The 144,179-nt window shown below is 39.7% G+C and overlaps 1 protein-coding gene across 1 annotated transcript; it reads left to right on the top strand.

Annotated features, from left to right (window-relative positions):
- Positions 1–32,227: 32,227 nt before the first annotated feature.
- On the top strand, positions 32,228–100,394 carry LOC149811952 (ATP-dependent 6-phosphofructokinase 5, chloroplastic-like; the record flags this gene model as incomplete). Its single annotated transcript, XM_089992954.1, has 13 exons — positions 32,228–32,520; positions 32,868–32,952; positions 33,680–33,753; positions 73,913–74,024; positions 94,804–94,899; positions 94,972–95,073; positions 95,185–95,259; positions 96,173–96,313; positions 96,812–96,928; positions 97,005–97,109; positions 98,342–98,422; positions 99,529–99,657; positions 100,278–100,394. Coding segments are annotated over exons 1-13 (1,527 nt in total), but the record flags the coding sequence as incomplete, so codon positions are not given.
- Positions 100,395–144,179: the final 43,785 nt, after the last annotated feature.

The raw sequence follows: 144,179 nt of genomic DNA, 5'->3' as shown, positions 1-144,179 counted from the left end.
GGCATTTTCCTTTAGAGCTAGAGGTTGCATTGAATCTTTTTTCCGTAGAAGGATGATGTTCAACTTATGGTTGTGCTTTAGACCTTTGGTAGATCTTGTTTGCTTATAGACCTTGTCGTATTCGCTATCGTGAGATGGGAGGTCGAGTTGTTTATTGAAACAATGGTTGGTCTCATCCTTGCTTTATTTCTCTTTTTTCAGGCATCCACAGGTAGGTATGCTGTGGTGGCAATGGATGCATGGATTGAGTATCTCTGGAACTGGATCATGAACGCTTCTAGTCTTGGGATCGTTGTGTATTGTGAGATTCCCATGTATTTTGGATTTTGATGTTTTTGTAATTGAACTATGTATGAATGGACTCTCTTTTGAATGAAATGAAAATGATTAGTTGGTTTTTTCTCTCGAGTTCAGTTTAAGGTATGGGCATGGTTTCTTTTCATCCAGTTTTCCAAACTGAGTTTTCTTCCATAGTTTTTTCTATCTATCTTTTAAATCTTTAAAAAAAGGGTTAAAGATTTGGGTTCGTCTGACAACTTTTAAGTATGAATTAAATTTTAAGGCTTTGTATTATAATCCATATTTTTGTAATAATACTAGCATTATATTAGTGCTAGTAATAGTCTTTAATAGTGCTAGGCAGACTTTTACTAGCGCTAATTTAGCGCCAGTAAAGGTCTGATTTCTTATAGTGCATTCCTTGACGTTAGTGAGTTTCACGAAGTCATCCTACCAGATGAGTGGAACCCTTGTGAGAATATACCTCTTAGCAAGAGCATAATAGCTAAAATGAATATCAAAGCCATGGTAGCTTGAGTATTAAAAGTTAAAACAATTAGATTGACAAGAAAAATACATAGAATAAAGATATTTTTGAAAGTTGCTAGTGGTTGGCCATCTTTTCAAACTAGTAAGATCCTAGAATCAAGTGTTTGCTATAATTTTTGTATGAAAACCAAGGGTAGGCACCTTTTTAATTTAGGTCACTTTTGAACAATGTGACCAAGTCACATTTGATTTGGGTTTTAAACACATGGATTTAGAGTTTTACTCTCTCCTATGAATCTAGACCAAATGGGGTCAATTTATAATCATAAGAAGCTAAAAAAATCCAAGAATCACAAGGCATTGCAAACATGCCCTTCAGGTCTTATGTGTGATTTCATCACTCCCTTCAACGACATAAAGGCTTTAGGAAGATAAAGGGTTTGCTCCTTTTGATAGAACAATACTTTGTCCACATAAGGTAAATGATTACATGAATAAACTATTTTAACTGGTTGAGTTGGCTTCACATGATCATAAATTGACAGAATCAATCTAATTGTATCAATTTTTTCATAAGAACAGGTACATCAAATGTCATTAGTAGGATTGAAATTATAAAATTTATTGTGAGAACCATAGTGAGGAATTAGTGAATTACATAGTATCATTCTCTTCCCATAAAATAAACAAAAAAGACCATATTGTATGGTAAAAATAACTTATTTACTAAATTATCTATAAATGAATTTAGTATCATGGTTCAAGTGCCTCTCAAACTTTCACGAAGTTCGCATAATAATATTTGTGAACATCCTTTTAAACCAAAATTTAAAAACTTCGCAAATACCTAACTAAGTGGGAAAATATATGCTCCTAATATGTGAAGTTACTCCAAATATGCGAAGTTCTTCTCAAATATGTGAAGTTCTTCCCAAATATGTGAATTTTCTCTCAAATATGCAATTTTTCTTTCAAATATGTGAATTTTTTTGAAGAGATCTTCAAATACATATTGATTTGCACAATTTTTTGGCATGCAAACCTGTGTAACTTCGCATGCTTTGCTGGATCATATATAAAGTTATTTTTATTCATTTTGTTTCTTTTTTTCGTTTGTTTATAGAAAGAACTGTTACTCTTTTCCCTCTATAACCCTAAGCATTTTTCCTCTCTCCTTGTGGTGAGTCCGTGATTTTTTTGCTGTATTTTGATGAGGTTGCATTACCATTCTTCTCATCAACTTCTCTGGTTAGTTCTAAAGTTGAGTTTCATATGAATAATATATATTGTATTTTATTCTGAACAATTTTCTTTTTGGTAGATATGAACATTAATAGCCCCATGTGTATTTGTGTTTGGTAATTGATGTAAATGTTTTTTTATTTTTCCTGTGTTTTATTTAATATTTGCTTATATATTTATGTTGTAGTTGATTTATGTTTGTTTGCTTATCATTTAGTTAATATTCAATATTTTGTGTTGGTGTAATGGGGATAGGGTTTACTATGCACAACTATTGAATATGGTTAAGGGGTTATTGTGGGTAATTGGTTTTTAGAGTAGTTGTTGTACCTAGTTATGTTAATTGAATGTATAAAGTGTATATGGATTGTATTTTCTCAAATGTTATTTTCATTAGATGAATGATATGTTGTGTGGTTGGTGTAGACAATTAATAATGAACTTTAAAATTGTTAGAGTACACTATCGTAACACTAATCATCCTACTTGGAGATCTATAATCATCTCAACAAATAGTAGCAATAAGAAATTTATAACTTTAATGTCTTATAAAACCGGATATGTGAAAGAGTCAATGATCCTTCAATACAATTTTTCTTTGAAGCTAGATAGCCAATATATATGGATGGATGTGTTGGACGCTGATAATATTATTTCATGATGATGTTTACTTAGTTGCTTGTAAAGTTAAAGAAGTGGAGAATATGCATCTATCTGAGACACTATCTATCGAGCTTAGTCTTTTGGCGATTATCTAACTATCCCAAATAGTGAATAATATTGACATCGCAAACATTTAGTTCAGGCACATAGAGCGCATGCATTGCCCGAACCAAACACATACATGACAACCCAACCCTAACATTTAGCTTTGGCAACTTTGTAGTAGAAAAAATGTCTTCAAAGTGAATTTCAGGTGTAATTCACAAATGCATACATGACAACCCAAAGATATTTCTAAGAGAAATAATGAATGAAATCAATTGCAAGGAAGGTATGGAGGTTATTTACAAACAAGCATGGCGTGGTTGAGAACAAACTAAGGAGATACTATATGGTTTATTTAAAGAGTCCTTCAGGATGATTTTCGCCTATTTGGATCATTTGATAAATGCTAAATGATGATTGCTAGGGTATATTGAGATCGATCAGAAAGATCGATTTTAGTACCTGTTCTTACCCTTATGTCCAAGCATCGATAGGTTTTTGAAAGGATGTCCTCCAGCTCTTATGGTAGATGACATGTTTCTAAAAGGAGGATATATGGGTATATTATTGTCAGCCCATAATATTGATCATTGTGGTGAGAAGTTTTCATGAGTATTTGTTGTAGTTGATAAGGAGTCTAAGAATTTATAGGTATGATTTTTGAAGTATCTAAAGGAAGAACTCATATGCTTCAATGAATCTAATATGGTAATACGATTTACAATTATCTCAGATAGGCATGAAGGTCTAAAGTATGATGTCCTCTACACATGGCGTACATGTCATGTTAGATATTGCATGAAGAATTTGATGAAAAACTTTTTTAAGAAATTTGGTTCACCACTCAATGCACTTTGGCGGAGTGTAGCTCGAGCAATCATGAGACGACAATGCAAATATTTTCTTCAAAAATTTGAGAGCAAGGTGAAGCCGCATGCAATTATGTTGTTACTGACGTGAAACCAAAACATTAGGCTAAAATTCACCTTCAACAAAAGGATATAGTTGCTTAACGTCTAATATAACAAAGAGCTTCAATTTATGGATTCTTGTATACGTGACAAGCCCATAATTCTTCTTATTGAAAGACTTCATCTCATACTGATGAAACTTTTGAGAAAAAAAAGAATACTAGGTAGCATATGACAAGCATTATGGTGCTCAAGGTAAAAGAAAATCTAGAATAAATGAAGAAAAAGGTATAACAACTATGTGTGCAAGTAGTGCATTGCTACCGTGGCCAATCTCACCATATTGATCTTGATAAGCAAAAATGCTCTTGTAAAGAGTGACAGGTTAATTAGATTATATGCGGACATGCGATCATATGCATTTTGTATGAGGGCAAGCTACCAGAGGATTACTGTGACACATTTTTCATAATTGAATTATATGGAGTTGCATATAATGCATATCAATTTCTTTTTATGATAGATAATGTCCCACACATCACTTCATTGTCTCTTATACTTGTCTATTCACCAAAAGTGATTAGTAAAACAAGGAGACCTAAGGTGGAGAGACAAAGAACATAACACAAGGATGTTGTGCTATACAAGTGCAATGTATGTGGTGAGGTTGGCTACAATAGGTGAAAGCATGAATAATAGTATGCTAGAGTATATATGCTTTACAAAATATAGGATTTGTTAAGAGTTGTTTAATGAATTGCTTCAACGACTCTTATACCTTCTACGTATATATTATATATGTCTTGACTTGGTATATGATTATTATAAATATGATTATGATAGATTTGTCCTACTGTACATGCAATATTTGGATAGAAACTGAGAATTGAACTTCATACATATACATTTAGGAAGTTATAATTTGATCATATGGTATGAGTGGGATAAAAAAGTAATAAACGACTAACAATTGCATTTGATCAGTTAATAGTTATAGTTGCTTGCAAGGAAGGATAGTGATGTGAATCTCGATCTATGGATTCACATAATGCTGACTAACAATGTATGAACATATTCATTTTTTTGAATGAATGAAATGAATACAATGCTTAAGCAGATTCAATTTTGAATATAATGTATGAGCAAATTCATTTTTTTTAATAAATAGAATAAATGCAACATATGAGCAGATTTCGTTTTGAATGAATGAATGCAATGTATAAGTTCATTTTTTTTGAATAAATGGAATGAATGCAATGTATGAGCATATTCTATTTTGAATGAATGAATACAATGTATGAGCAAGTTCATTTTTTTGAATAAATAAAATAAATATAATGTATGTACATGTTCATTTTTTTGAATAAATGCAACATATGAGCATATTCATTTTTTTGAATGAATGAAATGAAAGCAATGCATGAGCATATTCAGATTTGAATTAATGAATTTAATATATGAGCAAATTCATTTTTTTGAATGATTGGAATGAATGCAATGTGTGAGCAAGTTTATTTTTTTCATTGAATGGAATGAATGTAATGTATGAGCATGCTTATTTTTTTGAATGAATGCAATGTATGAGTAGATTCAGTTTTGAATGAATGAAATAAATGCAATGTATGAGCATATTTAATTATGAGGAGTTTAGTTTGAATAGTCAATGTAAATTTGTATAAATTGTCAAACATGAGTTTAAATGTTAGATGTTCTTTAAATATTCTATGATAAATATTTGCGAGGATGAGGAAGTCTGTATAAAATATAAGTGAAAAATGGCAAATATTTGTGAGGATGAAAAAGTCTACACAAAATATAGGTGAATAATGACCAATATTTGCGAGGATGAGGAAGTTTGTTATGTATATGTGAACTTAGTCTAGTATTTGCATAAAATATACATGAACTTCATCCACTATTTGTGAAGTTACGTGATTCAGTTTAACTTCACATATATTTTTACAAAATTCATATATATAGAATGAAGTTCACATAAATATATATGTGGACTTCTTATAACTAAAACATGTCAAAACTTTGCAAGTAGTGCACAAGTGATTCACAAATTTACTGAAGACTTAAATGTGAACCTTTCCATATTTTAGTGAAAGTCCATACCATCATTAATTATGATGCTTCAATTTTTGCAACGATGCTTTAATAGTAAAAAAATGATGGTTCACATTTTAGGGTTTATTTTCGTCTTTAAAAAGTGATAATGGAGAAGTGTTTGAAACAACAAGGGAAGGATGTCATGTCTGAGGTGGACAAGATTTTGGAGAAGATAAGAGGTGGAGATGTTGAGGTAGTGAATGATGTTGATGGTCCTAAAAAAAAAAAAAATTAGACCTCTATTATGGAGAGTGTGCAAATGAGGTGGTTTTACCTCAATCATTTGCTCGAGAGAAGAGAAGGTTTGCAGACAGAAACAGTAAGCTGACTGGCATTAAAAAGCCAAAGATTGAACCTCTGATGTAGAGCTATGTTTGATTAAAAATGATTTGTTGGAGAAACATGTGCATGCTTCAGGTTGGATTGTAGGATTCACAGGCTCAAAAGTCGGATTGCAGAGGAGGCGGTTTTGCCTCAATCATTTGCTCAAGAGAAGAGAGGGTCTGTGGATAAAAATAGTAACCCGATTAACATTAAGAAGCCAAAGTATAAACCCCCTGATGTTGAGTATTTCTCTATTTCGTCAATTAATGACCCTGTGCGACGTAGTTCGTCGAACCCTATAATGTTGAGCTGTGTACTGTGAATGTTTCTAACATGTTTATTTTTGAATGAATGAAATGAATATATGTATGAGCATATTTATTTTTGAATGACTGAAATGAATATATATATGTATGAATAGGTTCATTTTTGAATTAATGGAATGAATATAATGAATATATGTATGACCACATTTAATTTGAATGAAGTTGTATCACACCCTTTGACTAAAAGGTAGATTCACACATTTTTTTTGGACCTCACGAAGTTCGCATAAAATATAGGTGAAAATAACTAATATTTATAAGGATGAGAAAGTCTGCATAAAATATAGGTGACAATGACTAATATTTATAAGGATGAGAAAGTCCGCATAAAATATATGCAAGGATGAGGAAGTTCACATATATTTTATGCAAACTTTCTTATCCTCGTAAATATGTTTACCTATATTTTATGGAAACTTTGTGAGGTTTTTCTGATAAAATATATGCGGCCTTATTCAACCTCGAATGAAATATGTGGACTTGTTTGTATTCATTCTATTCTTTCTTAAAATGAAGGCACTCATGCATTAAATTCATTTCATTCTTTTACAAAATAAAGCCGCTCATTCATTGCATTCATTCTATTTTTTTACAAAAAAAATGCTGATACATTGCAATCATTTCATTCTTTCGCAAAATAAAGTTGCTAATACATTGCATTCATGTAATTCTTTTACAAAATGAATTAATGATAATACATTGCATTCATTTTACTCTTCCATAAAATGAAGTCGCTCATACATTGCATTCATTCCACTCTTTGACAAGAATGTTGCTTCTCACTCTCTTTGATGGAGAGAAACAAAGTATGTGCAGATGTACCTCCATCTCTTGAGCCCCAAGAATGTTGCATATCACCGCATCTTTGATAGAAAGAAAATACAGTATATCATCGTTGATTCTACACTTTGTGTTGTTCTTCTGATTTTTTCTATCGTACTCATACTATGTGATCGAACATTGACTGTGAGATACGTTAACTCTATGTTGATGAAAAGAAAATATAATATACCATCGATTCTACATCATTATCGTCCAACACATCTATTTGGCTATTATAGTTCGTTAAAGCCACAAACCCTCATCGATTGCACATTATCATCATTCATGTTATCTATGATGAGAATGAGTTTTTAGATGATCAACTGTAGCACTCACGAGCAACTTGCAGGCTTTTGTTTCCTATTCCATCCATACCATAAGATGCACTTATCGAAAAAACTCATCGATGATTTTTTGTCAATGAAGTGTTGTCGATCTTCTCATCGTCGATGCTTGGCTCTGAAAAAATGACCATAATTTTCAATTGATTGGAGACCACACAAAAAACCTAATTTCTATGAAATCCTAGCTTTGCTTTTATACTATGTTCATATAAAAATCCACATATTTTATAAAAGATCACATATCTAATTGTGAGAAGAGACACAAATATGTCACATCCCAAAATTTCTTATGATTGCAACACAAAATAAGTGTTTTTTCGCGTGAAAATCACATTTCATAGGTATCAGCTATATACGATTTTATTAAGTTATTAATGAAGTTACAATCATAAGGAGGTTCACAAAACTTGTTTTTATACACTTTATGAATACTGCAAACAAATATGTGCGAACATACATTTAAGTGAGAGTTAAATAAAGGAGAAAGAAGGTTCATACGATTTTTCGCGACTTTGGTATAAAATATGCAATTTTATGATTAAACAAAGAGGACTGCATAAATAACAGAATTTTTAGCTTACTTCTTGAGGTCCGCAAAAAAAATGTGTGAACTTTATTTTAAGTGAGAGTTTGTGATACCCGAAGAGCGAAGCAATAGATCGGCCGAACTTCATGAGTTTCGCACATTCAAAGGGTAAAAAGGTCCTAACAAAATTGGCTATTTAGGATTTTGGTCATCCTGCATATTTTAGTAAATTGTGAGGTTTTAAGGAAACACGTCATTTATACCTTACAGTTGGGTAATTTTCCGTAAAACAAACCACATACAAAAAGATCGGTCAACAACTCTCTTCATTATTCAAGAGCCTCTCAAACTTTCACGGCATCACTCATCTGGATAAGATATAAAAAAAAAATAATAGCTTCAGTTTTTCTATCCCATACTACGTTTTCCAGCTCTGTTATATCAAAACACCAAAAATGAAAAATCACTATCACCTTCAAGGAAAGAAAATTATCTACAGACAATTATCTTATTAAATGGCTCATGAAAAAGATAGAGCAAAACAAGGAAAGCAAAAAAATCTATGTAAAAAGTAATTAAATCATGGCTTACCAATGGATCTACTAAGGTACCAACATGAAATATAAAAAGGTATAAAAACTGTCTTGGAGATTATGCTAATGTCAACGGTTAATGCTACCATCTCTAAATAAATATTAATTTAGAGCCTCTTTAACTTATAATGTGCATATATATATATCTGAACTCTAGAGAAGGACTTAAGTTTTAAAGTTTAAAATAGCTTAAGATTTTGCAGACAAATTACAATTTGAATATTACCAAGAATTCAAACCGGATTCAACTCTACTTTATTGGGTCTTATTTGTTTAAATCCAGATTCGGATTCAGTTCTATTGCTAATAATTTTGATTCAAATTTGGGGATATGGAATCGTATGCACCACACTTAACAAGGACCTAGCAATCGCTTCGGCTGACTTAACAAGACATGCTATGTAATGAAGGTGTCTATTTCGGATCTATTGCCAAGAATCTTGATTCAATTTTTGGAAAATCTAATCCATTTGCACCACCAACAACAAGGGCTAACTTGCCAAGATATGCTATATAATGAAGGTGCCTTTCAAGCCTCTTAACAAAGTTAAATCCTTATTGTCAGCAAGAATTATGCACCATAAATGGTTGGATCCACATTTTACGGGCCAGATCCACTGAAATTGACACCTAGTTCTGACTTGGTCAGAGCTAGGGGTGGCAATTTCTGACACGACCCGCCAACCAGCTTCTTAGCCGGGTTCGGGTTTGGCTTAAACAGGTTTGTGTCATAAACGGGTCGACCCACCTAACCCGTTTATTAAATGGGTCGGGTTCGTGTTAGGGGTATGCCAACCCGTTTAATAAATGTGTTAGGTGGGTGGGTCAACCCGTTTACCCGAACTCGACGTGCCAACCCACCCACTAACCCGTTTAATAAATGGGTCGGGTTCATGTTTGCCACAGCTGCCCCAATTCCAATCCTTGGTCCAGATTTTTTAAGACATCCCCATATCTAAACCAGATCTGTTATAGATCTGAAGCGTTCTACATAGAGGGCTTGTTAGTAGTGGAGTAGCTAGGATTCATGTGAGGGGGGGGGGGGGTCAAAGAGGAGTGTACCAAAAAAAAATGTGGTGTGATAGATGGGGGTTCGGGGCAGCTGCCCCAATTTTTTTTTTGAGATAAAATAAAAAATGACTATAATTATTAATAAAAAACTATTTCATATAGACAAATCAAACTATTTGCTGCAGTCAGGGCTGGGCTAGGACTAGGCTGGGCTAAAAAAATGGATAAAAATCTATTTCATATGGAATCAGGGCTGGGCTAGGATTGGGCTTTAAAAAAAAAAATTAACTGTTTGGGGAGGCAGAACTGGGCTACAGCCCAGTCCTGCCCCCCCCCCAGCTCCGCCGTTGCTTGTTAGTGAAAGCGTTGGTCTTTCGTGTATTAGTAGTTAGCTGGACCTGGTGGCTGGCTGGTGCTTACAATTGGATCCGGACCCATGCGTGGGTCTTTAAATACTAACCAGACCCGGATGGTAAACAGGCCCGAGCTGCCCTATCTATCAATCACACTCTCGCTCCATGCACGCCGCCAACCACTATCTATAAATGACAAAACTGCCCACCTACGTAAACGACTAATGTGAAAATCAAGAGCCGATATACTTGCAGAAAAAGAAGCCGAAATTGTCTCAAGTTTACATGGCGATATAAACACGAGAAAACGCATTTTTAATGTTCCGAAGATGTAGAAGCAGTATACTTTTGACAATATTAACAAACGGAGGCAGTTTTAAAAGGAGTATTTTTCATCATGTCAAAGGACGAGATATTTTTGAAAATATCGGGAATTTTCTTTATTCTATCCTTTTGAAGACATCGTATATCGTTATTATTTAAAATATTGCCGATAGGAAGCGTCACAAAACTCTGGGGATATTTTCGTCAAATCATCTCCACTGTGGAGATCTCCAACTGCAAGCGGAACGTACTACCTCCATGGGAACGAAAGAGAAACACGAAAAAGAAAGCGGAATAAAAAAGGAAAAAAAAAATGCTGGAGCAATCGTCGGATCACGAAAAAGCCGCGTAAATAGAGAAAGAACATGACAGTCTGAGAGCGAAGAAAGAGAGATTTCTTTCCCCCCTTTCCTTTTTAGTTTTTGTATAAAACTCTCTCTTTCGCAGACAAGTCCGTCGTTCCGACGACGGCCGACGTTGAAATCCAGGCGAGACGCAGGCGAAACCCTAACTTTTTGGCGTGCGGAGCAAGGAACGAAGCGGGGGAGGTGGAGCCGAAGGGGCTCTCTTTTCCTCGCTCTTATCTCGTCTCGGAATCGCTGTCCGTCTGATTCCAAGGTATTTCCGGGAAATTTCGTTTCTTTTTTCGCCTTTTTCTGCTTATTTGTACGTTGATCTTTCGTCGGAAACTGGTGCTCCTTTCTCTTCTCTTGAGTTAAAGGTTGATAATCTAGTTTTTCTTCTTTGTTTGGCTAGTTTTTCGGTGATTTGGAGTCTTTGAGAGTTCTTCTTGTTCTGATGTGATCTCTGAAATGTAAATTGTGTCGACTCGTAGTGTGGTTCACATTGTTTTTTTAATACTGTTAGGGTGTGTTTGGATGCCTTGGTGGAGAATTCTCACGTAAGAGTGACTTCCCAATCCAAAGAAATGTCAAAAAAGAGAATTCTTGATCTCTATATTTCTGATGTTTGGATAACTTGGACACATTCAGTGTTACACCTGACTATTCCATTCAAAACCATCTCCAAGTGAATGAGTTTGCAGTATTTCCATGCTAGATCGTTTGGGCAGGATTCTCTACCCTCTATTGACATCTTATGACACGATTTTGAAGTTTAGGGCTTGATTTTTGTGTTTAAAGACATAAAATAGGTGATTTGGAATGAAAATGTGTAGATCTGAGTTCAATCACGCACCTGAGATTAGATTTTAAGTTCTATGGGCACATAAACATAAAAAAGAAGGTGCTTACCCTCCTCCAACTTGAATCTCGCACAAAACAAGGTTTTTGTTTACCTCAATGCACGTTTTTGACTGAATGATGGGTGAAGAGATGCTCTTAAGCAGGAAAAACGCAAAAGCCCTTTTTCTTAGGCAAGATTCCGTCCTCTAAAGTCTAAACCTTCTAGGGTGCATGGCTTCTAAAGAACTGAAGGAACCAACCTAGGAGGGTCTTTAAAACCCAAAACACCAGATATGACCTCTTTATTTTTCCACTAAAGTTGTATCATGCAATACACCCTGTAGTGTATCATACGATACACCCGCATTACAAGTTTATATCATATCATATTAGTCTATAGATATGATACGGTAAGATACAACACTGAAAGAAACCACTCTCTCTATCGTTCTTGTCTCTTTACAAAAAATAGAGGACTAGAGACTATTAGTCCATTCTATTTAATTCGTGGACAAAAATAGGCCTCCATAAGAAAAACCACATTTTTTGCTCTATTGCATAAGAGCATTTAAAAAAATCGGGCCACACAAAGGAGGATGAACCTAACCCTAATCTGCCCCTTCTATACTCATGGAGGCAACACTTCACATGGTAACAGAACCATCTTACCATTGTTCAAGTAATACCTACACCTATCAAGGTTTGACAAAGCTTTATTTTATCTTTTGGTAAGGCCTTTCATCATATCCAATGGATTGCAATTGTGTACTTAATTTTCTTCAGCTGAACCAACTTTAATTCCAATGCTTTGTGTACTTAATGATATCACAAGTCAATATTTTTGCACTTTGAGTGATAAGCTAGACTTTTGGCTCGATATATAGCATTTTTACTATCATAAATGATTAGAAATTCCTTTTGATTTATACCCAAATCTTTGTGGGTGTTTTTCATCCATAGCATCTCATTAAGTGCTTCAACTGTGGCAACGTATTTGGCTCCATTAATCGAGAGGATAACACACTTTTGCAATTTATGTTGCCGTGAAACTGTTCTTGCAAAAGTGAAAGCAGTAGAATTTTTGGAATCCACATCTTCCCCTAAATATGTATCAATAAATCTTACAATTTTTGCTTTACCATTTTATACTTCTAAAATTTCTAAAAGATACACTTTAATGAACCCCAATGTTCTTTACCAGGATTAGAAAAAAATCTATTTGCAACTTTTAACTACATGTGCTATATCAAGCATAGTACAAACCATAGCACATTATTCTCCACACTACTTAAGTATAAGGGATTCCTGCATTTTTTTTTAATTTGAAAAACATTGTTTCAACTCAATTTGAAATGCCTCATAAAAAGTGTTGCAATTGACTTAGCATTTTTTTTATTTGAAATCTGTCAAATAATTTCTTAATGTACTCTTGCAATATCCATAACTTGTTTGTATCTTAGGAAATTCACATTCTCATGAGTTGTTTAGCTAGTCTTAAGTCCTTCACATCAAAAGGCTTGTTCAAATCATCCTTTAACTTTTTAATCATATGCATCTATTTTTCAAAATTAACATGTGACCAACATAAAGACAAAGAATAATAAAATTACCTTCAAAATACTTTTTGGTGTATAAAAAAATGGCCAGCCGATGCTCTATCGTTGCCATGCTCCACTTTCACTAAGTCAAACTTTTTGTACCATTATCTTCGTGCTTGCATTAGCCCATACTAAATTTTCTTTAATTTGCAAACCATGTGTCCTTACCTTCTACCTTGAAAACCTTCAGTAATTTCATGTAGATCCCTTCCTTTAATCACTACAAAAGAAGCCATCTTTATATCTAGTTGTTCCAACTCAAGTTTAAGCTTGCAACGAGACTTAACACCACATGGATTGATAACATCTTTGTAATGGATGAATAAATCTTGTTGAAATCAGTGTTTCCCTTTGTTTGAAATCCTTTACCAGTAACTTTGTCTTGTAGTGTTTTGCATATTTCCATCATACTTCAATTTATATACCTGATTTGAATTTAAGAGAGTTCTATCTTTGGTTTTTCCACCAACTCATAAGCATAATTCCTGTGTAGAGTTTTTTTTACATCCGTTTGTTGTTGAATCTACTTGAGCTTCCTTGTAGCTTTCTGGTTCATCACAATCGGTAAGCATAACATTCTCTGAAATAGGATATCTTGTTGTTGGCTTTGGTATTCTTAAGCTATTTCTTGGTTCTACCACAATCTGTTCATCATGAGTGACATTTGATTTACTTTAAAAGCACATTCTCATTCTCCTTCAACATGATCAGGATTAGTGGATTTTACCAATTTCAGCATGATGGTTTTCATTTTATTGGATACCCAAAAACATCAATACCTTGAGTCTTTATGTAAATCATTATTTCCACTTTCTCAATCATGTGAAAAGGCTTCATTATTCTCAGTATAACTTTTATAAGAAGTATCTTCTACTCTTTCAACCCATTTGTTGCCCACCTTTTGTCGAATGTATTCTTTAAAGTCTTTAATTGGTTTGATCATCACAAAGGATTAAAAGTGGGACTAGGCGCTGGATTGGGAATTGGACAAGGGGCTAGACGAAATTGGGCTGAGGCTTGGCCCTCCAAAATCCAGGGCCATACATGGGCTGCCTCACCCATTAAGTAAATAAAAAAGGAAAAATACATATCAATTAGTATTACATATCCATGAGTCAACAACTCCTCCCCTCCTCATGTGTTACACCCATAGTCACAGATATCAGTGATATTTTCAAAATATCACAGTATTCTCGCTATATTTTCAGCAAACAATATTATATGTAAAATATCATGATATTTTGAAAATATTATCAATTATTGTTACTGTTTTTATTTATTTTCTACATCTTAACTATGTTTTTCTTCTTTACTTTGCATTATTTACTTATTACTTTTATTATATATGTATTTTATTATCAAAACACGATATTTTCTTATTTTTTTTATTTTTATATATTTTTTACTTTTTTTAAACCTCAAAATTTTTTCTGAGATTTATCACCAAACCTATAATATTGCGAGAAATATCCTTGCCTAGATATAGCCGATACTGATATTTGTGACTGGTTACACAACACCCTAAAGGGTCCAGGAGAAGTCATTTTTTTTCTCCTTTTGGTTAAGGCTTTCTACCCTTTTTACTCATATGTCCAAGTCTTTTGTGACATGGTTAGAAATAAGGCTGCAAGCGAATTGAATATGAGCTGGATCTTGTTAGACTCAAATCTAAATCTAAAATATACAATTTAGGTTCCAACCCGAATCTGGATCCAAATTAGATATGATATGGCAAGGTTGAACCCAGATCTGAAATATACGGTGATAATATTCAATTTAGTAAAACAATTAAAATTTTTACATGAAAGAAATGGAAATCGAATGGGATTTGATCCTAACTAAATTAGATCTGACCAAAATACTAATTTGAATTCGGAAGAAATCTGATTTTGCAATTATGAATACAATCTGTCATGCCCCAAAACCAGCCCATATTTGATCTAGTCTTAGAGTGTGACTATTGTTAAATTGTATCTCTATTTTGTATATATATATATACATATATATATATATATACATATATATATAGATATATACATATATATAAAGAGAGATACATATACATATATGTATATGTATCTATCGTTATATATATAAAAATATATATTATTTTCACATCTTGTAACCCCCAAGGGTATTCGATCTTTTCTACTTTTTATGCATCTTCACATTAGTGAATATGTTTGTAAAGTTTCCTTTTCTTTTCTTTTCCTTTTTCCTTTTTTCTTCTTTTCTTTTTTGTTGACTTAGTCAACCTTTGGAGGGGGTCCAACACTAGACGTTGGACCCCTCCAACGGTTAGATTTCTAACCGTTGGACGGGGCTCCAACGTCTAGTGGGCGCCCCTCCAAGGGTTCCTCTTTATTATAAATGGGGGTGAACCCCCCTCTTAATTGTATTCAATGCTTGGAGCATTGTTCTCCATTGTTCAATAAAATTCTTTATATTTTGGCATTTGTGTTCTCTATTTGTACCTTGTGTACATTTTGTTCTAAGTGTTCTTGTGCCTTTGTGCACATATCCCTTTGTAGAGGTGGTGCTTATTTTGCACATTATTTCTTTAGAGATATTTTCACATGGTATCAGAGCAAGGTTAAAGATTGAAGATCGTGTGATTCTTCGTATTTGCAAGTGTCTCGAAAAGCGTGCCTTTGGTTTCTTGGTGATTGGCGTGGGGACTTCTCTTCCCTCATTGTTTTAGAAGGATTTTACGTCAAGTAAGATTTAAAAGTCCTTTTATGGTACATATTATTTCTCCCTCTTTCCTCTATAATGAGTGAAAAAGAGTCCCATTTTTCACTTGGTTTTAAATTAAATGGCTCCAACTACCATGTTTGGGCCGGTAATATGGAGGCTCACATTAAAGGGAAAAGTCTTTGGGGATACGTCAAAGGAACCATTCCCGAACCCTAACCTAAGATCACCATTATTGAGAGGGGTGAAATAAATGTTCTTGATGGTGAAGAGAGAGAAAAAGCCTTTGAAGAATACAACAAAAGGTATGAAAAATGGGAGATGAAAAACTACAAAATTCTTTCATGTTTTTTTTCTTCTGTTGAAATGAAAATAAATGCCAATATATTGAAGTTCAAGAAAGCCTTTCAAGTATGGGAGTATCTTGAAAGAATGTATACTTCAAGAGATTTGTCCCATAAATATTATCTCCAAAAGAAGGCATTAACTCTTCAACAAGGGAAAATGTTCGTTAAAGAAAATTTTATCGAGCTATCCACTATTTGAGATGAACTTGCTCTTCAAGAACCTAAATGGAGTAGAGAGACAATTGAATTGAGGGTCAAACAATTAGAAGATGATCACTTCTTCAACTTTTTAAATGGACTTAGACCCGAGTTCGAACAAACTAGGTCCTCTCTTTTGTCTTCTTTCTCTTCTCCTCCATTGGAAGATGTGCTTACCAAACTAAGTGGATAAGAAACTAAATTGGGGATGAATAAAACCGATCTAAGTGTGTTGGCCGTTCCTTCTAAGGATGAGGATGAGGATGAGGGTGCTTATGCCGTCTCAAGATCGGAGAATAATGTCAAAACATATAAACTTCTTCACTTCAACAAAAATCAAGGAGGAAGAGAAAATGGTGGGCATTATGGAAGAAGAAATTATACTAAGATCATATGCCACTTTTGCAAAGAACCGAAACACATTAAACCGGTATGTCCTAAATGGAAAAAGATTGTGGCTATGTCTACAACTTTCCAACCAACCAGGGAGGAAGGACCATTAACTTCCAACAATGCTATATTGTCTCTAAATCAAATCATGGAAGCTCTTCAACCTCTCCTCAAGGGATCCATTTCCGGAGCCACCATGACCATCTTCTCTCCTCCTGGTAAGACTCTTTGGCTCTTAGACTCGGGTGCATCCTTTCATATGACTCCAAATATTTTTGCACTTTCTAAATACTCAAAAAAATAGTCACCCTCTTTTGTCTCTACCGCGGATGGGGTTTTTCTTGAAATAAAAAGAATTGGAGATTTTGAAAGACAAAATTTTTTTATTCGTAAAGTTAGATTTATCCCAAAACTAAATTTAAATTTGCTTTCCGTCTCTCAACTATCAGATCATGGGTGTGATATCAAATTCTCATCAAATAAATGTTGGATACAGGATCACCGGTCCGGGAAGTTGATTGGGGAAGACTCTAAGAAGGGCGATCTATGCTTTATGGAATTTCTTCAAATTTCAAAACAATCTTTTTGTAATATTGCCCAAAATAAAGATATAAATGTTTGGCATAAACGCCTTGGGCATCCAAATATTGTCAAGCTTTCTTATTTACATTTTCCTAAAACTTTATGTAAAGACAACTTCAATTGTAATGATTGTATTCTTGGTAAAATGAGAAGCTTACCTTTTGGACAAAGAACTATGTTTTTATCCAAGCCTTTTGAAATTGTGCATTCGGATGTATGGGGACCGACACCCGTAGTGTCTAAGGGAGGGTTTTCATATTATGTTATTTATAATGATGATTTTTCAAGATATAGTTGGATATACTTTCTCAAACATAAACATGAGATTTTCTCTACCTTTAAGGTTTTTCATATGATGATACAAAATCAATTCAATAGTAAATTACAAATTCTTAGAACCGATTTCGAGGGAGAATATCTTTCAAATGATTTCAAAAGCTATATTAAAAATAATGTGATTGTTCATCAAAGGTCTTGCCCAAAAACACCTCAACAAAATGGATTAGCCGAACGAAAACATAGACATATAATAGAATCTACAAGGACCTTACTCATTTCTCAAAAAATTCCAAAAAGATTTTGGCCCGAAGCGGCTCTTGCATCGGTTTACTTCATAAATCGACTTCCATCAAAAAATTTGAATCAAATATTCTCCTTTGAAACCTTGTATAAAAAGGAACCCGATTACAATAGACTAAGATTTTTTGGTTGTAAATGTTTTGTCCTTACCGACAAAAATGATAAACTATCTTCCAAAGCTATTCCTTGTGCGTTTTTTGGATATTCGGAAACACAAAAAGGTTTTAGGTGTTATGATATTAAAAATGACAAACTATATGTTTCAAGAAACGTAACATTTTTAGAAAATATGAGTGGTTTTGAAGCACACAAAACTCATGAAGATAATGCCGATTACTCTTTTTTATTTGAATTATTATCTAGAAATAAGGACTTTTTAGCGATGATGAATTGAATGAGGATGAGGACATAAATGAAAGTATTCCACAACCCATCCAACATGAAGAAGAAATGATAGTTAAACCAATTACCTATACACAGAGATAAAAGTACCTTTAGAAGTGCAATAGAAAAGTATAGTGACCCTAGTGAACCTTCCAACCACTCTCGAAGAACCGAAAGATCTAGGAAAAATCCTTCTAGATTTATATCCTGAGTCTTTTTATCCAAAACATAGGGCATGTCTTAGTGCCATTCACTCGTATCAAGAACCTAGGAATTTTGAAGAAGCTAAGAAAAGTATAGAGTGGAGGGACGCCATGGATAATGAACTTAGATGCCTCAACAAAGCTAAAACTTAGATCTTTCAATATCTTCCAAAAGGAAAGAAATCAATAGGATGTAGATGGGTTTTTAAAGTAAAAAATAAGAGTGATGACACTTTTGAAAGATATAAAGCTCGTCTTGTCGCAAAAGGATATAGTCAAGAATACGACATTGATTACGAATAAACCTTTGCCCCCGTTGCTCGGATGATCACTGTAAGATGTTTGATCACCATTGCATCTATTAAAAAATGGAACATTTACCAAATGGATGTTAAAAATGCTTTTTTAAATGAGGATCTTAATGAAGAAGTTTATATGGATGCTCCTCCTGGCATGGACGTACCAAAGGAAAAAGTCCTTCGTTTGCAAAAAACGCTCTATGGTTTAAAACAAGCCCCTAAGGCTTGTTATGCTCGATTTAATGAAGTAATGGTTCAAGATGGTTTTACTTCATGCTACTGTAATGAAAAGAGGTGGAAGCACCAATAGAGCGAAAGACACTCTTTAAGAGTGACCACAAGAGCCAAGAACACAAGCACTAAAAGTGCACACACAAAACTCTCAAGAGTAGAAAATGACTTAAAGTCATAAGTTGGATATTATTGAAGAAAGGAAAAGAAAGGTGAAAACCCAATACCTTTACAAGGGGGAGCCTCCTCTATATATAGAGGAGGAGAGCATAAAGGAGGACCATAAAGGGGGCTCCCTTCTAGTCGTTGGGAGCCCCAACGATCATAAATATGACTGTTGGGGCCCCAACGACTAGATAGGTGGGGCCCCTTATGGTCCTAAAAAGTAGAAACTGAAAAAGTAAAAAGGAAAAAGAAAAAGGGGAAAAAGAAAGAAAAAAGGAAAAAGTAAAAAAAGAAAAGGTACAAGTGGAATTACCAAAACACCCCTATCAGGTTTTTGGTTTATACAAAACAGAAAAAATATATTATGTATATATACATATATACGTATATATACTTATATATATACGAATGTATATATATAAGTATATGTATATATATATATTTATATATACATAATTTAACATGCCCCTTCAAATTTTACGGGAAGAAGACCAAAAGTTTGCCAAGAAGAAACATGAATCGTGGAGTTAGGAGCGCCTTGGTGAAGAAGTCAGCCAGTTGATACTCTGAAGTGACATATGGTAATGTGATGGTCCCTTTGAGATATTCGTCTCGAACATAATGGCAATCCATTTCGATATGCTTGGCCCGCTCATGAAAGGTGTGATTGCTGACAATGTATATCACACTTTTGTTATCACAACAGAGCTTGGTGGGAGTGGAAATGGGAACGCCCATGTCACCAAGGAGACTTCTGAGCCACACAATTTTTATAGTTGTCATCACCATAGCCCGATATTCAGCTTCAGTGGATGATAATGAGACCTTCTGCTGCTTCTTGCATCTCCACGAGATGAGAGATTCACCTAAAAAAATGCAAAGACCCGTAATTGAGATACGATCATTGGGATTTCCTCCCCAGTCAGCATCAGTAAAAGCAGTCAATTCAAGAGATGAGGAAGAGGATAAGAAGAGTCCCTTGGAGATGGTATTTTTGATGTATCGCACAATTCTCATTACGGCCGCCATATGAACCGAAGTAGGTTCATGCTGAAACTGGCTCGCTGCATGAACCACATGAGCTATGTCTGGACATGTGATGGATAGATAGGTGAGGGATCCGATTAATTGACGGTAGGGGGTTAGATCTTCAAGAAGAACACCATCTTCAAGTCTTAGTTTTGAATTGATAACTTCGGGAGTCTCAACTTTCTTTTCATCAGATATTCCTGATTTGGTACAAATTTTTGCAGCTAATTTCATTTGAGATAAGATGTATCCTCGCGCGGAATAAGCCACTTCAATTCCTAAAAAATATCTCAAATAACCAAGACCAGACATATCGAAAGTTTCTTTTAACATAGACTTAACATCATTTACTCCCTTTTTGTCATTTCCAGTGATGATCATATCATCAACATACAGCAGAAGCATAATAATGGAGTCACCTGTCCTTTTAACAAAAAGAGCAGTGTCAGTATAGCAAGAAGAAAAACCTAAATTGATTAATACATTACTAAACCTGTCATACCAAGCTTTAGGAGCTTGCTTAAGTCCATATAAGGCCTTCTTTAATTCCAAAATTTTTCCATTTAAATTCATACCTGGAGGCGGTTCCATATAAACTTCTTCATTTAAATTACCATTCAAAAAGGCATTTTTGACATCAAGTTGAAAGATTGACCATTTTTAACCGAGGCTATAGCAATAAGAGCTCGAACACTAGTCATTCGAGCAACTGGGGCAAAAGTTTCATCATAATCTACCCCATATTCTTGGGCATATCCTTTGGCTACCAACTTAGCCTTATATCTTTCTAATGAACCATCACTCTTAGTTTTTACCTTAAAAACCCATCTACATCCAATGGGTTTCTTGCCATTGGGAGGATCAATGATTTCCCAAGTTTGTGCCCTTTTAAGAGCATTAAGTTCAAGTTCCATAGCTTCATTCCAATGAGCATATTGTTTAGCATCATTGTAATGAGATGGTTCATGAAAGGAGTGAAGAGCAAGTAGGCATGCTCGAAAGTTAGGAGAAAAAGAGTCATAAGAAACAAATCTATTTGGTATCTTGGAAATGCGATTTGATCTTCTTTGAGAGGTCTCTTCAATCGACTCACTTTGAGAGAATTTTTCAAGGGCACAAGGAAGATTTCTTTCATTCCTTCTAGAGTAGACTTGTATTTGTCTTGAAACATTTTCTTCTAAGTTTTGATCATTATTTGGATGTTCAAAAAGATCTTCATTAAGAGGTTCACTAGGATCAACATGATCATCTATAATGTTTTCTTAAGGTAACAAGTCAAATAAAAATGAATAATCAATATTTTCATTTGGTTGGTGCGAAAAACCATTTTCTTCTTCTAGGAATGTGACATCTTTTGAGATATAAAGTTTGTTCTTAAGTATGTCAAAACATCGATATCCTTTTTGTTTTTCGCCATATCCCAAGAAAATACATTCAATAGCTCTAGGAGAAAGTTTATCATTTTTGCGAGTTAGAACAAAGCATTTATATCCAAAAATTCTTAATCTTTATAATCGGGAGACATATTGTAAAGTTTTTCAAATGGAGAAAGGTTTTTCAAAGATGATGAAGGGGTTCTATTGATGAGATATATTGAGGTTAGAACCGCTTCGGCCCAAAAGGATTTTGGGATATTTTTTGAAATCAATAACGTTCTTGTAGTTTCTATTATATGCCCATGCTTTCTTTCCGCAAGACCATTTTGTTGCGGAGTGTTGGGACAAGAACGTTGATGACAAATTCCATTTTCTTTTAAATAGCTTTGAAAATCATTGGACATATATTCTCCTCCCGAATCGGACCTAAGAATAGATAGATTTTCTAAAAATTGATTTTTAACCATTGCATGAAATTTTTTAAAGAAGGAGAAGACTTCGGATTTGCGACTTAGGAAGTATATCCACGTAAATCGAGTGAAGTCATCAATAAAGACCACATAATACGAAAAACCTCCTTTAGACAAAATAGGGGAAGGTCCCCACACATCGGAATGAACAAGTTCAAATGGCCGAGTGGTAAAGTAACTTCTTTGAGGAAATAAAGTAGCTTTAGATTTCCCAAAAATGCAATCTTTACAAGTCATGTGATTGTCTTTACAAGTATTGTTCAAAAACAGAAAAAGAGACATTTTTACAAAATTTGGATGACCAAGTCTCTCATGCCAAATTCCAATTCTTTTGTCTTTTACAAGATTGCAAGATGACTTAGATGAAAGCATCAAAAAGTCCATAAAATAGAGATCACCCCTTCTATGGCTTTGCCCAATCAGCTTCCCTGACTGGAGATCCTGCACGGTGCAATCTTTAGGTGAGAAAGAGACTTGGCATCCATGATCGGTGATTTGGGAAACGGAAAAAAAAAATTAAATTAATTTTTAGAACGATTCTTACTTTAGGAACGAATTTTTTTTGAGAATTTTTAAAGTCAAGTGTTCCAATACTTTCAATTTTCAATGATCTTCCATCGACCATTGAAACATAGGAGGATATGGGTTCGGAAAAAAACATTTGAAAGAGAGTTTTTATGAGATGTCATATGAAAAGAAGCACCGGAGTCTAGTATCCATATACCTGGAGGTGATGAAGAGTAGGCGATGTCGGCTCCGGATGTTGAAGGAGAAGTCTTGAGAAGATGTTGGAGAACTTCAGAGATATGATTAAGAGTTTCTTTGATATCTCCCTCTTTGGCACTTTCTTCCTTCTTTGGAGAATTTTCTCCAACCGCGACTACTTTTCCTTTAAGTTTTGGACAAACCGGTCTAATGTGTCCCGGTTCATTACAATAATGGCATATTATTCCCTTTCTAGGCCCATTACTATTTTTGTTAAAGTGGGGAGGTCTATATACTTTAACATTCGATCCGGGTCTAGTGACGGCCAAAACTTCATCACTCTTAATGCTTAAGCCAAGTCGAGTTTCTTCTTGGCATATCTCGGCAAGGGCATCTTCAATAGGTAGGGCTTTGCTTCTATGGAGAAGAGATGCCCTAACTTGTTCAAATTCCGGGCGAAGTCCATGAAGAAATTGAAAAAAGTGCTTCTTTTCAATTTGTTCCCTTCTTAACTCAATATCTTGCGGAGCTACCCATTTGGGCTCAAGAAGAGCAAGTTCATCCCAAAGAGGGGTTAGAGAGCTAAAATAGTCCCGGACACTCATATCCATTTGTTTGGTGGAACAAATTTTTTCTTGACAAAAAAATTGTCGAGCAAGATCCTTTTGGGTATACATACCCTTAAGGAAAAACCAAGCCTCATTGGCCCTTCTAAATTTGGCAATATTAGCACAATTTTTAAGGTCAACATTGTTCATAAACCATGCCAAAATTTTGGCATGGTTACTTTCCCAATCCTCAACTTTGGATTGATGATCATTGATAGCTTTGATGCGCTCATCGCCATCTAAAGCTTTTTCAACCTCATTTTCGATTTTAGTGAGAACAAGAGAGGGTTCGGGAGTTGTTCCTATAACAAAACCCCAAAGTTTCTTACCTCTTAGATGATTTTCCATAGCGGAGGCCCACATGAGATAGTTGGACCCATTTAGCTTAAAAGAAAGCTCCACTTTAGAGTCACGTTCCATCGACACCAAATATCCTTCCTTTCTTCAAAAAACTTTGAGAGGCACGCGTTCCAAGATAACAAAAGAGAAGCTCAATCACCAACCTTGCTTTGATACCATGTAATGAAAAGAGGCGGAAGCACCAATAGAGCGAAAGACACTCTTTAAGAGTGACCACAAGAGCCAAGAACACAAGCACTAAAAGTGCACACACAAAACTCTCAAAAGTAACAAATGACTTAAAGTCATAAGTTGGATATTATTGAAGAAAGGAAAAGAAGGGTGAAAACCCAATACCTTTACAAGGGGGAGCCTCCTCTATATATAGAGGAGGAGAGCATAAAGGAGGACCATAAAAGGGGCTCCCTTCTAGTCGTTGGGAGCCCTGGGAGCCCCAACGGTCATAAATATGACTGTTGGGGCCCCAATGACTAGATAGGTGGGGCCCCTTATGGTCCTAAAAAGTAGAAACTGAAAAAGTAAAAAGGAAAAAGAAAAAGGGGAAAAAGAAAGAAAAAAGAAAAAAGTAAAAAAAGAAAAGGTACAAGTGGAATTACCAAAACACCCCTATCGGGTTTTTGGTTTATACAAAACAGAAAAAATATATTATGTATATATACATATATATGTATATATACTTATATATATACGAATGTATATATATAAGTATATGTATATATATATTTATATATACATAATTTAACAGCTACACTAACATTGCTCTGTTTGTCAAAAAGTCTAAAGCAAGAATTGTGATTTTACTGTTGTATGTTGATGATATATTGATAACAGGTAGTGACATAAAGGGCATAAAAAGTATTAAAACCATTTTAAAAGAAAGGTTTGAAATGTCAGACTTGGGGTATTTGACATACTTTCTTGGTATAGAGGTAACCTACTCTCATAGAGGCTATTTCTTGTCTCAAACTAAACTTGCATGTGAGATTCTTGACAGATCAGGTATTTCTGACGATAAAATCTGTGAGACCCCTGAAATTGTGGGATAAAAAATGAAGATCAATGATGGGATTCTTTTGGAGGATCCTACTCCCTACCGACAACTTATGGGGTCTCTAATGTATCTTAGCATCACAAAGCCCGACATCTCACATGCTGTGCACACTGCAAGCCAATTCTAGCATGCTCCTACATTCGTCCATATGGGCGCCGTTCTTCGAATTGTCAGATACATAAGGGGAACTTTAAACAAGGGAGTTTTTCTTTCCTTATCTTTTGAGTTAAATTTAATTGTATATACGGACTCTGATTGGGAGGTGACCCAAATAATCATCACTCCACTGCAGGTTTTTGTATTTTTTTAGGTGAATCCCTGATCTCATAGAGATGCAAGAAACAACAGAAGGTGTCTCTATCATCCACATAAGCAGAATATCGAGCCATGACCTCCACAACCATGGAAATTGTGTGGATTCATCAACTTCTACAAGACATGGGGATTCAGGTTCAAGGACCCACAAAGTTATGTTGTGATAATAAAAGTGCAATCTACATTGCTAAAAATCACACATTCCATGAACGCACAAAGCATATTGAGATGGACTGCCACTACGTTAGAGAAAATATTTGCAAAAAGTTATAGATCTTCCTTACATGACCTCAGAATATCAGTTGGCAAATTTTTTCACCAAGGCGCTCTGATCTCCAAGATTCAACTTTTTTTTTCGGCAAACTCTCGGTCATTGTGTCGTAAGTTTGAGTTGAGGGAGGGTGTTAAATTGTACATCTATTTTATATATATATATATATATATATATATATATATATTATTTTCACATCTTGTAACCCCCAAGGGTATTTCGGTCTTTTCTACTTTTTATGCATATTCACATTAGTGAATATGTTTGTAAACTTTTCTTTTTTCTTTTTCTTTTCTTTTCCTTTTTTCCTTTTTTCTTCTTTTTTTTTGTTGACTTAGTCAACTTTTGGAGGGGGTCCAACACTAGACGTTGGACCCCTCCAACAGTTAGATTTCTAACCGTTGGAGGGGCTCCAACGTCTAGTGGGAGCCTGTTAGATTATGTAATCAAACTTGTAATTTCGCATATATATTTTATATATATAAGGTAATACATATACATATATATAATATATGTATATGTATTTACCAATTATATATATAAAATATATATATTCCTAGTACGGGTAGTTTAGGAATTTTACACATATTCTTTTTCGAGAATATGTTTTTGTATTTATTTTCTTTTTCTTTTTCTTTATTCTTTTTTATTTTTCGCATTTAATGCTTGTACTAGCATTGGGAGGGGCCCAACCCACTAGTCGTTGGACCCCTCCAACGGTCACACTATGTGGAGCCCCTCCCAAGGCCTCCTCCAAGCCCTATATATATGGGCAGCTCCTCTTGTATTTTCTTAAGGGATTTGGGATTATAGCCCAACCTCTTTAGTGTTTATGAAACTTATGGGTGCAAGTGCACATTTGTGATTCGGTGTGTTGTGCTTGTTGTGTACAAGTGTTCTTGGGTGTGTATGTTCACACATTTATTCTTAAGGTTATTGCGTTATCGACTAAAGTATCTTGTTGAAGATACTTTCACATGGTATCAAAGCCTCGTTGAAGAAGAAGAATTACGATTCGCCTCCTCTTGCATTCCTCGAAAAGCGTGCCTTCAAGTTTTTTGAAATCAAAGGGGATCACCTTCTTCGAGCAATATTTTAGGCTCCTCTCTTGTCAAGAAAGACGCGAAAAGTAATTAAGGTACGTACTATCCCTTTCATTCTTTTCTCTCTAATGGGCGAAAAAGACTCCCATTTCTCCCTTGGGTTTAAGCTTAATGGCTCAAACTATCATGTTTGGGCCGGTAATATGGAAGCCCATATTAAAGGAAAGGGGCTTTGGGGTTACGTTCATGGATCCATACCGGAACCGGAACCCAAAATTACCATTATTGAAGGAGCGGATATTAAGATCCTTGAAGGGGATGAAAGACAAAAGGCTCTTGAAGAGTATTCTAAGAAACATGATGATTGAGAAATGAAGAACTTCAAGATCTTATCTTGGATGTTTTCATTCGTTGAGACCAAGATAAACGCCAATATCATCAAATTTAAAAGGGCCTCCGAAGCTTAGGTATATCTTGAGAAAATGTACACCTCAAGAGATCTATCCCACAAGTACTTTCTCCAAAAGAGGGCTTTGACTCTCCAACAAAATGACATGACCATTCGGGAGTACTTTGCCGAATTATCCTCCATTTGGGACGAGCTTGCCATCCTTGAACCTAAATGGAGTGGTGAGGCAATCGAATTAAGGCACAAACAACTTGAAGAAGACCGATTCTTTAATTTTTTGAATGGCCTTAGACCCGAATTTGAACAAGTTCGGTCCTCTCTTCTCTTCGCCTTCACATCCCCCTCTCTTGAAGATGTTATCACCAAGCTAAGTGGTGAAGAAACCCGTATGGGGATTGGCAAAAATAATCCTAGCATTCTTGTTACTTCCTCTACTCAAGAAGATGGTGAAATGGCTAATGCCGTGTCAAGACTGGGAAATAATATGAGGACCTATAGACCTCCTCATTTCAAGAATCAAGGTCAAGGAGGAAATGATCGGTATGGTAAAAGAGACTATAGCAAAGTGACTTGCTATCATTGTAAAGAACCCGGACATATCAAACCTTTGTGTCCTAAATGGAAGAAATTGATTGCAACGGCTATGGCATCTCAAGTTGAAGAACGCCCTTCCTTATCAAGTGAGTCTTTTTCTCTTCAACAAATCGTAGAAGCTCTACAACCTCTTCTCAAGGGAGGCACTTCCGGAGCCGCTATGTCATCTCCTTCCCCTGGTAAGACATCTTGGCTTTTAGATTCCGGGGCATCCTTTCACATGACCCCTAGCTATTGCTCTCTTTCAAATTTTTCTAAAAACTCTTTTCCATCCTTTGTATCAACCGCGGATGGAACATCTCTTGAGATTAAAGGAATAGGGAATTTTGAAAAACAAGACTTCTTTGTTCCAAAAATTCGTTTTATCCCAAACCTTAACCTAAATCTCCTTTCCGTTTTCCAACTCTCGGACCATGGTTGCGATATAAAATTTTCTTCTAATAAGTGTTGGATACAAGATCGCCAGCCCGGGAGATTGATTGGGGAAGGCTCTAGAAGAGGAGACCTCTACTACGTTGATTTTCTTCAAGTTCCCAAGAGTCAATTTTGCAACGTCGTCCAAAACAAAGATATTCATGTATGACATAAGAGATTGGGTCATCCCAATATAGTTAAAATCTCCTATTTGCCTTTTGTTAAACATCTTTGTAAAAGTGATTTTTTGTGTAATGAATGCATTCTTGGGAAAATGAAATGTTTGCCTTTTCCTCAAAGATCCATGTTTACGACAAAACCATTTGAAATTGTCCATTTCGATGTATGGGGACCGGCTCCGGTAATGTCAAAAGGAGGATTTTCATATTATGTGATCTTTGTGGATGACTATACTAGGTTTTGTTGGATCTATTTCCTTAAACATAAACATGAAGTTTTTTCTATCTTTAAAAATTTTCACATGATGATTTCAAATCAATTCAATGGATGTTTGAAAATCTTTAGGTCTGACTCTGGAGGAGAATACCTCTCAAATGAATTTAAGAGTTATCTTGAAAATTTTGGTATTCTTCACCAAAAATCTTGTCCGAAAACCCCTCAACAAAATGGGTTAGCCGAACGAAAGCACAAGCACATCATTGAAACAACTAGGACTCTGCTCATTTCTCAAAACATTCAAAAAAATCTTTGGGCTGAGGCAACCCTTAATTCTGTCTATCTCATAAACCGACTCCCATCGAAAAATTTAAACAAAATTTCCCCTTTTGAAAAACTGTATGATAAAAAACCTGATTATAGCAGGTTAAGGGTCTTTGGGTGTAAATGTTTTGTTCTCACTGATAAGAATGACAAACTTTCTCCTAAAGCCATTCCTTGTGCCTTTCTTGGCTATTCTGAAACCCAAAAAGGGTTTCGTTGTTATGATATCAAAAGTGATAAATTGTATGTTTCCAGAAACGTAAGTTTCTTGGAAAATATTAGTGGATTTGAACGTTGTGACCCCCATAATGAAAATATGGATTATTCTTTTTTATTTGATTTACTAAACAAGGACGATGACACTAGTGATAATGAGTCAGATCAAAGTAACCCAAATGAATTTGAAACCGAGGAAAACATCTCCTTACCACCTTCGTTACATCAACCTATTGAATTACCTAGAGACCCTATCACCTACTCTCATAGAGATCAAAACAACTTTAGGAGTGCTCTTGACAGATATAATGATGCCAGTTCCAGTACCTCTCAGAATGAAGTGATTCCTCGTAGAACTGAGAGAAGTAGAAGGCCTCCTTCTAGGTTCATTTCCTATGACTCTTTTTCACCAAGATATAGAGCCTGCCTTAGTGCCATCCACTCTTATACCGAACCTAGAAATTTTGAAGAAGCACGAAAGTCCCCTTAATGGATTAATGCCATGGACAATGAACTTGAGGCCCTAAGAAGAGCCAAAACCTGGGAATTTCAAAATCTTCCTGAAGGCAAAAAAACAATAGGGTGCCGATGGGTTTTTAAAGTAAAAACTAAAAGTGATGGATCCCTTGAAAGGTATAAAGCTCGCTTGGTTGCAAAAGGATATAGTCAAGAATATGGTATTGACTATGAAGAAACTTTTGCTCCTGTAGCTCGTATGGTCACAGTTCGATGTCTTATAACCGTTGCCTCTATCAACAAATGGAACATCTATCAAATGGATGTGAAAAATGCCTTTTTAAATGGCGACTTAAGCGAAGAAGTTTACATGGATGCTCCTCCTGGAATGGAGACTCCTAAGGGAAAGGTGCTTCGTCTTCAGAAAGCACTCTATGGTCTAAAGCAAGCCCCCAAGGCTTGGTATGATAGATTTAACTCTGTTATGATTGAAAATGGTTTTTCCTCTTGCTTTACTGACACTGCTCTATTTGTTAGAAAATCCAATGCAAGGATTGTAATTTTACTTCTATATGTTGATGACATGCTCATCACTGGGAGTGATTCTAACGGGGTTAAGAGTATAAAATCTATCTTAAAAGATAAATTTGAAATGTCTGACTTGGGTTTTCTGACTTATTTTTTGGGAATTGAAGTAGCATACTCTCTTAGAGGATATTTCTTATCTCAAACTAAGCTTGCTTCTGAGATCATTGACAGGTCAGGTATTACAGATGAAAAGCTTTGTGAAACTCCTGCGGTTGTAGGAGCAAAGATGAAAATTGATGATGGGGTTCCCCTTTTGGATCCGACACCCTACATACAATTTGTAGGATCTTTGATGTATCTGAGTATTACCAGACCAGATATATCCCATGCAGTCCATACTGCAAGTCAGTTCCAGCATGCGCCTACATCCGTTCACATGAGTGCCATCTTACGGGTCGTAAGATACATAAAGGGTACTCTAAATAAGAGAGTTTTTTTGTCCTCTTCTTCTGACTTAAAATTGATTGCTTATACTGACTCAGATGGGGGAGGTGACCCAAATAACCGTCACTCCACCACTGGTTTTTGTGTGTTCTTAGGAGACTCACTAATCTCGTGGAGATGCAAGAAACAACAAAATGTGTCGCTCTCCTCAACTGAAGCTGAATACCGGGCCATGGCAACTACTACCATGGAGATTGTTTGGATTCACCAACTGCTAGAAGACATGGGGATCAAAATTGAAAGACCCACCAAGCTATGCTGCGACAACAAGAGTGCAATCTACATTGCAAAGAATCACACCTTTCATGAGCGGACTAAACACATTGAAATGGACTGTCACTATGTTCGTGAAGCATATCTCCGAGGAGTTATTGATCTTCCCTATGTGACGTCCGAATATCAGTTGGCAGACTTCTTTACTAAAGCCCTGTGCGCCCCACGGTTCAACTTTCTTCTTGGCAAACTTTCAGTCATCTTGCCCTAAGTTTGAGGGGGGGTGTTAAATTATGTAATCAAACTTGTAATTTCGCATATATATTTTATATATATAAGGTAATACATATACATATATATAATATATGTATATGTATTTACCAATTATATATATAAAATATATATATTCCTAGTAAGGGTAGTTTAGGAATTTTACACATATTCTTTTTCGAGAATATGTTTTTGTATTTATTTTCTTTTTCTTTATTCTTTTTTATTTTTCGCATTTAATGCTTGTACTAGCAGTGGGAGGGGCCCAACCCACTAGTCGTTGGACCCCTCCAACGGTCACATTTGTGACCGTTGGAGGGGCTCCAACGGTCACATTTGTGACCGTTGGAGGGGCTCCAACGACTATGTAGAGCCCCTCCCAAGGCCTCCTCCAAGCCCTATATATATGGGCAGCTCCTCTTGTATTTTCTTAAGGGATTTGGGATTATAGCCCAACCTCTTTAGTGTTTATGAAACTTATGGGTGCAAGTGCACATTTGTGTTCGGTGTGTTGTGCTTGTTGTGCACAAGTGTTCTTGGGTGTGTATGTTCACACATTTATTCTTAAGGTTATTGCGTTATCGACTAAAGTATCTTGTTGAAGATACTTTCACAGCGCCCTCCAAGGGTTCCTCTTTATTATAAACGGGGGTGAACTCCCTCTTAATTGTATTCAATGCTTGGAGCATTGTTCTCCATTGTTCAATAAAATTCTTTATATTTTGGCATTTGTGTTCTCTATTTGTACCTTGTGTACATTTTGTTCTAAGTGTTGTGCCTTTGTGCACATATCCCTTTGTGGAGGTGGTGCTTATTTTGCACATTATCTCTTTTGAGATATTTTCACAACTATAGCATTGTTCATATCTGTCTTTGGGTCTTAAATAACCCGACAAAGCTTTACAAAAACAAGAAAAAAATGAACATTAACAGAGCATACAAACAACTATATCTAATAACTTATCTTTTAGACAAGAAGACTCAAGAAGTGGGGCCACCTAAATATAGACCTAACCCAACATTATTTAATGTAAAATCCCTTATAGTTGTCCAAATTCTTTCAAGTTGATTCATCATGAAAATTTTTTATTATTACTTTCTGAAATCAAACTAGTTTATGTGGCAGTGTTGAGCGTTATGGTAGAATTCATGAATTCTACTTCAAAATCTTTGTCAGAGCTGAATTGGTGCAATGAGCTTGAACAGCAGGAGGTCGAATTGTTTGTCTCATTTACTGGCCCCAGTACCTAACCATGCCTTGTTTGTTAACAATTTAACATTGTGTCAACCCAATGAATGGCCTAAAATGTGCTCATAAATCATGATTGAACCCTAGAGGAAATTGGTTAATCCATGTGCTATTGTAGATATAGCTTAACTCTTTGTTCATGCAAACCATTGTTCCCTTGACGGCTTTAATTCTTCTCTGCTTGAAGATTCAGCCATCTACAATAAAAATGACAACTATTGCAACAGTTGGAGTTGGCTTCAGTACTCCAAAGAAAAATACGTGGTTAGTTGTGGATGGTTGTTCTTTGAGATGCTTGAGATATCAACGGCCTCATACTATGAGGCTCATGCGATGCTTATTCACTGAAGATAGGGCTGCTGGAAAGCTGGATATTGATTTCAGCGATCCCAATTGGAAGATCTATTTTCAACAGGATCTTGAAAAGAGATTCAATCTACCACATGTGAGGGATATCTTTGATGCTAAGCCTAGACCGACCACCTTTTCTCTCAAAAGCTGGTAAACTCTCTCTCTCTCTCTCTCAAGATGATATATCTTTTGATGTTTGCTATTACAGGTGTCATGTGGTTTTTATATTGTTGATGTGGAACTTTAGTGACAAAATGGAAATAATGCAAATGTGGCACAAAAAAACAGTAGCTATAGCCAAATGGCCATTCTTTTCCTGATTCCCTTCTTGTTTGAGCATAGTGTCAGTTGTTGGTGCTCAAAAGCTTCACCATAAGCACATTGTATATAATACTGTTTGCATGTCTATCTTGTCATGTGGGCTGTACTTCTCAATCATGAACCCATAATTAATGCTTTTATATTTCCACATTATGATATCCAACATCAATTAACAGGAAGTCCACAACAGGAGATGGTGTCAAATTATTAGATGATCCACGGCGTGGATATGTAAATGATGATGATAGAGCACTTCTGAAGGTATGTTGTTTATCTGTAGAGGATGACTTTCTGCCATATAGCTGGCCTCATTCTCTGTTTAACTGTACTATACTCCATCCTCTAAATGTTCTTAAAGTAAAATAGAGAGTTTGAGGATGATATCATTCAAGCCAACACATACCCACACATGCATGTACAAAAACATGCAAACACGTACACATGAAATGGATTGTTTTCACGGCATCTCTGAGGCACTTCTCATCTTCTCTGCCTGATGCGTCTCAAGCACTGTCATTCTTTTCTATCCAAAAACTTCTTCAATTGCTGTACTTTATTACACTTATTGATGACTCCCACATTGCCAGCAGGATCTTATTTTCTTTTCCATTATAAAGTAATATAATCTGCAAGCATGTGTTGCTCTACTAGCAATCTGTTTTGGTTCTCTGAGGACAATTTTTTGGCATTTCAAGGCTACTTCTCACTTCTAGATGATGTACTTCATTCACCAATTTGGCAGTAAATAGCAAATCTTGTTACTTATTTTGAACTTTAAGCCATGTGCAGTGTCAAAAATTTGTTTGCTGATGATGGCTTCACATAACACATGCATGAGTGTGTATGTGTGCCCACTCCTGATTAATCAATTAATTTATTTCATGTAGCGTCATGGCATGGTGTACAAATATTTTCTATTGTCAATTTGAGACAAATCTCTGATGTATTTGACTTATACATTAAGAAGTGTCATGCCATATTGTTGCAGGTTATTAAGTACTCTTCACTGACATCTGCTGGAGCTGAATGCGTTGATCCTGATTGCAGCTGGGTGGAGCAATGGTATGAAACTTTTCAAATATTAGTACTGTACGTAGTAGGGATGCACAACGAGCCGAGCTAGCTCAGGCTCGACCCGTTTAAGCTCGGCTTGAACTCATTCGAAAAAATAAATGAGCTGAGCTTGAACAAGGGTTTAGGCTCGGTACACGTAAACGAGCCGAGCTTGAACATGCAGTTCAGCTCGGCTCACATAGTTATATAAAGAATTTATATTTTATATATGTATATATTTTGTTCATAATATGGTCACAAAGAGAGGTCTTACCTTAATGGGTAAGTCATTGGTCTTCTTTGGAAGTGGCCTGGATTCAAATCCCACCATCTTCCTGTTAGAATAGGTACCTATGTGAATCCAAAGCAGTTACAAAGATGAAGGAGGAGAGACGATATTGATGGGGATGTATTCGTTTAGTTTCTACGATTCCCAATGGGGATATCATGTGTGGTGTTTCATTATTTATAGAACATGATGTACAATCCTTCCCAAATACAACAACCCTCTTAATAAGAGAGACATACACAAATAGGAAACCACACAAATAGAAAGACATACATAAATAAGACATTGGATCTGGATCTAATATCTATATTCAATTAACGTTATCTCTTAATAGCCTCTCTTAAGTTGTGCATAGTAATCACCATGAACAACTTGGACCTCAAGTACCAAAATCGTTGCTTTGTCAAGCTTTTTGTGAAAAGATCTGCTATTGGTTTTCTAAGCCATTGAATCTTGCTTCAAGTTCCCCATCTTCAATTTTGCTTATGATGAACTGTTGATCAATCTCTATGTGCTTGCTTTTTCCATGATGAATAGGGTTTAAGGAGATCTTGATCGCACTCTGATTGTCACATAATAAAACTGATCTAGGCATTGTTTAATTTAGCTCATGTAATAAACTACTTATCCATATCAACTTTGAGGCAATTGTTGCCATAGCTCGGTATTCAACTTTAGTACAACTCTCTGTTTATGGCTTGACCAAGAAACTAAATTATTCCCAATAAATATATAATAACCTGAAACTGATCCCCTTTCATCCGGGTCTCCTGCTCAGTCAATATCTGAATAGGCCATGACTATGAGAAGATTTTTCCTCTAATCTCTTCTCTTATTAAACAATCCATCACCCAGGGTGACCTTCAAATACCTTGGAATCTGCTTCACTGCTTCCATATGGGTAGTTCTTCGTTGGTGCATAAATTGAGACACTTGGTTTACTGAATGATGTACTGGAAACAAGTGTTAATAAAGACTTACAATCATACATACTTGTTTTGCACAAGAGATCTATAATGTATTTATGTCGAGTCAAAACCATACTATCTTTCCTTTATCAACCTTAACTCTCAAGAAATATTTTAACTGGCCAAGATCCTTCATCTTAAAACGTTTGTTTATCACCTCCTTTATTTCCTGAATATGTTCATCTGACCTTCCTGTAATAATGATGTCATCCACGTATATAAGCAAAACAATCATATATCTTTTACCTTTATGAATAAATAACGAATGATCGAGTGAAGATTTATAGAAGCCATGTTTGTATTTCTAGAGAAAAACTCTCAAACTATGAATGAGAGGCTTGTTTTAGCCCATATATTGCCCTCTTAAGCTTTCCCACATATTCAACTGGATCATTTTCATTGTATCCCTGTGGTTGTTCCATGTTGACTTCTTCTTTCAAGTCTCCATGTAAGAATGCATTCTTAACATCAAGTTGATTTAGAGCTCAATCGTGATCCACTGCTAAGGACAAGATGATACTTATTGTTCTCATTTTAGCTACAGGGTTGAACGTCTCCTGATAATCTATGTCATATTTTTAAGTAAAGTCCTTTGCAACAAGTCAGGACTTATACCTTTCAATAGTCTCATCTAGCTTATAGTTAATCTTATAAACCCATTTTGACCTCGTGACATTCTTATCTGAAGGCCTTTTAACCACTTCCCATGTTTAACATTCATGTAATGCCTTTATTTCATCAAACATGGCTTCAATCCATTTCTTATTTCGGATGGCTTGGGAATAAGAGATTGGTTCTTCTTGTTTTTTTATTTGTATAAGAAAATCCTAATGATCTGTGCTAAATAATCTCTTGAACTCTGGTTGTGTTACTATTTTATCAAATTGGGTGATAGTATTTTCTATGTTTCTTGACTCCTGTTTGACTTCATTACCAGCTGCCCTTTGTTCCCAATATCAAGAAAAATCTCATTTTTGTTTCTAAACTTGTTATTAATACCAATTGATGTATGGAATTTACTCCATTTGTAACGACCCCAACTGACCCTCGTAAAAATAGTGGAATTTTTTTTGTTTTTTAAAAAAATTTGTAGAAACTCACCCAAGGATCTGGGGCATCAAAAAATTAATATACTAAACAACAAACCATACCGTGCATTAAATCAACTGAAGAAATAAATCAAACTTTATTAATTTAATCAAACTGTCAAATAGTCTAAGACATAAAAATTGTCTATCTGAATTTAGCTATCTTGTCAGAAACCAGAACGCTAGTCACACAACTCATAGTCTCCAGCCAGCTAGTCAGGACATCACTGAGCATTTATGCCTGTAAAACAATTTTAAGAAAACGGGTAAGAACCAAATTCCTTTGTACAAATTCTTCTAAAAATCCAAACAGTAAGGAAATAGCATAAACAAATTCATGCATAAATTTCAGAGGAATATCACAAGCAACAATTTACCATAATCAACTTACCATTCAAGCATTTAACCAAATATCACGCAAAAACACATATCATGCAAAACCAGATAAGCATGAATGCATGAACTAATGCTGAATAGTAAAATATGCAAACAGTAAAATATGCATGATTCAATGTGCATGCATGCATAACTTATTAAGTTATTTATCAAAGTTGCTTTTGTATGCACGTTTCTATTAAATGCAAAAAAATTTAATTTTCACTTTTTCTTAGACCCGCGGATACTTAAAACAGGCACAAATTTCCGAAGCTCAAGTTAGGTTCTCAATTGTAGCTTAACACACAATTTGTATTTTATTACTGGGGTTCACACTTTTTCTTCAACCGATATCAGGAATCAATACCATCTATCAGAACATTAGAAATCAATATCTAATGTCGAGACATCAAGAAAATCAACACCTACCGATGCCACTTTCTTGATATATCAATAACTACAACTGAGTCAACAACACTACCCCTAGGCAAAATAGCTAAAATCGTAGCCGAAAGGTGAACCACTATATCAGGTTCAGGGGCACAATCACATACGGAGTTTTAGTATCTTCACGGTCCCCCACGACAACCATCTAAGATTCTCACACTGTGGAAGAGACATCAAGGAAGAGATTAAGTACACCCTTTGGTCTCTTTTATCATTTCAAATAAATTTTCAAGTTCCTTTATATAAGAACAATTTTGCAAATCAACATGCAAAACCAAAAAAATTCGGGCTTTGGCCCTCATAATTTAACAGTGCAATTAACTTTGAAAAAACCAATAAGTTTTCAGAAATAAATTTTGCAATGTGTAAATGAAATCGACAACAATTGGAGCAACACTTGCTCCTAGCCTATATGGCCCGCAGTGGTTCACATCTAACCACCAGCACATCTCAAAAGTGATTTATGCAAACTTGCAAAATTTTAGTGAACATGCAACACACGGTTTCCAAACATGTTCACAATGCACATTCAAAACCCATAAAATATGAACGCACATTAAGCCAAGCATATACGCATGCAAATAGATGCTTGCAAAACACGTCATTCATGATCAATTTCATGCATAATTAACCAAACATGCATATGATCACAGTCATGCAAACATCAAATAAATTTCAGGTTCATGCGTATGACATACACAATTGCAAACTGATCAAATCAAGATCAGGTTTATGTATCATCTCAAAAAATATATATATATATATATATATATATATATATATATATATATATATATATATATATATATATATATCAATCTTAAACATGTACATGACCAATTTCATGTACTCAAATTAACTATGCAGAAAAATTTTACCTCTGTTGGTCCGATTAACAAGCTAACAGCTGGAGCTGATCCTTGTACATATGATCAAAATCATGTACATGGGTCGGCTATGCTGAAAAATACATATTTTCAGCATGTACCTGGGTCAGCTAAGCTGAAAAATACATATTTTCAGCATGCTGGCTGATCTATGTACATGATCATAATCATATACATGGGTTGGGCAGACCACAATCAAACATATACCGGCCTGCTGGCTGATCCATGTACATGTTCACAAACATGTACATGAGTCGGCCAGACCAAAAGAACACATAGGCCAGCCTGCTTACTGGTCCATGTGCATGTTCACAAACATGTACATGGATCGGCCAGACCTGTGTACACTCATGGACAACATGCTGGATGATCCATGTACATGATCGTAATCACATACATGGGTCGGCCAGACCTGCGTACACAACTATACATGTTGATCTGCATATATATATACAAAGCTCGATAAAATTGGACATAAAAACACATGCAGACGCATGAGCATATATCACGGCAGATCTGAACCAAAACAACATATACATGTGATTCGACAGATCTGAACCAAAACAAAAGGAGTATGTACTCGACAGATCTGATTCAAACCTGTATGAGCCTATACTCGGCAGATCTGATCAAGATCTGTATGAGCATATACTCGTTAGATCTGATCAGAACATAGACATTCATATGCATATATATGCAATTCAACAAATCTGAATTAGGAATATATTTTCAGATGCATGTATATGCAAATCAACAAATCTGAAATAGTAAAACATATTCCGCTGAATGCATATGAAACTCAACAACCTGGATCAAACTAAATATAATCAGATTTGCGGATACATATATTACTTGACAAATCTGATTCAAAAGGTATATTCAAATGCATGAGCATGGGACTCAACAAAATATGAATCAAGATTCAAGACCAAATATCCAGATACATGAACATGCAACTCGTTAAATCTGAAACAGTAAAACATATTCAGATGCATGCTAAACTCGTTAAGTCTGAATCACACACATATATCCAGATTTATAGAAATCAACCAACCTGAAATATATATGTATATACATATATAGCCGGGTTTGCGTGAACAAGAAAACCTGTCACACCAGAATATATATATTGAGATTTGCGTGAGCATGAGAAATAAAATTGAAAATCTGACTACATGCATATTCAGACGCTAATCAAGAAAATCGACACATATATGTATTTAGATGCATGCTTTATAAAATCGACAGGCCTGAAACTACTTACATATCTTTAGATGCAGGGCCAAGAACATCAACATGTATGTATCAACATGCATATTTTCAGGTTCAGATGCACAAGGGAAAATTGTCAAGCATAAAAAAACATTAAATATATGTGTATATATTTATATAAAATCGGCAATATATTTCTTTATATATATCACCTTTAGATTCAGATTTTTTCCTCTAAACCTATGCCTAAATCAGATTATACCAATTCCTTCCCGTGAAAAATTAGAGAGAAACCCATATCTTGATTCAAAGTGTGAAGAAACTCAGAAAATCGATGGATGCTTTAGAAAAAAATATTTTCTTCTTCTTTTTCTTTTCCCTTTCTTTCTTTTTCTCTTTTTCTTTTCTTTCTTTTCCTTCTTTTTTTTCTCTCTTTCTCCTCACACGAGTTTCTCGATTTTTCTCTCACCTCTCTCTCTATCTCACTCTCTCTACCTCTCTTTCTCTCTCTAGAACTCAAGTTCTAGAGAGAGGCTTTCAGGTTCCTTTTTTTATATTGTGTTATGGGTTCTAGAATAGGGGTGACGTCCCCTCTAGAATTATCTTATGGGTAGAGTTCTACTTCATGTAGAACTCTACTCTATCTTGTAGATTTTTTTTATCTTTTCTTTTAATTAATTTATTTTAATTAATATTCTAAAGAATATTCCAGAGCGTGATGCCCCCTCTGGAAGACTCTTTATGGGATAGAGTTCTACCCCAAGTAGAACTCTACCTCTATCCTATCTTTAATTTAAAGTTGATTTAAAAGTTTGAAAATGGTCATGGATGAATTTCACATCCAGAACTAGATCCAAGATCTAAATCCATATCCAAATCTACATAGATCCTACCTGGACCAGATCCTAGTCAATATAGATCCTGGACTGGGTCTAGATCCATACTTTGATCAAACAAAGTGGATCTAATCAGATCAAATCTAGAAAAATGTCAAAATAGAGGCCGATAATTTTTGAAAAACGCATTTTTCGGGCCAATCGTAAACCGATTTCACAAAAATAGGTTGTCAACGTGATCTACATTCCGAGGCGGATCTAACAGAGGTCATACCTGAATTTTGCCTCTGAATTTTGCTTGAATTTAACCTAAATTTTGCTCGAATTTAAAGGTTACAAAAGAAAATTTTCTGAAATCATAAATAACTCAAATAGATTATGTCAAAGTGCTCTGGGCCACGCCCAGACCCTGCTGACATCACCTATATTTTAGTATATTTTTTTCATGATTTTGTCAATTTAAATAAATATATAATTTAAAAAATTGTATTTTTCAATTTTAAAAGTCATGAAAAAAACACGATATTACACCATCCTCTGTTTGTGTCAAAAGAGGATATTCGCTGAAGGGAAAAGACAGCGAAACATATACATCTTCAAGGAAGATCCTACGTCCAAATCAACTGGTTCTGTTTAGAAGCTTAGTATAGAATCATCAAGTCCATCGGTCTTGTTTAACTATTCTATTTCAAATAAAGCTAATGTTTGGCGCAATCGTTTTGTTCATTATAGTCATGGTTTTATTTAAAGATTGGTCTCTAGTAATCTTATTCCTCAGTCTAATTTAGAGAGTGAGCCTATTAGGTTATTTATCCAATTGTCAAATTGCAAAGAGTCATGTATGTCTGATTGCTCTGATATCATGTTAGGATAGGTACCTATGTGAATCCAAAGCAGTTACGAAGTTACGAAGAAGAAGAAATGGAAAGTTTTGGAATTGGCATCAAGTGTGAAAAGAGGGAGAAAAATAGCAAAACAATAGGATATGTTTTGTGATTTTTCTTTGAAAAAAAACTGGTACTAGCAAAACACAATATGCTAGGGTTTTCTCTTTAGATGAATCAAACCACAACAACATGGATTGGGAATAGTGACAAAGAAGATGTTGGAACTGACTTTTCAAAGAAGAAAAGAAGAAGAAGAGGAAGACGAGGAAGAAGAGGAGAATCAATGGACAGAGGTTAAAGAGTCTTGAAAAGAGGCAAATAGGTAGATAGAAACACAAGATCTCTTAGAACTTACCTCGATAGATGTGTTCAGGTGCACTTCTGTTCTGATACCATGTTAGAACAGGTACCTATGTGAATCCAAAGCAGGAAGGAGGAGAAACAATATTGTTGGGGCTGTATTCTTTTAGTTTCTATGATGGCCAATGGGGATATCGTGTGTGGTGTTTCATTATTTATAGAACATGATGTACAATCCTTCCCAAATGCAACCATCTTAATAAGAGAGACATACACAAATAGGAAACCATACTAATAGGAAACCACACAAATAGAAAGGCATATATAAATAGGACACTAGACACTAAGTAACGTCAGTTCCCTATATGCTGGATCATGATATGGATCCAGTGTCCAGATCCAGTTAACATTATCTCTTAATACTTTCTCCATTTCAAAAAGCTTTTGACACAAATTTCAAAAAAAATTAAAACCTTTTTAAAATAAAGGTGTTCAGCTCGAGCCAAGCTCGAGCTTGACTCAAGTCGATCCCGAGCAATGGTTGTTCAAGCTCGGCTCGAGCTTGAATAATCAGATTTTCTGGTGGAGCCAAGCCAAGCTTGACTCAAACCTGGCTCGTGTGCATCCCTAGTTCGTAGTATTAAATTCAAGTTTGTATTATCTTGTCATTTTTTATTCTTCTCTTAGTTGGGATTATTCTTTAGTGTGGATGCTCCTATTTCCATTTCCCAACTACTACACTCCAAAATCCCGAACTTGTAATCTTTTAGGAGAATTTTAAATGCTTTGCACTCAATCCTTTTTCAGAGTTTAAAATGATAATTCAACGGAAAAATAGTTTTTTGAAATAACAAGTCAACGGACCTTGGGCGCATTACAGGCGAACTTCCTTTACACAATAGATTTATATTCTATATAAGCATTAAAGCCACATAGATTCAAAATGAGGTTTTTGATAATTAAAGTTTATACAAAAAAGGAATTTAAACGAAACCCTTATGCAACATTTCAAAATGTGCTCAAGAACGAAATATCAGAGAAAGAGTGGGATCTTAATATCATCACGCTATCGCGCCATCGCCTGCCATACCAACCTAATCATCACCTATACCCCATAAAACGGGTCAGACTTATAAAAATCTGGTAGGTGCATAAATATCAAAATTCAGAATAAGACTAACATATGCGTTGTTCCTTTCGTGATGTGCAGTTCAAAATAAGTAAACTGAGCATGATAATCTTGTTTCGATATTAACTATCCTGAGGATACACACAGGAGAAACGTAGAAACAACTGAGACTGCTCGGAGGTTTGTTATTCTATGTATTTTGATACCCCGGACAACTAGTTAATTTCACTTCTAAGGAGACGGCCAGTGACCGAGAGAATTCTCCAGAGGCATACATGGCAAGGGATGCATCCAAACTTCTGCAGAAGTCCATGTGATCTACCACATAGGATAATTTTTGGTAGCCCCGTCCCCTAACTTTGATGACTGGGGATACCAAGTCAATTGCCACTTGAGGAGCGTGGTTGTTAACAACTTGTCCATCTGAGTTTTTGTACCATCCCATCCTCTCCCTTAACGAAACCAAAGAGACAAATGAGTATGTCAGGTTTTATTTTAAACTGACGACCCATTCTACATGCTTTGATCTTTCAAACCAAATCAAGTATCTTGCCTGTGAAGGCGAATCATCACTATTTATGTGATTTTCTTTTAATCATCGTGCAATTTTACGCTACGAGGTTACCATAAACCTCTTATCCAATTATCGTAGTACTAACATGCCGTGTATATCTGATAGTACCACTACGATGAGAAGAACATCAATTTCTCAGAAAGAAACACTAACATTTATTTAGAAATTTCAATATTCCATGCTTTAGACCGAAGAATATCCGAGTCATTTCAGATACCAAAGAGAAGGACTGGACGTACGTGCTACCTAGGGCTATGTAGTCGATGCCTTTTGTTGTAACGCCCCAAAATTTCGACTTGTGATTTCGAAAACATTATCGAAAAACCTTTCAAAGATTTAAAGTTTTAACTTTTAAAAACGACAGCGGAAGACATTTAGAAAGGAGCACAAGTCAACAATCTTGGGTACGTTAGCTGAAAAACCATCATTCACATGAACAATAACTTAAAGGAATTGAGGAAATAAGGCAATAGATTAAAAAGCTGCAGTTTATTACAAAATGAGCATTTTTCCAAAGTTCAATAATCTAAAGAAAACTCAAAAAGACTCAGAGCCAAGCCGCCAACAGAAAGAAGGTAAATCTTGATCCATATTGCACCACGCCATCGGCCGCCAGTGAAGTCCTACTCCTCACCTGCCCATGAAATGGGTCAGTTTCATAACAAACCAGTAGGTGCACGAACAGATAAGTAGAATAAAAATAAAACAGGACATTCATGAGATAAACAATTATGATATTGAAGCAATCAATACAATTGTAATCTATTCTAACAAGTGTAATATGTGCAAAGAGTTGTTAGTTGAAGCATTTCCAGCAGTGCAAGTCTCAATCATCTACAACTATTCATGAAGATATTCTTTAAGTTCTGATATTAACTGGCCTGTGGGTACGCACAGACGCGAAACATAGAAACAACCGAGACCGATCCAGGGGTTTATTATGTCAGGTGTTTTCATTAACCCGGATGGCTAACTGAGTCCGCTCCTAAGGGGACGGTCAGTGACCAAGAGAGTAAATCCCCAAAGGCATTCATGGCCCATGGATGCATCCAACTTCTGCAGAAGTACCTGGGAGTTACTGTTAAAATATAGTATGCGTATGGATCTGGATCCAGATCCATACGCACGTTATATCAAAACACGCATGCCTCATAATGTTTCATTAATTGCAATATTGTAATATCATATTCTTCATGTTTATATTTATGAATTAGGGCTTGGAGGTCGAGTCTGCTGCTGCCGCCCCAGCCTTTGGCTTCTCTCTGTTTTTCTTTCTGTCTCCTGTGCAGGTGATGCGTGAAGAAACCCATCTCTCTCACATTCTTTCATGGTATCAGAGCCGTAGTTGTGGAACTCTACCAGCCACCCATTCAACGAGATCCTGTTCTTAGGCTGCGTGAAGACTCCTTCAGCCGTGAAGACATCCTGTACTTTCTTCTTCCACTTTTCGGCTGCGTCTCTTCCCTTTTTCTTAAGACTCGTGAAGACTCCTGTTCTTTCTTCTTTAACATTCTTCTTCAACATCGTCTTCTTCAACATCCTTCAGCCGTGAGGTCATCTCCTTCTTCTTCCTCTTCAATATCACCATCTGATTGTATCTCCTTTCTTTGATTTTTTTGATATCACTTCCTTTATCCCTAACTGATGTTGGCATCGATTTCTTCTAAAATCTTCAACTGCACTTAACGTGCGTTAATTTTTTTTTCCAACGTCATCATTCTTTTATCCCCAACTGCACTTATATATTTTCCCAAGTCTTGATGTTTTCCAATTTTTTTTTTAATCAGCAGTGAAATCAGAGTTTTCTGTACAACGCCTATAGGCAGACTGTAACAGATTACATTCTCGTTTAAAAAAAAAGGTGATTCCCTTTCAAAGTGCTGGTTGCACAAGTACATATTCTTATTGCAGCACTGCTGATTGATTAAGTGATCTCAACTTAGTTTGCTTTCTTCAATCTTTTTTGTTCACCTATTCATTGTTGCCATTAATATGGATTCATACTCGTCATCGGGTCCCTCTGCAAGTTTTTTAAATCAGCTTGTCACAGAAAAACTTACTCATTCCAATTTCTTAACATGGAAGAGACAAATACTTCCGTTTATCCAGAGTCAGGATCTCGATGAACATCTGGATAGCTCCATTCCTGTACCACCACAGCTTATTTTGCAGGAAAACAAGGATGAAAGGGGTGATGCAGTTACCAAATCTATTAAGAATCCGGAATATACCATTTGGAGAAAACGGGATCAATCTTTGGTTGCATATATTACGTCAACACTCTCTCAAGAAGTGTTGGCTACTCTTTCAGATGATTGCACTGCGGCAGATTTATGGAGTAAGCTCTCTCAGACATACTCTCAGATATCAAAAGCCCGAGTTATGTATTTAAAGAATGAGTTTCAAAGTTTAAAGAAAGGCTCCATGACAGTTATGGAATACATAGGCCGCTTGAAGAGTATTACTGACCAATTGGCTGTTATTGGGAGTGCTATTTCAGATAAAGACAAATTACAACAACTCCTTAATGGGTTGGGCCCTGATTTTGACATGTTTACCACAGCTTTGACATGTCTTCCTCACTTGCCCAATTTTGACGATCTTCAAGTAAAACTTCTCCAACATGAGATGATTATGAAACAAAGGGCAGAAGGAAATGAATCAACTCGTTCTCATTCAGTTTTGGCTATGGGGACTTCTGTAGGTTTTGGGCGAGGGAATGCAGGGCATCAAGGGGGCAGAGGCCGAGGTCGCTTTGGACAGGGAGGACGTGGTATCTTACCCACACCTAATATTTCGGGTGTCTCTAATGCAGGGAATCAGAGGAGAGTGCCCACTTGTTTCTTATGTAACAAAAGATGACATGTGAAAGTTGATTGTTGGTTTAACCCGCAGAACAGAGGTACAATAAACAAAATTGAAAATAAAACTTCTACTGTGGACATGAAAGCGCCATCTACAGATGTGCAACAACTTTTGTTATCAGCATTGTCACAGATGACGATCAAGCAAAATGAGCAAGGCGAGTGGTACGTTGATTCTGGTGCTGCCACTCATGTCACGGGTAATGCAGGTAAGTTATCTCACTTGTTGCCTTATTTTGAAAAAGGTAGTATAGTTACGGGAGATGGAACCTCTCACTCCATTACTCATACTGGCAGTGCACATATTCCTATGTCAAAGTCTCACTTCATTTGTCTGATCTCCTCCTTGCCCCTAATATTAAAAAGAACATTGTCTCTGTGGCTAAACTTGTTGATGATATGAATTCTTCCGTCGAATTTACTCCCTCTTCTGTTTATGTTAAGGATCTACGAACGAAGGAGACGTTCGCTAAAGGGGAGCGTCAAGGGAACATGTAGTCTTCAAGGAGATTCCCTCAGTGTCTTCGTCTTCAGTCCCAGTTCTCTAGTTGAAGTCGTCCAAGCATTCTTCAGTGTCTTCGCCTTCAGAGCCTTTGTTTTTCCCTTTATTGAAAGTTTTTAATTCATCATATCATTGTAATAAGCCAGACATTTGGCACAGTCGCTTGGGACATTGTAGTCGGGGTTTTGTTGAAAATCTTGTATATGATGGTCTTCTTCCAGAGTCTAGTTTATCTTCATCTTTAGAAAGTAATAAATGTTCCTCATGTGAACTCTGCAAAAGTCATGTTCTTCCGTTTCATATCATTAATAAATGAGCTTCAAGGCCATTTGAGATTATTTGTTCCGATGTTTGGGGACCTGCACCTATTCCTTCTCTTTCTGGCAGTCGTTACTATGTTATTTTTCTTGATTCTTATTCCCGTTATACTTGGATATACTTCTTAAACATAAGAATGAAGTTTTCCAAATATTTCGGGAATTTCATTCGATGGTCAAAACCAAGTTTTCTTGTGATATTGTGCATTTACAATGTGATGGTGGAGGAGAATATTCATCGAACGAGTTTATTGCCTTTCTTCGGGATAAAGGAATAAGTCGACAGGTTTCTTGCCCTCATACCCCTCAACAAAATGGGGTTGCGGAGAGGAAACACAGGCATATTGTCGAGAGTGCGATGAGCATGTTACATGATAGCAATGTACCCGTTAGTCTCTGGACAGAAGTTTTTCACACATCTGTTTATGTCATAAATCGTCTTCCTATGGCACTTCTGGATCGGAAATCTCCCTATTATACTTTATTTGGGCAACATCCCTCTTATGATGAGCTGCGTGTTTTTGGTTGTGTATGTTACGTACATATTGATTCATCACTGCGAAATAAGTTTCAGGACAAGGCCGCTAAGTGCAGATTTGTTGGGTATGCAGATGAATACAAAGGCTATCGATGTTATGATCTTACTACAAAACGTATTAGGACCTCCAGGAATGTTGTTTTTGATGAACAAAATTTTCAGATCAATGACCTCGATGAGTTGCCATCTCGAGAATTAGAGGTATATGATCCATGGATGAGCGCAGATCTTGTTGCTAATACAGGAGAATCATGTCAGGCGAATTGTCCTTCCTTCGGCTTGAACAGAGAGTTGGATGACTCACAGATGCATGCTGAACCATCTTCAGTTGAGCCACCTCCAGTAGAGCCACCTCCAGTAGAACGTTTTTCTGGACAGATATACACGAGGAGGGACAAAAATACAGGACCGAGGAATGTGGAAAGCATCGCAAATGATCCGGCTCAAAGGTTATCACGTATTAGGCATCCTATTCAACGATGGGTGAGTTATGAGACTTTTTCCCTTGACTTCCAGTTGTTTATGTCTCAACTCACAAAACATGAGGAACCCACTTGTTTTAATCAATCCCTTCAATCTCGTCATTGGACTGAAGCTATGAATGAAGAAATCGAAGCACTTCATGAGTGCCAGACTTGGGAAATAGTACCTCGACCGGAAGGAAAGAATGTTGTTGGCTCAAAATGGGTTTATAAAACAAAGTATAAACCCGAAGGTAGTATTGACCGATATAAGGCGCGGCTTGTTGCTCGAGGGTTCACACAACAATATGGTGAAGATTACGATGAGACTTTTAGTCCGGTAGTCAAAATGGGTACAATTCGTGTCATCATATCCCTAGCAGTTGATCGAGGATGGAGGCTTAGCCAGATGGATGTTAAAAATGCATTCTTGCATGGAACTTTAAAGGAGAAAGTATATATGGAGCAACCACCTGGATATGCTGAGAAAGACCCTACTGCCTGGGTGTGCAAACTAAGGAAATCTCTGTATGGGTTGAAACAGGCGTCTTGTTCTTGGTTTGAAAGTTTCTCTATGGAAATCCAAGGCTATGGTTTTAGAAGATGCTCTCTGGATCACTCTCTCTTTATTTATCAAAAGACAGACATCGTTATACTTCTTCTTATATATGTTGATGACATTGTGATCACTGGGAGTTCAGATAACAATGTGCAAGACGTGAAGCGATTTTTAATGAAAACTTTCAAGATGAAAGATTTAAGGGAGTTGAGGTACTTCCTTGGTGTGGAAGTTGACAGACAACAGGACACATTGACACTCATGCAACAAAAATACACTCTTGATCTTCTGGAAAGAGCCGGGATGACGAATTGCAAACCAGTCAGTACTCCCAGTATATTACAACAAAGGCTGAGCTCTGAAAATGGCCATCTTTGTGTCAACCCTACAAAGTATAGAAGTCTCGTGGGGATGCTGCAGTATTTGACCTTTACCAGACCTGATATAGTTTATGCTGTTAATCAGGTATCCCAGTTTATGCATGCGTATTCTACGCTATTTAAAAGGAACTATAGGAGACAAACTTGTTTATCGCAAGAACAATAACCTTTATAAAGGGCATGAACTCATCACTTATACAGACGCAGATTGGGCAGGAGATCCAGATGAGAGACGGTCTGTATCTGGATATTGTGTATATATTGGACACAATTTAGTGTCCTGGAGCAGCAGAAAACAAAAGGCAGTGGCACGATCAAGTACAGAGGCTGAATACAGGTCGATGGCTGCAGGCACGACAGAAGCTACATGGATTAGACACTTATTGAGTGACCTTGGGGAGACACTTATTCGATCATTTCTTCTATGTGATAATCAAAGCGCAATAAACATTACGTGTAATCCTATTCAACATAGCAGAACGAAGCATATTGAGATTGATTAACATTTTATACGACAGAAAGTCGAGATGAAGGAGATAGAACTACGTCATGTTCGAACAAAAGATCAAGTGGCAGACTTGTTTACCAAAGGGTTAACAGGACGACAATTTTGGCTATTGAAGAGCAAGTTGTACATGCTTCAAAACCACGTACAACTTGAGGGAGGGTGTTAAAATATAGTATGCGTATGGATCTGGATCCAGATCCATACGCACGCTATATCAAAACACGCATGCCTCATAATGTTTCATTAATGACAATATTGTAATATCATATTCCTCATGTTTATATTTATGAATTAGGGCTTGGAGGTTGAGTCTGCTGCTGCCGCCCCAGCCTTTGGCTTCTCTCTGTTTTTCTTTCTGTCTCCTGTGCAGGTGATGCGTGAAGAAACCCATCTCTCTCACATTCTTTCAGTTACCACCTAGGATAATTTATGGTAATCCCAATTCCCCTAACTTCGATGACTGGGGAAGCCGAGTCTTTTGCCCGTGAGGTGGTTGTTAACAACCTGTTCATCGGAGTTTTTGTACCATCCATCCTCTCCCTTGATGAACCGTGAAGGTCGAATAGGTACGACGGGGGTTTCTTAACCGCCGCCCCATCCTACATGCTCTGGTCTATTAGACCCACTCGAGCATCTTGCCTGTAAAGGCGAATGATCACCATTTATGTGATCTTAGCATTGTGCTAACTGCACGCATCGAGGTTGCTACAACCTCATTATCCAACCATCGTAACCCACATGAGACGTATTTGTCCAAAAGTACGATCGTACCTTCCTAGAGGTACAACTACGATGAGAGGGCACATAATGTTTTATGATTGTTTTGGTTCATACATGACATGCATTTCTCTTTGAGCAATTGGCCTATGGAGGCCGACATTATCTCATCTATATCAATAAAGTGTTGAGTTCCCACTTCAAAGTACTCCATGACCTCTCATCAAATTTATACCATACTCGCCTTAAGGTTCAGTTCTAACAGTAATTTCAATGGGTTTCTCTCCAGAAATGAGTCTATTCATTAAGTATGCAGTTTCAAAAGGATAAGCATGCAGGACAGACAATCACAAGTCAAGAAGTCCTACAGGTAAACAGGTATACCAATTAAACTACTTGATTCTCTCTAGAATGAGTCTACCCATAGAGTTTACTTAAATATGTAGTTTCAAAAGAATCAGAACGAGTAAAACATTAACTAGCAATTCATAAATTAAATACTTCTTCAGATAAGCAGGTATGCAAAATAACTATTCTATCTCAGAAGTCTTATTTTTTATTTTGTTCATACAAACTCTTCGTGCGACTTTCCCCTACCTCGGGATGTCGTGCAGCTGCGTACGTCTACGCGTGTAGATGATACGAGGCTCAGGCTGCGGAGCCAGAGCGGGGTTCGATGCGAAGTCTGCAAAAGTGTAAATATTCAGCGCTACGTTAATTATCATGCGAAGAATAGAAGGTCAGGCCTGTCGATCGAAAAAGAGAGAGGCAGCAGGGGTGTGCCCCTGCTGGCCGAAAACAAACAAGTGACAGGGGAGCGAGCCCCTGCCTGCCGACAACAGCGAGGCGATAGGGGATGAGCCCCTGACGAAAAACAGCGAGGCGGCAGGGGGGCCAGCCCATGGTTGCCAGTTGAGGAAGCGAGAGCGGGAAGCGATACGGGAAGCGGGAGCGGGAAGCGAGGCACTTTCAAAATTTTAGGAAGCGGGGAAGCGTGGGACCACTTAAGACCGATTCGGGAAGCGTCTCGGAAGCGACCTATGAAGCGTCTCGGAAGCGAGGGAGAAGTGAAAAAACTAAAAATAAAAAATAAAAATACAAAAAAAATTGAAAAAAACAGGGGAAGCGTGGGGGAAGCGAGGGGGAAGCGTGGGGGAAGCGAGGGGGAAGCGTGATGGGAAGCGCGCTTCCCATTAAAGGAAAGCGCGTCCCCCATTAAAGGGAAACACATCCCCCATTAAAGGGAAGCACGCTTCCCAAAAAAGGGGGACGCTTCCCCCCACGCTTCGGAAGCGCGACGTTTCGCGCTTCGGGGAAGCGCGCTTCCCCTTTTAGCTAGGCGCTTCCGGTAACTCTGCCAGCCCCTGCCGACAACAACGAGGCGACAGAGGGCTTGCCCCCGCCGACAGTAATGAGGCAGCAGGGGCTTGCCCCTGCCGATAGCAATGAGGCGGCAGGGGGCTTGCCCCTGCCGACAGCAATGAGGCGGCAGGGGCTGAGCCCCTGCCAACCGCAACGAAACAGCAGGGGCTGAGCCCCTGCCGACAGCCACAAAGCGGCAGGGGGGCCAGCCCCTGCCGACAACACGAGACGGCAGGGTACCAGCCCCTGCCGACAGCATCGATGCGGCAGGGGAGGCAGCCTCTGCCGATAACCATGAAGCGGCAGGGGCTGAGCCCCTACCGACAACAACAAGGAGGCAGGGCCAGCCCCTGCCGACAGTCGAGAGGCGGCAGGGGGCCGACCCCTGCCGACAGAGAAAGGGAGAGAGCTCGGGACAAGGGGGGTGACAGGGGGACAAGCCCCTGCGTGCTGAGAATCAAGGGGCAGCAGGGGGGTTATCCCCTGCCCTCCCAGAAGCCAAGAGGCGGCACAGGGGTGAGCCCCTACTAGCCTAACAAAACAAAAGGGCGACAGGGGCATTGCCCCTGTCAGCCGAGACATGAAGGCGGCAGGGGCACTACCCCTGCGAGCCAAAACTCTAGAGGCAGCGGGGCGAGCCCCCCCTGCCGGGAAACATGAGACGGCAGGGGCATTGCCCCTGCCTACAAGTGATCGAGAGGTGGCAGGGGTACTGACCCCTACCAGAAAGAGAGAGACCGGGGTGGGGGTGACAGGGAGGGCAACCGACCTCCCGTCGGTTTCCCTATCACCCACAGAGGTGAGGGAGTGTCGCAGGGGCCATTGGTCCCCTGCCGGCACTCCGACGCACCCCCCAGAGGGAAGAGGGGATGACAGGGGCCTCGCAGGCCACCTGTCGGCCCTCCGATGAGTACAGGAGAGGCGGGAGGGCGCGACAGGGGCCGTGCGCCGCCTGTCGGCCTCCCGGCGAGGTGACAGGGAGGGGGGGGGGGGGTGAGGAAGAGAAGAGGGAGGAGAAGAGGGAAGGTACTAACCTGGGAGGCAGTGGTCAGCGTCGGCGGCATGCGCAGCGAGGGAGGAGACCGACGCGATGGGGGGGCGAGGGCTGCGAGAGGGAGGCGTGACTCCCCTCGCCCTCCAACGTTTCTCTTAAAGGCACAGGGGGGCAACGAATGGGGAAACCCTTGGTGCGTTTCCCTAATCCGCCCGCAAGCAAAGGGGAGGAGGTGCGGCGCTCGGGAATGCTCGGGAGTCGGGTTACTTAAAACCCTAATGAAAAGGGGTCCGGGTCGGGTCGGGTCGGGTCCGGACTCGACCCGGCCCGGGTGCAAAACAACAAATTTTTTTTTGTGGTTTTTACATCCTACCCCTCTTAAAAGAATTTCGTCCCTGAAATATTTATTGCCTTGAAGAATCAAAATACAGGTCAGGATATTTTTCGCTGATATCGCTCTCAGGTTCCCAAGTACATTCGTCAATTCCATGATGTTGCCCCGAACCTTTACAAAGGAAATGGCCTTTGATCTTAGCACTTGGTCGCGACGGTCGACGATCTCCACTGGTCTTTCTTCGAATGTCAAGTCCCCTCTAATGTTCACATCATCATAATGAATGATGTGCGATGGATTGTGAACATACATCCTTAACATGGATACGTGAAAAACATTATGGATCTGAGCATACTTCGGAGGTAACGCCACGCGATAAGCTGCTTCTCCAATCCGCTCCAGGATATCGAACGGTTCGATATATCTAGGACTTAGCTTCCCCTTTTTCCCGAATCGAAATACGCTCTTTGTCGGAGATACCTTAACAAAAACCATCTCGCCAATATCGAAGGTAAGCTCTCCTTGGCGTCTATCTGCATAGTTTTTCTGCCGACTCTGAGCGGTACAGAGTCGTTCTCGAATCATCTGCACTTGTTGAGTATAGTGTTGCAAAACTATAGGTGCCTCCAATCTTCGTTCGCCAACCTCGTCCCAGTAAACAGGTGATCGACATGGCCTCCCATACAAAGCTTCGTATGGGGCCATCCCGATGCTCGCATGATAGCTGTTGTTATACGCGAATTCTGCCAGACTGATATGGGAATCCCACTCTCCCTTCCAGTCCATCATACAGGCTCGAAGCATGTCTTCCAAGGTCTGAATCGTATATTCCGACTGCCCGTCAGTCTGAGGGTGAAACGCAGTGCTGAACTTTAACTTTGTGCCCAACGCCAACTGAAGTTGTCCCCAAAACCTTGAAGTGAATCTGGGATCACGATTGGAGATAATCGAGACTGGAACACCGTGCAATCTCACAATCTCTCTAACATAGAGATCAGCGAGACTATCCAACGATTGGTTGAGACAGATAGCTAGGAAGTGAGCAGACTTGGTGAGTCTATCGACGATCACCCAAATCGCGTCATGCTTCCTCCGTGTCTTCGGTAGACCGACTATGAAGTCCATGGTGACATCTTCCCACTTCCATAGAGGGATCTCTATCTGCTGCATGACTCCACCGGGTCTTTGGTGCTCGATCTTGATTTGCTGACATGTTAAACACTTCAAGACATACTCAGCCACGTCTCGCTTCATACCGTTCCACCAATAACTGCGTTGTAGGTCCTTGAACATCTTCGTGCCACCAGGGTGAATGGTGTATCTAGACTTGTGGGCTTCCGCAAGAATTTCATCTCGAAGGACTGTGTCATCAGGAACCCAAATGCGCTCTTTCAACCATATACTTCCATCCTCCTTCAGACGAAAAGGTGTATCTGCTAGTATCGCTTGAGCCTTCAACTTCTCGTAGCGTGCATCTGTTTTCTGTCCATTGATGATCCTCGCTAGTAGCTTAGGTTGAGCAACAAGGTAGGATAAACCGATTGAACCTTGAGTGATAGCGAAAGGTTCCCAAGAGGCTAGGTCTTCGACCAACCTCCATCCAGCGAATAAGGCATTAATCGAAACTTCCGGTGCTTTGCGGCTGAGGGCGTCAGCCACGACGTTCGCCTTTCCTGGGTGGTAGGAGAGGGTGAAGTCGTAATCCTCGAGGAATTCAAGCCAACGCCGTTGTCTCTTGTTCAATTCTTTCTGCGAAAATAGATACTTAAGGCTCTTATGATCGGTGAATGCTTCAAACTGCTCCCCATACAAGTAATGTTGCCAAATCTTTAGTGCGAACACCACCGCAGCTAACTCTAAATCGTGAGTTGGGTAGTTCTTCTCGTGAATTTTAAGTTGTCGAGAGGCATATGCGATCACTTTCCCATTCTGCATCAGCACGACCCCTAGGCCTGACCTAGAGGCATCAGTATAAATCACAAATCCGCCTTTACCAGAAGGTAAGGTCAAAATAGGAGCACTGGTAAGTCGCTCCTTCAATAACTGAAAACTCGCCTCGCACTTCTCGTCCCATAAGAATTTAGCCTCTTTCTTCAGCAACTTCGTCAGGGGTAACGCAATTTTAGAAAAATCCTGAATGAATCTTCTGTAGTAACCCGCTAGTCCAAGAAAACTTCTGATATCACGTGCGTTCTTTGGTTGCTGCCAACTAAGTACAGCCTCAACCTTTGCAGGGTCCACAGACACTCCTTCCTTAGAAATAACGTGTCCCAGAAACATGACTTCCTCGAGCCAGAATTCACATTTAGAGAACTTGGCATACAAATGTTCCTTTCGCAAGGTCTTCAACACAATTGTTAGGTGCTCCCGATGTTGCTCTCGACTTTCTGAGTACACAAAGATGTCGTCGATGAACACGATCACGAAGGTGTCCAAAAATGGCTTGAATACCCTATTATTTAAGTCCATGAAAGCTGCTGGAGCATTGGTCAGTCCGAACGGCATGACTGTGAACTCGTAATGACCGTATCTCGTCCGAAAAGCCGTCTTAGGAATATCATCATTCCTAATTCTGAGCTGATGGTATCCACACTTAAGATCGATTTTCGAGAAAACCTTAGCTTTCTGTAATTGATCGAACAAGTTTTCGATACGCGGCAATGGGTACTTGTTTTTTATTGTGGCCTGGTTGAGCATTCGATAGTCGATGCACAGATGCAAGGTCCCGTCCTTCTTCACGAAGAGCACAGGAACTCCCCAAGGAGAAACGCTGGGGCGAATGAATCCCTGATCCAACAACTCCTGCAACTGCTTCTTCAGCTCCTCAAGCTCAGTTGGCGCCATTCTGTAGGGTGCTTTGGAGATTGGCGTCGTATCTGGTAGTAATTCAATATTGAATTCTACCTCCCGAGACGGTGGAAGTCCCGACAGCTCTTTAGGAAAAACGTCGGGATAATCGCGAACAACATCCAGCTCACTGATGGGAATAGGCATTGGATCAGATTGGATAACACTAAGCAAAAAAGCAGTGCATCCCTTCCGCAAAAAGTTCTGCGCCTTAAGCGCCGAGATCATCCGGCTTGCTTGAACATGTCTGGGAATTCTGAATTCTACTCTCGAAGAGCCTGGAGGCGATAAAACGATTTTGCCATCACAGCAAAATATCTTGGCATGATACTTGTGCAACCAATCCATGCCTAGGATGACGTCAAATTCTGTCATCTCAAGCAAGATAGCACAAGCAGGCAAGTGCCGCTCTGCCACAACCACGTCCAATTCAGGTATGTAAGTAGTGCAAACTGTGTTCTTCCCAACCGGGTTATACACGTCCAAAGCATTGTCAAGTGGTTTTACAGTTGTATGCAATTGTTTTACGAATCTTTCCGAAACAAACGAGTGTGTAGCACCACAATCAAAGAGTGCAAAAGCTGCTTGATCAACAACAAGAACGGTACCTTGAACGAGATCCCCTTTCGTCAATTGCTCGACTGTGGCTGCATAAACTCGACCCGACTCCCTGACACTGCTTGGTTGTGCTCGTTGTTGCTGCTGATGAGGTGGTCGAGGAGGCTGAGATACGTTGCCGGTTCGCTTGAGGTCATCTGCTGCTTTCTTCCGGCAGTCGCGTATGAAATGACCCATCTTACCACAGTACAGGCATCTGCCAGTGTCCCGCGGACAAGATTGTCCTACGTGAGGCCTCTTGCACCTGGGACAATTATCACCAGACGACTGCCTGGGCGGTGGATGGCCCTGCTGTCGTTGGCGCTTCGCCGGAGGGAACTGTTTCTTCCCTCCCTCAGTCTTCATTGGTAAAGGTGGTCGTTGCCCTGGGCCGCTGGAATAGGTCTTCTTTTGATCATCACCTGACGCGGGTGACTTTTTGGCTTGCACACTTTTTGAACTCTCCCAATCCTCGTTCAATAAGGTGGCTGCTGCTACCGCCGCAGAAAAAGTCACGGGCATGCTGGTGAGAACCCTATGCCTGAGTCCTTCCTTCAGTCCGCGAATGAACTTCCCAGCCCGCTCATGATCATCCTCGAATAGGTGAGGACAGTAGCGCTCCAACCGTTGAAATTTGGCGATATATACATTCAGACTTAAGCTGCCTTGGCACAGCTCCAAAAATTCCACCTTCTTCTTTTCCCTCGCATGAGGAGGGAAATAGTTTCCGCGAAAAGCCCTCCGGAAGGCCTCCCACGGAATCACCTCCGCGCCTGGAAACTGCACCTCCCGAGTAGTGTCCCACCATTCGCGAGCGTCGTCCTTCAATCGAAAGGACCCGAACATCGTCTTCTTATCGTCAGGGACGGACAATACTTGGAACACTCGTTCCACCTCTTTCACCTAACTCTCCGCTAAGTCAGGGTCAACCTTGCCAGAGAAGGTAGGAGGGTCCTGCTTCAGAAATTTTTCATAGGTGGCAGTTGGTGCATTCCCAACAAGGGAACCCGGATCCTGCGGTGGGCGACCCTGGCTACGAATCGCCTCAGCTAAGGAGTTGAGAGTATCCATCATGAATCCCCTCTTCTCACGCAACTCATCGATCATGCTGTTGCTTGAGTTTCCCGCCATCCTTAAAAAACAACCAAGATTGATAGTCAAAATACTAAAGAAGCACGGGAAGACATAAGTATAGGAGCAAAGGCAAAAATATAGATCTTTATTACGAAAGTCATTTATTTAGAATCCAGCTGTGCTGATACATAAGCAAAAGTTTTATTCCGTAACTATAAATGAGTTCACAGACTCCAACAAAATTGGGTAGGTGCTACCTCCCCTTAGGGACGACTAGAGTACTTCCTAAGATATTCCCTTCTATTTTTGGTGCGCCTGAATCTGCGCTTAGGGGTGAAAGGAAGTGGCTCCCCGTAGGAGGTCTCCTGTCCGTAGAGAGCTGTCGCCGGAGTATATTCCGGTGAGCCAAGACTATAACTTGAAAAATCCGTCGCAGGTGTGTATGTGGGTGATACACCGCCCACTTGGTCTACTGGAGGTGGCGGTTGCTCGCCTGCAGTCGAAATTGCGATCTTGCCGTCATGCTCGGCCTTGTGGAGGCAAGCATCCATAGTGTGCCCTGTTTCTCCGCAGAAACCACACTCCTCTGCTAACTCAGGGGGAACAAAATCTCCCGATGACTCTTGTGGTGTCTGATGGTGCACCCGAACGTGTGAAGGCGCGAAACCACCTTCTCGAGCATGCACCTCAACCCACGTTGCTGCCAAGGGTATCTGGTAGGCGATCGGTAGTGGGAAGCCTTGCTCATCCGTAAAAATGGGTACAGGAGGGCGGTTAGCCTAGTAACCAGCCCCGAACATCCCATGTCCGCCCCTCTCCCTTATGGAACTGCCACGTACTCTACGCGTGCCCCTACCGCGACTACCACTAGAACCAGTAAACGGATCCATCTATCCTACGGTACTACGAATAAAACAAGAATATAATTTAGTCTAAACATGTTATGAAATATCAAAGACTTACTTACAGCGCGATGAGATGATCAATAATCAAGATTCACCTCTTTCTGATCTGGCTCTGATACCAAGTTGTAACGCCCCAAAATTTTGACTTGTGATTTCGAAAACCTTATCGAAAAACCTTTCAAAAATTTAAAGTTTTAATTTTTAAAAACGACGGCCAAAGATATTTAGAAAGGAGCACAAGTCAACAATCCTGGGTACGTTAGCTGAAAATCATCATTCACATGTACAACAACTTAAATGAATTGAAAAAATAAGGCAATAGATTAAAAATCTGTAGTTTATTACAAAATGAACATTTTGTTCCAAAGTTCAATAAATCTAAAGAAAACTCCAAAAAGACCCAGAGCCAAGCCGCCAGCAGAAAGAAGATAAATCTTGATCCATGTTGCACCACGCCATCGGCTGCCAGTGAAGTCCTACTCCTCACCTGCTCATGAAATGGGTCAGTTTCATAACAAACCAGTAGGTGCACGAACATATAAGTAGAATGAAAATAAAACAGTACATTCATCAGATAAACAGTTATGATATTGAAGCAATCAATACAATTGTAATCTATTCTAACAAGTGTAATATGTGCAAAGAGTTGTTAGTTGAAGCCTATGTCACACGGACTCGGCTAGGGAGGTGCCGCACCCGAGTCGACACGCCCCGACACGGGTGCGGACACGGACACGGCCTGGACTCGGTCAACGCCGAGTCGGACTCGGTCAACGCCGAGTCGGACTCGGTCAACGAGTCCAGGCCGAGTCCGTCTTAATTTTGGACTCGGTCAACGTTGATCGAGTCCAAAAATGTCCATTTTTAGTACAAAAAATAAAAAAAAAGATCTTTTTATATATTTTTTAAAAATATATATATATAGCATGAGTCTTAAACATTAGGCCCAGAAAAAAAAATTATTCTTAAATATTATCGTTTAATTCTCTCTCTCAATCTTAAAAGCTAATAAATTCTCATCCACGAGTACCAACACTTTTCATCCACCAAGTTCTCTCTCTTATAAAAGCTAATAAATTCTCATCCACGAGTAGCAACACTTTCTCATCCACCGAGATCTCTCTCTCTCTCTTTTTCAAATCTAGCTTTGAAAAATTAAAAGCTTTTAATGCTTTTAATTAATGTTATGAATTTTAGCAAAAGATATTTAATGCATTTACCAGAACATGCTTTTAGTTAATGCTTTTAATTAATACCTTGATGATGTTTTATTCCCATGGTAGCTAAGACTCGGCTGAGTCAATGATAAACTCAGCCTAGTTTGGTTCTAACCCAGTTATACTATTATTTTAACTCAGTTAGTTCAGGATCTGAGACAACTTGGAAGAGTCACGAGCCGAGTCCAAAATTTATATAGACATATGCACACACTGGATATATATATATATATATATATATATATATATATTTTAAATATATATATATATATATAGCGGAGTCCCCGTGTCCAAAATTTTTAAAATTGCGCCGCACCCGTGTCGCACCCGCACCCGCACCCTTGTGACATAGGTTGAAACATTTCCAGCAGTGCAAGTCTCAATGATCTACAACTATTCATGAAGATATTCTTTAAGTTCTGATATTAACTGGCCTGTGGGTACGCACAAACGCGAAACATAGAAACAACCGAGACCGATCCAGGGGTTTATTATGTCAGGTGTTTTCATTAACCCGGATGGCTAACTGAGTCCGCTCCTAAGGGGACGGTCAGTGACCAAGAGAGTAAATCTCCAAAGGCATTCGTGGCCCATGGATGCATCCAACTTCTGCAGAAGTACCTGGGAGTTACCACCTAGGATAATTTATGGTAATCCCAATTCCCCTAACTCCGATGACTGGGGAAGCCGAGTCTTTTGCCCGTGGGGTGGTTGTTAACAACCTGTCCATCGGAGTTTTTGTACCATCTATCCTCTCCCTTGATGAACCGTTAAGGTCGAATAGGTACGACGGGGGTTTCTTAACCGCCGCCCCATCCTACATGCTCTGGTCTATTAGACCCACTCGAGCATCTTGCCTGTGAAGGCGAATGATCACCATTTATGTGATCTTAACATTGTGCTAACTGCACGCATCGAGGTTGCTACAACCTCATCATCCAACCATCGTAACCCACATGTGACGCATTTGTCCAAAAGTACAATCGTACCTTCCTAGAGGTACAACTACGATGAGAGGGCACATAATGTTTTATGATTGTTTTGGTTCATACATGACATGCATTTCTCTTTGAGCAATTGGCCTGTGGAGGCCGACATTATCTCATCTATATCAATAAAGTGTTGAGTTCCCACTTCAAAGTACTCCATGACCTCTCGTCAAATTTATACCATACCCGCCTTAAGGTTCAGTTCTAACAGTAATTTCAGTGGGTTTCTCTCCAGAAATGAGTCTATTCATTAAGTATGCAGTTTCAAAAGGATAAGCATGCAGGACAGACAATCACAAGTCAAGAAGTCCTACAGGTAAACAGGTATACCAATTAAACTACTTGATTCTCTCTAGAATGAGTCTACCCATAGAGTTTACTTAAACATGTAGTTTCAAAAGAATCAGAACGAGTAAAACATTAACTAGCAATTCATAAATTAAATACTTCTTCAGATAAGCAGGTGTGCAAAATAACTATGCTATTTCAGAAGTCTTATTTTTTATTTTGTTCATACAAACTCTTCGTGCGACTTTCCCCTACCTCGGGATGTCGTGCAACTGCGTACGTCTATGCGTGTAGATGATACGAGGCTCAGGCCGCGGAGCCAGAGCTGGGTTCGATGCGAAGTCTGCAAAAGTGTAAATATTCAGCGCTACGTTAATTATCATGCGAAGAATAGAAGGTCAGGCCTGTCGATCGAAAAAGAGAGAGGCAGCAGGGGTGTGCCCCTACTGGCCGAAAACAAACAAGTGACAGGGGAGCGAGCCCCTGCCTGCCGACAACAGCGAGGCGACAGGGGATGAGCCCCTGACGAAAAACAGCGAGGCGGCAGGGGGGCCAGCCCCTGCCGACAGCAATAAGGCGACAGGGGGCTTGCCCCTGCCGACAGTAACGAGGCGGCAGGGGGCTTGCCTTTGTCGACAGCAATGAGGCGGCAGGGGCTTCCCCCTGCCGACAGCAATGAGGCGGCAGGGGTTGAGCCCCTGCCAATCGCAACGAAACAGCAGGGGTTGAGACCCTGCCGACAGCCACGAAGCGGCAGGGGGGCCAGCCTTTGCCGACAACACGAGACAGCAGGGGATCAGCCCCTGCCGGCAGCATCGATGCGGCAGGGGGGCAGCCCCTGCCGATAACCATGAAGCGGCAGGGGCTGAGCCCCTACCGACAGCCAAGAGACGGCAGGGCTAGCCCCTGCCGACAGCAACATGGAGGCAGGGGCCAGCCCCTGCCGACAGTCGAGAGGCGGCAGGGGGCCAACCCCTGCCGACAGAGAGAGGGAGAGAGCTCGGGACAAGGGGGGTGACAGGGGGACAAGCCCCTGCGTGCTGAGAATCAAGGGGCAGCAGGGGGGTTATCCCCTGCCCTCCCAGAAGCCAAGAGGCGGCAGGGGGTGAGCCCCTGCTAGCCTAACAAAACAAAAGGGCGACAAGGGCATTGCCCTTGTCAGCTGAGACATGAAGGCGGCAGGGGCACTACCCCTGCGAGCCAAAACTCTAGAGGCAGCGAGGCGAGCCCCCCCTGCCGGGAAACATGAGGCGGCAGGGGCATTGCCCCTGCCTACAGGTGATCGAGAGGTGGCAGGGGTACTGACCCCTGCCAGAAAGAGAGAGACCGGGGTGGGGGTGACAGGGAGGGCAACCGGCCTCCCGTCGGTTTCCCTATCACCCATAGAGGTGAGGGAGTGTCGCAGGGGCCATTGGCCCCCTGCCGACACTCCGACGCACCCCCAGAGGGAGGAGGGGATGACAGGGGCCTCGCAGGCCACCTGTCGTTCCTCCGATGAGTACAGGAGAGGCGGGAGGGCGCGACAGGGGCCGTGCGCCGCCTGTCGTCCTCCCGGCGAGGTGACAGAGAGGGGGGGGGGTGAGGAAGAGAAGAGGGAGGAGAAGAGGGAAGGTACTAACCTGGGAGGCGGTGGTCGGCGTCGGCGGCGTGCGCAGCGAGGGAGGAGACCAGCGCGATGGGGGGGAGAGGGCTGCGAGAGGGAGGCGTGACTCCCCTCGCCCTCCAACGTTTCTCTTAAAGGCACAGGGGGACAACGAATGGGGAAACCCTTGGTGCGTTTCCCTAATCCGCCCGCAAGCAAAGGGGAGGATGTGCGGCTTTCGGGAATGCTCGGGAGTCGGGTTACTTAAAACCCTAATGAAAAGGGGTCCGGGTCGGGTCGGGTCGGGTCCGGACCCGACCCGGCCCGGGTCCAAAACAACAAATTTTTTTTTGTGGTTTTTACATCCTACCCCTCTTAAAAGAATTTCGTCCGCGAAATATTTATTGCCTTGAAGAATCAAAATACAAGTCAGGATATTTTTCGCTGATATCGCTCTCAGGTTCCCAAGTACATTCGTCAATTCCATGATGTTGCCCCGAACCTTTACAAAGGAAATGGTCTTTGATCTTAGCACTTGGTCGCGACGGTCGACGATCTCCACTGGTCTTTCTTCGAATGTCAAGTCTCCTCTAATGTTCACATCATCATAATGAATGATGTGCGATGGATTGTGAACATACTTCCTTAACATGGATACGTGAAAAACATTATGGATCTGAGCATACTTCGGAGGTAACGCCACGCGATAAGCTGCTTCTCCAATCCGCTCCAGGATATCGAACGGTTCGATATATCTAGGACTTAGCTTCCCCTTTTTCCCGAATCGAAATACGCTCTTTGTCGGAGATACCTTAACAAAAACCATCTCGCCAATATCGAAGGTAAGCTCTCCTTGGCGTCTATCTGCATAGTTTTTCTGCCGACTCTGAGCGGTACAGAGTCGTTCTCGAATCATCTGCACTTGTTGAGTATAGTGTTGCAAAACTATAGGTGCCTCCAATCTTCGTTCGCCAACCTCGTCCCAGTAAACAGGTGATCGACATTGCCTCCCATACAAAGCTTCGTATTGGGCCATCCCGATGCTCGCATGATAGCTGTTGTTATACGCGAATTCTGCCAGACTGATATGGGAATCCCACTCTCCCTTCCAGTCCATCATACAGGCTCGAAGCATGTCTTCCAAGGTCTGAATCGTATATTCCGACTGCCCGTCAGTCTGAGGGTGAAACGCAGTGCTGAACTTTAACTTTGTGCCCAACGCCAACTGAAGTTGTCCCCAAAACCTTGAAGTGAATCTGGGATCACGATTGGAGATAATCGAGACTGGAACACCGTGCAATCTCACAATCTCTCTAACATAGAGATCAGCGAGACTATCCAACGATTGGTTGAGACAGATAGCTAGGAAGTGAGCAGACTTGGTGAGTCTATCGACGATCACCCAAATCGCGTCATGCTTCCTCCGTGTCTTCGGTAGACCGACTATGAAGTCCATGGTGACATCTTCCCACTTCCATAGAGGGATCTCTATCTGCTGCATGACTCCACCGGGTCTCTGGTGCTCGATCTTGATTTGCTGACATGTTAAACACTTCAAGACATACTCAGCCACGTCTCGCTTCATACCGTTCCACCAATAACTGCGTTGTAGGTCCTTGAACATCTTCGTGCCACCAGGGTGAATGGTGTATCTAGACTTGTGGGCTTCCGCAAGAATTTCATATCGAAGGACTGTGTCATCAGGAACCCAAATGCGCTCCTTCAACCATATACTTCCATCCTCCTTCAGACGAAAAGGTGTATCTGCTAGTATCGCTTGAGCCTTCAACTTCTCGTAGCGTGCATCTGTTTTCTGTCCATTGATGATCCTCGCTAGTAGCTTAGGTTGAGCAACAAGGTAGGATAAACCGATTGAACCTTGAGTGATAGCGAAAGGTTCCCAAGAGGCTAGGTCTTCGACCAACCTCCATCCAGCGAATAAGGCATTAATCGAAACTTCCGGTGCTTTGCGGCTGAGGGCGTCAGCCACGACGTTCGCCTTTCCTGGGTGGTAGGAGAGGGTGAAGTCGTAATCCTCGAGGAATTCAAGCCAACGCCGTTGTCTCTTGTTCAATTCTTTCTGCGAAAATAGATACTTAAGGCTCTTATGATCGGTGAATGCTTCAAACTGCTCCCCATACAAGTAATGTTGCCAAATCTTTAGTGCGAACACCACCGCAGCTAACTCTAAATCGTGAGTTGGGTAGTTCTTCTCGTGAATTTTAAGTTGTCGAGAGGCATATGCGATCACTTTCCCATTCTGCATCAGCACGACCCCTAGGCCTGACCTAGAGGCATCAGTATAAATCACAAATCCGCCTTTACCAGAAGGTAAGGTCAAAATAGGAGCACTGGTAAGTCGCTCCTTCAATAACTGAAAACTCGCCTCGCACTTCTCGTCCCATAAGAATTTAGCCTCTTTCTTCAGCAACTTCGTCAGGGGTAACGCAATTTTAGAAAAATCCTGAATGAATCTTCTGTAGTAACCCGCTAGTCCAAGAAAACTTCTGATATCACGTGCGTTCTTTGGTTGCTGCCAACTAAGTACAGCCTCAACCTTTGCAGGGTCCACAGACACTCCTTCCTTAGAAATAACGTGTCCCAGAAACATGACTTCCTCGAGCCAGAATTCACATTTAGAGAACTTGGCATACAAATGTTCCTTTCGCAAGGTCTTCAACACAATTGTTAGGTGCTCCCGATGTTGCTCTCGACTTTCTGAGTACACAAAGATGTCGTCGATGAACACGATCACGAAGGTGTCCAAAAATGGCTTGAATACCCTATTATTTAAGTCCATGAAAGCTGCTGGAGCATTGGTCAGTCCGAACGGCATGACTGTGAACTCGTAATGACCGTATCTCGTCCGAAAAGCCGTCTTAGGAATATCATCATTCCTAATTCTGAGCTGATGGTATCCACACTTAAGATCGATTTTCGAGAAAACCTTAGCTTTCTGTAATTGATCGAACAAGTTTTCGATACGCGGCAATGGGTACTTGTTTTTTATTGTGGCCTGGTTGAGCATTCGATAGTCGATGCACAGATGCAAGGTCCCGTCCTTCTTCACGAAGAGCACAGGAACTCCCCAAGGAGAAACGCTGGGGCGAATGAATCCCTGATCCAACAACTCCTGCAACTGCTTCTTCAGCTCCTCAAGCTCAGTTGGCGCCATTCTGTAGGGTGCTTTGGAGATTGGCGTCGTATCTGGTAGTAATTCAATATTGAATTCTACCTCCTGAGACGGTGGAAGTCCCGACAGCTCTTTAGGAAAAACGTCGGGATAATCGCGAACAACATCCAGCTCACTGATGGGAATAGGCATTGGATCAGATTGGATAACACTAAGCAAAAAAGCAGTGCATCCCTTCCGCAAAAAGTTCTGCGCCTTAAGCGCCGAGATCATCCGGCTTGCTTGAACATGTCTGGGAATTCTGAATTCTACTCTCGAAGAGCCTGGAGGCGATAAAACGATTTTGCCATCACAGCAAAATATCTTGGCATGATACTTGTGCAACCAATCCATGCCTAGGATGACGTCAAATTCTGTCATCTCAAGCAAGATAGCACAAGCAGGCAAGTGCCGCTCTGCCACAACCACGTCCAATTCAGGTATGTAAGTAGTGCAAACTGTGTTCTTCCCAACCGGGTTATACACGTCCAAAGCATTGTCAAGTGGTTTTACAGTTGTATGCAATTGTTTTACGAATCTTTCCGAAACAAACGAGTGTGTAGCACCACAATCAAAGAGTGCAAAAGCTGCTTGATCAACAACAAGAACGGTACCTTGAACGAGATCCCCTTTCGTCTATTGCTCGACTGTGACTGCATAAACTCGACCCGACTCCCTGACACTGCTTGGTTGTGCTCGTTGTTGCTGCTGATGAGGTGGTCGAGGAGGCTGAGATACGTTGCCGGTTCGCTTGAGGTCATCTGCTGTTTTCTTCCGGCAGTCGCGTATGAAATGACCCATCTTACCACAGTACAGGCATCTGCCAGTGTCCCGCGGACAAGATTGTCCTACGTGAGGCCTCTTGCACCTGGGACAATTATCACCAGACGACTGCCTGGGCGGTGGATGGCCCTGCTGTCGTTGGCGCTTCGCCGGAGGGAACTGTTTCTTCCCTCCCTCAGTCTTCATTGGTAAAGGTGGTCGTTGCCCTGGGCCGCTGGAATAAGTCTTCTTTTGATCATCACCTGACGCGGGTGACTTTTTGGCTTGCACACTTTTTGAACTCTCCCAATCCTCGTTCAATAAGGTGGCTGTTGCTACTGCCGCAGAAAAAGTCACGGGCATGCTGGTGAGAACCCTATGCCTGAGTCCTTCCTTCAGTCCGCGAATGAACTTCCCAGCCCGCTCATGATCATCCTCGAATAGGTGAGGACAGTAGCGCTCCAACCGTTGAAATTTGGCGATATATACATTAAGACTTAAGCTGCCTTGGCACAGCTCCAAAAATTCCACCTTCTTCTTTTCCCTCGCATGAGGAGGGAAATAGTTTCCGAGAAAAGCCCTCCGGAAGGCCTCCCACGGAATCACCTCCGCGCCTGGAAACTGCACCTCCCGGGTAGTGTCCCACCATTCGCGAGCGTCGTCCTTCAATCGAAAGGACCCGAACATCGTCTTCTTATCGTCAGGGACGGACAACACTTGGAACACTCGTTCCACCTCTTTCACCTAACTCTCCGCTAAGTCAGGGTCAACCTTGCCAGAGAAGGTAGGAGGGTCCTGCTTCAGAAATTTTTCATAGGTGGCAGTTGGTGCATTCCCAACAAGGGAACCCGGATCCTGCGGTGGGCGACCCTGGCTACGAATCGCCTCAGCTAAGGAGTTGAGAGTATCCATCATGAATCCCCTCTTCTCACGCAACTCATCGATCATGCTGTTGCTTGAGTTTCCCGCCATCCTTAAAAAACAACCAAGATTGATAGTCAAAATACTAAAGAAGCACGGGAAGACATAAGTATAGGAGCAAAGGCAAAAATATAGATCTTTATTACGAAAGTCATTTATTTAGAATCCAGCTGTGCTGATACATAAGCAAAAGTTTTATTCCGTAACTATAAATGAGTTCACAGACTCCAACAAAATTGGGTAGGTGCTACCTCCCCTTAGGGACGACTAGAGTACTTCCTAAGATATTCCCTTCTATTTTTGGTGCGCCTGAATCTGCGCTTAGGGGTGAAAGGAAGTGGCTCCCCGTAGGAGGTCTCCTGTCCGTAGAGAGCCGTCGCCGGAGTATATTCCGGTGAGCCAAGACTATAACTTGAAAAATCCGTCGCAGGTGTGTATGTGGGTGATACACCGCCCACTGGGTCTACTGGAGGTGGCGGTTGCTCGCCTGCAGTCGAAATTGCGATCTTGCCGTCATGCTCGGCCTTGTGGATGCAAGCATCCATAGTGTGCCCTGTTTCTCCGCAGAAACCACACTCCTCTGCTAACTCAGGGGGAACAAAATCTCCCGATGACTCCTGTGGTGTCTGATGGTGCACCCGAATGTGTGAAGGCGCGAAACCACCTTCTCGAGCATGCACCTCAACCCACGTTGCTGCCAAGGGTATCTGGTAGGCGATCGGTAGTGGGAAGCCTTGCTCATCCGTAAAAATGGGTACAGGAGGGCGGTTAGCCTAGTAACCAGCCCCGAACATCCCATGTCCGCCCCTCTCCCTTATGGAACTGCCACGTACTCTACGCGTGCCCCTACCGCGACTACCACTAGAACCAGTAAACGGATCCATCTATCCTACGGTACTACGAATAAAACAAGAATATAATTTAGTCTAAACATGTTATGAAATATCAAAGACTTACTTACAGCGCGATGAGATGATCAATAATCAAGATTCACCTCTTTCTGATCTGGCTCTGATACCAAGTTGTAACGCCCCAAAATTTTGACTTGTGATTTCGAAAACCTTATCGAAAAACCTTTCAAAAATTTAAAGTTTTAATTTTTAAAAACGACAGCCAAAGATATTTAGAAAGGAGCACAAGTCAACAATCCTGGGTACGTTAGCTGAAAATCATCATTCACATGTACAACAACTTAAATGAATTGAAGAAATAAGGCAATAGATTAAAAATCTGTAGTTTATTACAAAATGAACATTTTGTTCCAAAGTTCAATAAATCTAAAGAAAACTCCAAAAAGACCCAGAGCCAAGCCGCCAGCAGAAAGAAGATAAATCTTGATCCATGTTGCACCACGCCATCGGCTGCCAGTGAAGTCCTACTCCTCACCTGCTCATGAAATGGGTCAGTTTCATAACAAACCAGTAGGTGCACGAACATATAACTAGAATGAAAATAAAACAGTACATTCATCAGATAAACAATTATGATATTGAAGCAATCAATACAATTGTAATCTATTCTAACAAGTGTAATATGTGCAAAGAGTTGTTAGTTGAAGCCTATGTCACACGGACTCGGCTAGGGAGGTGCCGCACCCGAGTCGACACGCCCCGACACGGGTGCGGACACGGGTGCGGCCTCGGACACGGCCTGGACTCGGTCAACGCCGAGTCGGACTCGGTCAACGAGTCCAGGCCGAGTCCGTCTTAATTTTGGACTCGGTCAACGTTGACCGAGTCCAAAAATGTCCATTTTTAGTACAAAAAATAAAAAAAAGATCTTTTTATATATTTTTTAAAAATATATATATATAGCATGAGTCTTAAACATTAGGCCCAGAAAAAAAAATTATTCTTAAATATTATCGTTTAATTCTCTCTCTCAATCTTAAAAGCTAATAAATTCTCATCCACGAGTACCAACACTTTTCATCCACCAAGTTCTCTCTCTTATAAAAGCTAATAAATTCTCATCCACGAGTAGCAACACTTTCTCATCCACCGAGATCTCTCTCTCTCTCTCTCTTTTTCAAATCTAGCTTTGAAAAATTAAAAGCTTTTAATGCTTTTAATTAATGTTATGAATTTTAGCAAAAGATATTTAATGCATTTACCAGAACATGCTTTTAGTTAATGCTTTTAATTAATACCTTGATGATGTTTTATTCCCATGGTAGCTAAGACTCGGCTGAGTCAATGATAAACTCAGCCTAGTTTGGTTCTAACCGAGTTATACTACTATTTTAACTCAGTTAGTTCAGGATCTGAGACAACTTGGAAGAGTCACGAGCCGAGTCCAAAATTTATATAGACATATGCACACACTGGATATATATATATATATTTTTAAATATATATATATATATATATTTTTAAATATATATATATATATATATATATATATATATATATATATATATATATATATATATATATATATATATATATATATATATATATATATATATATATATATATATAGCCGAGTCCCCGTGTCCAACATTTTTAAAATTGCGCCGCACCCGTGTCGCATCCGCACCCGCACCCGCACCCATGTGACATAGGTTGAAGCATTTCCAGCAGTGCAAGTCTCAATCATCTACAACTATTCATGAAGATATTCTTTAAGTTCTGATATTAACTGGCCTGTGGGTACGCACAAACGCGAAACATAGAAACAACCGAGACCGATCCAGGGGTTTATTATGTCAGGTGTTTTCATTAACCCGGATGGCTAACTGAGTCCGCTCCTAAGGGGACGGTCAGTGACCAAGAGAGTAAATCTCCAAAGGCATTCGTGGCCCATGGATGCATCCAACTTCTGCAGAAGTACCTGGGAGTTACCACCTAGGATAATTTATGGTAATCCCAATTCCCCTAACTCCGATGACTGGGGAAGCCGAGTCTTTTGCCCGTGGGGTGGTTGTTAACAACCTGTCCATCGGAGTTTTTGTACCATCTATCCTCTCCCTTGATGAACCGTTAAGGTCGAATAGGTACGACGGGGGTTTCTTAACCGCCGCCCCATCCTACATGCTCTGGTCTATTAGACCCACTCGAGCATCTTGCCTGTGAAGGCGAATGGTCACCATTTATGTGATCTTAACATTGTGCTAACTGCACGCATCGAGGTTGCTACAACCTCATCATCCAACCATCGTAACCCACATGGGACGCATTTGTCCAAAAGTACAATCGTACCTTCCTAGAGGTACAACTACGATGAGAGGGCACATAATGTTTTATGATTGTTTTGGTTCATACATGACATGCATTTCTCTTTGAGCAATTGGCCTGTGGAGGCCGACATTATCTCATCTATATCAATAAAGTGTTGAGTTCCCACTTCAAAGTACTCCATGACCTCTCGTCAAATTTATACCATACCCGCCTTAAGGTTCAGTTCTAACAGTAATTTCAGTGGGTTTCTCTCCAGAAATGAGTCTATTCATTAAGTATGCAATTTCAAAAGGATAAGCATGCAGGACAGACAATCACAAGTCAAGAAGTCCTACAGGTGAACAGGTATACCAATTAAACTACTTGATTCTCTCTAGAATGAGTCTACCCATAGAGTTTACTTAAACATGTAGTTTCAAAAGAATCAGAACGAGTAAAACATTAACTAGCAATTCATAAATTAAATACTTCTTCAGATAAGCAGGTGTGCAAAATAACTATGCTATTTCAGAAGTCTTATTTTTTATTTTGTTCATACAAACTCTTCGTGCGACTTTCCCCTACCTCGGGATGTCGTGCAACTGCGTACGTCTATGCGTGTAGATGATATGAGGCTCAGGCCGCGGAGCCAGAGCTGGGTTCGATGCGAAGTCTGCAAAAGTGTAAATATTCAGCGCTACGTTAATTATCATGCGAAGAATAGAAGGTCAGGCATGTCGATCGAAAAAGAGAGAGGCAGCAGGGGTGTGCCCCTGCTGGCCGAAAACAAACAAGTGACAGGGGAGCGAGCCCCTGCCTGCCGACAACAGCGAGGCGACAGGGGATGAGCCCCTGACGAAAAACAGCGAGGCGACAGGGGGGCCAGCCCCTGCCGACAGCATTGAGGCGACAGGGGGCTTGCCCCTGCCGACAGCAATGAGGCGGCAGGGGCTTGCCCCTGACGACAGTAACGAGGCGGCAGGGGGCTTGCCTTTGTCGACAGCAATGAGGCGGCAGGGGCTTGCCCCTGCTGACAGCAATGAGGCGGCAGGGGTTGAGCCCCTGCCAATCGCAACGAAACAGCAGGGGTTGAGACCCTGCCGACAGCCACGAAGCGGCAGGGGGGCCAGCCTTTGCCGACAACACGAGACAGCAGGGGACCAGCCCCTGCCGGCAGCATCGATGCGGCAGGGGGGCAGCCCCTGCCGATAACCATGAAGCGGCAGGGGTTGAGCCCCTACCGACAGCCAAGAGACGGCAGGGCTAGCCCCTGCTGACAGCAACATGGAGGCAGGGGCCAGCCCCTGCCGATAGTCGAGAGGCGGCAGGGGGCCAACCCCTGCCGACAGAGAGAGGGAGAGAGCTCGGGACAAGGGGGGTGACAGGGGGACAAGCCCCTGCGTGCTGAGAATCAAGGGGCAGCAGGGGGGTTATCCCCTGCCCTCCCAGAAGCCAAGAGGCGGCAGGGGGGTGAGCCCCTGCTAGCCTAACAAAACAAAAGGGCGACAAGGGCATTGCCCTTGTCAGCTGAGACATGAAGGCGGCAGGGGCACTACCCCTGCGAGCCAAAACTCTAGAGGCAGCGAGGCGAGCCCCCCCTGCCGGGAAACATGAGGCGGCAGGGGCATTGCCCCTGCCTACAGGTGATCGAGAGGTGGCAGGGGTACTGACCCCTGCCAGAAAGAGAGAGACCGTGGTGGGGGTGACAGGGAGGGCAACCGGCCTCCCGTCGGTTTCCCTATCACCCACAGAGGTGAGGGAGTGTCGCAGGGGCCATTGGCCCCCTTCCGACACTCCGACGCACCCCCCAGAGGGAGGAGGGGATGACAGGGGCCTCGCAGGCCACCTGTCGGCCCTCCGATGAGTACAGGAGAGGCGGGAGGGCGCGACAGGGGCCGTGCGCCGCCTGTCGTCCTCCCGGCGAGGTGACAGAGAGGGGGGGGGGTGAGGAAGAGAAGAGGGAGGAGAAGAGGGAAGGTACTAACCTGGGAGGCGGTGGTCGGCGTCGGCGGTGTGCGCAGCGAGGGAGGAGACCGGCGCGATGGGGGGGAGAGGGCTGCGAGAGGGAGGCGTGACTCCCCTCGCCCTCCAACGTTTCTCTTAAAGGCACAGGGGGGCAACGAATGGGGAAACCCTTGGTGGGTTTCCCTAATCCGCCCGCAAGCGAAGGGGAGGAGGTGCGGTGCTCGGGAATGCTTGGGAGTCGGGTTACTTAAAACCCTAATGAAAAGGGGTCCGGGTCAGGTCGGGTCCGGACCCGACCCGGCCCGGGTCCAAAACAACAAATTTTTTTGTGTGGTTTTTACATTTGTTATGCAGGTTTGAGAAAAAAATTCAGTTGTGAATATGCAAACCCCAAATACTTGTTTTGTTTTTCGAGACAACAAATAATACGAGCTTGAAATCTCGCACGTGAAATCCTTTTAAAAATAGAGACTTGACGATAATGTGCAGATCGACATCTTTAAATGCATGCATAATCTAAAGTAGATGGGAGTAAGCAAAACTGCGTACTTTATAAAGCTATATATGTATATAGAATACATATATATTAAAGCATAAGCCTGTGCACGTTGCAGCGCGGCGGCAGGGTAAATGACATAAAGCAAGGCCTGATGTGCTAAACCACACATCGAGCTAAATAAATTGCATAAGCGTTGCATGGTGTACGAAACCGTACATCGACTAAACCAATTGCGTAAGCGGTGCACATTATACGAAATCATACATCGGCTAAATAAATTACGTAAGCGATGCATGATGTACAAAACTGCACATTGGCTAAATAAATTGCGTAAGCAAGAGCCTGTGCACATTACAGCGCGGTGGCAAAACAAATGACATAATTTAAATGGACAAGAATAGGCAAAACTGCATCCTTGAGTTAAAAACATTATATATATCTATATATTTATATATATATATATTAGAAGTATTTCGTCATTTGTCCTCGTATGCAACTTTTCCCTACCTCGAAGATGGTCTGACTCGCTGACGACTTCGAGCATAGGTTCTTAAAGGCTCGTGCCTCGGTAAACATGTCACGTCCATTGTGCCAAAGTGGTACGCTGCAATTGGTTGCACTGTGTTAAGTTCTTAGATTTTGATGAAAGCGGCGACGGTTGCGTCGCAGTGGTCCAACTTGAACCCAGTTTGAACAGACCGGATTGAGCCGGGCTTGGAGGAACTAAGTCAAACTCGGCGCACACGAGTCGGCTTGGGTTACAGGGCCGACTCGAGCTGCGCTCGGTGATAGTCGAGCTGGGTCTGGCCCCTAAACAAGACAGGACCGAGTGTAGGCTCGGTTCTCCTGCTGAGAGAACCAGGTTGAGTTCGGTAGGCCAACCCAGGGGACAACTATAGCAGGATGTTGTTGCTATCACCAAAAAAAAAGGTAGGAAGGTCAGACAGTCGGAAGCTGTGGCGGCCACGACTGTCACGACTATTGAGGGCCAAAGGCCCTTGCCCGCCACTGGTGGCGAGGTAGAGCAGCGAAACTGAAGTCTAGCTCAGGTTCAAGAAGGCCAAAAAATATATCGGTAGGGGGGGCTCGGAGGTGAGCTGGGGGTTCCGGCGTGAGGGGAGCTCCGGAGGTAGTGTCGCGTCAGGGGACTCTAGTGTTTTTAAAAAGAAACCCCCCAGTGGGGGGTTTAAATAGAATACGGGGTGGGTGGGGGGGTTCTGCGACCCGGAGGATCCGGTCGGATCCAACCTGGATCCAAAACATTTTTTGTTTTAAAAGACACTGGTCTTACACCAACCCCTTTTGGTCAATTCCTTAAAATGTCCTTTGGTGTGATGCATGCCAAATACCTCTCTATGGCTTTGAGTCTTTTGACCATGCCCTTTCTACTGCTTGAACTCACCACCTACCATTCCACTGAAGTCTTTGGATGGACATAAACCTAGTGCAGACCTGGAATCAAGCATTTGACCATATTGAGGCATGTTGCATTGGTTAAACATAAGGCATTTTTAGTGGAATTAGGGGTACGGAGTAATTAAATTTTCCCTGCTTAATTTGATTGATTTTTTTTCATCGCTTGCATGAGACCTATGGCAATAAGTTTTTTTTGTAAATATGTATGTTTGCCACTAACTGGTTTTCTTTTTTTCTTCTTTCTCTAGGGTTCATCGTGCAGGGCCACGGAGGCAAATATACTTTGAACCTGAAGATGTTAAAGCTGGAATAGTTACGTGTGGGGGACTCTGTCCAGGTCTCAATGATGTCATCAGACAGGTATTTGATGATATTAGATGCAGTCTTCTCATCCTTGCAATCCAATGTTAAGTTATTGCAGTCTTTAAGTGCTAACCCAGTGAATAACTAACAATATAACAAGAGACTCCTCTAATTGAAGTATTATTTCTTGAAACTTATTCTACTAGAAATCTGGTCCAGTATGGATTTCTGATTTTTCATACATTTCATGTTATTGACCAAAATGGAACTTAGTCTTGAACAGATGATACATAGAAACCTTGTCACGGGGAACTCCAATTTACTCTGGTTTCATGTCCCCTTATATAATATTCTTGATGTCAAACACCTCAAAACTCAAAAGCATGTCATGTTTGCTTTTTGGATGTGCCCATGTGACATATACTCCAACCAAGGTTCTTGTGATGAAATCTGTGATTGCTATCAAATAAGAGTGAAAGATGGTTAGTCTTATTCAAAGTCTCCATGGATGTATTTGTAATAACAAGTAAGCTTAATATACTTATTCAATTGAACTATTTGTTTTTCTAGTGCATGCAGATCAGGGTAGTTCACACCAGTTTGATTTGACATGTCTTGAGAAGTTCATGACTATTTGTGACTATCATTTGCTTTCATATCTTTATTTTCATTTCAGATACATTTCTTGATCATTCCTGGCCCACTATATATAAAATGCTTCTTGCAGCTGCTTATCCATTACTGCATTTGCTGTTTTTCTTTTAGATTGTGTTTGGATTCACAGTGGTATACGCCTGGGACATTCATGTCCAGGACATATGGCATGTCTAATATGTTTGGTTTTAATGGGACATGGACATAGATATCCTGAAAAGGCTTTTGGGGTCTTATTTATGAATTTCTTCATGTTCCCTCAAGAGCAGGGATTATATTTAAAACACAGACATGTCCCATTGACTTTTGTTTTTGTTCTTTTACTTCTTTTTGGCATACCATTGTGGGTCTCATTAGTTTAGTTTTTGTTTTCTACAATTTTTCTGTTGCTTTTCTATCGAAGCTTTGAATAAGACAAATGCTAGCGCATAAGTTTTCTTGTTTGTGGTATGGCTCTTCTTGGACATCCTTATTGTGTTCTCCAAGAATCCAAACACTATCATAGTTTCAGGTTAGAAACATTTCTTGTGTTGTCACAGCTTCTTTTATAGTTTATGTAGTTAGCATCTGCTCATTTGACTTGAAATTGCAGCTTCAATACTGCATGTGCGAATAATTTTTTTTTGAAGAAAACTGCATGTGTGGTTGTTGGAAACCTTCTGCTGTACTTCACAAATTTCACTAATTCCTTGAGTATAATTTAATCTTTCTGTTTGTTAATCAGTGTTTTGTTACTTTTTTTTTTCCTTCTTTAGCAAAGAATTCATTGTGAATTTATTTTGGCAATTTATTCACATGGAAGTATGCACATTTGTAAATAGATGTTAACATATTGATCTGCTTTCCTTCATACATGTGGAGGTAATGCAATTCAATTATTTTATACTCCAAAACCAAAGTAGTCAATATCTCTTTTTGGGGACATTTAAATGGACTTCTAAACCAATTTTTGAATGTGAAACCAGGTTCAGAATATTGTTCTTATTGTTCAACAAGCTTAATTGGCATAATCTCTGATGGAAGTGCAATCTTAGACATGCTTGTAAATCTCTTTATTTTTTCCAAGATTTATATCACTTGTTTAAGGTCACTTGAGTTTGAGCGCAATAACTCCTGGCTTGAATCTCACCTTCTACTGCATCTAAGAGTTTCAAAGCAGCAAGCCAGAAGATAATGAATTAGAAATGTATAAAATAGGGTTACTGAGTTTACTATATCAAGCAAAAACTTGGATCGCAATATTTCAAAATAGAATAGGCAACATATGCAATCAGGATCTCTGTGCCACGCATGGACTAGGCAAGGCCTAGGTGGCAACCTTCTTAAGAATGACTTTTCTTTTAGAGAAAAACATTTTTCAGGACAAATGTGATAACTGAACCAGTAGAATGGCAGTATCTTGCTTAAGGGTTCTTACGCTTCAAATGTTGTAATGGGACATCCCCCATGCTTGCCTAGGAAAGGTTGTCACAAGTGTTCTGAATGTGAAGATGAGATGCCACTGTCACAAAGCGGCATGGAATCCAAGACAAATGAAAGACAAATAAAGAGGAACAAAAGCATAGACATAACTCATTTGACCATTGATAAGAAATAACATGTTTATACATTCATAAGAACAACAAATAAAATAATAATTTTTATTAACAATAAAATAAACAAAAATTATATATAAACCTCACTACAAAACAGTCATACAATATGTACAGTCATCCTCTCTCAAACTCACAATGAGTCATAAGCTTCATATAAATAGCCAAACAAAATACTAGCTGTTAGGATGGTCTAATGGCTAGTAGACTCCAATAGCTAGTTGGACTAGCTACCAAAAATACAAAAAAAAAAAAAAAAAAATAAAAGAAACTAAAAACTATCCTACAAGTATACTTAAGTATACTTATCCTAAAATACATAAAAAAGGTATACCTAAAGTATACCGTGAGTACAAGACTACATAAAAAAAGAAAATACCTAAAGTACACTTAGGTGTACTTTGGTATATACAAGACAAAAACAATTACACAAGAAAAGGCTACATATATCTTAACAACCACATGATTGATGAATAAATGCATAATAATGTCACATTCTTTAAAATGATTATTAAAGTCTCAAAATTGCATCTAACAAAGTCAAATTGTTAGAGGTTTCATAAATTTAGAGATGAAATTGCTAGAGGTTCTATAAATTTACAAGTTATACTAGAAACCAATTATGGCAATACAAAAAAAGATAATAACGTACAAATAGACTAACAAGTAAAAGCAAAGGAAGCAAGTTGAAAGATACAACCTCTGAAAATGCATTCTGAACAAACCTAGTATCTTGGTACACAATTATGAAGGGTTGCCAACTCCTTCAGAAACCTAATGTTTCATCAAAAACTTCTCTGGAACATGGATGGCTGAGTGTATGTGTTACAACCCGAATTTTAAGGCACGTAGTTTCGATCCTGGGACTTGTAGGTTATAGGTTGCGTCTAGGTAGATCGGTGGGCTAAAACACATCTATTTTGGAGTCAGGTGAGTGGATTCGGTTGTTGCGGCTTTCTAAGTTTGTGGGATCAGTTCCAGAGGGTCTAGGGGACTACTAGGGATGTGTAGCACACTCGGGAAAGGTCTGGACATGTTCTGGGAGGCCATGTGTATGAAACAATCAAAGGAACAATTCTGCACCACTCTACTCGATGCGGTTTGGGTTCCTACGACTTAACAAGGTACGGGAAGGCTATAGGCTACTCCTAAGAAATGAAATACCATTAGGGATGTTTGAGATACTTGAGAGATACCGAGGATGGAGGTGGATCAACAGAACCACGACTGATGTCGGATCCCGCGGTGCGGTATCACTCAATTCTCGAAGTCAAGGTGCATGAAGGGCTTGAGCCCTTGGAGAGAGATAACCAGACCTCCAAGGAGGAGTAGGTCACGTCCAATAGAGAGAGAGAGAGAGAGAGAGAGAGAGAGAGAGAGAGAGAGAGAGAGAGAGAGAGAGAGAGAGAGAGAGAGAGAGAGAGAGAGCAATTATTCCAATTGCATAATGACATAATTTCATAAAAAACTTCATAATGAAATCCCAGGCCACCATATATAGTGTTTACTTGGGTTGGGTCCAGCTCCAATCCAAATTAGAAGATCTAATCAATAAACCCCATATACCCTTAATTACCAAAACAATGCATTAATAAAAAGGCAACATGCTATGCTAGACCTCTTTCATAAAATAAGAAAGAGAGAGAGGGGAAAGAGGGTGGGATGTCCCCCCTTATTTCCTTTATTTTCTTTTCTCCTTCACAAGGTGACCTTCACTTGTTGACTTTGTGGGTTCTCAAATTTAACCACTTTCCTTTCTTTTTTTCCTTCTCTTTTCATGTGCCAAGTGTCCTCACAAGTCAGGAAAGTTTCTCTCCGTGTAGAGAGCTCTCCTTGTGTGCCATGTGTTCTTGTGGGACCCATATCCTCTTCTCTTGCTTGAATAGGAAGAGGACATGTGTTTTTTGACTTTTTCACATTATATTTAGCCACATAAGCTTTCACATCAGCATAATGGGCCCCACACAAACTGAATTTTTTTTCATGGGGCATGAGGTGGAACCTTGGATTTGGAGCATAGATCCTAGGGCATCTTTCATTGTATGGACCGTATAACAAGGGCTGAGGATGACTCTTGAATCTTGACCCGTATAGACCTGACTTACTACTATATAAATAAATTGACTACAAACTAATATCAAAACCTAACGTCCAACTACACCTGCTCCATTGGTGCAAAAAATTGAGACATCAAATCATACTGAAATCAAAAGAACACCAAAATAAATTGGGGCCGATTTCAGACTGTAATAGTATGCAATCAGGATCAAAGCTGTTTTTCAACCACCAATGGATGAGAAATGACAAAATATCCCTATAACAATTTCTTTGGGGTTTCCTTAGAACCATAGGGGACTAGGTGGTTGCTTATTGAAGATACTGGCAGCTAGGGTTAATTCTAGAAGAATTTACATAAGATACAAACGGAAGTTCTGACGGAAACAAAAGAAATGGGGTTCTCATTCTTCTTGCAACCAATCACTCTAGACGTGCTCAGAATTTTGAGGAAGCATGGCAGGATTGAATGCAATCTTGGGCCAGCTGAAATCTAAAGTCTATTATTGGATGGAGTTTTCTTAATCAGTTTTATCTAACACTTCTTAAAACCTTTTGTATATGTAACAACACATATGTTGCTTAGACTCATTGCACAAACTTACAGAAAATTTATGTATGATGTGAAACCAAGGTTGCCAGTTTAGGAAGCAGAAGTGGGAAACGATACTGGACGCAGAAGCGAGAAGCGATGCATTTTAAAATGTATAGGAAGTGGGAAGTGAGGAATAAAAAAACAATATAAGAATTGAATGAGAATAAAAATGGAATGCAAATAAAAACTAAAATAAAAGTGACTTATTAAATTTCATGATTTTTTAATTTAAGAATTAAATTTTTAACAAAATCTAAAAATGATGACTGCCAATCTAGAAAAAGCACATGGAAGTGAATTAGAAGCGTGAGAGGAAACACATAAAAAACATGAAAAGTAGAGTGAGAAAACATATAAGAAGAATAGATGAAGCATGTAAAAATCATAGAAGCGTAGAAGAATCGAGATTCCCATCAAGTTTCAGGAGTGAGGAGTATCACGCTTCCGAAGCGAGTTTCCGGGAAGCGGGCTTCTCACCTATCTAAGAAGCTTCCAGTAACTGTGTGTGAAACTATTGATATCAGTGTCCATAAGCATCTTTTACTGGGTTCCATTTAGGAGTTAATGATTAGGATGTTCTTTTTCAGGTTTTTGCAACTCAATAAATGAATTCTGCAAGAAAAAATGTATTATGGAATTCAAAATACCATATTATGTCATCCAAACTGATGTTAACATTTGAAGAACCCTTATTAGCAGGTCCTCTAATTTTCCTAGGTTTCGAAGCAATGTTGATAACATCAATTTCAAGGGTGAATCAGTTTTTAAAAATGATTCGAAAAATAAGATTGAATCAACTTGATTTCAAAACTGATATAAAAATGTCATCTTTAATAAAACTAGGAAAAATAAAATAAAAATTAGTAAAAATTTAAAAGCTGAAAAATGAATTACATAAACAACTAACATCTAAGGCCCTGGTTAGATATGTTTTTATTTATTGTTTACAAAACTAAATTAAGACATTTAATAGAGAAGATACTAGCCTTTCTTTTTAATTAAGTAAATGTTTAGATCACCAACTATTTAAACGAAAATGAAAAAGAAAAGGGTATTAGTAATTAGTGGTGGTGGTGGTGGTATTGGTGAAGGAGGTGGTATTGGTGGTGGTGGTATTGGTGGAGGTGGTGGACTTGGTGGTGATGGTCATGACGGTGATGGTTATGGTGATGATGGTGGTCATGATGGAAGACAAAATGATGGTGGTGGTGGAGAAGTGGTAGTGTTGGTGAAGAAGGTGGTGATGGTGGTAAAGAAGTGGTGTAGTGATGGTGATGGCAGTGAGAGTGGTGTTGTAATGGTAGTGGTGGTGGTGGTGGTGGTAGTAGTAGTAGTAGTAGTGAGGTGGTAATAGTGGTGGTGGTGATGGTTGTAATGGTGAGGTAGTGATGGTAGTGGTGGTGATGATGATGTTGGTGGTTGAATAGAAGTAAAGTAGTACAAAAAAGTAGGTTCTCCCTTGTTTGGATACTTTATTAAACTATCCTAGTCCAACCTGGACCCAATTTGAATACTTCTATCTTGGATCCATATCCAACAAGTCCAAATCCTCTAAAAATGCACATTCAACCCAAAACCACAAATCTCACTTGAGAGTGAGAGAGATGGTTAGAATAACAGCCACATGACGGTTGAGGAGTTTGTCTTTTATCCCTTTTGATCTCTACCCGACTTGCTTTGTCCATCATAAAAGGTTATGAAAAAAGGGAGTTACGAAAATCCTTCAGAAATAGAAACAAAAAAAATCCCAAACTGGATTTCTCTCAAGTCTTCTAATACATGTTTAATTTGCTTCCTTAATTGTCCAAAATATTAAAAGATAAATTAATAATTTTTTTAAAAAATTTGAGTTGTCTCCCAGGCAGAGAAAGAAGCGCTTGGGTGACTTCCTTCTTTGCTCTTCTCCTCCTCCTTCCTCTTACTCCTTTTGCATCACTCCTCTTCTCTCTTCTTTCTCCTTTTCTTCTCCCCTGACTCCCCTCCTGAAACCCTAATTCTACCCCATTCATCTGTTGGAATTGTAAGACTTGAATTAAAAAAAAATTGTTTGGATCCAGGTTGGATCCGGGTCACAGAGCCCCCCCACGGGCTACTTAAACCCCCTTCAGTGGGGTTTTCTTTTTAAGAAAAACACCTGGAACACCCCTGCTCACCTGAACCCCCTCCCGCCTCTTACCCCTTACCGGAGCTCCCTTCCCTCTCTCTCGACTCTGCTCGAACCCGGACCCTCTCGCCTCTACCCCCCTCGTCTCCCCCTCTCGCCGGCGCACGAAGGCCCTGCTCCCCCCCCCGGTGCGCTGCCTCTCTTTCTCTCATCCCTTTCACTCTCGCTCTCAGAGTTTGATGATAGGGTCAAACCCCTCCCGTCCTCTCTATTCCAGCGAACAGAACCCCTGACCGGCAACGAAACCAGTCGGCAACTCCCGTCGGTGTCACCATCACTGGAGGGTGTTACAGGAGACATCGCCGGAGTGCCTTCCCTGCTCCTTCCTCTGTTTTTTCTCAGAAGACGAGAGGGCACCCAACCTTTCGTTGTTCTCCCTCTTCTTCTCCGACCTTGTCACCTAAGCATGCCCCACCATCGCCTCTAGTTGTCGCCATCGCCATTACCACCTCACCTGTCTCCCCACCTTCTCCCTTTCCTCTCTGCGTAACACAGTGATCGAACGGTAACCCATTGCCGCCCAACCACCTACATTTTTTTTTTCTCTTCAATACATCTCTCTCTCCCTACTGGTGTCCCGACAACAATCACCACCTGAACCACCTGGGCAGCACCCTTTTCCCTTTTTTTTTCTGTTTTTGTCGGCTGACCAGAGCCACCTGCGGCAGTGGCTCTGGCTCGCCAGGACAGAGGGTCCCCAACACCCACTTCCTTCTCTTTTTTCAGCAGCAGTCGTAGGTTGTTGCTACTTTACAAAGACAACTGACAGGGGGTATCGACTACCCTGTCTCTCCCGGCCTGACCACCGAGCCCACCCCCTCCCGTTGGTCACTTAGCCAGTCGAGCTAAGCTCGGCTATAACCGAATTCAACTCGGTCTCCGCTTTCAGATCGAGCCGACTCAACCGAGCTTTACCCCCACATCTTGTACCGAACCTGGCTTGGTTCGATCGGCTTGAATTGGGTTCGTGTTTGACCCCTGCGATGCAATCATCGTCACGATAAGGTTTTAATACCATCTTTTATACAGCACAACATAATCTTTTTAGCGCTCCACACCGGCACAACAAATGCGACATGCTTACCATGGCACAAGCCCTTAAAAACCTATGCTCGAAATCGTTAGCGAGTATGACCATCTCCAAGGTAGGGGAAAGTTGCATAAGAGAACCAATGACGGAATACTTCTAACTAATACGTATGATATATATATATATATATATATATATATATATATATATATATATATATATATATATATATATATATATATATATATGCTTTTAACTCGAGGACGCAGTTGTGCGTATTCTTGTCTATTTAAATTATGTCATTTACTTTGTCGCCGCGCTGTTATATGCATAGGCTACTGCTTATGTAATTTATTTAGCCGATGTACGGTTTCGTACATCGTGCACTGCTTACGCAATTTATTTAGCCTATGTACGGTTTTGTACATCGTGCATCACTTACGCAGTTTATTTAGCTCGATACATGGTTTCGTACATCGAGTCTTGCTTTATGTCATTTACTTTGATGCCACACTGTAATGTGCACATACTTATGCTTTAATATATATATATATATATATATATATATATTCTATATACATGTATAACTTTATAAAGCATGCAGTTTTGCATACTCTTGCCTACCTTATATTATGCCTGCATGTATTTAAAAATGCAAATTTGCGCATCCTCACCAAGTCTTTGTTTTTAAAAAGGGATTTCACATGCGAGATTTCAAAGCTCGTATTATCTATTGTCTCAAAAAGCAAAACAAGTATTTGGTGTTTGTGTTTTTGCAATTGAGTTTTTCCCTCAAACTTGTGTAACGGAAAGGCATCGACTACATAGCCCTTGGTGGTACGTACGTCTGGTTCTTCTTTTTGGTATCCGAAATGACTCGGATATTCTCCCGTCTAAAGCACGAAACTTTGGAATTTCTAAATAAATATTGGGGTTTCTTTCTGAGAAACCGATATCCCTTTCATCGTAGTGGTACTATCAGACATGCATGGCATGTTAGTACTACGTGAAATGAAATGGGGATCTTCGAAACACGAGCTTTGATTAACAAGAGCAAGTGTCAAGAATGACACTAAAGCATAACCCTTAAAAAGGGTATAACTGGAAACAAAATAAAAATAAAAATGTATTCTTTATTGATATGAAAAACCAATTGCTTAAGAAGCATTGGAGTAAAATACAAGAGGGGCTGCACCCCTTTATATACACAGCTGAAAGAGGACTCAATAGAGCTGTTGGGCACAGTCCAACAACTCTATTGCTAGTCAAGTCTGGACAGGACTTGACTAGCAACAGTCATTCTAGTTCAAACTGAACTAGATGACATAAAGACAAAAAATAAAAATAAAGGAAAAAAAATACAGAAAAGAAAGAAATTAAAAATGTATTTATATATATATAATATTATTATATATACATATATGTACAGTTTTACATTTTAACACTCCCCCTCAAACTTACGGTACAATGAGCGAAAGTTTGTCTAAGAGAAAGTGAATTCGGGGAGCAGCGAGAGGCTTTGTAAAGAGGTCTGCTAACTGATATTCTGAAGTGACATATGGCAGATCAATTATCCCGTGTAGATATTCCTCTCTGACGTAGTGACAATCCATTTCGATGTGTTTGGTGCGTTCGTGGAATGTTCTGTTACTGGCAATGTAGATCGCACTTTTGTTGTCACAACACATTTGTGAAGCCTTTGTTGCTTCAACTCCCATGTCAGCAAGCAGTCGTCGGAGCCAAACTACTTCCATGGTCGTGGTTGCCATGGCTCTGTATTCAGCTTCGGTGGATGAGAGAGATACCTTCTGCTGCTTTTTACACCTCCACGAGATTAATGATTCCCCTAAAAAGACACAAAAGCCAGTGGTTGAGTGTCTGTTATTGGGATCACCTCCCCAATCAGCATCAGTATATGCAATTAAATCAAGAGAAGAGGAGGAAGATAAGAAAAGTCCTCGTGAAAGAGAGGACTTGATGTATCTGATAATACGCATGACTGCTCCCATATGAACAGAAGTAGGAGCATGTTGAAATTGACTTGCTGTATGAACAGCATGTGCTATATCTGGTCTGGTAATGGATAGATAGGAAAGTGCCCCGACAAGCTGTCTGTAAGGAGTAGGGTCTGCAAGAAGTTCTCCATCATCAATCTTCATTTTAACATTAACAACTTCTGGAGTGTCAACTTTCTTATCATCAGTAATACCAGACCTGAAAACAATATCAAAAGCAAATTTAGTCTGAGATAATAAATATCCTCTAGGAGAATAAGCAACTTCAATGCCTAAAAAATATCTCAACAAGCCCAAATCAGTCATTTCAAAATGAGATTTAAGAAGTGTTTTGATTGTTTCAACTCCCTGTTTATCGCTTCCGGTGATGATCATATCATCCACATAGAGAAGAAGCACAATGATCCCTGCATCAGAATTCTTAATAAACAAAGCAGTGTCAGTTAAACAGAATTGAAAACCAATATCAATCATAACACGACTAAACCTATCATACCAAGCTTTTGGTGCTTGTTTAAGTCCATAAAGAGCTTTTTCTAAGCGAAGGACTTTACCCTTAGGAATACTTAGACCAGGAGGGGGTTCCATATATACTTCTTCAACTAGCTTTCCATTTAAAAAAGCATTTTTGACATCCATTTGAAAAATAGACCATTTTTTGATAGAAGCTAAGGCAATTAAGGTTCGGACAGTAGTCATACGAGCCACCGGAGCAAAGGTTTCTTCATAATCAATCCCATATTCTTGGGCATAACCTTTGGCTACTAAACGAGCTTTATATCTTTCAAGAGTACCATCACTCTTGGTTTTAATTTTATAAACCCATCGACATCCTATAGTTTTCTTCCCTGGAGGAAGATCTTGAATATTCCATGTAGAAGCCTTTTCAAGTGCATCTAATTCAACTTTCATGGCTTCTATCCATTTGATATCATTTTTTGCTTGAAAATATGTGGATGGTTCTTCATATGAGTGAATTAATGCAATAACTGCCCTATATGTGGGTGAGAAAGACTCGTATGATACAAACTTTTCTGGAGGCCTCGAGATTCGGGATGATTGTCTAGTTGGAATGTTAGAATATTTCTCAAGTGCACATGGAGTATTAGACTCTTGTCGCCTGGAATATTGAATACTAGTATCTCTATGAACTTCTTCATTTTCAACATTAAGATCAATAATTCTTGGATCATCATCAAAGTTACAATCAAGGTCATATTCATCAGATGTTGATGTTAGATCTAGCAAAAAGGAGTACTCAGTGACGTCTTTTAATTTTCTAAAATCAAAGAAGCTCTCCTTTTCAAGAAAGGAAACATTTCTAGACACATATAGTTTATTATTTTTGAAGTCAAAACATCTATAACCTTTCTGGTTTTCAGCATATCCTAAAAAGGCACAGGGAATCGCACGAGGGGAAAGTTTATCATTTTTGTCAGTAAATATGAAACATTTGCACCCAAATATTCTTAATCTAGAGTAGTCTGGAGAAATGTTCATAAGTTTTTCAATGGGAGTGATATTTTGTAACGAAGAAGATGGCATCCTATTAATGAGATAGGTGGCAGTTAAGGCAACTTCTGCCCAAAAGTCTTTAGGGACTTGATTTGCTATTAATAAAGTTCTAGTGGTTTCTATAATATGGCGATGTTTTCGTTCTGCCAGTCCATTTTGTTGAGGTGTATAAGGACAAGATCTTTGATGTGTGATGCCATGCAATTTAAGATAATTTTGAAAATCTGTGGATAAAAACTCTCCCCCTGAATCTGTGCGAAAAATAGTAATATCATTTTGAAATTTGTTTTTAACCATATTATGAAAAGTTTGAAAGTATGAAAATACTTCAGACTTATGTTTGAGAAAGTACATCCACGTATGTCGGGAGAAATCATCGACAAAAATAACATAGTAAACAAATCCTCCTTTAGAAATTACTGGTGCAGGACCTCAAACATCCGAGTGTATTAATTCAAGTGGTCTTGAAGAGAAAAAGGTTCTGTTCTGAAATGGTAATCTTTTCATTTTGCCGAGAATACAATCTTTACAATCAAATGATTCAGAGTTACAAAATTTCCCTAGATTTGGAAAATGTTGGATTTTGGCTATATGTGGGTGACCAAGTCTCTTATGCCACAGTTCCAACTCTATTTTTTGAATATTATAACAAAAAGCTTTCTTCGGCATTTCAAAAAAATCCATGTAATAGAGTCCTCCTTCTCTATGGCCTTCCCCAATCAGCTTGCCTGACTGGCGATCCTGTACCCAACAACCATGAGAAGAAAAAGAAATATTACACCCATAATCAGAAATTTGAGATACAGATAAAAGATTTAAATTTAATTTGGGAACATGTCTGATTTCTGGAATAAAAAATTTTTTTGTTTTATAAATTTTTTCAAAATCTCCTATTCCTTCTATTTCAAGAGAAGTCCCATCAGCAGTAAAGACCTTTGACACACTTGTTTTATTTTTAACACATTTGGATAGACTTTGATTATTTGGGGTCATATGAAAAGATGCACCAGAGTCAAGAAGCCAAGAAATTTTACCTAAATCAGAAAAAGATGAGGCTGCTGCACCGGTTGAAGCTTCAGATGAGGAAGAGGCACCTTTGATGAGAGGCTGAAGGATCTCCATTAGTTGGGCCAGGGAAACTGGTGCATCCTGATCTTTAGGCTCCGATCCAGCAATTGCAACTCTTTTTTCTCTCAGCTCCTTAAGTTTGGGACATTGTGGCCTGTAGTGTCCCGGTTCATGACAGTGATGACAAATAACTTTCTTCTTATCATAGTCACCATTTTGTCGGTTAAAGTGAGGAGGCCTATATGATCGAACATGATTCCCTGGTCTAGACACGGCTAAAACGGAATCTTCTTCAATTTTTAAAGAACCTTTCCGGAGACGATTTTCTTCCATTGTTAACTCTTCAATAGTTTCAACAATAGAAGGAATTTTTCCCCGGTGAAGTAGGGCCGATTTAGTGGTTTCAAATTCCGGCCTTAATCCAGTGATAAACTGGTAAAAATGTTCAACATCGAGTTGTTTCTGACGAAGCTCGATGTCTTCGGCACAATGCCACTTTGGTTCTAAAAGGGAAAGTTCTTCCCAAAGTTCGGACAACCCATTGTAATATTCACGAATAGTTTTGTCTTCTTGTGTCATCATTCGAACTTTTTCTTGGAGGTTGCACACGTGTGCAATATCTTTAAGAGAATACATATTCTTAAGGTATTCCCATGCCTTATCGGCATGATCAAATTTGGCAAGACTTGAGCATTTTTTAATGTCAACGCTATTGATAAGCCATGACATTATCTTCTTATGAGATATTCTCCATTCTTTCCATTTCTTCTCGTATGAGGCAATAGCCTTGATTTTCTCTTCTTCCGATAGAGGGACGTCTTTATCTCCCTCCTTTTTAGTAAGAGATAGCTTAGGTTCCGAATCGGAACCATCCACAATCCCCCATAAGCCTTTTCCCCATATATGGTGCTTCATGATTGAAGCCCATGTTACATAGTTCGTATCGCTTAGTTTCATAGGCATGATGGTGATTTTATCATTGTCATCCATCGATTACAAGGAGAGAAAGAATAGGGATAGAAGAGAAACAAGAAGGAAAATGAGAAAGAAAGAAAAAGAAAAACAATACAACAAGATGTGAAATCTTCTCCAATGAAGTGATAAAACACTTCTCTTCAAGTGGCGAACACTTTTGCAAACGGGCACGGAAACCGAGGCAGCTTTTCTTCAAGATTTAGTACTTCCGCGGCTTTGATACCATGAAATGAAATGGGGATCTTCGAAACACGAGCTTTGATTAACAAGAGCAAGTGTCAAGAATGACACTAAAGCATAACCCTTAAAAAGGGTATAACTGGAAACAAAATAAAAATAAAAATGTATTCTTTATTGATATGAAAAACCAATTGCTTAAGAAGCATTGGAGTAAAATACAAGAGGGGCTGCACCCCTTTATATACACAGCTGAAAGAGGACTCAATAGAGCTGTTGGGCACAGTCCAACAGCTCTATTTAGAGCTGTTGGAATGTGTCAGTCCAACAGCTCTATTAAGAGCTATTGGACTGTGTCAGTCCAACAGCTCTATTGCTAGTCAAGTCTGGACAGGACTTGACTAGCAACAGTCATTCTAGTTCAAACTGAACTAGATGACATAAAGACAAAAAATAAAAATAAAGGAAAAAAATACAGAAAAGAAAGAAATTAAAAATGTATTTATATATATATATATATAATAATATAATATTATTATATATACATATATGTACAGTTTTACATTTTAACACTACGATGATTGGATGAGAGGTTTATAGTAACCTCGTAGACTGAAATTGCACGATGATTAAAAGAAAATCACATAAATGGTGATGATTCGCCTTCATAGGCAAGATGCTTGATTTGGTTTAAAAGACGAGAGTATATAGAATGGGTCGTCAGTTAAAAATAAAACTTGACATACCCATTCATCTCTTTGGTTCCGTTAAGAGAGATGATGAGATGATACAAAAACTCCGATGGACAGGTTATTAACAACCACGCTCCTCGAGTGACAATTGACTCGGTGTCCCCAGTCATCGGAGTTAAGGGACAAAACTACCAAAAATTATCCTAGGTGGTAGATCTCATGGACTTCTGCAGAAGTTTGGATGCATCCCTTGCCATGTATGCCTATGGGGAATTCTCTCTCGATCACTTGCCTTCCCCTTAGGAGCGGACTCAGCTAGTTGTCCCGGGTATCAAAATACATAGAATAACAAACCCTCGAGCAGTCTCAGTTGTTTCTATGTTTCTCTTATGTGTACCCTCAAGATAGTTAATATCAAAATAAGATTATCATGCTCATTTTACTTATTCTGAACTATGCATCACAAAAGAAACACTGTATATGTTAGTCTTGTTCTGAATTTTGATATCTATGCACTTATCAGATTTTTATAAGTATGACCCGTTTTATAGGGTACAAGTGATGATTATGTTGGTACGATAGGTGATGACGCGATGATATAAAGATCCTACTCTTTCTCTGACGTTTCATTCTTGAGCACGTTTTGTAATTTTGTATAAGGGTTTCTTTTGAAATTCCTCTTTTGTATAAACTTTAATTATAAAAAACCTTGTTTTGAATCTATATGGTTTCAATGCTTATATAGAGATACAAATTTATTGTGTAAAGGAAGGTTCGCCTGTAATGCACCCAAGATCTGTTGACTTGTTATTTCAAACACTATTTTTCTGCTGAACTGCTATTTTAAACTCTGAAAAATGATTGATTGCAAAGCATTTAAATTTTTCCTAAAAAGATTATAAGTTCAGGATTTTGGGGCATTACAACTTTGGTATCAGAGCAACAGAGAATACAGTGATTCATGATCATCCGACATCTGCATTGTACTGTAAGTATTTATTAATTAAATTATTTTTGTATCTATCATGATTAAAGAAATATGTTTTGATTTAGATGTCATATAATGAAATGGTTGAGGCAATAGATGCCTTGATCAGAGCAGTTGAACAACTCCAATCAATGGTCTAGAATCTGGATCGTAAGGTGGATAGGTTGGTTTATGAAAGCACCAACCTAGGACGACCTGGTAACCAAATGGAATGCCATCAAGCTCACTCGGGCCGAATGTTCCCCCGAAATCTTGTTAATTATATCTTTTGCGGTGAGATGGGCCATTCTGTGGAAGAATGCCATCTTAAACAGGGTCACGACAAGAGGCGACTCATCGTGCAAGGCCTTGAGGATGAAGCTTCCTTCGTAAGAGGTTTTTTGGATATACCTGACACTTCGACCTTACCCCCTCTCCTCCACGCAAAGTGAGGTGCACGAATATTGTGAGGAACAATGTTAAACAATACTTGAACCACTCTTAAGGTAGAAAAGTAGAGAATGCTAGGATTTTGATGCTTTTTGTAAAGTTGGCGAACTCTTGTCCAACAAGTTTTAACCTTTTGTAAAATCAATCAGCAATGTTGTTTTTTTGTAAAATGCTTCGTAGTATATAGAAATATTGTCGTAAGTGTTTACCACAATTATTTTAAATCTTGACTTACACGTCCTTTAGTGCGAATAAAGGATAACACGAAGTACGAATGGCAAATCACCTGATGAATGGGTTGAACAACGATGATTCATCATAGACTCCCTCAACATCCTGGCTACTGAGGCGAACCATCATCAAGGCATAATTACCTATGATTTTTTTTGAAACTAGATCCCCCGACCTTCGTTGGCAAGGCCAATCTGAAGCTCGCCGAAAACTGGGTTGAGGAGACAAAGCGAGCTTTTCAGGTACTGTCGGTACCCAAGGAAAATAAGATGATTTTTTGTACTTATAGGCTTAAGGATAACACTCGCAAATGGTGGGATGCGACCTAGGGTATCCATTTCCCAGGAGCAACAACTATTCCTTGGGAAGCTTTTCGTAGTGCCTTTATGGCAATTTATTTTTTTCCACATGCATGAGACAAGAAGAAGATAAAATTTTTGGAGTTATGCCAAGGTAATTCAAGTCTGGTGGATTACACCATGAGGTTTCAAAATTTGGAACGATATTGCTCCAACCTTTTCGAAGATGATCGCGAGCGGGCAGAAAAATTCATTCGGGGACTAAAGGAAGGACTCTGTTATCGGGTCCTGACCAGTATGCCCTCAACTTTCTCTGCAACAACCACCCTTTTAAATGATGATTGGGAGCGAGTTAAGGGTGAACAAGACAAAAAATCTAGTGGAAATGGTGGAAGCAACAAATGATAACATGCTAATGGCAAAATGCAGAGACCCCTATTCAAGAAGCACAATCAAGATAGAGTAATTGAGCAGTAACAACCAAATCAATCATGCCCGAAGTGCAACTATGTTCATCTTGAACAACCATGCCCTCAAGACACTTGAGGCTGTCTATATTACGGAAAGATGTAGCATTACATCCAAGAATGTCGCAAGAAGGCGGCAAATTGGCAGAGACGAACCACAGTCGAAGGTCAACAACAACAACAACAACTTCAACAACAACTGCAAGGAGAAGTGTCTGGCCATGTCTATGCCACCATGACTGAACAAGTAGAGAATAGCGAATAGACACTCTAATAGTCGTAGGTTAAGACTTTTTGTGATTCAGTACGAATTTTGCCAGACAAAAGTTAATCAATGAAATCATGTATAAATTATGTTTAAACAAGTGACTAGCCCAAAGCTTTTCTCAGGAACTCATTGTGAGTTGTCTTGATCACTTTAAGAGCTTATATGTTTGAGTTTACACAATCATGGGTTGTGCATCCTCGTTAACCCCGATTAACTTATACTACGATCTTTACATATAATCTCCGAAGGAAATTTTGAGGACAAAATTCTTTTAGTTGACTCCCCTGTCACTCGCTTGTAGCCCCTTGTCAGCACCCCCCTTTTGCCGAAGGACCGAGCAAGGCTCTGTCCTGTCGCAAGGTTGGGACCAGGCCGGGCTCGGCCTGACTACCGAGCCCACCTCCTCTCGTTGGTCGCTTAGCCAGCCGAGCTAAGCTCAGCTAGGATCAAGCTCAGCTCAATCTCCACTTTTAAACCGAGCCGGCTCAGTTAGCAAACTGAGTCTGACTCAAACGAGCTTTACCCTCTGCCTCTTGTACCGAACCCGGCTCGGTCCGGTAGGCTCAAACTAGGTTTGGGTTTGACCCCTGCGACGCAATCATCATCATGATAAGATTTTAATACCATTCTTTATGCAGCGTAATGTAATGTTTTTTGCGCTCCAGACTGGCATAACGGACGTGACACGCTTATCAAGGCAGAATCCCTTAAAAACCTATGCTTGGAATCATCAGCGAATCCGACCATCTCCTAGGTAGGGGAAAGTTGCATAAGAGAACAAATGATAGAATACTTCTAACTGATACATATTATATATATATATATATATTCATATACATATATATGCGTTTAACTCAAGGACACAGTTTTGCGTATTCTTGTCTATTTAAAATTATGTCATTTACTTTGCCGCTACACTATTATGTGCACGGGCTACTACTTATGCAATTTATTTAGCTGATGTATGGTTTCGTACATCGTGCACTGCTTACGCAATTTATTTAGCCAATGCACGGTTTCGTTAATCATGCACTGCTTACGCAATGTATTTAGCCAATGTAAGGTTTCATACATCGTGCACTGCTTACGCAATTTATTTAGCCGATGTACGGTTTCGTACATCGTGCACTGCTTACACAATTTATTTATCTCGATGTATGGTTTCACAGATCGGGTTTTGCTTTATGTCATTTACTTTGCCGCCGCGCTGTAATGTGCATAGGCTTATGCTTTAATATATGTATTCTATATACATATATAACTTTATAAAGTATGCAATTTTGCGTACTCCTCTCTACTTTATATTACGCCTGCATGTATTTAAAGACGCAAATTTGTGCATCCTCGCCAAATCTTTATTTTTAAAAAGGGATTTCACATGCGAGATTTCAAAGCTCGTATTATTCGTTGTCTCGAAAAGCAAAACAAGTATTTAGTGTTTGCATTTTTGCAACTGAGTTTTTCCCTCAAACCCATATAACGGAAAGGCATCGACTACGTAGCTCTAGGTGGTACGTACGTCTGGTCCTTCTTTTAGGTATCCAAAATGACTTGGATATGCTCCGGTTTAAAGCACGAAACTTTGAAATTTCTAAATAAATATTGGGGTTTATTTTTGAGAAACTGATATCTCTTTCTTCGTAGTGGTACTATCAGACATGCACAACATATTAGTACTACGATGATTGGATGAGAGGTTTATGGTAACCTCGTAGCATGAAATTACACAATGATTAAAAGAAAATCACATAAATGGTAATGATTTGCCTTCACAATCAAAATGCCTGATTTGGTTTGTGTAGAATGGGTCGTCAGTTATTGAAACTGACACTCATTCGTATCTTTGGTTCCGTCAAGGGAGAAGATTGAATGGTACAAACTATCCGATGGACAAGTTGTTAACAACCATGCTCCTCGAGTAGCAATTGACTTGGTATCCTCGGTCTTCGGAGTTAGGGGACGGGGCTACCAAAAATTATCCTATGTGGTAGATCTCATGGACTTGCAGAAGTTTGGATGCATCCCTTGCCATGTATGCCTCTGGGGAATTCTCTCTCGGTCATTGACTGTCCCCTTAGGAGCGGTCTCAGATAGTTGTCCGGGGTATCAAAATACATAGAATAACAAACCCCCGGGCAGTTTCAGCTGCGTGCCCTCAGGACAGTTAATATCGAAACAAGATTATCATGCTTATTTTACTTATTCTGAACTGCACATCACGATAGGAACAACATATATGTTAGTCTTGTTCTAAATTTTGATATCTATGCACTTACATGATTTTTATAAGTCTGACCCATTTTATGGGGTAGAGGTGATGATTAGGTCGGTACGACAGGCGATGGCGCGATGACGTGATGATATCAAGATCCTACTCTTTCTTTGATGTTTTGTTCCTGAGCACGTTTTGTAATTTTGCATAAGAGTTTCTTTTGAAATTCGTTTTTTGTATAAACTTAATTATCAAAAACCTTGTTTTGAATCTATATGGTTTCAATGCTTATACGAAGATACAAATCTATTGTGTAAGGGAAGGTTCGCCTGTAATGCGTCCAAGATCCGTTGACTTGTTATTTCAACCACTATTTTTCTGTTGAATTGCCATTTTAAACTCTGAAAAAGGATTGATTGCAAAGCATTTAAATTTTTCCTAAAGAGATTACAAGTTCGGGATTTTGGGGGCGTTATAGGAATTCTGGAAGATAACCAAAGGCCTCACCATGATCTGCCTCTTTCGAAGTTGATCTGGTGGCCGCAATCACGCCTTATGCCCATCGGATCTGATCTCGTGCCTACCAGAGGAGCTAGGGTTTCGTTTCTTTCCGATCTTTAGTAGCGGCTTGGTCTCTCTATATTCTGGATAAATCTAGTAGATTCGTAATGCATTTCCTTTATTTTTCTCCTGAATTATGAGAGAGAGAGAGACACCAAACTCCTCAACCATCACGTGGTTGTTATTCTGACCATCTCTCCCTCTCACTCTCAAGTGAGATTTGATGTTTTGGGTCCAATGTGCACTTTAAGAAGATCTAGACCTGTTGGATGTGGATCCAGGACAGATGAGTTGGGATCTGGTCACTGAATTTTATTGGTGAAAATTTTTCAATTAATTCAACATCAATTTACTTGGAATCTGTCTGACTTGAACTGATTCCATAAACAATCAAGTGATGTTTGTGGAGGGTTATTTCATCAATTTGAATTACATTGATTTTAAATACTGTTAGCCACATTGCTCTCATACCTCGTTAATCTTTTATTCATAGTTGAAGAGTAAATAAAATCTACTTGTCTTAATATGGTATTTGCATGTACACAAAATTTGTTAATTTGTTTAAAGACCATCTATCCTTTATTGTAGAATAATATGGTATATGTGCAAACCAATCAAACGAGATAAAAACCCCCGGATAGCTGATAGCAATATAATCTAGTTGCACAAACATTTCTCTTTGTATGTAGAGTAAAATTAAAGACAATCCAGTTAGCTTAGATGGGTTTACTTGTTTGTTTCCTTTGATTTAGATGCTAGCACATTGTGGTCATGAATGTATCTTTAGGCGATAAATGTAGCTTGAGTAGTGATGCAATCTGAAGCCTAAATGTTCTCATGCTTATGCAGATAGTTCTGACACTTGAGATCTATGGTGTTAAGAAAATTGTTGGCATACCATTTGGTTACCGAGGATTTTTTGAAAAGGGCTTAACTGAAATACAGGTGTGAATCCGTACCTAGTGAGCACATTTCCTGCTTTGTTTCCATTGATTATAATAGAAATAAAACTTCCAGCTTTCACGTGAAGTGGTGCAAAACATCAATCTTGGTGGTGGAAGTTTATTAGGTGTTTCTCGTGGGGGTGCTAAAGTGAGTGAGATTGTAGACAGCATTCAGGTACTACTGTCGTAAGTTTAATGCATCACACAGCCTCCTTTCTGTGCTTGTCTCTACCTTACATGCAGATCCTGAGTATTCAAACTAATTTTGTATTCTCTTGAGCTCTAGGATAGGGGAATTAACATGCTTTTCCTACTTGGTGGGAATGGTACACATGCAGGGGCTAATGCAATTCATGAAGAGGTAAGTTAATCCAATGCCTTTGAGATAGTTATTATTATAATTTCCATCAATTTTCCAATCTTATGCACATTCTACTCACTTTTCTTACCCTATATTTTTCTTTGATAAATTTTATAATGGCACTTAACTTTTTTGTACAATTCAAAAGTATGCCTGACATTTGCAAAATTATAAAAACCAAAAAGCAATTTTTTGTGTGCTGATTAAAAAAACAAACCTTTTTAGTCATAACCCCGACTACTAAGCCATCCTGGTTTGAACAAAGATATGTGATTAAAAACAAACTTTTTTCCATGTAACTACTACTACGAAACCATCCTGGTTTGAACAAAGATATTACCTTTTTACCCTTTAACATGAGAAAAATACTCTTGATTCAAATGCGTTTAGAGGCTCATAAATTAGGTAGTTTTTTATTTCATATCTCCTCTATTGGTTTTGGCTCTCATTATCTTTGATTCAGTCTTAAAATGTAGCTAATCATTGTCCACATGCCAACAGCAAACTGGTTGAACTTGAAGAAAGATTGAGTTTAGAGGGGAAAAGAGAAAAGTAGTATTAATAAAATAGTAAAGGGCGTATTTGAGACTTTTCATTAAATTTGATGTGAAATCTATCCATGATTTTTTTGGTTTACCATTAAAAGATTAGGTGCATTCTTGAAATTTTTTGAGATGTAGGTGCATGTTTAAATCATGCTGAAAAGTTGTTTGCCAATTTGAAAACTTCTCTTTTCTTTCTATATTTGTTTTGGCTGATCTACTACAAGTTTTGGTCTAAGATTAATGCCTCTAGTCATTGCTTTAATATTTTATTGCCATATTCTATAGCATATCGAGATTGTTAATTGATTTTCTTATTGGGCTTTGATTTACATTGATGGGTTGCATTTTTTTAATCTATTTATGCATAGTGCTGCAAGCGGAGGATGAAAGTATCTGTTGTCTGTGTTCCAAAAACCATAGATAATGATATCCTTTTGATGGATAAGACCTTTGGATTTGACACTGCTGTAGAAGAAGCTCAAAGAGCAATTAATTCTGCTTACATTGAGGTAAAATTTGCCTTCCATCTTATGTAATATTTATTGACAACAACATGTATCAATCATATGAAAACAGAAAATGTAGGTGTGACAAAGAGCTGGGATATCTTGGTCCCATTTGTTTATGTTTCTGGTTCTGACCTTGAAAAGACCTCCTTACAGGGTAAACTCAACTTTTCCCCCATATTATCATTCCTCAGTTGCGGCTGTCATAGATCTTGTGCAGATGTATCTGGCTTGAACTTTTAGGAAAATGCAATCCAGGCTGATTGGGTTGCTGTCCAAACGGTAAACCTGATAGGTTTATTGACTGACTTGCTTGGGTTATAGCCTGTGCATTACAAGGCCAGTCCCAACTAGAGATATCCCACTACAAGTTCTAAACAAACCGTGCTCAACACTGATAGGATTTGAGCTTTCATGCTTTTGAGCATGGTTCATTGAGTTTCTGTTGAATTTTCTCTATATATTTCCCTGTTTGATGAATCTACTATATGTTTTATCTAGGCTCATAGTGCATATCATAGCATTGGTTTGGTGAAGTTGATGGGAAGAAGCAGTGGCTTTATAGCCATGCATGCATCACTAGCAAGTGGACAAGTGGATGTTTGCTTGATACCAGAGGTATACACGCATACCTGAATTCACTTTTTCTTAAATGATCATAGTGAAGGTTGATCCATTTATTTTCTTTATGAAGGTTCCATTTAGCTTATCAGGGCAATATGGTGTTCTGAGGCACCTTGAACAGCTTATACAAACAAAAGGGTCAGCAGTGGTTTGTGTGGCTGAAGGTGCAGGACAGGCAAGTTTTCTTTATTTGATGCATGCCAATTTTAGCTAGAAAAGGATGCCTTCTTTCAGTGAGCTTTTTAGATCTGAATTTGGATGAACACAGTTAGCATGATGGATGTACTGATGAGATTTTTCAATTAATTTTTTCAAGATTACTATACTTTCTGGAATATTGTTAGAAAATATATCCGCTAGTACTACTTGATATTGTCTGTTCATGATGCTCGGTATATACATTGTTGAGTGTATGATTAATCTTAACAATATTGTACCATGTAAACATGGTGCATTTAAGTTATCAATCATATGGTCTGAAACAAGATTTATTGATTCTGAACATCATCTGATTATTATAAGATAGATGGTGCATGCAATACTGTATAGGATACTAACTTGGAATTACTAAAATTCTCCTGAATGCCAATACAACTTGCATAACAAATATAAATGATGAACAGGTCCATAATACTTCATTATTGTACTTGCCATTAACACTCTTTATATAAGTTCGGGTTCATCTGGACATGATCTTCATTTAATAGAAGCTTTCCAGCTAGAATATCAGCAATTTATTTTTCAGTTTCAATAAACCATGTCTAAGTTTCCATTCTTAATTTTCTTATATGATGAATGACTGTTGATCTATATGCACTTAGTTTCGATGGAGAACTGTGTTTTGCAATGGAGAACTGCATATAGTGTGTTGTTTCTTTACTTGTATTCCCCCCAAATTAGTACATGTATGCTTTTCCAAATGAGGCAAAAAGCAATGCCTTTGATACAAACAATTCATGGCAGCAATAGCTTCCATGGTCAAGACTTGAGTTCAACTGGCTTGCCCTACAACCATCCGTGCCTTCTATTGTCCACAAAGATGCAAAAATTAAAAATGGATTTCTTTTTTGAATCCAGATCTCCTACCAACCAGCATAGAATAGCCAGTAAGGGGTGAAAAAAATATCATTTGGCTATCTTATGAGCACATAACAGCATATATCAACCAGTGATAAAGTCATAAAGATAATGTGCTCAAATTTAAACTAGGTTTTACAAGGTTAAACCATTTAGCAAACAGTGCGTCTGCAAGTGTATCTGTTGATATCTTTAGTTTTCATTTTCGGGTTACTTCCATGTTTTTTTCACATTATAACAATTGCTGACTGCTGAGAATGTAATTTTTTCATGTATTACTCTGTAAGTTTTGAACCAACTAATATTGATACCAATCTTAAATTCATGTAGGACTTGCTTCAAAAGTCAAATGCTACAGATGCATCTGGAAATATTGTATTTGGAGATATTGGTGTCCACATCCAACAGCAGGTAAGTTTGTTGCTACTAGGATTTGCAAAAACTTGAAGTTTTAAAATGTGTTACCATTCCCCAGAGAAATTCCTTTGTCCTGTTTTTATTGCTATTAGCAGACCATGGAAGGTTCTAAACTGTGATTTAATTCTATAGTGATTATATTCCATATGGAGTTTATGAAGCATTCGTTTCCTATAGAATTTTGTTTCTACAACTGAATAGATGACTCTCTCTCTCTCTCTCTCTCACACACACACACACACACACACACATGTATGGATATATAAAGTTAATTGACTGCCAAATCACTATGTCCACCATGGTTATATTGTCTGTTTGGAGGGATATACCATGAAAGAAGAGCTCAACTGTGCATCTCTTCTCGTTAGGACAGAGCATACATACCCAAAAGGGGTTGATTCCCTTAGTTTGTCCCTGTTACACAATGTGGAGAGAAATGTCCTTATAACATTGACCAAGCACAAAATAAAAAAACAAGACTAAAAAACTTACTAGTCATCCTATGTACAATATTATACATAACAAAGGAATGCCAACTATGTCCCTTGGCACAACCAAACCTAATATTTTCAAAGTTATAACAGTTAAGTATGTCGCTCATAGGTGGCAATACAAAATACAAAAACGAAAGAAATTAGAAGTTATGCTACAACTCTATTTGACATGAACTAAATCTGATATGACTCAGAACCTTGTCCTACTCAGTATGCTGGTAGCTGGTCTAACTTGGGCATTAACAGATTGGATTGTGTGGACACATGTTTGGATCTGGACTCTTGGAGCTGGTTTACATCATAATATATCTTTCCTCAGTACATTGAGTCAAAGAATGATGCAGTTGTTTGATATTCCAACTCAGTCTAACCTGTTCATTAAAGGTCAAGAGCTTTTATTGTTGAAAATTGAATTACACAGGGTTTCATCTTGTGTATACAACTCAATTTCATCATTATGAGTGATTTTTTTTTTCATTTGTTAAGTTTCTCTGGCCAATATTTCATGCCCCATTGCCTTTTTTCTGTGTTTTTTTTACTTAGAGGTAGTACATTAAGGTCATATTTTTCTGGCTAAGATTTCTCCGATCCTTTTTTTTTTCACAGATCAAACAACATTTCAAGTCTATTGGTGTTCCAGTTGATGTCAAATATATAGATCCAACGTACATGATCCGTGCATGCCGAGCCAACGCCTCTGATGCAATTCTCTGCACTGTCCTTGGACAAAATGCTGTGAGTCTTTCTTTGAGACTAAACTGAAACTTTGTGTTTTAATGTTGTTGGCAGATAAAGGGTCCGTTGCCTTTATCATTGGTGATCCAACAGCCGTGTTTGCTTTACTTTATTCATGAAACTCTAGAATAGAAAGTATAAGTGAAATCTTAAATTAGGGATTATCAATTATGTATGTGTTACCAATTTTTTGAGCAAAATTGTTGGCATGGGAGCTTTAGTGCTAAAAAATCTGAATGTTTATTTATTTATAATTTGTTAGTCATGGAAAAATGCAAAACATAAGTCAAAATTAGACAATTTTGTTTGTCTGACATTCAAAAAAATAAACCAGCAATTGCTATTGTTGACATGTTAACTTTGATAATCCTGCTATTAATGTTTCAAGGATTCTCAAGTCTAGTCAGATGCATATTTGCTTGAAAAATAAATGAGCCTATTGGTGACTCTAGAGATACATACCATATACTTGATCTGACCATCCAAGGCTGAATAGACATGGACCAATAACTTGTTCCAATCTTTAGGTCAAACATTGTGAACTTATTGATGCTGTTGTTTCTGATTGTGATGTATCATCTACTTTGTTTCTTGATCTTTCAACATGCTGGATGGTGTAGGTGCATGGTGCATTTGCTGGATTCAGTGGGATCACAGTGGGTATATGCAATACTCATTACGTATACCTTCCTATCCCAGAAGTCATTATGTCTCCAAGGTTTGTGGATCCCAACAGTCGGATGTGGCACCGATGCTTGACGTCTACTGGCCAACCTGATTTCCTTCCATAGATCTTTGATTCTGTCTTTCAACATGGCCAACACCGGCCATGCATTGCTTAACCAAATGACTTGCATTGCATTTACTGTTCTGGCTTGGCTGATTTTTATTCAACTGCTAGAGGGAAAATGCTGATTATGAAAGGCTAGAAGAGTTTCCTCCAGGTTCTTGAGCCGGCAAATTTTGAGATTAACATAGAACTCATGAGATGATGGCCAATGTAAGCATTTGTCATTCTTTTATAATGGAAGTTCTGTTCTATGTTTTATTTTCCTCTTTTTAATATATAATTTCCTTTTCTAGGTTCAGTGGTTGGAAATTTTGAGAAGTGTCTACATTGATCACCTGTCAGTTCTTTTGAAATGGCTATGCAAGAAAACTATAAAATGCTATTGAGTAGCTTTCAAGGGCTTTAGTTTGATGAAAAATCTGTACGCTTCTGATTCTATTTGTGGTTTGAGATAAAAACTTAATGTTATCAAAACCACCAGGCGATCCCCTAACCATTGCCATGAATAAAAACTTAAATGAAGATATTTTAAAATGACAAAACTTGAACATTTTGGAGAACTAAAAATTCACGATAATTATCACTCTTATTTACAGCAGCTGTAGTAAGAAAAACAAAAGGTTCCCATCAGTACACGTTCAACTGTAGATTACGTCTATAGTGTTTGATATAAAAAAGACATTAAAAAAAGGGAAAAATGTAATTTCTACTCAAGTTTTGGACCTTCATTAGGGCCAAATATTCATATATATATATATATATATATATATATATATATATATATATATATATATATATATATATATATATATATATATATATAGAGAGAGAGAGAGAGAGAGAGAGAGAGAGAGAGAGAGAAATTCAACATTACCACTCATGAAGATCAACACAATGTTGAACCCATGAACAGAACAAGAGCAAAAGCCAAAACAAAAGAAGAAAGCAGAAGAGAAAAAGAACATGACAGATAAAACGGGCTCATGCAGGAGCCACTTGCTTAGATTGAGGCAAAAGAGAGGTAGCGTCAAGATGCATATGCAAGATCGCAGAAACATCTATCAAGATTTTATGCACATTTTGAATGTTAACCAGAATTTGATGAAAATGAGCATCGTTTCACGCCATCTAAACAAACCACCAAGAAGTAAGCAACCACGTCCACCATATGAACCTCCACCTTGTGCTACACCTAATACAAACCGGGCCGAAGATCTGATCTAGTGCAAAGGACTCCTCCTTAATAAACACTTCCGGATGCCTTCAGGTCCTACTAAAGAGTTCCACAAATATTGGGCAAGACCAAAACAAGTGAAACATAGATTCTTCTGTAGCTTGATAAAGCACGCACCAACTCGGGAGTTGAATGCCCTACTTCTTTAAATTACTGTGGGTCTGGATCCTATTGTGCAAAATTAATCAAGCCAGGACTCAAGAACGGGGAGAAGGACCCTTTGCCCAAAGTACATTCTCGGGCAACCAATCAGCCCCCGGAGAGAGCAACGATCTATAGACTTTTGAGGTGAGGAACTCTCCGCTTGGCGCCAGCGCCCACTGGAACCACTGACCAAAATTTATGGAGTCCTCAAAAGGGTCTCTAAAGCAGGCTAAATCCCTCAACCACGATTTATGCAAGTGTGAGAGCACCAAACCCCAGGTTTCCAGACTAACCGGGATAATAGCAGAAGTCCCATATTTAGCAAGAAGCAAATGAGCACAAGGGTTAGCCAGTTGGTGGGCCAACCAACATTGCTTGGTGACAAGAACAATGCTCCGCAGTCTGGGTGCAGGAATGCCTAAACTAGCCATACGCCGAGGTAAGACCACCGAACGCCAACCAATCAAGTGACGCTTACCCTTGAGTTGACACCCAGACCATAGAAAACCTGCTAGCAAGCACGTTAGTTGCTTCTCTACTCCCACAAGCATCACAAACATAGACATGAAAAATTCTAAAATAGTTGAAAGAACATGTCTAACTAAGGTTAGATGGTCAGCGATGAAGAGATAAGACGATTGCCACGAAAGCAATTTGTGCTTCACTTTTTGAAGCGGCGGAGCCCATGCAGCAGAAGAGAGGTGCTTCACTTGTAACGGCAAGCCCAGATACATAATAGGCATGTCAGAAATAGTGCAATTAAAAATTCTCTTCCCAGCTGTAAGCATATTGGCATGAACATTGAACATGGTAATAGAGCATTTTGTCTCATTTAGAGAAAACCCAGATAGGCAGAGGAAGAACTGAATGATAAGCTTGAACCTAAGCATCTGCTGAACATTAGCACAAAAAAAATGATCATATCATCAGCATAAGTAAGAATATGGCCCGGGAAGTTTGGAACCTGCAAATGATCAATGAAACGCGATACCGCAGCCCGCTTAAGCATGACCACAAGACCCTCAATAACTGCATTGAACAACAAAGGCGAGAGGGGGCACCCTTGCCGCAAACCCCGGGCCAGCTTGAACCGGTCTCCTCTAACACCATTGATATTTAACATGGCCTGAGCATTTGAGACCAGCTCCCTCACCCAACCAGAAAAATGATGACCAATACCAAAATTTGCTAACATTTGAAATAAGAATGACCAATGCACATAATCAAAAGCTTTATGAAAGTCTAATTTAAGGACAAAGTAAGGCTGACCGCTATGCTGCAAGGAATGAACAACCTTGGACGCTATGATGAACGAGTGTTGAACCCTCTTATTACGGATGAAGGTGAACTGAGAGTGAAAAAATCTGGTTAGCCACCGATTTCAGCCTATTCGCCAAAACCTTGGCAAACATCCGATAGAGAGCACTCATAACTGAGATTGGGCGGAACCGAGAAATATCAGTGACCTCATCATCTTTCGGAATGAGCAAAATAATAGCTACATGAAAATGATAAGGAAGTCTGGAGTTACGATAGAACTCATCAAATATGCTCACCACGTCCGATTTAACACAATCCCAAAAAGATTCTAAAAAGTCAACATGAAACCCGTCAATGCCAGGCGCTTTTCAACCCGACATATCCTTAATGGCCCTAAAAATCTCATCATCAGAGAACCTCCTTTGTATAGATCTGACTTGTTCATGCTGAATTGACCCAACTAGGACATTACCAAAGACACCCTCCACAGTTAATGAAGCAGAATATAAATCCTTAAAATATAGCAAGACTGTCAGATTAACGTGTTGATTGAGATAGGAAACACCCCCAATGGAGATAGAAGGAATGACCTTCCTCCTATGACGATAAGAAGCATATGAGTGAAAAAATTTAGTGTTGCCATCACTAGCCGCAAGTCATTTCACCCTAGACCTCTACTTTCAGCAAATTTCCTCTTTGACCCTCCAGCTTTTCAAGAGCATAGTTAATTCTAAGGACCTGGCCTGGAGACTGAGAAGTTGCAAATCAGAAAGAGAGTCAGGAGAAGATATAGATTGATACAATGCAGAAATCTCTTGATCCCATGCGGCCATTTGCTGAAATTTCTCCACATTACGACTATGAAGCCAAGCTTTGATATCCTTAGCTAGACGAGAAAACTTCTTTTGAAACCGGAGCACCGTCCAATGCTCATCAACAGGTTTGTTCCAAGAATTAGCAATAATCGAGAGAAAATCTGGCTCCTGAAGCCACCATTCTTCAAACGCAAAGCTCCTGGTGGGATGAAAGCCATCCCCCCAATGAGTGATGATCTGCCCATGATCGGAAATTGAGGGAGCAAGCAACACACACTTAACGTCGGGAATGAGGTCCAATAAATTAGGGGTGAAAAAGACCTTGTCAAGGACCCTACAGCACGAGCGAGACCGCCTATTCGACCAAGAGAAGCGCTCCTCGGTTAAAGGAATATGGTAGAGGAGATCTCACTGAAAAAAGTCTTGAAAATCTCACATAAAGGGATTAGGAAAAATGAGGTTATTAGAGTCATGAATAGATAGCAAACAATTGAAATCCCCCATAAAAAGATGACACTCTGCGCTAGAAACGACAACCCTATCCAAATTATCCTAAAATGCGGGCCTCATGGCGGCGAGATTAGGGCCATAAACAATAGAAACCACTACCCTTCTACCAACTTCCTGCAAATTGAAAGTAATAGATAGAGAGAAAAAACCCACATCCAGCTGAGATAAATTTAAAGACTGTTTTCCCAAGATAAGGATACCTCCTGCATGATTGACCGCAGGCTTAAAGAAATAGTCAGCTCCCTGCTAGATGCTAGAGGCGACCACGAGCGGGATGACCTCTATTTTTGTTTCACATAAAGCAAGTAGGTCGGGCTTTTTCTCCCTAACCCAATTAGCAAGAAACAAGCGTTTCGTGGGACAATTTAAGCCACTAATATTCCAACAAACAGTCTTCATGGTACAAAATCTGAAAAAACCTGGGGCTGGTGGCACCGAGACGACCTTCTTGGGGACCTAACATCGGTAGCCGAAACAATTGACAAAGGCCTCCTCTGTTTTTGCTGACCATGTATGATTTGCCGAACACCTCCAGCACTAACAAACAACCTCAAGTGACCATCGAAAATGTCCAATTGCTCGCAGTCTGCTCCACCAAAGTGGCAGAGGGAGTCCCCAGTAATAGCAAAGATAGTTGAAATCGTAGAATCCATATCAACAACTATAGCTTGCAACTGCGAAGAGGAGAGAGATATCCAGCAACTTAGCTGCATCGATAACCGTGACACCAGAAGCTGTGGACTAGGACGCTACTAAAGCAAAGGCATAAACATGTGGCTACCCTGACCCCACGCTAGACTACCGGATGAGACACCGTTTGGCAGAAGACCAAAAGATTTGGCAGATGAAAAAACCTCAGAGACATAATGCGATATAGGAAAAGGATGCGGAACCGAGGAGCCAAGCACCATGAATCTGATTGCCCGATTGGTTCTAGCATTAAATGCGATAAGATTGATAACCAAATAATGAGAGTGTTTATAGGGAAAAATAATAAGGGACGATGGAAAAATTGTCCTTTGTCCACCACGCACAAGCGTACCCAACCGCGCCTCCAAGCTGTAACGGGAAGGGGTATAAACAGAAGCAAACACTAGACCCCGAGCATGAGAAATAATTAGTGACTGAACTCCAGTAAAGAAAACATTGCTATCATGGTCAAATTTTTGTGGGCCCACCCTTGACAGAACTTTCGATGGCGAGGATGGCAAAATTTTCCTATGCTTCCCACGAGCATTCCTACCCAACCGCGTCGTCAGTCCACCATGAAAATTGGTGCAAAAAGAATCAAACGTCGAGCTCCATGCAGGATAAATAATAAGCGACAGATCTCTAGGAGAGAAAACATTGATGGCATAGCCAGATTTTTTGAGGTCCACCCCTGACAGAACTTGCGATGGCTAGGAGATGTCATCATACGTTGGAGATGAGGCTAACATAATCAAAGTATATGACGGAAAAGAAAGCCTGAAGTGCTGCGGCCGGACCGTGACCCAAATAGACCCAATCTTGATTGCATGGAATGTTCGTCGGGTTATGAAGATTGCCAATCTGCACCCACGGTAAGAAGGATAATTTTCGGAGAGGCCGTTCAGGATTCCGACTTGCAGGATGATGCCCCAACCCAGAAAAATCTTTATTGACTAGATTCTGCCCCGACGAATGGGAATGTGAGGGGTTAGATCGCCTTCGCTTCCAGACTGAGTGACGACGAGAGAGAAAAGATGAGCCACACTTATGACAATCAAAGCGTTTGTGGAAATTCAGAGAGAAACAAGCAACACACCGCCAATCCTTTGGCCTGGCATGACTCAACTGAGATCTAGAGCGAACAACATAGAAGGAGCTTTGCCAAGTAGATGGGACCTGCTGCCATCCCCGATCAGCAATCCATTCTGGATGTTCACGAACGAAGAAAGGCGAAACAAGCATCGCCTTAACAAAGCACACTTTGAGAGGCTCCCACCTAATAGCTCACAAAAAAAATCTGATGTCCAAAATACGAAGAGAGCCCACATCTAGGAAAGATCGAAGGGACTCTGAAAGCTTAGAGAAGAACCAATAATTGAGTCTGAAAGGCAAGACAACATCCAATCCCCACCGGCGAAGCACAAAGGCTGCACCCCAGTCTTTCACAGCTTTCTTGATGAAATGTAGGGCTCGCAGGTTGACCTTCAATGGGAGATCAGGAGCAAGCCCCCAAAAACGGCTCGATGAGGGGCGCATAACGAAACCATGAACATCCAGACGACGAAGGGCACCGATGGAGCTGCCTACAAAACTTCTAAAAAGGGAAGAGACGAGATAGAGGCACACCTGCAAGGGTTGGGTACTCCGACGGAACTCAACATAGGCTAGGGCATCCGACGGTGTTCGACGCGCCCCCTAGAGAGGGAGAGATGGCAGCAACGACATCGCTCATCGTTGGAACTCAGAATCCTTCACGCACGTCTGTGGCCAAAACCCTCCAGGCTTTCCGACGGGTCCCCCGAGTAGAAGGGAGCAGTAGAGAGGATGCTGATGGGTTCGACAAAGAGAGAGAGGGGGGGAGGGGGACAGAGTGAACAGTGAGGCCGAGCTTCGAGCCTGCCACCGAAAACGCAAACCTCGACGCCTTCTTCAGACTTCGACCAAGACTAACGCTAGAAGCCAGTAGCTGATGCCTGAAAAATGGACCCGGATGGGAGGGGGATGGACCTCGCGAGAGGGAAACTACAGGGGGGGTCACAGGTGCCGGTGGTCTGGGGAAGAAGGGAGCGAGGGAGATCGCAGTGGGAGAGCGAGGTGGAGCCTGGGTTTACAGGGGGGGCCGGCGAGTCGAGGGAGCAGAGAGGCGGGAGACGCAGGGGAGGTTGGCTGAGTCGGGAGTCCGGTTAGGGGGGGCGGAGGGGGAACAGTGTCGGGAGAGAGAGCTGGGTAGTTCTGACCACCTTGTCCGACGGTGACAAAGGAAACACAAGAAGAGGAAGGAGGCGGTGCTTCCTGCCTACCTCTTTAGTTTGAAAAGAAGCAGGGGAGGGGAAGAAGAGCAGAAGAGGTAGGTGGGGAATGAGATAGAGGAGAGGCGGCACAAGGGGGTTTTCGACGGAGGGTAAAGAGGCGGTAGGGGGAAGGGGGTGAGGGGCCGCTGGCAGGATCAGGTCGGCCGGTACGAATCTCCGACTATCAATTGATAGACTAACCTTTGCAGGGACAGAGAGATTCCCCACTCGTAAAAGTTTAGAGAGCAATGGTTACGTAGAAACCATAATACAAATTGGCAATTTAGGCACATTTATTATTATTTTTTTAAATCTGATTGTATGAATGTGTTCCTACATGATTTTATAGGAATCATCTCTTGGATCATTTGGTTATGCCATGTGAGCAGGTTCTTTAGAGTTTTAAAAATAATGATCAGAATTTTCATAAATATTCAAACCTAAAAAAGTCAAATTTTATTTGTTGAAAAACACAATCTAAGTGTTGATTCTTAGCAAACAGACCATGCTGAACAAATCTGTGGAGTTGCATTTGCAACAAACCCACTAGGAGCGCCCAATTCATATCAAGTTTGTATAGATAGATAGTACCCACACATCTATATGAGAAAATATTGGCTACGTTCTAGAGTAGTGCTCTCTAGCTAAAACTCATAGCTACAAGTTCTATCTCTCAATTTGACACCACAGATGCATTCAACATAGCCTCTTTTCTAGAGAATGCACTTTTGATTTAGTTTCAATATAAAAACATGATTTTCTCAATCATGAAATTTTTGTTCATTGTGAATGGTTCACTTTTGATGCCTTAAAAAATCAGCTTATACAATATGTTTTTGACGAAACAAAAATATAGGTAAAAATCCGGAAAATGTAATGGAACAGGCTGTTTCTACTAGAGGGTGCGAAGTAGTCGAGGGTAGCCATTATTATATATAGGGTGATTGGTTTCTCCTAATGGTAGGAGGGTGCGGATATACATAATTTTCAATTTTTACCTTTTTTTTTTTTGGAAATTGACCTTACGTATGTGATCTACATGGTCTGTTTAGTCAAAATAAGCTTCTGTATCATTTGATTATGACATGTGAGTAGGTTTTTACAAAGCTTTAAAAATTGACAACTCAATTTTTATAAACTAAAAGACTCATAAAATTATATTTTTTATTGAAAAGACATGATCCATCAGTTGATTCTTAACAAATGAATCATAGTATACACATTTGTGGGGTCAAAGGATTAAAACATCAAAAAATAGTATTGTTTTCATGCTTAAGAGAAACCAATTTCTCTCTCTCTCTCTCTCACTATAAGAAATATGTGAATTAGCGATGACCCTACTCCGTCGCTAATCCAGTGCTAATCCGTCGCTAAAGTGTTTAGCGATGGATTAGCGTCGGAGTAACGATGGATCACTTTCATCGCAAAATTATAGTTGCTAAGTAGCAACGTAAACTATCTGTCGCCCAAACTGTCGCTAATTTGCAACGACTTAGTGAACGACAAGTTTCATCGCAAAGTTGTCGTTACTATACGAAGATTTTTGTTTTGCGACAGATTAATATCCGTCGCTAATGCCGTCGCTAATATAGCGACGAACTCAGCAACGAACTAAGATCCATCGTAAAAACATTGACCAACTAGTAAATAGCGACGAATTAAATCCGTCGCTAAATTGCATGGTGGTACCAAATAGCAACAAATATTTTCGTAGCTAATCCGTCGCAAAAAAGGAAAAAACAAAAAAAAATGTTTAAAACATAAATATCGAGAAAAAATTTCTCGTAATACAATTTGTATTTCCTGTACAATTTACATTTTTTGTGAATACAATACAAAGTGCACATCAAAACACATATAAAAGGAAACTAAAATAATTAATCGATCCACTATAAAATTCGCAAGTTCTAATTATTTACAATTGAACATTAAAATTTTTTAAACAAAAAGAAGGTACAACAAATGCAACACATGAATCTAATCATCGCCAAGATTCAGTGTGTCCTCTTTTTTATTGTCTCGATATGCGCCTTCAGCTCCACTACGCTGATTAGCGCCAGCAACCTATAAGAAAAAAGTAAGGTTAGTATTGATAAACAAAATATACTGAAATAAATTATATGCAATGCACCTAAGTTAAGGCAATCAAAGTAACATGAAATCTAACGACATACAATACATAACATGAAACTTTCATACCTGAGATTCACCTGCAGATGAAGTTCCCTTGTTATGAAAAAAACTGCTCAACTCATTACGAACAACGTCAAAAATTGTTTCATTTAAGTAGTCACACATTGTGTCCTTAACGGGCTGGCATACACCATCCCAAGAATTAGGCGGGTCAGTCGGATGCTTGGAGTTGATGCTGACGGAAGAACTCTGTGAGCCATGATTGGAGGAAGCAACGACTGGTGATGTGTTCATATTACTCCCAAACCCGAACACACGACCCTTTTGGGTTCACCTGTTGCAGTCACCCATGCTGCAGGATCAAAAGGTGGATGCTGAGTGGAGTCATCGCCATATCGTTCTACCATTTGTTGCTCATATGACTCCTACAAAGTAATGATTACAATATGAATTAATAATTAAGAATTACAATGCTTATGATAACTTGTATATTACAATGATTATTAATACAATAAATACATATCGTTGTCGTTCTAACCTTCTCTGATATGAACTCTCCCGTGGTCTTACGTTTATGTGTTTCAACAAACACATCCTTGTATGGCACAATGCCTCCTTTTTCTGCTTCCTGCGAAGTTAAATGATAAAAGAATTATTTAACAAGTTTGCAACAATACTTATAAAATTGACAATATATATTGATGAGCTACCATTTTCTTCAGGTGGCTCCCAAAAGTCCTAGATCCACCTGTGTGTAGATGGGCATCAGACATTTTCGCTCGATTTTGTGCAGCTTTCGCTGAGCAGTTTCGAAATTCATGCTCTGCCTACTTGTCGCACATTGCATTCCAAACATCTGACCTGATAGTAGGAGGTCCATGGCCCTTTCATTGCAGTTGATCATTTATCCCGCCAGATGTTTTTCTTGCTACAATCTTTATATTATGCAGCATGTCTGCAAATCGATTGGCAGTCACATTCTACCACACCTTTCTTGCATCATGTTCCTCCATCGTAGTCGCGAAGCGATTCAAAGCCTACAAATATTTTCAGAAAGTTAGTAGACATGACTATAACAAAAAATTAAATATGAAACACATTAACTATAAGAAACAATTGTATACCGTGAATGAGGACCACAATCTGTCCAACACCTCCTTCAGGTACTCTTTCCATTAAGCGACTGGTCCTGGTAGATGTTGAAGTAGTGAATTTCTAATATCTCGTATTACTTCTTGTGGCTCGATCCTCGCGCTGCACATGAATTGATACACATTAACTATCAATATATAATATTTATAAGATAAGTAATAAGTGAAAATGAAATACTTACGGTCGATTAATGATATACACTATTTGAATGAGTCTTCTTGTGTTAGACTGAGAAGATCCTGCATCCTGCATTGGCTCGTGACTTGTATGAACAACTGGTGTAGGTGGGTCATGTATAGGCGAAACATCATCTGTAGAAAAATGCGTTAGAAATTCTCAGAATACACATTTAAACTAATCAAGTATATAATTAGTTAAATGATATACCTATCAATGCAGCCCGTGAAGATAAAGGCTGAGACTGGCTAACACTGGATGAATGACCACTGTAACCTCCACGAACCATATTCTAACAAATCAAAAATGTCATGCAATACATTCAAATAATTTGAAATCATTCACATCAAGTATTGCAATACATTAAAATCATTCAAACACGTTACAATACATTCAAATCATAACTCGACACGTATTGAAGATACATAATCAAAGAATAAAAAGTGATTTTGTATAACATTCAAACATTGGAATACCTTCAAATCATTCATATCATTGCAATATATTTCAATACATTCAAATAATTCAAATCATTCACATCAAGTATTGCAATACATTCAAATCATTCAAACACGTTATAATACATTCAATAGAGGTTTGTATTACAACATTTTGCTCACTAGCTCAAGAATTCTTCCTCATCACTTGTTTGATTTTCATATTCTTCTTCTTTCTCCTCTTCTTCATCTTTTTTTTTTCTTCTTCTTCATTGTTTGTCCATCCACTTGGTATATCATTTGGATCACATTCTTCCATGAATGGAGTATCGACCAATGAAGATATGACATGCATATAATGCACGACATCGTGACCATAAGAGAAGTCATAGATATCATCTGATTGATAGTAATCACTCTCTTTAGTTAACTTGTCTTCCTGTAACTGATCATACTCAAGGTATAGTTTGGACTTCACCTTTTCCCGCCCCGCCTCTGTCTCTGTCTTTTTATTAGGGACTCAAGATTAGAACCTCCATACCCGCCTCCATCCCCGCACGGAGATGAATTTTAACCTCCACCTCCGCCTTCATCCCCGTTTCATGTCCTCCATCCCCGGTTCATACGGGGATGAGGCGGGGCGGGGCAGGGCTATTGCGAGGAAAAGTGGCGGGGGCAAGGATGAGGCGGGGACGGGGCAGGGAAAAGTGTACGTCCATCCCCGCCTCCATCCCCGAACGAGGATGGATTTTAACCTTCATCCCCAGTCCAAATGGGGCGAGGTGGGGCGGGGCCCTGCTTTCCCCCGGTCCACTGCCATCCCTACTATCTATGTAAGAGAGTAATGAAATGAAAGCATGCTAAATGAGGATTTCTAGCTTTTTTATTTTACTTTTTTAATTTTGAATGTATAAATGTGTTTGACATGCTTTATTTTATAAGAATCAACTCTATTTTGATGCAAGAGTAGGTTTTTATAAGGTTTAAAAATTTAACTACTCAAAATCTTTGTAAAATTTTGAGGCTTCAAATATCATTTTTTTCATCTAAAAAGCATAATCCATTGGTTGATTCCTAGAATATCAACCATCCCGAACACAACTGTGGTCAAAATTATGAAGGAAAACATCCATTTAGCATGTTATATATATATGAGTCACTAGAATATGAGAACTGGAAATATGAAAACTAATGTGTGAACTACGATTTTCATAGATTTTCTTTTTTTTTCTCTTGAATCTAACCATGGATATGATCTACATGTTTGGTTTTATAAGCGACTGCTCTTGAATCATCCAATTTTGATGCATAAATGAGATTTTAAAGGCTCATAATCTTCATAAATATTCAAGCATTCAAAAATTGCATTTTTTCATTGAAAATACACAATCCAATGGTTGATTCCTAGTAAATTCACCGTGCTAAGCACATCCACATGGTTGCATTTGCAAAAAAAAAAGTGTTGGAAATGTTTCATATTTCTAGTTCTAATATTCTAGTGACTCTCTCTCTCTCTCTCTCTCTCTCTCTCTCTCTCTATATATATATATATATATATATATATATATATATATATATATATATATATATATATATATATATATAGCCACTAGAATATGTTAACTGAAAATATCTGAATTGGAATATGAATCGATATTTTCATGGGTTTTTTTTTTCTTAAATTTCACCATACAGATGTGATCTAAATGCTTGTTTTTATAAAAAACAGACTCTTAGATCATCCAATTACGGTGCATAAGAAGGATCGTTAAAGGCTTGAAAATCAATGGCTTAGAATCTATGTAAATATTTAAGCATCAAAAAATCATATTTTTTCATCGAAAGTACATGATCCAACAGTCCATTCTTAGCAAATGGACCAGGCCGAATGCATTTGCAGCGTTGAATTTGCAAAAAAAAAGTATCGAAAATGCCTAGTTCACACTGCAGTTCACATAATTCCAGTTAACAATATTCTATATAATAGTGTTTATATATATATACATATACATATATATAATACTGTTTCTATTGTGGTACTTACCACCTAACTTACGGTGGCACATAATTTTTACATAGGTCCAAGTTCCAAGAGAAAAATCTAACCTTTTGATCATGTTTTGCAAGTTTGATTTACTATTTTTACATGTTAAACTTGACTCAAATGTGATGCTTCATACCATTTCTAAACCACCCTTATCTTCATGAATTGTGATCCATAGACTTTTCACTGTCTCAGATATAGAATCTTATGCTATATTAGACATGATAAGACCTAACATAGTTAATATACCATGCTAAACACATATGGGATTAGACCTAACATTTTGTTGGCTAGATCCATACAACAAGAGCGTGTACATGGGCATCATGGTACATAACCACCATATATACACACACACTCTCTCTCTACATTATATATATATATATATATATATGTTAAAGTTTGCTATAAAATCAAGACTATATGGTAAATTTTTTAAAATAAAACAAAAAACTCAAAAAACCCATGTTTTCATTACTCTCTTTCTATATATACACGGAAAATTATTGTACTGCACGCCAAATTTAATGTGTTTCTCCAAATGCCCCACAAATTTTAAAATTCACCTAACATCCAATTTTGCAAGTTCCAAACTTTTTTTAGGACCATTTTACCCTTAGCATGAGCGAATCTCCCAATTTTTGCATGTTACGTCGCAACACTCTCTCAATCTCGTTAAATCTTACTAAAAATGAAATTCTTACAATATTTATGCAAAAATCATGAATTTTGTACAAATAATACAAATATCACGACACTGCTTGCGAAAATCCATCATGAATTTGATCATGAGTTTCACATTTTTGATTGCGAAAGTCTGTTTTTTGATGCAAAATTCATAAAAAGTTTGTGAAATTCACATAGTTTTGCATGTTGTCGACTTATAGCAATGTGCTATTCCATTTTAGCACGAAATATATATGGGTTAATATTGGCTACTAATGATGATATAAAACTAATGAGCTAGAAATCATAGGTGCAAGTTGTATCGACTCAATCTAACCACATTGGTGTGTTCATCATGCTTTGTTTGCTAAGGATCAAGCCTTGGATCATGTTTTCTAATGTAAAAATGTGATATTTTGAGTTATGAAATTTTGGTACATTGTGGGCCATTGATTTTTGGATCTCTTTAAAAACGTAATTACTTGTCATAATCACATGATTCAAAACAAATTTCTTACTAAACAAACCATGTAAATCATATATGTAACATTTGATTTACAAAAAAAATGAATTTTTGAAGAAAAAAGTGATTTATATTCATTAGTTTCATACCTTCATTAGCAGCCAATATTTACGCTATATATATGGGTGATTAGAGTGCAAATTTCATCAAGAGTATCGCATTGAGCGTTGCAAAAGTCTACTTTCACATGTTGACTTTAAGCAATGCAAGATTCCATTTTAGCGTGCGAATTTTGTCAAGAGTTTCGCATTGGTAGTTGTAAAATTCCTGAAATATTTATGGAATTTCTGAAAGGTTTGCAAAAATTGTGAAGTTTCACATGAGGTCATGTAAAATTCCTTTTCAGCGTGAGAATTTTGCAAGCATTAAAAGCGATGTTTTGTTTCTTAAAACCTTGCACAACCCAAGGTTATTTTTGCATAACCTAGGATTCTTGTGGTCCCCAAACCTCTTCCTCCATGGCAAAATCTCCAGCGACTATTTCAAGCAAAACACACATCGATGACACTTCATCAACGACTATTTTAGCCAATCCTTTGAGTTTTTATTGTAAGATCGTTTTTCACGAGCGAGTCAAATTTAAAAAAAAAACTTTTGGTAAGGTCATTTTTCACACATTGATTAAATAATGAATGAAATTTTTTGTTTTTCTAATTGTCCAACTTTTGATTAAAGAATTGTTTTGCCACTTAGTGTTGCATCCATAATCGCTAGAAATGTGTTTGTGCATGGGATATGAAAGAAAAAGAAAAAGAGCAGATAAAAAGATGATGAAATATTGACATGAGTCAATTACTTTACATGGTTTCAAGTTATCTTTGCATGTGTATTATCCATTGTAATCCATTGTTTTTGTTTGTTTGTCACATTTTCATGTGACTGTTTGTTTGATACTTTGTTTCCTTATGCATTGATATGCCGCTATCCTCGATTTGGTTATACTTGGAAACATCGTCTGTTTTATTTTGTTTCTCACATTTGCACGTGAGTTTCAAGTTTTTTTGTTGTATTATCAGAAGTTTGAATATTTTTTGTCATGCATTTTTAGTAGACTATTTCACATTTCTATTATTGCAGAAATTTCTTTTTTTGAGTATTATAATATAACACCAAAAAAGAAAACACATAACCTATAATATGCTTGCCAAAGAAGATAAAGTATTTCACGTACACAGTCTGAAGCACTTGATGATCCTTACACAATGGGTCATATGTCCTATACTAAAATATACAATAAGATTGCCCATTGGGTAGAGAGGGAGATTGCTTAGTGGCGAAAAATTTGGGTGTCAGATGTAATGCATAAAAAAGAGACCCTCGCCAAGCTGGACCGTAGAAATCTTCGCTCAACCCAAAAATTGCTAGAACTTCCAACAAAACAACAACTATCAGTTTCAGAATAACCCAAAGATGCGGCTGAAGCTGCAACAAACGCTGATGAGATTGTCGCCAAAATATTGTCTCTCATCCTACAAGCATTGAAGGAGAGGGAGAGGACCCATTGGTGAAGAAGTTTGAGTCATTGGCTCACTCTAAGGTTGTTGATAACCTCAATCCTCAGCTAGATCAAGTTGGAGACACACCCACCTGTAGTGGCTGAGGTGAGATAGAGAATAGAGGTAAAACATCATATACAAAGGTGGAGGAGCTACCTCAACAAGGAGAGGGTGCAAAGGTGGGTTGGAGAATGGAAGAGAGTAAGGGCCCAAAAGTGAAAGAAAGTTAATGCCAAAAAGTTGAGATAGTTGTAGAGGGTTTGCAGGAAGCAAAGGAGAGTGAGGTTGTGCTGGAGAGTGCATAGGAGATTCCTCCTACTCAGAGATCGGAGATAGTGCATGCTCCGAGGAAGAGGTTGCAGCAGCCAACAAGGCTCGATGCTCATCTAGAGGTACTTTTCTCCATTTGTGTATGTATGCATGATTTTATGTTATATACATGTAGATTGAATATTTTATTTCAATCTTTAAAATGTTATATTGGTTTGTTTATGCAGAATCCACATGGAGAAGATTTAGAGGGTTCAACATCCTGCATGAATCGATTCTATTGGTTTCAAGCACACTTGTGGTTTCGAGCACTGATGAAGGATTGGCTGGATTAAATGCATTTTAAAAAATTCTTGAAGATCACACTGTGGAGCATCAATCACAGTCTCCTAGAGTTCGTTGTTTAGTGTTGGAATCCATCAATAAACACATTCTAGTTTAAAAGCATTGAGATGATCATTATATTGGAGGACATAGCATGAATCATCGAATTTAAGTGCCACGGAGAGCCTGTGACTAAACGTTGGGGGGAGATTTCAAGCACTTGGATCAAGTGCTCCTAAAAGTGGGGGAAGGTGCGTTCGAATGTGATAGGCTCAAATTCGGATGGTTGAGGAGCCACTATGACCATATTGTTTCATAGAGTTCGAGTGCGAAGCTACCCAATGTTAGAGGAAAGGGCATTTATAGTCTGAACATGGAGGTGAGAGTATTCTTGATCTACCTTTTTAGACCATGTTTATTCATCGACACTTGTGAGAAGACGATCCATGGATCGTACTTAAAAAAGTTGCATTTATTGGATCACATCAATGAGTACGCATGTGGAGCTACCATACTTGCACATCTATATGCAAGTGTGCAGGAATTGCAGAAAAATATCACCAGGATGTTGGTATTATTAGAGGTATTCATTCTTTTATTTTCCTTAAGTTTTGATTTATACTTAAATATTATATAGAAATTATTGATGTACTATATTTGTGTTAATTTGTATTAATCCTTGTATTGATCCTTACATGTCTAGATATGAGAGTACGTATCCATTGCAAGACCCCTGAGATATGACAATTTTTTTTAATTTTCTCCTATTTCAATGTGAAGACAGTCACACAATGACGAGGGCATGAATGATCAAAGAGGGTTGGGTCCTCATATCAGTAGGGAAGCTTGCATTGCAAAATTATGAAAGATGACTATGACACATGTAAGTAATTTTGAAATAATTTCTTACGCTTTTTGCTATAATATGATATAGGACCAACCATGAATGAAATATTATTGTAGGTAACATGGTGCTTCTATATAGATGCGGTGGATGAGGGTAAACAAGATGTGGTTATAGCAGTGAAGGGCCTCACGAGGAGAGATATTTGGTTGTACAACATTAATAAAGTTGAGCACTAACTAGCCAACCTAGTGGTCTGACAAATTGGTTTTGTTCAGCAACCACCTTGTCACCCTGGTGTAGTAAGCAAAACCGTCCATGTCACATTTAAAGATCAGAAGAAGGATTACCTGATGTTGTTTGAATTCAAACTTGAAGATTAGTACGACGATGGGAAAGACATCGATAGCTCATCCATGAAGGAGGAAGTTGGAGTAAGGAGTCTGAAGCACTCAAGAAAAAGTACTAACAAAGCAGATACATAGGTGACCCTTTTAAGGGAAGAAGTTGGCATACTAAGGGAGTTGCTTAAAGCAAAGGACACTATGCTATAAAGTTGTGAACACCCCAATTTTTTTAAAATTTTGTAAATATTTCCTTTTTGCCCCTGACCACCATTTTTCGAGTAAATTGAGTCAATTTCAATCAAAATTTCAGTTATTTCTCGAATTCATTGGAATCAGAATCCATTTTATATATCTGACTCAATTTCAAATCCGGATCTAGTTCAAAATCCAAATGAGTCTCGTTATCTATTTTTTTTAATTAAAATTACAAAAATACCAAAAATAATTTCTGAAAGGCTTAGACAGTCCATCCGGTATCCATTTGGATCCACTGCTCTATATTTCTTGATTTGAGGTCAAAAAACTTGAATATTTCCTCAAAATCCGAATCCAAACCCGTTTTCTAAAGAAATTTCAGAAGATTAACCCCGAATTCTCAGAAAACCCTTCTTTTTGTAAATATTTTTAATTTCTACAAAAAATAGTTTAAAATCCCTTAACTTTTAGAGTTTTATTTCAAAAACACCAAAAAAATAGAAAATACAAAGAAAAGAACAAAAAAAAACAGAAAATAAAAAATACAAAAAAAGACCTTTAAAAGCCCCTTTTTGAAAATCAGGTTTTTGAGAAAACCACTCTTTTGAGATGCCTTTTTGAAAATAACCATCATTTTGAAAATTTTCGAAACTAGGAAGGACTGGTTTTGAAAAACTTCTAACGGATTTCTGTTGTGAAAAGGGAGCCGCAGGGTCCCCGATTTCAGATTACCCTTCATCCGCCTTCGCCCTTCGATCGCCCCTCTCGAAGCGTTCATCACCAACCTCCTCCTCCTCGATCCTTCCCTAACCTCCCTTTCTCGATTCTTCTTCCCTCTCTATATAAACAAAGCCACCGAAAAGAAAAGGGGGATCCATTCACATCATCCATCCATTACATCCAGAATCATCCATCATTCTCGCATTTTGGTTTTTCTGATCGCCCTCTCCCCTGATCCTCTCATTTTCTCCAGTAGCAGAAGGCTTCTACAGTAGAGGGGAAGAGTTTGGCTCCCCCATCCAGAATCTCTGCAGCACATCTGTAAGTACCCCTCTTCCTTCTTAGTTTTCTCTGAAATTTTCTTTTGATTTCCTGTCTTCGATCCCCATTAATGCACCTTGGATAGCATTGGATTGTCTATAACAATTCCAATACATCCATGTGAGACATTAACAGAACGATCCCATTCTGACATTTCTACTTGTTTTCCTTTTCCTTCTATGTCTTATTGATATTTTTTGGTTCATGTAATTTGAATATACATTCGTTTGATTTTTTTTCCCATTTATTTTTGTCCTTCTTTTTATTCGGTTTATGCTTCTTCTTCTTTTCTTTTTTTTCTTCATTTTCATCCACGTTAGAAGTTTTCCTTCCCTTCTGCGGCAAAAGGGGAACGATGGATCAAATCCAGAAATCCCTCATTGAACATTCATCTTAGATAGGTTTGTTCTCATTTGTTTGTTCATCCGAATGCTCTGGACTTCCTGCAAAAGGTAAAGGACCAATCTGTAATTAAACCTTTGATTTCTGGTTTCATTCTGGATGATTGTTTTTCATTCTGAGTCCTCTTTGGATTTCCTGTGCGCACCTTCGTTTGACCTCTGATCTCCTGCATTGATTGTCCATTATCTGTTGTACGTTGATTTCCAGTATGTCACACCCTATAGCCTAAGGCACATTAGTTACCCCGTAATTGGTTGAGCCTAATAGTGAATCTGGTTTTCATTTAATGTTTTCCTATATTCATATACTTAGTTTTCTTCATATCATCAATGTTGATTACTGTGTACAGGTTAGATAGCATTTCACATTAGCTCTATTTTCTCGCCTTCATCAGTGGTTGATGTCAGGCATCGAGTTCATGGAGCTAGTTACATTAGTAGGCATCTTATACATCTCCTTTTGGCCTTGCATTAGTATGATTGCATCACACTTCATTTCTTAACCTGCATCTTGCATCTTGATGGTGTATCTCCATTACTGTATCTCATTTGAATGATTGATTCATTAGTTTATTTTTTTACCTTCCATTGCATATCATATCTTCCCTATGTCTCATCATCCGCGCATCACCATTGGATCATCGTATCCGTCTTGTATTTTCACTCCACCCATGTAAATCAGTTTGGGCATACCCTATTCAAGGCAATACCACGACAACCACTGTCATTCCATTGATCAGATGTCAGTTGGTAGAAAATTAGGTTGCCATCATGTTACAAAAAACCTTTGATTTGGGAAACAACGAAAGAGGAGTATCCATCTATTGGCATGCTGCTTAATTCCCCCCTTGCCCCCCCCCGACTGACGTTGCTTCCCTGTCCTAAATCCTTCTATGAAACAACCATAGCTTCGTATGATTGATTTTGCTGGGGAATTGGTTAGGACCAATATCGGTAAATGAGATTTTCTGCTATGCTTGTTGCCTTGGAAATGGTTATGACTGATATTAAAGCCTTTGTTGCATACTTGTAAAACTATTTCATAATTGCACGTTACCAGACTTTCCATGCGTGTTATTTTGTGTATAGAAAATGAAGAGTTTCACTGTATTAGAGAAAGAGACGAGATCTCATTTTTTTTGATACAGAGTAATAGATGTACTTACTTTGCCTTGTGAAGTTCTGGAACACTTGGAGATTGCCTCAAGGTCAAGGTATATGCGTCAGTTTTAGTAGAGCCAATATGGCATAAGACATCTCAACCATTGGTTATGTTCCATTGCTGGTGTATGTTTAAGGAGAATTATGTCTCCTAAAGGGGTCTAAAGCTGGTGTTTAATAACTGATGGTGGATTTTGAAGTTCTCATAAAAAAATGAGAATGAAAGGAACAAGAAATATAGTGTAGCTCGTATTCACAATATCTACTGCATTACAGAGGAAATGTAATTTGCCATCACCGTGAGATTGGAGGAGTTTTATCATGTTTTTGGAATTCATACTTGCGGCGGTAACAATATTTCTGTTGTTATACCTTGTTTTGACAGTTGTAGCTGAGTTATTATTGTAGTGGATTGGTGTTAGATGTGTTCGACCATCATATAGTCTTAGTTGATTTTCTTTTGTGGAAGGTTTATGACACGTTTATGGCATTAATACTTGCATATTTGAGATAGTGTTGAGATTCTCGGTGAAGTTTGTGTTCGTGTGGTGAAATTTATGCTTGTGCATTGTTGTATACACTGTTCTGGGTATTGGTTTACTGCTATTGCTTTCTTGTGCAATACTGTATTTTATATTTGGGGGTTTGTGTGAGCTTTGGGGAAGAAAGGAATTCAAATTGTTCCAGGGAAGTTGGATGGGGATAAATTTTGATTATCAGGCTGAATTTATGACAATTGTAATAGTTGGAAAATGACTAGGGAGTATTCGAAGGACATAAAGGTAAAACCCAAAACCATCGATGCCGGTTTTTGAAAAACTGTAGAGGAATGGATTGTGAATGATGCAATGTTTTTTTTTTCTTCTTCCTCTTTTTTCTTTTTTTTTACAACAGCTTGCTGTGAACTTTTTCTGCATATCTGTTAAAATCAATGTATTTCTTTCCCCTTTAGCAAGCTTTCTCAACAACTTCATTCAAAACACTTCAATGCCCTCTCTCCAAGCATCTTGGGGTTTTTCTTTCCTTGCATTTAACAAGTGTAAGTTGCTGCTATAGCTTACTTGAATCCACAACAATGCAAGGCACTGTTGTGTTGTCCTTGCATTCGCAACAATGCAACAACATAGTTCCCAACCCCATTCACCTGCACATAAGCACAACATCACCATGCTCATGTTGCACTTTTAGTCACTGCATACTCACTGTAATATTTGCAGCATACCCGTAATTGTGCTCACTTCCTTTCTCACCTCCAAACACCTCATTTCACAACATATGCATCCATCTTTACAACACCTGTATGCACCTTTTTCCTTTTTAGCATACTGTTCACTTGTGTTTATCCACAATATCACCTTCAACCCCTGTGACTTGCACTCACACCCAGTCTGTCACCACGCCAGCATCCATTTCACTTCCATGCCATATATAGCATCAACAACAATGTATCTGCTTCAATATCAGTAGTTCATCCACCCCCCCCCCCCTTGGCCTGTTAATTTCAGCATATATTATATCATCAATGCATGTTGTGGCCACTTCTATAGGACTTTATTGTTGCGTATGTACATTTCCCTTTTGCTGATTTCAGTTTTGAATTCACAGCGTTTTGAAATCAAGCATTACCTACAGTTTGTGATGGTGGGTTATCCTATATACATTTAGAATTGCTATTCAGGATCTTGATGCTGAATCTGTTTGAGATGTTCATACTATACTATATTATGATTGTGATAGACATGGGTTAACATTGTGGCCCATACATTAACTGGGTTATATACTGCAAGAGGCAGATCTTTGCTGCTAGTGTCAGTGCAAACATTAAAAATGCAGCTTGCTTATATGATTCAAACATTGATCATTAGCATTGCATGAACCCTTTTACATATATCTCCCCTGGTTAAGCATGTGCATTGCCTGGAAGGCACCCTCCCACGCATTTCCCCATGGTAGGCATATAGGCATTTTGACAAGCTTCTTCTACACGCATTTTTAAGGTATGTATGTGCATCCTTCATTTGATACGGGCATTATATCTAAGAAAATACATCTCATGCATATATTAAGCATCATAGTGCAGGTATGGCCATTTGAATTTTGATATGACATTTCCTATTATCTCTCACATCTTATATATTTGCTTCATACTAACCTTGTTTTGTAGAAATACATAGAAAATAGTGTTTTTCTTTCTTAGTTTAAAGATTTTTTTATTATTATTCAATTCAAATTTGTAATACTTAGGTATTAATGAGAAATTTCCCTTTCCAGCATTAGATTAGAATGTATGAGCATGTGAATATCATGAATTGCTTGTTTCATGTCATTTTGCCTTTATTTTTCAAAAATCTATAAATGGGAACACGAATGGCACAAGCACCATTTTAATAAAAGGTGATTAAATCCTAAGTTGATGATTTGCATTTATGGCCATAGTCAAAATGTAAGATCCACAATTCTAATTTTGATGAATATAGTGTAATTATATGGAAATCGATGAATTTTTATGTTTTGGCAATGTCTGAAGATTTGCTTATTTTGAGAACTGGGTAAATCGCGTAATATTATGTAAATAAAGCAATTTCGGGAAATTTAGAATGAATCAACACCTGAAACTTTTAGGGTAAGATTGAAATAGGGTGGTAGTGATACACCCCGAAATTTAGACCCGAACGACCAGGAAACCTCGTCAGTGCATGTGAATTTCGAGTATTGACTTAATTTTGGACCCGAAACTTAGAATGCTTAATTTCAACGAACGAGTGGTGATTTCCTTAAGAGGCATCAACCATTCTACATTAATTAAGGTTATAAAGAGAATGAAATAATTTGTTGGGATTAAATTATTATTTTGTTTCATTAAATAAGTGTTTTCTTGTGACGTACATTATTGACGGGTTTTGGTTTTTGATCCGGAGCACCTAGTGGATCCAAGACCCATGGACGACCCCTACAGTGGACATCCATAGCCATGGTTGACCAGCTGGGTGGCATTTTTGCAAGAGAGTTGCATGGTTTTTAAAAGAGGGTCTCTATTGTCCATTTATCTTTTCAAAAACCTCATGATGGAGCCCAAAGCCCATCATGAGGGGCGTCTTTTCCAAAAGGAGAGCATGGGGCTGGTACCCCATGGCAATTTTGAAACAAATTTAAAAGTTTTTAAATACTCAAAACCGGTTGGGTCTAAGGGGCGGCTAGCCTTGGGCAGCCCTTGAAAATTTTCAAAACATTGATGGCTTTTCAAAATGGTATTTTTGAAAATCTTTCTAAAAAGTTTAAAACCTTGACATGCATTGGCTGTGGGGGGGCGTGGATCACCCCAACCCTCCATCTTGGAGGGGTAGATCCTAGCCATCCAACCTAAAAGTACAACCTATAAAACCCTTAGAAAAAAAATGGGCCCTTCTCTCTCTTGTTGGGCGATTTTTTTCAAGAACTCTCTCTCTCTCTCCCAAAATTCCTCTCTTTCCCTCTCACTTGCTTACTCCCTCCAACCGTGGGAACCTCTTAACGTGCAACTGCAACATCACCTTCTTCTTCTTCAAGTAGCTAAGGTGAAGATTCACCTTACTTGTTACAATTTCGGTATGAAAAGGAAGTCGGTGGGACTTTGCATCTTTGCATGCAAGACCAAACGGTGGATTAGCTCTAAGATTTGTAGTTGTAATCTTGAATCACCATGGATCTGCATTATCATTTTGCAGCATGCATTTGCAATATTTGCTTTTTGATTTTCCTCTCGATTTCATTTCAGTTTTAATCACCTTCTATGCTTGTTGTTGTCTTCCTTCTCAACAAAAATGTTGTTATATTTTTTCTTCTTACTGTATTTCATGGTGTGTTCACAGCTATAGCAATTTCTTCGGGTGTGCTGGACCGAGCTGGGTTTGTCCAGCCTACACCCACTTCGTTTGACATGATCTTGGGAGTGTTGGAACGCTGGTTGGTGCATTCCAGCCATCTGCATTCTTTCATTTTCTTCTGGTGTTTCTTCTTGTGGTGATTGGGCTCAATCCATTCCCCACGTGTTGGGACTGGTATTGCAGCAACGATCTGGGCTTGGGTCACGTCGTGACCAGCCCTGCTTGAGCGTGGAACCCTGGCCTTTTCAGCAGCAAGGTAATGCTTGCTTTATTTTTTTTTATTACCTTATTTTCGACCTTTTTGGTTCAAGGGTCGGTTCACTCGGTTGGCGCACCAGGGCCCCAAGTGGTCTGACCGACCAGGGGAACCCTGTTGTTCGGTGCCAAACCCCTTTGGGTAGGCTGCTCGACCGCCCCTTGTGAGCTCTTGCTCATGCTGCTGGGAAGAGCATCAGACTTGGTCCAGCGGACCAGACCCTTTTGCCAACCAGTTTTCGCCTTAGCTGGAGCTGGACACCATGAAGGTAGCCCGCCCGCCCAGCATAAGCCCTCTATGAGCTTTTCCTTTCTTTCGGAGGTAAGTTTTGTTGTTTCATTTTCTTTTTGTTTTCTTTGTCTCGGACTGTTGCCGGTCTGAACCATGGGTTCAGACCAGCACTACAGTCCATCTTGACCGGTTGGGTGCAAGTTTGGGCTCAGCTCAATTTACCACTTTGGCTGGGGCTGGGTGCGCACTGCTTGGGTGATGTGCACCCCTGACATTCGGTTAGCACCTTGAGGGTGCAGGTCTGAACTGAGATTTCAAACCTGAACCTCTTGGCACCTAAGGCTAGCCGCGGCTCACTCATGTTGGAGCCGGGTGCCAGCCACTTGGTGCTGGACACCCCGGGCTATCCTTTCCGGCTGAGCCACTTTGGGCTCAGGCCTGAACTAAGAAGTTCAGACCCTACCCTGTGTTAGCAGTCGTTTGGTCCTAAGGACCAGACCTCCCCTTGATCAGCCTTAGTGCCTCTTTTCACTAGAATAGCCATTGACCTTTGCCGACGACTTGAATCAGCCCCAACCGAAACCCTTTATTGATCTGGCCCGAACTATGGGTCAGACCAGATCCGGTTGGCATGTATGACAGTATGGTCCGGAAGACCAGACCATCGTTTGAGATTGGTACCCCCTTTTGGCCGCAAGTGTGTAAACTTCCTGTTGGCACCCTTGCAGCCCCAGAATCCGACTATCATGGCTGTTAAACACTTTTCTTCAAAACCAGCATGACTCCATTACTAACTGAACCATAGTATACCCAATTTTGGGTTTAGTTAGCCTACACCTCCTTCACACCTCGGCCAGGGTTTTGGCATAAGTGCACATACCTTGGGTTGCATCGAGTCGATATATATATATATATATATATATATATATATATATATATATATATATATATATATATATATATATATATATATATATATATATAAGTGCGATTGTGTATAGACATACGTATATATAAGTATAGGTATGTGGAACCTTGAGTATCTGTGAACACCCCAAATTTTCCAAAAATCCAAAAATTCATTCTTTGCCCCTGACCTCCGTCCTCTGAATAATCGGGTAAATTTTTAACCAAAAAATTTCATTCATCCCTTGGATTCGTTAGAATTCGAACCCAAAGTCTTAGCTCTGACCCAATTATGATCTAAATTGGATCCGATCCCCTCTTTGAGAAAAAATTTAAAAAAAAACCTGAATTCTCAAAAAACTCTTCTTTTTGTAAACATTTCTCAAAAAGTTCAAAAATCTCTCATTTTCCCTAGTTCTAGAGTTTTATAAAAAAAAATAGAAAATTTCAAGAAAAGAGCAAAAAAAAATAAATTATTAAAATAAATAAAACAAAAATAAATAAATAATAATATATATAGAAACAAAAATCGGTTTTTGAAAACTTCTTTTTGAAAAACAAGCCTTTTGACAAAAACCAGTTTTTTGCAAAAAAAAAAAAAACTTTTTAACGGAACCGGCCTTTGAAATTTTCAATAAAAAGAACCTCCCTAAATAGAAAATTCGTTTTTTAGGGTTAGGGAGGTCTTCTTTCCTTCTCGCGTCGGCTCTCTCTCTCTCTCCATTCCTTCATCTCCCTCTCTCTCCCGATTCTCTCCTCTCCTAAAAACCCTCCATCTCTGAACTTCCCCTTCTCTGCCATCGATGTTCAACATCCCCTCTCGAACCTTCATTCTCCCTCTTTAAAGGAGCATGCATCGCCTCCTTCACAACCCATCCAGCTTCTCACCCCCGCACCCTTCTTCATGCATGATCCGTTATCACCCTTCCCCATTACATCTCCCCTTCTCCTCTTCTTCTTCTTTTTTTCCATCTTGGCTGATCATCCCGGCAGCAGAGCTACAGGAAGCCCTACAGCCGAACGCCGCCTCCATCTCAGAATCTCTGCAGCAATACACGGGAGAAACATCTCTGTAACCTTGAATCCGTCTTCTACCCCTTTACGTTCTTTCGCTCCTTCACATTTTTTTTTTTGGCTCTTCCCCAATCAACTGAAGGGATTCAATTGATCCCCAAAAATTACAAGTAAGTGACTCTTCTCTCTTTGATTCCTTCAGAAATCTCCTTTATCTTTCATGATATTCCCTTGATTTCTTTGGGTTTTTCATTTTCTCTTTGCCATTTTTTTTTTCATTTTTCCTTTTTTTTATATTATTTACAAGGCATAACGATGGGATCGACCTGCCTGTAGCAGGATTGACCCATCCTATGCGACATCAAAGGAATCCATAGGTTCCAACACCCCTTTTCCTTTTGCTGCAAATTTGGTTTTCTTCAGTTTATTTAATCTTCAGCATTCTCTTTTTATTATTATTTGTCAAGCCGATTGCAGCATCCTATCGTTTGGCAATATGTTTTCTGATTTTGTGAGGCTTTCCCTTTATGGTTATCTAATGTTGATTTCGATTAGTTTATGTGATTTCGTCTCCGTTTTAAGATGTTGATAGTTTGTAATTTTCTGCTTCATTTCCTGTTTGCATTTAAATCTCCTTTTCTTATTTCAATTCTTGATTTCCTGCTTACTCGGACGATCCTTTTATACCTGGTTTGTCTTGTTTTGATGATGTCGATGATTGTCCTTTCTTTTTGCTGCAAATTCACAGTTATGCTTTTACTACCTTTGCAAATCCTGTGTCCATCATTGTTAACGCATGATGATTAGTTTAATTCATATATAAATCCTTCATTTTCCTTCGGATTATGCTCTTGCTCCCCTCATTATCTCTCATTTATGTTTTGTAATGTTAATCCAGCATAACCCATATCGTCTATGCATTTCTGTATTCGTTTTTTTTAGCAACCCAAGGGTTTTGATTTAATGGAATCTCGTGGGTATATCTTTGTTAAGTGCATATCTGGTTACCTATTGACTGATGTTTATAGTAAAAGGCCAAGGCTGTGTGGACAGGGATCTGCATGACATCTATAAAAGGGGATATCTGTGATCATTCAAATTTCCCAAAGAATTCTGTAAAAAGTTCAGATATTCAAATTATACAGTGATAGGGAAGTATCTTGTTGTAACTGAATTTAAAGCCAGGAATCCCCTGACTTTAGCATTTGAAAGCACTAATGCTCAGGAGAAGATATGTCCTTCATAGCACCTCTCGATAAAATAGGTGCTTGGCGAATTTGATTTTCAAGGGCATGCATGGGTAACAGCTGTACAGGGCATCTGTGCCCTCACAAATAGGCTATGGGCAACCACCATATGGTGACTCATACAATGCTTACTCCCAGCTATCTGTTTATGCTGTAGAAGAACAAGCCAAAGGCAGAGTTTAAAGAGGCCCACCCTCCAGGGGACCATTGCTTTTGAATCATAACATGTTCCTCCTTGTTAGGGATGCTGAAGGAATTGATTGCTTTGTCATTAGTTTAACTAACCATATTTGCTTTGAATATCAGAGAATATGCACTATTCCATAGTCACAACGTCAAAGAAGGCCCTGACCATATCCACATGTCTGCTTTACCTCCCATCCATTCAAACAATGGTGCACGCACTAGCTTCTTGTTGATAGTAGTATAGATGGGCAGTTTTCAGATCCTGTCATGGAGATTTGTTGTTCATTCATATGGTTCGTAATATTATTACAAGTGTTGCTGTCATCTGTGATAGTGCATCAGCGCTGGCTGTCCCCCAAAGTGGAGATTTTCTTGTTGGGTGTGGGGATGACACTGCCATATGCCATACGATCACTGGATGCTCTAACGCCAGCCTGAAGTTATATAAGGTACTTACTTAATAACTCAGATTCTTTCATTTCACTTATTAAGTTGTTGTACTTTCCTTGGAAGCCTGTTGGTACGATTAGAGTTCACAATGGCTCGGTTAATCTGATATCCTTGTTTAATGGTAGTGGTAAGACTGCAACATGTAATATAAGTAGTCCAGATGCTTGCACTTGCATCCATATTTTGGGATTCAGTTAATGTTGCAGAAGGTGGATGTTTTATTTTAAAGGATAAAAAATTAATTTTTGATAATAATATCATTGCTTTGGGTTGGTTAGTTATAGGAAATGGACATTCATTGTCATGGGTTTGCTTGCCAAATTAGTTGCAAACCTATATACAAGAGAGATACAGTTGCTGGGATTCTATAAAGTCAAAACTTTTCATGAATATGCAGAACTGGTTTTATATTGCATACGTTCGCACCTGCACCCTGCTGTAGTTACTTACCTATACTTGTCTCCTGCATATCCTGCTACCCGATGCTATCTTCATCATCTTGCTGATCAATCATGTTTTGAGTATCACTAGCAGTAGTTTGATAGGCATCTGATTCATAATTGCCATCATAAGGATCTTCATCTAGAATATCAACAGATATATCAATCCTTTCATCCTCATGTGCCTCTGATATACTATCCATAGACAACTCGTGCAAAAGGACCAGAAAAGGTCTCAGCAGCCTCATCTAAGGAATGAATTGAAGAACATTATTTGTACAGATAGTTTGCAAGCAACAGGGAAATTGTGCCCAGGATCAGCATCATTATGTTGTGCAGTTTAATTTTGTTTGTGAGGATAGAAATGGTGTTTGGAACTTATTGACTAGTGTGTGCCATCGTTGGTAGGTTGCGATACAATTCCAGTAAATTTCTATTTGCCGATCCAATACTAATGCCCTATGGTGACAACTCTTTATTCATCTGAAATTTTGTAATTCTTAATTTCGTTTTAAGAAGGTTAGAAGCTCATTTCTGGCAAGATATGAACCAACACATGTGCAGATAAATGATTTGTTACAGACTCAGTTGGAGTCTTCGGGCAGTGGCCCTTGTGATGTGTGGACTCTTGTGTGATATACACTAAACAGAAAATAAAATAATATGGTGTTTTGTCTGCTTTCACGAGCAGTGTGCTCCGTTGGCTGCGTGAGGCTGAGCACGTGGATGGGCAGGCCAAGTCCTCGTTTTGTGTATCCTGCGGGGACCACGAGGCAGATTCCTCGTTGTGAGGTATGTTTGAACTTGAGCCTTAAGAAAGATAAACCTGCTTCGCCCCATTCACAAAATGGTTCACCTTGGGAGAGGGTGGATGGTACAACCCTGAGTGACTTATCGTTACTACGACACGTGTTTTGACAGGAGCTGTAGCATTCCTTTGGCCTCCAGTCACTCAAAGTCAGGGAGGTCGAGGTTACCTTCTTAGGACCTCACTACTGCAGTAGTATGGATTGCAATCCTTGCCTATGCGAGTGTTTTCTCCTAGTTGTGTGCTGCTCGCATATGGTTGACTCGATCTGTAGCTTCCCCGGTTACCACACTATAATTTGAATAACAGACGCCGGTTGCATGTCTCACAGAATGCGATGTTCCTTCGCGTACCCGAAGGAGTAATCAGAAGAACTTAAAGACTAACCAAACAACTGACTTACTGTAGCTGCTACTTTACTTGTTCTATAGATTCTATTTCAGTTACTTTACTTGTTCCAGCTGTTACTTGGTTACTTTACTTATACGGCATTTGTTACAGTTAGTTACTGCTTTGAGTACTTGTTCTACTGTTCCTTCAGTTGTTACTTGTTAGTTGACTGGTACTTGTCACTGTACACTTACCACTTGTTAGCTTACTTTTGGTTTTCCCTGTGAATAGATTTATATATCTGCTTGTGGTTGTTTCTTCATCACCTCGAAAGAGGACTGACCCCATTTTATGGGGATGTAGGTGACGAAAAGGTATAGTGTGGATGCGATGACACATGGTGGAGGCTCGGAGGAGCCACACACTTGACCTGCAGTTCCTATACCTGGTGGGCTCCTTTTGGGGTTTTGGTTGTTTATTGGGATATATTCCTTGTTTTGTACTTTTGTACTTACATTTTGTAAAGCCTTTAAACTGTTGGGGTGGTTACCTTCATTATTTCACAGTTATGCCCTTGTACACATCGTTAGTTACACTGTTTCCACTTGTTGCACTTATCTGTGGCGGCCGCCCAAACTTGCAGCTTTGATGTTTTTCCCACGCTTGCTTTCCGCTAGTTTTCTACTTAAACCTTTTAAAAAAAAAATTCTCCTGAAAAATTCTAAGTTTTCTAAAGTCGGGGTTTGGGGCGCCACAGTGTTTGGTATCAGAGCAGAATTAAGTGTGTGGTCAAAGCTTCATCGTGCATCATCCATCGCACTGTAAGTACAAGTTAAGCTTCTTTCATTTTTTTATTTCATATTTTTAGATACTTTGTGTTGTGGTTCTGCTTATGTGATAGATGTCGACAAACCCGACTTACGGCAAGATTTTGGAGTCTCTCCAAAACCTGACTCGAGGCGAAGAGGCCCTGAGTGGAGCTGTGCGATATTTGGCACGTAATGTGCATATGTTGGCACCTCGATGTGCCAGATGTTTGGAAGATCACGCGGGGCAGATCTGTCCCCGTGAATTGGCTGAGTGCCCCTACTGTAGTCTTCGTGGGCATGTCATAGAGGAATGCCAGACGAAGCAGAGGGATGAACTTTGGATGAGCAATGCGGAAGACAGCGAGGATGTATCTTCGGTCTCTGGACCATTGGTTGTGGAAGTGGATAGCCAGGACGGAGAAAGGCGCGGAGCGATCGATTCTCTCCAATATTCTCCTGAGTCCTACCCCTATGCTGTTTCTTCGGAGTATGTGCTGTCGATTATGAAGGAAGTCCAGGAGATCTCTGACACGCCGTTGAGGAATGTTGTTTCTCCTCCACGTGTTAGGCCGAGGCGCTATGGTAGTCAGAAGGACTACAGGGACTTCTACACTAGCAAGTCATGAATTTGTGATGTGTTGTTTCGATGTTAGAAACACTGAGTCAGTGCTTCATTTTTTTTGGTTTTTTCGTGCTCAAGTTGTTGGTAGTGCCTGTTCAACCCTATCTTGATGAAGGGTACTTCCGTAATGTTGCAACTTCTTATTAATAAAATGGAAAATTTCCCATCTTTGTGTTTTTGTTGGTTGCTTACGCCTAGATTTTTGCATATTTAGATGGCGTGGCGCACCAGGTGTGATGACCTTATGGAGACTCTGAACAACCTTACAGAGGTTGTGGGTCGACAGGCTGAGACCATAAGGAACATGGGCGAGCACCTCCAGCAGGCCGCCCAGGGACAGGGAACACCTGCCCAGACTCCTGTTACAGCAGTCCCATATAAGCAATTTATGAGCTTGAACCCTCCCTCATTTGATGGGAAATCGTCGCTAGAAGCAGCCGAAGATTGGATCAGAGAAATAGAGCGTATCTTTCGTGTGTTACAAGTTGGTGATGATCGGAAGGTAGATTTTGGGACATATCGTCTCAAGAAGGACACGGAAAGGTGGTGGGCGACCACCTGGGAGATAAAATTCGACAACCAGCCTGTAGAGTGGGACCAGTTTGTGGAAGCGTTCCACGCAGCTTACTTTCTAGCTCACGAGAGGAGCCGAAAAATGCAGGAGTTTCTTGACCTCCAACAGGGTAGTTCTTCTCTCCCTGAATACGTCACACGTTTTTGCAGCCTGGAGAGGTTTTGTCTGAACTTATACACGACAGAAAAGGAGCGAGCTCTTAAATTCACTCGAGGTCTGAAGCCAGTCTTGCAGACAAAGGTGTACACACGTGCACCTACCACAGTCGATGAGGCTTTAGAGACATCCTCCTTGCTTAAACATGACTGGGCAGAATCGCAGAAGACTCCCGCACCACGTCAGCAACAGCAGAATCATGGCCAAAAGAGTTGGCCAAGGAAGATGCATTTTCAAAAGAACCAGGGTGGAAGAAAGTTCCGTCTTTAGTCAAAGAAGCAACGCAATGACAACAACAACAGTGATAGCCGCCAGATTCAGTATCAGAACCGTAGACCACAGTACCAGCAACGCCAGCAGCCGCAACAGAAGCAGCTTACCGCGGCCAGTTGTCCGAAGTGTACCACAGATCATCCAGGACGATCTTGCCCACGAGACACAGGAGGATGTTTATATTGCGGAAAGATGGGTCATTATATCCGGGATTGCAGGAAGACAAGCAGATGACCAATGCAGGAATACGCCAAGCACTTCACAACCGACGCAACAGCTACAGACCGCTACGCAGCAGCAGCAACAACCGTACCCGCCGAAGCCAGCAAACGAGAGAGTCATTGCCGGTCGAGCATACGTGGCAACGGTTGACCAAGTGACCAAAGCGGAGTTGGTCCAAGGTACGATCTCGGTAGCCGGATATGAAGCATTTACTTTGTTTGATTGTGGAGCTACTCATTCGTTTAAAGCAGCTAGATTTGCTCGTACCTTGCCTTTGTCAGTTGAGCCTTTGATTTTTCCGTTGGAAGTTCGCACTTCGACAAGAGAGCAGTCTTTTTGTGACTCGTATATTCCGAACATCGCAGTGTTAGTGGCGGGGCAAAACCTGTCAGCTGACGTTATCCTGTTAGACATGACAGAGTACGACGTGATTTTGGGCATGGATTGGCTTTTCGAGTACCATGCTCAAGTCTTTTGTTGGGAAGGCAGGATCGTTCTTTCCCAGCCTGATCGTCCAGTTTTAGAAATCAAGCTTCCTCAACCTCTGCGTGAGAGCTGCATGATTTCTTCTTTCAAGGCTCAGAAGTATCTGCAGAACGGGGGTACTGCTTTCTTAGTCAGTATTACCCCAGTTGAACCCGAGATGGTTCTGATCAATGACTTGGACGTGGTCCGAGAATTTGCTGATGTTTTCCGGAGGAACTACCTGGTTACCTCTGAGGCGAGAGATCGAATTTGGTATCGAGTTGATGCCTGAAACGACACCAATTTCCAAGGCACCATACCATATGGCTCCAGCGGAACTTGAAAAGTTGAAGCATTTCTGGGCTGGAAGCAGCCTCAGAATGTGTCTGAGATTCGTAGTTTTCTTGGATTGGCCGGTTATTATCGACGTTTTATCCAAGACTTTTTGAGGATTGCATTACCTTTAACTAAGTTGTTACGTAAGGGTGTTAAGTTCGTGTGGAACAGTGCCAGTGAGGACAATTTTCAGATCCTAAAGACGAAGTTGACGACCTCGCCGGTGTTAGCCTCGCCCTCTGGTAGAGGTGGTTTTGTGGTGTACACAGACGCCTCCGGTACCGGTTTAGGTTGTGTGCTTATGCAACATGGATGAATGATTGCCTATGCCTCCATACAACTAAAGACTCATGAGCGGAATTATCCGACGCACAATCTAGAATTGACAACAATTGTGCTCGCTTTGAAATCATGGCGACATTACCTGTACGGGGAATCGTTTGAGGTCTTTTCTGACCACAAGAGCCTCAAGTATTTGTTCTCTCAGAAGGAGCTGAATATGAGGCAGCAAAGATGGCTTGAGTTTATCAAGGACTACGATTTCATGTTGTCTTACCACCCTGGGAAGGCAAACGTTGTGGCTGATGTGCTTAGTCGCAAATCGAGTGGTGTTCTGGCTAGTCTAGTATGGAGCCAGAAGCTCGTTGAAGATTTCATAGCCTGGAAACCTTTTTTTCTGTTGGTGATGGTTCAATCAGATTGTCTGGTATGACCATTCGATTTGAGTTTCTGCCAAGGATAGTAGAAGCTCAAAAGTTTGACGGTCAGTACGCCAAGTTTCTAGCCTTGTCAGAGCAAGTAGACTCTTCTTTTAGAGTGTCTGAAGATGGCAACGTTCCTATGAAAGATCGTCTTTGGGTATCTAGCGACCCTAAGCTAAAGAGAGATATTCTTGACGAAGCTCATATGTCGAAGTACACGATTCATTCGGGAGGAACAAAGATGTTCAAGGACTTACAACAGAAGTATTGGTGGCAGGGTATGAAACGAGAGACAGCGGCTTACGTTGCAAAGTGTTTGACTTGTTAGCAAGTCAAAGCGGAACATCAGCGTCCCGGTGGTACCTTGCAGAAGATTATTATTCCTCAGTGGAAATGGGAGGATATTACGATGGATTTTGTGGTAGGTTTACCACTGTCTAGGCGTAAACACGATGCGATTTGGGTAGTTGTGGACAGGCTCACCAAGTCTGCCCACTTCTTGCCGATCAGGATCAGCCAGTCTCTTGAGAGCCTAGCCGATTTATACATTAGAAAGATCGTTCGATTGCATGGTGTGCCGAGATCTATCATTTCATATCGTGATCCCCGATTTACTTCGCGACTGTGGTGTCAATTGCAATCTGCTTTGGGGACGAGATTAAAGTTTAGTACAGCCTTTCATCCTCAGACGGACGGGCAGTCCGAGCGAACGATTCAAACGTTGGAAGATATGTTGCGGGCTTGTATGCTTGATTAGAAGGGAGAATGGGATTCACACCTATGTTTGGTAGAGTTCGCGTATAACAATAGTTACCACGCTAGTATCTGGATGGCCCCGTATGAAGCGTTGTATGGTAGACCTTGTCGGTCGCCATCTTTTTGGGACGACATCAGCGATAGAGCAAGCGAAGCGCCAATTGTTCTTCAGCACTACACGCAGCAAGTGCAGAAGATTCATGAACGTTTGAAGGCAGCGCAAGATAGGCAGAAGAGTTACGCCGATAAGAGATGTCGCGAATTGTCTTTTTATGTTGGAGACATGGTTTTTGTTAGAGTTTCGCCGATAAAGAGCGTGTTTCGTTTTGGAAAGAAAGGGAAGTTGAGTTTGTGGTATGTCGGACCATTTGAGATCGTGGCGAGAATTGATGAAGTGGCATATCGTGTCAAGTTGCCTCCATAATATGCCCACATTCACAGTGTTTTTCACATGTCGATGCTCAGGAAGTATATTCCTGACCCATCACATGTCATTCGTTATGAAGATGTGGACGTGCAGGAAGATTTGACCTTGTCAGAAAGGCCTATCGAGATTGTTGATTGACGAGATCAAGTTTTGCGTACCAAGACTATTCCGCTAGTTAAGGTACGATGACAGCACCATGGCATCGAAGAATGCACATGGGAACCAGAAGCGAGCATGAGGGAGACTTATCCAGAACTTTTTGTAACCCCCCTAAGGGCGATTTCGCGGAAGAAATCCTTTTTAAGGAGGGGAGGATGTAAGATCCACCATTCTAATTTTGATGAATATAGTGTAATTATATGGAAATCGATGAATTTTTATGTTTTGGCAATTTATGAAGATTTGCTTATTTTGAGAACTGAGTAAATCGCGTAATATTATGTAAATAAAGCAATTTTGGGAAATTTAGAACAAATCAACACCTGAAACTTTTAGGGTAAGATTGGAATAGGGTGGTAGTGATACACCCCGAAATTTAGACCCTAACGATGAGGAAACCTCGTCAGTGCATGTGAATTTTGAGTATTGACTTAATTTTGGACCCAATGCTTAATTTCAACGAACGAGTGGTGATTTCCTTAAGAGGCATCAACCATTCTACGTTAATTAAGGTTATAAAGAGAATGACATAATTTGTTGGGATTAAATTATTATTTTGTTTCATTAAATAAGCGTTTTCTTATGACGTACATTATTGACGGGTTTTGGTTTTTGATCCGGAGCACCTAGTGGATCCAAGACCCATGGACGACCCCTACAGTGGACATCCATAGCCATGGTTGACCAGCTGGTCAAGGGTGGACCAGCTTGGTGACATTTTTGCAAGAGAGTTGCATGGTTTTTTAAAGAGGGTCTCTATTGGCCATTTATCTTTTCAAAAACCTCATGATAGAGCCCAAAGCCCATCATGAAGGGCGTCTTTTCCAAAAGGAGAGCATGGGGCTGGTACCCCATGGCAATTTTGAAACAAATTTAAAGTTCTTAAATACTCAAAACCGGTTGGGCCTAAGGGGCGGCTAGCCTTGGGCAGCCCTTGAAAATTTTCAAAACATTAATGGCTTTTCAAAATGGTATTTTTGAAAGTCTTTCTAAAAAGTTTAAAACCTTGACATGCATTGGCTATGGGGGCATGGAGCACTCCAGCCCTCCATCTTGGAGGGGTAGATCCTAGCCATCCAACCTAAAAGTACAACCTATAAAACCCTTAGAAAAAAAATGGGCCCCTCTCTCTCTTGTTGGGCGATTTTTTTTAAAGAACTCTCTCTCTCTCTCTCTCTCCCAAAATTCCTCTCTTTCCCTCTCACTTGCTTACTCCCTCCAACCGTGGGAACCTCTTAACGTGCAACCGCAACATCACCTTCCTCTTCTTTAAGTAGCTAAGGTGAAGATTCACCTTACTTGTTACGATTTCGGTATGAAAAGGAAGCCGGTGGGACTTTGCATCTTTGCATGCAAGACCAAACGGTGAATTACCTCTAAGATTTGTAGTTGTAATCTTGAATCACCATGGATCTGCATTATCATTTTGCAGCATGCATTTGCAATATTTGCTTTTTGATTTTCCTCTTGATTTCATTTCGGTTTTAATCACCTTCTATGCTTGTTGTTGTCTTCCTTCTCAACAAAAATGTTGTTACGTTTTTCCTTCTTGCTGTATTTCATGGTGTGTTCACAACTATAGCAATTTCTTCGGGTGTGCTGGACCGAGCTTGGTTTGTCCATCCTACACCCACTTCGTTTGACATGATCTTGGGAGTGCTGGAACGCTGGTTGGTGCATTCCAGCCATCTGCATTCTTTCATTTTCTTCTGGTGTTTCTTCTTGTGGTGATTGGGCTCAATTCAGTCCCCACGCGTTGGGACTGGTATTGCAGCAACGATCTGGGCTTGGGTCACGTCGTGACCAGCCTTGCTTGAGCGTGGAACCCTGGCCTTTTCAGCAGCAAGGTAATGCTTGCTTTGTTTTTTTTTATTACCTTATTTTCGACCTTTTTGGTTCAAGGGTCGATTCACTCGGTTGGCGCACCAGGTTCCCAAGTGGTCTGACCGACCAGGGGATCCCTATTGTTTGGTGCCAAACCCCTTTGCGTTGGCTGCTCGATCGCCCCTTTTGAGCTCTTGCTCATGCTGCTGGGAAGAGCATCAGACTTGGTCCAGCAGACCAGACCCTTTTGCCAACCAGTTTTCGCCTTAGCTGGAGTTGGACGCCATGCGGGTAGCCCGCGCGCCCAGCATAAGCCCTCTATGAGCTTTTCCTTTCTTTCGAAAGTAAGTTTTGTTGTATCATTTTCTTTTTGTTTTCTTTGTCTCAGACTGTTGCCGGTCTGAACCATGGGTTCAGACCAGCACTACAGTCCGTCTTGACCAGTTGGGTGCAAGATTGGGCCCAACCCGATTTACCTCTTTGGCTGGGGCTGGGTGTGCACTGTTTGGGTGTTGTGCACCCCTGGCATTTGGTTAGCACCTTGAGGGTGCCGGTCTGAACCGAGATTTCAGACCTGAACCTCTTGGCACCCAAGGCTAGCCGCGGCTCACTCATGTTGGAGCCAGGTGCCAGCCACTTGGTGCTGGACACCCCGGGCTATCCTTTCCGGCTGAGCCACATTGGTCTCAGGCCTGAACTAAGAAGTTCAGACCCTACCCTATCTTAGCAGTCATTTGGTCCTAAGGACCAGACCTCCCCTTGATCAGCCTTAGTGCCTCTTTTCACTAGAATAGCCATTGACCTTTGCCGGCGGCTTGAATCAGCCCCAACCGAAACCCTTTATTGATCTGGCCCGAACTATGGGACAGACCAGATCCGATTGGCATGTATGACAGTATGGTCCAAAAGACCAGACCATCGTTTGATATTAAAACCCCCTTTTGGCCACAAGTGTGTAAACTTCCTGTTGGCACCCTTGCAGCCCCGGAATCCGACTATCATGGTTGTTAAACACTTTTCTTCAAAACCAGCATGACTCCATTACTAACTGAATCATAGTAGACCCAATTTTGGGTTTAGTTAGCCTACACCTCCTTCACACCTCGGCTAGGGTTTTGGCATAAGTGCACATACCTTGGGTTGCATCGAGTCGATATATATATATATATATATATATATATATATATATATATATATATATATATATATATATATATATATATATATATATATATATATATGGATATACGTACTCATAGAGGTTAATAACATTTAAATGATTGCTTCGGTATGACCGAATGGACGTGCAACACTCTTGTATCCCGTCTAAATATTTCTCTTGATGATGTTATACTTCTAATCAATTAATGTTGTCCTGCGTTCATTATGACAAACGGTTTGTTTCGGGTCCGCAGGCGCGGCACCCCGAACCGTGGTAAAGCCTATGTAATACCCATTAGATGGGTTATTTTCAGAATTGATCTTCGACACGTATGTGTGTCGTATTGCGTAAGGAAAACCCTTATGCGTTAGTTTACATTCGACAGACCAGAAATGTAACGCCCCGGATTTTCAAAACAAAGCTAAGTTAAAATTTTCATGAATTTCTTTTTTTTTTCTTTGCAGCGGAACTTAGAAAAGCTTTTAGCAGCGGAATCAGAAGATAATGAGTCGTCAGTTTTAGAAAACTCCGAGCACGTTGCAGGTATGTGGCCAAGCAACTCATTGACCACCAAAGTGTTCCATTTTATCGAAAACATATGTTTATTACAACACTACTGCTTAGGAAAGCAGTGTAGGTTCAATAAAAAGGAAGCAGTACAACTCTGTCTAGAGAAACCCTGAAACTCGATGCCGCCTTGCTCCGCATATTGCCACGCAGGTACGACACCTGAAATCCCCATAAAACGGGGTCAGAACCACTGATGGTCTGGTAAGCATGCAATCATGTAACCATTCAACCCAAGTACAATAATGACCACTCAGGGTCGTAATGCGCAATAACGACGCTCAAGCCTCCAAGACTTAGCATATATCGCAAGAGCCTCCTCAGGGCTATGAGTTTAATATCCGCTCGAGTCCTCATGACTTAGAGCAAGCCTTTTCAGGGCTGTGATTTGAATAGCCGCTTAAGTCTCCACGACTTAGCCATGACCTCTTCCGGGTCTCAAAGTGATGTCTAGCTCAAGTCTTCATACTTGGCACATCCGTATCCCACGCATCTAAGGACAACTCCTCGAGCTTCGCTTAGTCGTGCGGATACAACACGGGTCTTTGCCCAGTCGGTCCAGTAGTATACCGAACATGACACATTCACAAAGGTTATGCAGGACTGACTCAACACGTCATCCACTCATACATTCAAAGCATCGCTGTACCTAGAACTAATGCATTGTTTGATAATTAACCGCTCCCGCCTTTGGTACGCAGGTAGAGCTATTGTCCGGGCATCAACGCGACGTTCTGGGGGTTGATTATTCTATGTATTTTAGATACCCCAGAGGCCTGTTGACCCTATCCATAGTAGGGCAGTGTGTTTCAACTGGGAAAATCCTACTAGGCCCATATTCGGATGCATCCTCTACTTGCAGTAGTTGGGTTCAATCCTTAGATCTTAAGGATAACCACGACCCCAAAACCCATGAGTGACTGAGGCCATCGTGGACTCTATCAGGTCCAAAGTAAAATACATGTCACTCAAGGCTGTACCATCACTGTCATTCCACAGTGAGCATAATTCCTGAAGGGGTCTGCCAGTCTTACAATTACTTGGACAGAATCTGCATGCCATTTAGGCAGCCCGTGCTTTCAGCACTACGGGAGTATGTACCCGACCCCATTCAGTCTTCCCCAACACAGTCATTACTGAGGGGGTACCCCTAACACGATTTTCAACCGCGGGGTATGTGCGACCTTAAGTCTTATTCATATGCATGCAGAACACCGCTCTTTGGCACTTCGGCCACCACGAGCATCACACCTCTCTGGGTGGAAACAACACACTCTGACTCTTCGGCCCTTACGAGTCTGGTTGCGTAACCGTTCTCAATGAGCATGCATATGACTCGATCTAAATAGATCGGCTACTCGGCGTATTTTCACGCAACGAGTCCAAACCTAGCCAAGGCGCAACCTCTACTCCGGCTCAGCGGCCCTTACGAGCAAGGTGCCCTTGCAGGCACAAGGATACGAGCCGATCTGGCATCGTTCCATCAACGGACATCATTATGCCGTTCCATTGGTTCCGGCAGCTCTTCTGCCAACCATTTCGTCAGCACCTCCCCTGCTCTACCGGCAGTGGTGCGACGAACCCTTCTACGTTGTAGAGGGCAAACCATGAACTGGGTAGCACTCTGCTATATGCCAGAGTATCCTGCTACGTTCTTTCTGAGCTATTCTTAGCTTCTTCAGAAATTTCAGCAGCACTTCCTCTCTTTTACGGAGAAAGCGTGCATTTCTTTTATCCATTTCAGCGGCATCTCCCCTCTTTGGTAGGAAATCGCCACGCTTAATTCGGAAAATGGATGTGCACCGTTGTGCGTACTTTGCATCCATCAAGGTTGCAGGAACCCTTGGCCATAGCCAGACCATACGTAATTGACTTAGTTTTTATGTAAAGAGCATTTTGCCAAAAATCGAAGCCTTTCCAATAGGGGCTTCATTCGTCAAGCAGAATCTTGAACGAGGAGCGGTCAGGGAATCACATTGGCGATTTGGAGTTTGATCTCCATTTGAACGCTCATTTATGCGCTATATATGTAGTATAAGCAGAAGCCTGTGCTTTATACAGCGGCGGCGTAAAGAAATGCATATACTATTGTTCAGGGTGTGTAACTGAACGAAATATTCTACATATATAACAAAGCAGAAGCCTTGGCATCGTTCGACGCGACGGCGTAAGTAAATACAATGCAGAAAGCAGGAGCCTTGGCATCGTTCGACGCGACGGCGTAAGTAAATGCATAATCGGAAGTGCAGTAATCGGAAGTGCAGAAAGCAGGGAGCCTTGGCATCATACGACGCGACGGCAAAGGTAAATTACATAGCCTGTGCGATATAAGACGCGTCGGCAGAATCAACAGATATACACCTAGATCCGCATCCAACGATAGTTACGAGGCGAGCGGGTGAACACCGAAGTGTCTTAAAGGGCTCAACCAAGAACTAAAGCGAGATACCATTTTGAAGAACGCATATACTGCGTGTTTGAATATAGATATATCCGACGATTGTTACAGTTAGTTACTGCTTTGAGTACTTGTTCTACTGTTCCTTCAATTGTTACTTGTTAGTTGATTGGTACTTGTCATTGTACACTTACCACTTGTTAGCTTACTTTCGGTTTTCCCTGTGAATGGATTTATATATCTGCTTGTGGTTGTTTCTTCACCACCTCGCAAGAGGACTGACCCCGTTTTATGGGGATGTAGGTGACGAACAGGTATAGTGCGGATGCGATGACACACGGTGGAGGCTCGGGGGACCCACACACTTGACCTGCAGTTCATGTACTTGGTGGTCTCCTTTTGGGGTTTTGGTTGTTTATTAGGATATATTCCCTGTTTTGTACTTTTGTACTTACATTTTATAAAGCCTTTAAACTGTTGGGGTGGTTACCCTCCTTATTTCACAGTTACGCCCTTGTACACATCGTTAGTTACACTGTTTTCACTTGTTGCACTTATCTGTGGCGGCCGCCCAGACTTGTGGCTTTGATGTTTTTTCCACGCTTGCTTTCTGCTAGTTTTCTACTTAAACCTTAAAAAAAAAATCTCCTGAAAAATTCCAAGTTTTCCAAAGTCGGGGTTTGGGGCACCACACAAAATGTGAACAAAACTTAGGGTTTTCATCTTTTATGGAATAACATTGGATCCACACTAGATCTCTTTTCAAAAATCATCATATTTTCCTAAATATTTTTCTCCTTTATCAGAGTTTAACTTGAAATTAACTCAAAATATATATCAATGGCCATAGTAAGGATATATTGAGAGTTAATTTCATTTCAAACTCTATAAAGGCACCAAAATGTATTTCATTCTTCATCTGAATTTAAATATAATTATTATATAATACATTTTATGACCATAGTCAGAAATGTATTATATCTTCAATCTTATTTCAATTCATTTAAATAATGAAATATGCTTTTCAAAAGCCCAATTTTAAATTTTTTTAATTCAGTCATCATGTAGGATAGAATTACATCATATTTTTAAAATTCCTTTTAGTTTAAAATCCAAGTGATTTTGAGATAATTCTTCAAATATCTTTTTCATTTCTTAAATCAATCTTCAAACCTTATTTATAAATTAAAATTCATCTTTCTATTCTCAATTCTATCTCATTTCAAAATTTATGCTTCAATTTCAAAGTCCAATTTGACTTTTGAAATTTCGAATTCACTTCTATATTCAAAATTCAATTTCCAACTCAAAATCGAATTTCAAAGTTCAGTTCAACTTTGAAGATTCTACATTCATTTTCATTTCTAGGATTTGAATCAAAACTCAATTCAATATTCCAGATTAAATTTCAAAGTTCAATTTAAACTTTAGAATTTCCATATTCATCTCCTGATTTCAAAATTCAAGTTTAAAATCAAGTATATATATATTTTTTTTAAATCTCCGAAGTTCTATATGAAGATTGAGTCTTGATTCTCAATTCAAAATTAAGGTTTTGAGATTGATTCTGAATCTCAAAATTTGATTTTCCCTAAGTTTAAGCCCACTTTTAAATTCAATCTGGATTTTCAAAATCCAGATCCATCTTCAAAGTCCCATTTGGATTTTCAAAATCCAATTCCATCTTGGATTCTAGATTTGGAACCCAATTCCACCTTGGATTCAGATTTTCAAATCCAGTCTCATCTTAGATTCTAGATTACAAAATCCAATTCATATTGGATTTCAGATTTAAAATCCAATCCCGTCTTGGATTCCAGATTTCAGGATCCAATTCCATCTAGGGCGCCAGATTTCAGATCTGATCTCATCTAGGATTCCAAATTTTGGATCCAATTCCATATTAGATTCCAGATTTCAAATCTCATTCCACATTGGATTCAGATTTCCAAATCCAATATTCATCTAGGATTCCAGATTTTAAATCCAATTTCATTTAGGATTCCAGATTTCAGATTCAATTCCATCTTGGATTCCAGACTTCAGATTCAATTCCATCTAGGATTCTAGATTTCGGATCAAATTTCATCTAGGATTCCAGATTTCAAAACCAATTTCATTTAGGGTTCCAGATTTCAGATTTAATTCCATCTTGGATTCCAGACTTCGGATCTAGTTCCATCTAGGATTCCAGATCTCGGATCAAATTCCATCTAGGATTCCTAATTTCAAATCCAGTTCCATTTCCATTTCCAATTCCTATTTCTAAAACCATTTTCAAATCTATTTCTTAAATCTAAATCCAAATTCAATTCCTGTTTCAGATTCTGAAATTAAGAATTCCTTTTTCAGAATCAATCCATTCAAATTCAAAGTCCATTTTGATTTTAAAGCT

The sequence above is a fragment of the Nuphar pumila genome, chromosome 17 (genome assembly GCF_984573655.1).
Source record: "Nuphar pumila chromosome 17, dmNupPumi1.hap1.1, whole genome shotgun sequence".
Lineage (NCBI taxonomy): Eukaryota > Viridiplantae > Streptophyta > Magnoliopsida > Nymphaeales > Nymphaeaceae > Nuphar > Nuphar pumila.
The sequence above is the reverse complement of the archived record's forward strand: the minus strand, read 5'-3'. Positions and strand labels throughout refer to the sequence as shown.